Raw genomic sequence first — 110,828 nt, forward strand, 5'->3', positions numbered from 1 at the left:
TTCACTTTCCTACCGTTGCTGGGCAGGGCTTCCCTGGCGCCAGGGAAGAGGCGGAGGCTGGACGCGGCGCCCTCACCCGCCACGCCAAAGTGGGTGAGGAGCCTCTGCCTCTTCCCCGCCAGAGGCGCTGCCCTCCAGCCCTGCCAGGATGGAGAGGCAAGCACTGGTTCCAGTTGGCGGACCTGGTGCCGCGCAGAGGAAGAGGAAGGAGAGACAAGCCGCAAGCTCCCTCCGTCCCTCCCTGCCCTCCTCCTCCCCCTTTCGTTGCGCGCACCCCCGGTGGCTCCTGCTTTGCGGCAGCGAAGCCAAGCCGGAGGGGAGGGCCCAGAGCAGAGAGGAGGCGGAGGCTGCGGGGAGCCGAGCTGGGACTCCTGGGTCCGCTCTACTCCACGCAGACACGCACCCCAATAAAGAGGGGGGAGCGGCCTGCTCCTCCAGCACCAGCAACTATGGGAATGGAGGGGTGGGGCGCCGGAGGGGTCCTTGAACCATGGCGCTGGATAGCCTTAAGATGGCCCAGCTCTGCAGCATGTGCAGAAACCACCTTCTTGACCATTGGATCCACTATTGGTCTCATCCGCTCAATCCAGCAGAGCCTGCCTCCGCATGCAGGGGGACTCCTTAACTCACCGAGGGTTTGAGACCCACCAGCTACCCTCACCTGGTTTAGCCAGCCAGTCGAAGCCATTTTGACAGGGGTGTGGCGGCAGCTGCATGCTGGCAGCTTCTTGGAGCCACAGGTGAGAGCCTAGTACAGGGTGGGGACCAAAGGTGGACAGGAGGAGCATGACATGTCCCCCACCAGTGGTACCACCCGTCCCCTAACACCCCATACACCCAAGCAGGAAAAACAATGTGGCAGATCAAAGAAGGTATGGAAAGCTGAAAACTGGCAGAGCATTCAACATGGTGTAGGCAGGCAGAGGAGGGTCTTCTGGACCACCTGACTGCAATGTCCCAGGCATCACACTTTAGTCTGGGTATGTTTAGCATCCAGAAGGCAGGGAAGACCTGAAAAAGGATGCCAAATATACAGAATTGTTTTCTCTTGCTTCAGAGGGCAGGACTGGAATCAGTGGGCGGACAGTGTGCTTTCCAAATAATAGCTTCAATGCTGGAAAGCAAATTATTTCCTGGAAATAGAACTTTTTCTACATTTATAACACCCGAGAAGCATATTTACACATTTACGCAGACATTTGTTCCATTGTGTCAGTGATTGTAGTTACGTAATTTTAGTTGTCTTTGTCCATGGAGTTTTCTTGGCAGGGATACTGGAGTGGCTTGCCAGTTCCTTCTCCAGGTGGATCACGTTTAGTCAAAACTCTCCACTATGACCTGTCCATCTTGGGTGGCCCTGCATGGCATAGCTCATAGCTTCTCTGAGTTATTCAAGCCCCTTCGCCACGACAAGGCATTGATCCATGAAGGGGCATTGATCCATGAAGGGAGAAAAGCAATGACAAACCTAGACAGCATCTTAAAAAGCAGAGACATCACCTTGCCTACAAAGGTCCGTATAGTTAAAGCTATGGTTTTCCCAGGAGTGATGTATGGAAGTGAGAGCTGGACCATAAAGAAGGCTGACCGCCAAAGAATTGATGCTTTTGAATTATGGTGCTGGAGGAGACTCTTGAGAGTCCCATGGACTGCAAGAAGATCAAACCTATCCATTCTGAAGGAAATCAGCCCTGAGTGCTCACTGGAAGGACAGATCGTGAAGCTGAGGCTCCAATACTTTGGCCACCTCATGAGAAGAGAAGACTCCCTGGAAAAGACCCTGATGTTGGGAAAGATTGAGGGCACTAGGAGAAGGGGACAACAGAGGACGAGATGGTTGGACAGTGTTCTCGAAGCTACGAACATGAGTTTGACCAAACTGCGGGAGGCAGTGGAAGACAGGAGTGCCTGGCGTGCTATGGTCCATGGGGTCACGAAGAGTCGGATACGACTAAATAACTAAACAACAAACAACAATTTTAGTTAGGTTGTTTAATGCTCTTGCTTCCCCTCCACTTTTACAACGGAAAACTGCACACTACTTCACTTCCAAATGTGGTAAGCCAGTCCTGGAGACCCTCCTCATTCTGCTGAGTGTGGCCCTGACTTCTGCCCTCAAGACCTGCCCTTAGTGGCACCAGTGAATTGTGTTCAATGGGATCCCTCCCCCCTTTCGTGTGCTTAAGATTGCAGACTTGCAGCATGACCCACAGTATTCAATGGGGCTTGCTTTTTACAGACTGAAAGCACATGCACCCATTGAACTTCCCCTCACTGTGGGGATTATTCTTGAACTTCTGACTTGGACTTCAACACATCCTTGATGCTTCTAGCTTAGCAAATAGAGCTGGGAGGAATAGTGTTGCCAGAATACACACCCTGGCTTAATCTTCCTTCCCAGAATGTCTCAAGTGAACTGAAAACTAAGCTTCGGGGTGATGTACTTTTACATAACCGCGTGCTGTTGAATTTAGGAGAAGCAAGAGAAGAATAGCCCTAAGGGATTAACACCCCAAGCCTAAAACTGGAGAAAATCCAAGATATGTTAATCACTTTGATCGGTCTACACTTTAAAATGACCTTATGGAAAGTCAAACAGAACATTTAGGACACCAAGTGCTAATCTACTAGGATTTATGTTCACCACACTGCTAATCTACTAGGATTTATGTTCACCACACTGCTAATCTACTAGGATTTATGTTCACCACAATGCTACAAAGACCAGAAATTCATTCAAAATGGGGCTCTCCTTTTAAAATATTTTTACCCACAACGAGATTGTAAAAGGAAGAACATCTATAAAATACTTGAGAAAATGAGATTGAGCCTAATCAACATGAAAGCACCTCTGGATGACTCATTCTCAGCTTGAAATAGTACTGAATTCATATAACAACGTGGGTGTTGGTCCAGGTAATTCCATTATTAGCAAGTTTTTGTTGAATTCACATTTTTGACACACATTATTGGAAGCTCGAACCTTTTAGCGGGAGATGGGCTGGAGAACATGTGACCCTCAGGTGACAGACCCATCCCTCTCTGCATGTGACTGGGTTCAGAGAAGACAGTACTGGCAGCATAAATGTGCATTAGGGGCAGGCAGAGGCCACAACCTCCCCTCCAGCCAAGACCAAGGCTTGCCCAATGCCTAATCTCACAAAGTTGTGACGATTGCTAGGAGGTAGGCAAAAACCAAGTGCAAAAAACCCCTGCCTTGCCCCAAATATGGCAGCCGACGTAACACATAGCAAGCTCGTAGTATGAACCGCAGCAAAATTAAAGGGAGGGATGGTGGGGAATCTGGCGGAAAAAAGGGGCAGAGGAGGGACTGCCAGGCCGGGGTGCAATTTGCGCAGTCAGGCGGAGTCTGCCCAAAACCCCGGACAGCCCCCGAGCGGAATAATGACACATGACCACGTTTGATGGGATTAAAATTGGCCACAACTTTATTACGAGTTCAGATGTAGGGAGACCTTGGTTCAGGCATTGGGCGTATATCCCTTCCAGCCCCCAGCCGAGGGTGGGGTAATTTTCAGGGTTGTCCAGCATGTGGGGGGGTTGAGCTTACTCTGGAGAACATAGGTTCAAGCAGATAGCCCGCCCCCCTCGATCGCAGCTGCTGGAGGGGGAGGGCAATGACGGCCTATGCATATGGTCAATGCCCCCCTTTTGCCCCATTTACAGGAACCCTGTTATCACCACCGCAATGGGGGCGGGGGGTCACCGCCCCCATGCCCCGCCCATTTATGTAAATGACTAAAGGATTCCGCCCAAGGCCTGCATCCGCCAAGTTGTGACGAATTGCTACGGGAAAGGCGAAACCTGCAAATGCAGGAAAATTCCTTTCTGGCCCTTCAACAGCAGCCTTGTCGTAGCAGCGCCTGCGTGCGTGTACGCCTGTGGAAGGAAATAACCTGTAATGCAAGCATTAATTTAGGGAGTGGAGGGTGGGAAAGCTCTGAATTCGTCTGCTGCTTCCCCAGAATGGCTCCACTTCACCTTGTGCTACCTGGCCAATCCCCCCCGGCACGCCTACCTGAGCTGGATTGGACGGCTAACTGCGTGGGCGGAGAACACCAGTATCCAGCCCCAGGTAGGCAGTGCCGGCTTCCAAACTTCCAGGGTTGCCTCAGGGATTCCAGGGGGCTGCGCACGACCACGCAAAATGCGCCTCCCTTTTATGTGGGGAATGGTCATTATCTCCCCAGGAGTGGGCCTAGGTGGTGCTGGTTGGCCATTTGATTTCCAAAACGTTTGTAAACCAAATCATGGCTTCTGATTGGCTGCAGGAAGCTTGGAAGCCCCGTCGGATGTTTTGGTTCCAAAAGAATGTTTGCAAAGCAAAACGTCCAAGTTCCAGGGTGTTTGACAACCAAGGTACAACTGTACTCAGTTTCTCATCAATGGACTCAAAACCACAGGAGCTTAAAGTATCTATGATTAGTAGGGTTGTAAACAAGTATTTTGCAATATTACCACCTCTCTTCCAATGTCACTTTCAGTACATATTTGTAGAAATTTATATCTAATGATCAAGTACAATTCACAAAGCAGAACAAGCACGACCTCTGGCACCTTATGGGACAAGAATCGTAGTTGTCCAATCATAGGAGTTTGCATGCTGGAAAGCAACGATTTCCTGGAAATGAGAAATGCATTTACAACACCTGGGAAATATGGCTGCGTGCTGTGATCCTAAACATATTTACTCAGACATTTGTTCTGTTGTGGATCAGTGATGCAGTTAGGTCATTTTAGACTCTGGACTCTGACCTTAAGGCTCTTGCTCCTCTGAAGGATGTATTACGGCACTTCAAAATGTGGTAAGCGAGCCCTGATGTGCTGGGAGACCCTCCTGCTCATTCTGTAGTTTCTGCCACAAACTCCAGCTGTGATTCGCACGACTGCAGTGTGTTCAACAAGAATTTCTCCTATAAGGGTGCTTAGGACTGCTGCTAAGTGTGACCTGCTGTATTCAGTGGCTCTTGTCATGTACCCATTGAACTCACGGTGGGGATTATTCTTGAATTTCTGGCTCAAATTTCAACACAGACCACTGTTTACCCAGCAATCTTGGTGCTTCTAGCTTAACAAACAGAGCTAGGGCAATATTGCGGCCAGGACATACAGCAATGTCATATAATCTTCCTTCCCAGAATGTCTCGGTGAACTGAAAACTAAGCTTGTTCTTTCACACAAAAGTGATTAAATGTCTCTTATCTTCCCTCCGCTTGAAGGTACATATTGATCCCTACCCTGACCCTAGCATAAATTTAAAGGAACATCCTACTCGTCTTGCTATGACCAGGTACGTTGGCTGTTATCTTCCCAAGCTTAGACGAAAATGCAAGTCTGTGATGGTATTGCTAAATTAATGCCTGCAGGCAAAACGCCAATTAGATGTCAGTTTAATGACTCTGTAGAAAGGAAGCCCTCTTCTTTCTTCCCCTTATCAAATGGGGGATTGACTTCAAAAACACAGTATGGCTGACTTAGACCATAGATCTAGATCTTAATCTCTTCCAAAATTAGCATTTGGGGGTGGCCACATATACGCTTCTGAAATTGTAGACCCAGAAATTTTTTGAGCAGCTAACACAACTGCTTTGGCAGAACAGATTCGGTATAACAAGGCAATCCTAATAAATAGTCTTTAAAGAAACATTTCCCTCTGGTTGGAAACAAAACATGCCAGCTCTGGGGGTAGTGTACATTTCTGCTGGATTTGAGGCCACACTAGTGAACTGGGAAGGCATTCAGTCATATGACCCCAAACTTTTCTGCGGTTGTCCCTGATACTTTCCCAAACTACCCCCTTATTGGTCCCACAGTTATCAAGGGTGCAAAAGTTTCTGAGGTGGTGGTAGAAAAGGGCTACCTGACATCTTCAAGGTTGGAGATCTATTTCTGAGAGGAGGAGGTTCAATGTCTCCTATGGCCCCAGGGCACCTTCCAAGGAATATAAGAAGGTGGGAAACTGGTTTAAGTTCCCTTTCTCCAGTGAACATAGAAAGGTGTTCTTGGGAAAGGTGGAGGTGAGGAACTCAAAAAGACACTTCTCAACAACCTCTGTAGACGTCAATCCCTGGGATACTTAGGTAAAGCAGGCCAATTGGGTGTGTGTGTGTGTGTGTGTGTGTATAGTTTAGTCATGTCTGACTCTTCATGACCCCATGGACCATAGCACGCCAGGCACTCCTGTCTTCCACTGCCTCCCGCAGTTTGGTCAAACTCATGTTCGTAGCTTCGAGAACACTGTCCAACCATCTCGTCCTCTGTCGACCCCTTCTCCTAGTGCCCTCAATCTATCCCAACATCAGGGTCTTTTCCAGGGAGTTTTCTCTTCTCATGAGGTGGTCAAAGTATTAGTGCCTCAGCTTCAGGATCTTTCCTTCCAGTGAGCACTCAGGGCTGATTTCCTTCAGAATGGATAGGTTTGATCTTCTTGCAGTCCATGGGACTCTCAAGAGTCTCCTCCAGCACCATAATTCAAAAGCATCATCATTCTTTGGCGATCAGCCTTCTTTATGGTCCAGCTCTCACTTCCATACATCACTACTGGGAAAACCATAGTTTTAACTATACGGACCTTTGTAGGCAAGGTGATGTCTCTGCTTTTTAAGATGCTGTCTAGGTTTGTCACCCCTTCATGGATCAATGCCTTGTCGTGGCGAAGGGGCTTGAATAACTCGGAGAAGCTATGAGCTATGCCATGCAGGGCCACCCAAGATGGACAGGTCATAGTGGAGAGTTTTGACTAAACGTGATCCACCTGGAGAAGGAACTGGCAAGCCACTCCAGTATCCCTGCCAAGAAAACTCCATGGACAAAGACAACAGGCATATAAAAGTTATGACGCTGGAAGATGAGCCCCTCAGGTCGGAAGGCGTCCAACATGCTACTGAGGAAGAGCGGAGGACAAGTACAAGTAGATTCAGAGCTGATGAAGCGGCTGGGCCAAAGCCGAAAGGATGCTCAGTTGCGGATATGCCTGGAAGCGAAAGGAAAGTCCGATGCTGTAAAGAAAAATATTGCATAGGAACCTGGAATGTAAGAACCATGAGTGGAGGTAAGCTGGATGTGGTCAAAAATGAGATGACAAGAATAAATATCGACATCCTGGGCATCAGTGAACTAAAATGGAAGGGAATGGGCGAATTCAGTTCGGGTGACTATCATATCTACTACTGTGGGCAAGAATCCTGTAGCAGAAATGGAGTGGCCCTCATAGTCAACAAAAGAGTGGCAAAAGCTGTAATGGGATGCAATCTCAAAAATGACAGAATGATCTCGATACGAATCCAAGGCAGACCTTTTAACATCACAGTAATCCAAGTTTATGCACCAACTACCGGTGCTGAAGAAAGTGAAATTGACCAATTCTATGAAGACCTACAACAACTTCTAGAAATGACACCAAAGAAGGATGTTCTTCTCATTACAGGGGATTGGAATGCTAAAGTAGGGAATCAAGAGATAAAAGGAACAACTGGCAAGTTTGGCCTTGGAGTTCAAAATGAAGCAGGGCAAAGGCTAATAGAGTTCTGTCAAGAGAACAAGCTGGTCATCACAAACACTCTCTTCCAACAACACAAGAGACGACTCTACACATGGATATCACCAAATGGGCAGCATCGAAATCAGATTGATTATATTCTCTGCAGCCAAAGATGGAGAAGCTCTATACAGTCAGCAAAAACAAGACCTGGAGCTGACTGTAACTCAGATCATCAGCTTCTTATAGCAAAATTCCAGCTTAAACTGAAGAAAGTAGGAAAAAGCACTGGGCCAGTAAGATACAATCTGAATCAAATCCCTTATGAATACACAGTGGAAGTGAGGAACAGGTTTAAGGATTTAGATTTGGTGGACAGAGTGCCTGAAGAACTATGGATGGAGGCTCGTAACATTATACAGGAGGCAGCAACAAAAACCATCCCAAGGAAAAGGAAATGCAAGAAAGCAAAATGGCTATCCAACGAGGCCTTACAAATAGCGGAGGAGAGGAGGCAAGCAAAATGCAAGGGAGATAGGGAAAGATACAGGAAACTGAATGCAGATTTCCAAAAAACAGCAAGGAGAGACAAGAGGGTCTTCTTAAATGAGCAATGCAAAGAAATAGAGGAAAACAATAGAATGGGGAAAACCAGAGATCTGTTCAAGAAAATTGGAGATATGAAAGGAACATTTCGTACAAAGATTACCATAATCAAGGACAAAAGTGGTAAGGACCTAACAGAAGCAGAAGACATCAAGAAGAGGTGGCAGGAATACACAGAGGAATTATACCAGAAAGATATGGAGGTCTCGTACACCCCAGGTAGTGTGGTTGCTGACCTTGAGCCAGACATCTTGGAGAGTGAAGTCAAATGGGCCTTAGAAAGCACTGCTAATAACAAGGCCAGTGGAAGTGATGATATTCCAGCTGAACTATTTAAAATTTTAAAAGATGATGCTGTTAAGGTGCTACACCCAATATGCCAGCAAGTTTGGAAAACTCAGCAATGGCCAGAGGATTGGAGAAGATCAGTCTACATCCCAATTCCAAAGAAGGGCAGTGCCAAAGAATGCTCCAACTACCGCACAATTGCGCTCATTTCACACGCTAGCAAGGTTATGCTTAAAATTCTACAAGGCAGGCTTAGGCAGTATGTGGACCGAGAACTCCCAGAAGTGCAAGCTGGATTTCGAAAGGGCAGAGGAACCAGAGACCAAATAGCAAACATGCGCTGGATTATGGAGAAAGCTAGAGAGTTCCAGAAAAACGTCTACTTCTGCTTCATTGACTATGCAAAAGCCTTTGACTGTGTCGACCACAGCAAACTATGGCAAGTTCTTAAAGAAATGGGAGTGCCTGATCACCTCATCTGTCTCCTGAGAAATCTCTATGTGGGACAAGAAGCTACAGTTAGAACTGGATATGGAACAACTGATTGGTTCAAAATTGGGAAAGGAGTACGACAAGGTTGTATATTGTCTCCCTGCTTATTTAACTTATATGCAGAATTCATCATGCGAAAGGCTGGACTAGATGAATCCCAAGCCGGAATTAAAATTGCCGGAAGAAATATCAACAACCTCAGATATGCAGATGACACAACCTTGATGGCAGAAAGCGAGGAGGAATTAAAGAACCTTTTAATGAGGGTGAAAGAGGAGAGCGCAAAATATGGTCTGAAGCTCAACATCAAAAAAACCAAGATCATGGCCACTGGTCCCATCACCTCCTGGCAAATAGAAGGGGAAGAAATGGAGGCAGTGAGAGATTTTACTTTCTTGGGCTCCTTGATCACTGCAGATGGTGACAGCAGTCACGAAATTAAAAGACGCCTGCTTCTTGGGAGAAAAGCAATGACAAACCTAGACAGCATCTTAAAAAGCAGAGACATCACTTTGCCGACAAAGGTCCGTGTTATGTACTGAGCTGAATCCTAGAACAATAGGATTCAGAATCAGCAGGAGCTACCCAATCCAACTCCAGGTGGAAGTGAATCCGCAACCTGATTGGCCTGCTGGAGCAGCCAATCAGGCGGCTGGCAGAAGTGAATCTGCTACCTGATTGGCCTGTAGGAGCAGCCAATCAGGCTGCAGGCAGAAGTCAATCCACAATATAATTGGCCCACAGGTGTAGCCCTGAAGTAGCCAATCACGCAAGGCCCATTGTGTAAATAATGTATATAAGCAGATGGTTTTGGGAAAAGCGGGATTCGTCTTCTCTTCTTCTCCTTGATGAATATGAGCTGAATAAAGAGCATGAAATTCACTCTCGACTCCGAGTATATTTCACTGGCGACGAAGGTGGGATCCTGCTGAGCTGACCGCCACCACGCACTGCACCGCAGCACCGCCACCTGCTGCACCGCTGCATCGCACCGTGCATCCAGGCTTCAGCTCCAGGACACAAGGAACCCAGAATGGCAACCGACAGCAGCTTCTCGCCATTCAAACCAGCATCAGGAGACTGGGAAGGGTACGCCGCCCGTTTCAACTTCCTCCTGCAAGCGAAAGAAGTCACCAACGATGCCATGAAGAGGGCGACATTCTTCAGCGTCTGTGGAGAGGAGACGTTTGAAATCGCCCGGGCTCTCCTTGCACCTAGAGATGTCGCTACCGTCTCTTACAAAACAATAATGGAACGGCTGAAGGAGCACTTTTCACCACAGCCCTCGGTGGTAGCTTGCCGAAATGCCTTCTACGCAAAGCGGCAAGCCCCGGGGGAAACCATAACTGGGTTTGTGACCTCCCTCCGCCAAGCCGCCCGGTTATGCAACTTCTCAGAGTTGGAGAACATGCTTCGTGACCGCCTCGTCGGTGGCCTGAGGGACGAGATGTTGCAACGACGCCTCTACACCAAAAAAGACCTCACGTTCCAGATTGCTCTGGAGGAAGCCCTGGCAACCGAAGCCGCCGAGAGGTCAACGCAAGAGGCACGACCGGCCCCGCCATCCCAACCGAGGGTCTACCACGAAGACCTCACCGACGAATCCGAATCTGACAGGGAGGAAGTACACCGAGTACAGCGGCGCACTCAAGCAGCACACACACCACAGCAGCCTCGACGAGAAGGAGGGAACTGTGCAAGCTGCGGGGAGAACCACGAGAGGAGGACCTGTCGTTTCCGCAACGCAGAGTGCAGGCAGTGCAGAAAATTGGGACACATCGCCCGGGTGTGTCGGGCTCGACTCACCCGTCGACAAGCATCAGATGACCGACCCAGGAGCCCCAGGTCACACGGCACCATGCACCAAGGCAACTCGACGGAGATCACGGACTACCAGGTATTCCAGTTGCCCCATCCCAGCACAGAGAAAATTTATATAGAGGTACAGATAGAGGGAGCCCCATGCCGCATGGAGCTGGACACGGGTTCAACTCTATCCATAATCTCGGCCCGAACATTAAGGGAACTGTGCCCTAATGGGGGTCCCAAACTAAGGCCGGCCCCATTCACCCTCCGGGACTTCCAGAAACGTAAGGTCCCTACAATGGGGGTGGGGACCTTCAGGGTGCAATATCGAGGGCGAAAGCAACAATTGGACTTGCTGGTAGTTAAGGGCCCCTACGTTAGCTTACTGGGACTGGCATGGTTTGGACCTCTGGGGCTAGCCGTTACCGGGGTGAACCGCACTAGCTTACAAGTGGACGTGGACGCCATATGCAAAGAGTTTCCAGGGGTTTTCGATGGGGCATTGGGACGATATACAGGACCCCCCATTGCCCTACAGCTAGACCCCGCTGTACGACCCATCAGGCACAAGGCCCGCCGGGTCCCGTTCGCCCTGAAACCCCGCATAGACGAGGAATTGGACCGGCTCGTGGAGCAAGGAGTGCTGGAGCCGGTGCCCAACGCCCCCTGGGAAACTCCAATTGTCACACCCGTCAAGCCTAACGGTTCGGTCCGCATCTGTGCAGACTACAAATGCACCATAAACAAGGCTCTCACGGCCCATGCATACCCAGTGCCAGTGGTCAGCCATGTCCTCGCCACCCTGGCTGGGTCAAAAATCTTTGGCAAACTGGACTTGGCCCAAGCGTATCAACAGTTGCCTGTGGACGAAGCCACAGCAGAGGCTCAGACGATTGTGACGCACAGAGGGGCATTCAGAGTAAAGCGGCTGCAATTTGGCGTTAGCGTGGCACCAGGCATATTCCAGAATCTAATGGACTCTCTCCTTAAAGGGATTCCTGGCGTCACCCCCTTCTTCGATGATGTACTGATCGCCGGGCCCACACCAGAGGAATTTGAGGACCGCCTCCGTTCCGTCCTGCACCGTTTCCAGACGGCGGGCCTCAAGGTGAAGCGGGAAAAGTGTTTACTGGGAGTGCCGCAGGTGGACTTTCTGGGATTTAAGGTGGACGCAGAAGGGGTCCATCCAACCGGTGACAAGGTACGGGCCATTTGTGAGGCCCCAGCGCCCAAGAACAAGCCCGAACTTCAGTCATTCTTGGGACTATTGAACTTTTACCATGCCTTCCTTCCCCATAAGGCAGCGGTAGCGGAGCCCCTACACAGACTCCTAGATAAAAGGGCCCCTTGGGTGTGGGGCCAGCGACAAAGGGCCGCATTCCAGGCAGTCAAGGACTTGCTCGTCTCGAACTCGGTCTTGGCACACTTCGACGAGAGGCTGCCAGTGGTGCTGGCATGCGACGCCTCTCCCTATGGCATCGGCGCTGTCCTGGGACACCAACTCCCGGATGGAAGAGAGGTGCCGGTGGCATACTTCTCCCAGACGCTTGCTGCAGCCGAACGAAACTACTCACAGATTGACAAGGAGGGTCTGGCAATCGTGAAGGGCGTAAAAAAATTCCATGATTTCTTGTACGGGCGGCCCTTTACCATAGTGACTGACCACAAGCCGTTGCTTGGCCTGTTTGCCCCCGAGAAGCAGACCCCCCAAGTGTTGTCTCCACGTGTCCTCAGGTGGTCAATTTTCCTTGCCGGCTACCAGTATGCACTAATCCACCGCCCTGGGAAGGCGATGGGCCACGCAGACGCACTCAGCAGGCTACCACTACCAGAAACAGGCCCCGACCCAGCGCCTGCGCAAGAGGTTATGACCCTGGAGCTGCTTCCCGACCGACCCATTCAGGCACAAGAAGTTGCGCACCATTCCACAAAAGATAGGGTCATCTCCCGGGTCCTGGACTGGGTGTGGCGAGGATGGCCCAGCAGCAGCCCCGGGCCAGAATTCGCTGGCTACACAAACCGCAAACATGAACTGTCGGCCCACAAGGGGTGCCTGTTATGGGGAAGCAGGGTTGTTGTTCCCCAGCCCCTCCGCAAAAGGGTCCTCACAGCCCTACACGAGACACACCCAGGGGTAGTGAGGATGAAGGCCCTTGCCAGGAGTTATGTGTGGTGGCCGGGGATTGACAGAGAGATAGAGGCCTGGGTCCAACACTGCCAGACCTGCCAAGAATCCCGCCCGGATCCCCCAAGGGCCCCAGTCCAGCCCTGGGAGTCCGCCCGACATCCATGGTCACGCTTGCACGTGGACTTCGCTGGCCCCTTCCAGGGAAAAACATTCTTCATAGTGGTGGATTCCTACACCAAATGGCTGGAGGTCGCACTGGTACCGTCCACTTCTACGGCGGCAGCCATCCGGGTACTACGTAAGCTGTTTGCAACCCACGGGCTCCCTGACACCCTCGTCTCGGACAATGGAACCGCATTCACGTCAGAGGAGTTCCAGACCTTCACAGCGCAGAACGCCATCCGCCACATCCGCTCAGCACCATTCCACCCTGCCACCAATGGCCAAGCGGAGCGCATGGTGCGGACCACCAAGGACAGCCTCCGCCGCATAACACAAGGGGACTGGGAATACCGCCTTGCCGCATTTCTTCTAGCACAGCACAGCACCCCAAGCACAACGACGGGCCGGAGCCCAGCTGAACTACTCATGGGCCGGCGCCTTGCAACTAGACTGGACCGACTTCACCCCGACAGAGCTCAGGATGAGGTAGTGGTGGGGAAAGGCAGGAACCCCCGGACATTTGTGGCCCAGGACCCAGTGTATGCAAAGAATTTTGGGGCAGGCCCAGCATGGGTACCCGCCACAGTCACCAAGGTGACCGGTCCCGTGTCGTACGAGGTACTAACGGAAGGGGGGCAATGTTGGCGCCGCCACTGCGACCAGCTACGGCGACGATTCCCAGGAGGAACCCGGGAGGAGAGTGGGACAGAGGGGTCCCAAGGGGACAGCAGGGCAGTGAGGCCTGTAGAGCGAGAGGGGTGGGCAGGGGAAGCAGAAGCAGTAGGCACAGAGGGGCGCCCCGAGGCTGGAAGGACACCGGAACCAGAGTCACAACCTAGTGGTTCAGTGGCGCCAGACCAGACAGCCCCGGCACAGCCAGCAGCCTCGGAACACGAGCCAGAACCAGAACCCCTGACCAAGGAACACCCCAGGCCACAACGCGCACGGAGGCGGCCAGCAGACCTTGGGGACTACGAATGCAACTTCCCGGGCAGGACTGGAACTTAGAGGGGAGGGGGTGAAATATACTCGGAGTCGAGAGTGAATTTCATGCTCTTTATTCAGCTCATATTCATCAAGGAGAAGAAGAGAAGACGAATCCCGCTTTTCCCAAAACCATCTGCTTATATACATTATTTACACAATGGGCCTTGCGTGATTGGCTACTTCAGGGCTACACCTGTGGGCCAATTATATTGTGGATTGACTTCTGCCTGCAGCCTGATTGGCTGCTCCTACAGGCCAATCAGGTAGCAGATTCACTTCTGCCAGCCGCCTGATTGGCTGCTCCAGCAGGCCAATCAGGTTGCGGATTCACTTCCACCTGGAGTTGGATTGGGTAGCTCCTGCTGATTCTGAATCCTATTGTTCTAGGATTCAGCTCAGTACATAACAGTCCGTATAGTTAAAGCTATGGTTTTCCCAGTAGTGATGTATGGAAGTGAGAGCTGGACCATAAAGAAGGCTGATCGTCGAAGAATTGATGCTTTTGAATTATGGTGCTGGAGGAGACTCTTGAGAGTCCCATGGACTGCTAGAAGATCAAACCTATCCATTCTTAAGGAAATCAGCCCTGAGTGCTCCCTGGAAGGACAGATCGTGAAGCTGAGGCTCCAATACTTTGGCCACCTCATGAGAAGAGAAGAATCCTTGGAAAAGACCCTGATGTTGGGAAAGATGGAGGGCACTAGGAGAAGGGGACGACAGAGGACGAGATGGTTGGACAGTGTTCTCGAAGCTACGAACATGAGTTTGACCAAACTGCGGGAGGCAGTGCAAGACAGGAGTGCCTGGCGTGCTATGGTCCATGGGGTCACGAAGAGTCGGACACGACTAAACGACTAAACAACAACAACTAGGTTTGTCATCGCTTTTCTCCCAAGAAGCAGCTGTCTTTTAATTTTGTGACTGCTGTCACCATCTGCAGTGATCATGGAGCTCAAGAAAATAAATACAGTTTATACCAATTGACCTGCTTTACCTAGGAATCCATAGTAGATGGATAATAGATATGGAGGTATATCTATTAAAATTTTAAGAATATATAATCATTTCAATGTGGTAAAAGTTTGAGAGGACCAGTATGGAGTTCAAATTGTGAGCATTTCATTTGCCACCATTAGATTCATTCAGAAATAAATTGAGCTTTCCCCCCCAAAAAATAGATGAAAGCATCTCATTTCCAAGTTGATTCAATTTGAAATTAAACCCGCTCCAATGAGCCTTGGTCCTCCCCATCCTTCTCACTTATTGAACTGGTGCGTCAGGAGTGGCAAGCTATGACAAGTGGAGCAACGAAGACTGCTATCTCTCTCCTTCCCTTTCTGGCAGAATTGAGCAGGTCATTGGGTGTGGGAGATGAGGAGGCACTCCAAAAGTCTGTAAGACGTTGGGAAAATGCCCAAAGAAGTTGGTGAAAGAAAGGTGGGCATGGGAATATCAGTGCATGCCTGAACCAAACTGTGAGAAGAAATAAATAATGTGCTTCGTTTGTGCATTGCAGAACACCTTTCATTTATGGGGCACTTAAGTTAAACGTTTGATGTGTTTATCTTACTATCATCTTTTTTTTATTGCTTTAGTCCAATCAATAAACTGCTGGCACGGCATTTTTCATCTCTAATATCTACAATTTGATATCCCCATTGTCGTCACGATGGCGTCAAAACATCTGCTAGCGTTTATTATGGCAATTTCTACGACCAATATCATTTCCGTTTCACATGTCGGTTTGTCCTTAAAAGACTCAGAGGCATCACACTTGCATTTTGTATATTTTCAGTGGAAACAATATTTGATAATAATATGCAAGGTGCCACGTGGGAACATAACAGGCACAGTAAAATGGAAGCTTAGTTGGCTGTTTTAATGGTCAGGCCCTCATCTCTGCTCTTACTAGACATTACCATGGTTCACTTGTGATCATTCCCATCTGTGTACTAGTTTATACGTTGCAGGCAAAGGCAACAAGCACTATAATAATGGAATTGTAGAGTTGTAAGGGACCCTAAGGAGTCCAACCTTCTGCAATGCAGGAATACGAAGCCGTCCCACAGGGGGATTGAACCTGCAACCTTGGCATTCACAACACCATGCTCTAACCAATTGAGCTATCCAGATTCGTAAACCACTTCACAGCCAGAAGCCACTTAAGCTGTGTACAGTGGTACCTCGGTTTATGAACACAATTGGTTCCGGAAGTCTGTTCATAAACTGAAGCGTTCATAAACTGAAGCGAACTTTCCCATTGAAAGTAATGGAATGTGGATTAATCCATTCCAGACGGGTCCGCGGAGTACTCAACCTGAAGCGTACTTAACCCGAAGTATGGGTGTAATTGGTTCTGGAAGTCTGTTCATAAACTGAAGCGTTCATAAACTGAAGTGAACTTTCCCATGGAAAGTAATGGAAAGTGGATTAATCCGTTCCAGACGGGTCCGCGGAGTACTCAACCTGAAGCGTACTTAACCCGAAGTATGGGTGTAATTGGTTCTGGAAGTCTGTTCATAAACTGAAGCGTTCATAAACTGAAGCGAACTTTCCCATTGAAAGTAATGGAAAGTGAATTAATCCGCTCCAGATGGGTCCGCGGCGTTCGTAAACCGAAAATTCATAAACTGAGATGTTCATAAACAGAGGTTCCACTGTACAGCAATATTGCGTATGAATGAAACTAATGTGTAGATTTAATTTGTGCTTTCGAAAAGTTTCAACATGTTGCCCATAAATTATCTTCATAATTGTTTAAACAACTCTATAAGGTACAGCAATATCAGAAGCAGCTTTTCTAAGCTCAGATACCTCTTCAGTGCTGAAATACCAGTGGCCTTGACATACATACATACATACATACATACATACATACATACATACATACATACATTTAAGGTGAACAGACTATTTCTAGTTACAGGTAGGTAGCCGTGTTGGTCTGAGTCGAAACAAAATAAAAAAATTCCTTCAGTAGCACCTTAAAGACCAACTAAGTTTTTATTTTTGTATGAGCTTTTGTGTGCATGCACACTTCATCAGATACACTGAAACAGAAGCCACCAGACCCTTATGTATATTCAGAGGGTGGGGGGTGATGGGAATGGGTGATGGGCTGATAGGAGTGGTAAACCTGTTGATGACTGTTAACGACTGTTAACGACTGCAATTAGTCTTGCGGGGGGGGGGAAAGCAAGGGCTGAGGTGCTAAGGAAAGCTTGATCATGTATAATGAGATAAGAATCCTATGTCTTTGTTCATTCCAGTATCTATTCCTAGATACTGTCTTTGAAATGACATTTGGGAGTCTTATCCCACCAAGGCAAAAATGATTTCGGAGCACACACTACGACTGATTAAGACAAGTCCTTCTTCCCCAAACCAGGTCTATCAATTCTCCAAACTGAAAATGAAACCCTGATTAATTTTAAAGGAGCAGAAAAATACCTTTCCCGATAATACAATAGGACCGATTATGTTCTAGTTCACACTATTTCTGAATTTTAAAATAAATTACCTCAAGTTCCACAGGACACTAGATCTGAAGGTCCTTCCTCCTTGAATCAAACTGCCCCCTTCCTAGCCAAATTTTGGGTGAAACCTTCAAGGCTGTTTCAAGCTCAAGAAAGGAAGTGCTACAACAACAGCATAGCCTACTCCCATGGTGAGAGCACCCACCAAGTTGCAAAAGGGGGGGCATATGGCATAGAAAGGGGAGGTTTCCGTCTCCTGAAGACACCAGCATGTCACTTTTTGAGAAAATGCATGCCTCAGCTGCTGGAGCAGGGCTGCTGAGGATTTAAGACATGCTCCTCTGAATTATTTGACACAGTAGCTTCTCTGTGCTCTGTTGATCCTGTCTCCCTAGTATTTTCTTCTGTGGAAGAGAGTTCAGCTGGAGCCTCTTCGGGCACTTGTGATATCCGGCGATGAACAACTGTTGGAACACACAATATAATACAGCAGATTAAAGTAGTGTTATAGATTAGCATGCCCACTATCACTCGGGTGGTGTAACTATTGGGTCGCGGAGCTCATCTCGCTTTCAGGCCGAGGGAGCCGGCGTTTGTCCACAGACAGCTTTTCGGGTCATGTGGTCAGCAGGACTAAACCACTTCTGGCGCAATGGGGCACCGTGACGGAAACCAGAGCGCATGGAAACGCTGTTTACCTTCCTGCCGCAGCACTACCAGTTTGCATTGGTGTGCTTTTGAAGTGCTAGGTTGGGAGGAGCTGGGATAGAGCAACGGGAGCTCACTCTGTCGCAGGGATTTGAACCACCGACCTTCTGATCGGCAAGCCCAAGGGGCTCAGTGGTTTAGACCACCTCTCCAACAAGGAGGACTACTTACACAGCTCCAGATCCTGATGACACCCTTTTATGAATATGGAACCGAATTCAGCAGGGAGATTCACACACAGAACCCACATTCCATATGCAGATGGCCTGGAAGAGCCCTAGCATAGCATCCGTTTCTTAAAGAGTACCTTGCATAGCAGAACTGTCAAGTGTACTTTGCCCTTTTTAACTTCTGGATTCCTATTCAAATATTTCTTATGGTGACTTCTTTTGATTTAAATCTGATGGTCAATTCAGTTCCCGTTATGGTTTATCATTTACTTAGAATCATTTCTAAACCACAGTATTTCAAAAGTCTCTAGGCAGTGTTCAAAAACCTCTGTGTGGTATCATTGTTATTATTTATCCAATTTCATACTGTTATAAGAATTTTAAGGTCATATATATATATATATATATATATATATATATATATATATATATATATATATAATGTTCATAAATGTACCAAGCAAACACATACAAATATGAAACCCACAGAAAAGTCCTGAAACCATTTTCTGCCTCCCAAAATGACCTCAAATATTTCCCTGCAAGGTGAAAGGAAATGGGAAATCTCCCCATTGTCTCTTTCACAAATCCTGTCTTAAGAGCACATTTTAGATGTGAATCGGGTGTGAGCCTGTGACCTGGATTCAGGAATTGAGTAGCCAAGATGTGGCCAAGATGCCCAGGTAATCCAATCAGGTAACCTGGCAGACAGGAAGAAACAATACGCCCAGGTCTCCGCCCCTTCTCTGGTGTATTAAGGGTGTGGTCTTGGGACACACCCCTTCTGTGATGTATGTATGATGTTTCTGGGGGTGGTCTTGGACTCCAGAGCGGGCAATTTAAAATGTCTATATAAGGGCCTGCGCGCATGGCTCGGGGTCCCTCCCACCCCTCCTGTGTGTGTGTTTGGGGGGGGGAGCACCATGTTACAACAGCTTTAATAAAGATCAGGCTTACTAGCTGCTTTGCTTCTCAATATTCTCTGGTTGGCCTCTGTTGTTTTCTCTTACCGGTAGAGAACCTACAAAAGGACTCTATATGGGCTCTTGGGTACCCCATAAGGGGAAAGGAGCAGTTTTTTTCTCATAGCAATACCACAGCCAGTGGAAACGACAATATTAAAAGCAGTTCAAAACAAATACAGTGGTGCCTCGACTTACGAATTTAATCCGTTCCGAAGGCACCTTTGTAAGTCGAAAAATTCATAAGTTGAAAAACGCCATTGGAAACATGATTTCCCATAGGAATGCTTTGAAAATGGAAAAATTTGTAAGTCGAAGCAGCCCTATCTAAAAATTTGTAAGTCGGAAAATCCCTATCTAAAACCACTGCGGTTTTCCCCTGGATGTTTAAGTCGAAAAATTCGGTCGTCAAGTCGTTCATAAGTTGAGGTACCACTGTACCAATTTCTCCAAATTCCCTTCCTTCACTAACATACTTTGCCTCCTTTGCCCATTAGAGTAATGAAAGCTTATACTAATGGCAAAATCTAGCAAATGCTAAACACAAACCACTGAAAGCTATGGAATGAGAATTAAGTTGTTACTCCTGTTAAAATAAATAACTAAAGTGCACTTAACATGTCGGATTGTGGTTTAAGTGGTCTGCAAAAATGAGGTACACACTTTCATTGTCCCCCAGATTTACTACTGTGGTCAAAACACCTATCGGAACACGGTTACATATTTCAGATCACTCACTTGCTGCCTAAACACTTTAACTCAAATCTTATTAATTCTTGCAAACTCTCACCTCTTTCGGGGACTGATGCTTCTTCACCTCTTATTGCAAAATAATTTTCCTTTCCTGGATTAATCTGGGATTTGCCATCCCCATCCCTATTGTAGAAGTCATTAAACTCTGCACAGCAAGGTGTGCATTAAATTGCAGGTGAGGTTTTGAGCTCTTATGCTGAGCATGCGGGAATCGCGGGTGGACTTGATGCTAATTTCTGCTTTCTGCATGACATTTCAATACCATCCTTGAGATTGGATTGATCTGAATTGTAGATAACCTTAAGCTTCCACTATAAAATAATCAACTCACATGGCTAATCATCCATCAATTCCATCACGTGAAAAACATGAGTATTGTAAAGAAAATTGCCTCTTCCTGCTATCTTGTCTTGTTAATATTCTACCAACAATCCTTTCTTTTTTAATCTAGTGGAATGCTTTGGTTGAATACTGACTAGAAACAGGTTTAAACCAGCTTTATTTGGCTTTCTCACGCTCGAGAGCAACTGAGCCACAAGTTTAAAATAAAGGTTAAATACCGGTTGCAAATAAGATGGGACAAAATCTTTACATCCACCCACACTGGCAACACCCGCCTCCCTTTCCAGGATTTGGGTGAGGGAACAGGAAGTGCAGTATCCCCCCAAAAGCTAGCTGTGTCATACTTGTATCAGTGAAAGGAGAAGAAATGATTGTGGAAGTCCTTCTCTCTCGCACTATCCCAACAGATGAAAGTGGGTTGATTTCTTTTATTCTTATAATAATTTTCTTTTATTCTTATAATAAAAGAAAATTATTATAAATTAGTTTGGAGGTGGTATTTAACACTAGTCACATTACATCAAATAAACAAGGAATATTTGGTGTTATTTTGGGAGGGGATGCCAGGAAACCGGGAATTATGTTCACATGTGATGGGGGTGGAAAGATGCACAGTTTTTTCTGGCAAAGGGTGTTTAAGGAGATAACGGAAATCACTGGGTTAAAGCTGACCAAAAGTCCAGAGGTAGCATTATTATTAATTATTATTAATTTATGATGGGGTGGTTCACAAAGGTTCACAGGCTATGAAGGACTTGCTCACAAATTTATTGACAGCTGCACAAATTATGATAGCTAGGAAAACAACACCAATGCGGGGGAACCGGCCAGGCCGCAGGGGTTTGCGAGGGGGGCAGATAGAGCCGTTGGGGTGATGGGTGCAGGCACGTGGAAGGAAGATGACACCACACACGGGAACTCTGAAGGTGAGGGGACTCTGAAGGGGGACCAAGCCACAGCAATGCGTGGCCGGGACAGCTAGTAATAATAATAAAAAGAACGGGAAAATAATAATAAAAAGAACGGAAAAAAGAAAGTGGGCAGTCTTTTTTGAAGGGAGAAGTGGTTCTGCGCTTTTGAGGAATAAGGTCAATTCTTATTCTTACACAGTATAATCATGGGAAACAAAATGAAGCAACAAACCCTGTGCCTCAGTTCAGGAAACACAGATGCAGAACCTCAGCATTGCTCATATTCCTCCTATTACTCCATGAGAAATTCCAGAATTTATATAAGCAATACACTGAAAAAGGGAGGGCTCTAGCGACTGGTGGTATCGGGCTAGGCTATACGTGGTCCCTTTTTAAAGAGCTGCTGGTTCACAAGGTGTGGACCAAATGAAATAAATCAATCAAAATGTGGGTCAAAATGAAATAAATAAAAATAAAATGTGAATAAAATCAGAACTGTGCAAGGCTACATTTTCACTCCATGCTTTTATTATTTAAGCTGGCGTCCGATCTCAATTCTTTCCCCTCTGTAGTGAAAAAGCAAACCAGGCTTTTCCACCTGTTTGCCTTCAGTAGTCTTTAAAAATCTAGTTTGATTCCTTTTTCTATCAAGGATACTTACCCAACAGAGCCCGGAAACACTGTATGACAAATACGGCCAATGCAGAGACAAACAAGGAGCCCAGGAAGTAAATCTGCAAGGAATTCAGAAGCTTGTATTAGTTAGAGCGCAAAATGCCAGGCATTTACTCAAAGAACAGTGGAGTTGTACGCACCAGACTAGAATGCAAAGTTGTCTTCCAGAAAACACGCAGGTGGAAATAAAGCAAAGCTAACGTGCATGGACTAATTGATTCTTGGTTGCTATAGCTCCAACACCTACAGACAACAGTAAGAAAGACATCAATGTCAAATAAAAAAATATGGCTCTCAGCAGCCTGTCGCAAGAGCTGACAAGGACTATGCAGATGAAGGGATATAGCCAGGCAGATAGAAGGCTTGAGTCTTAACTGGGGCCATCAGTGATAGGAAACAGGCTTTCCTTCCACATCAAAGAGCCCATCATATGGTTTTCCATCACCACCTTATGACGTGCTCTCATTTATTACTGTAGTTGAGTTACTCTGATTAAAATTATGCCCAGCAGTTCAGGTAGCTTGAGGGAATGGCTGCAGCTCCCATGACAATTGAGGAACAGTCAAAAGGCAGCTGATTTCTCAGCAGAGCTGATGGAACAGGTCTGCTTCCCTTCTCAACCATCTAGAACCATCTAGAACTTAAAGGCTGCAATCCTTTGATGTCAAATTCAGCTTCTTGGCACTAAATTTTGAGCAAGCATGCTTCCTAGGCTTGTGGGGAAGTTTTGGATCTTGTGATGTTTTGGAGAGAGGTCTTCCCAGTGGTGGCCTCAGAGCCTCCTTCAGGCATTCTCATCTGGGTAATTACAGTCATGAGGTGATAGAGAGTGGGACCGTGTCCACAGGCCCCAGAGATGCTGTCATCCATGTGTTAGAAGGGAAACTCTGAAGAGTGAAGCCTTTTTCTGTACATGTAGGTTCTCCTCGTGATTTAGAACATGGCAAAATCCATACTCTGAGTCCAAGGCCAGCAGGAGGATGAAGATGTGCACAGAGAAGGTTTTCCTCTTCAGGCCTTCTCAAAGTGGAGAACTCCCTGGTCCTGAATGGGGTAACTGTGCCCCTGAAGGAGCAGGTGCGCAGCCTGGGAGTCATTTTGGACTCACTGCTGTCCATGAATGCGCAGGTAAATTCTGTGTCCAGGGCAGCTGTCTACTAGCTCCATCTGGTACGCAGGCTGAGACCCTACCTGCCCGCAGACTGTCTTGCCAGAGTGGTGCATTCTCTGGTTATCTCCCGCTTGGACTACTGCAATGCGTTCTACATGGGGCTACCTTTGAAGGTGACCCAGAAACTACAACTAATTCAGAATGCAGCAGCTAGACTGGTGACTGAGAGTGGCCACCGATGCCATATAACACCAGTCCTGAAAGACCTACATTGGCTCCCAGTACATTTACGAGCACCAAAGTGTTGGTGCTGACCTTTAAAGCCCTAAACGGCCTCGGCTCAGTATGCCTGAAGGAGCATCTCCACCCCCATCGTTCCGCCTGGATCCACTGAGATCCAGCGCTGAGGACCTTCTGGCAGTTCCCTCACTGCAAGAAGTGAAGTTACAGGGAACCAGGCAGAGGACCTTCTTGGTAGTGGCACCCACCCTACCATCTCAGCAGATGTTAAAGAAATAAACAACTATCTGACTTTTAGAAGACATCTGAAGGCAACCCTGTTTAGGGAAGTTTTTAATGTGTGAAGTTTTATCGTGTTTTTAATATTCTGTTGGGAGCCCCCCAGATGGGCGGGGTTTAAAAATTATGTTGTTGTTGTTGTTGTTGTTGTTATGTGTAGATCTCAAGGAGGAAGGGCCAGCAGACACAGGAGAACACTTGAATAGGCCTAGCGTTCTTTTGGAAGAGTACTGCGGCCCAACAAGCCATCCTGTTTTGCTTTTCTTGGTAGCTTGCGATAACTTTTCCATCCCCCAAGACCAGGGACTCTCAAGCTTTCTACCTTCAGGAAAATATTTTCCCCAGGATTTGCTTGCCAGAGGAACTCCATGTGTTGCAAAGGAGTCCAGGGAACACGATCAGTTCACAATGAGCACGGGCCCATTCTGAGGGTGCTCAAAGCTTCTCCTGCAACTCATGGAGAAAATAGTGGCAGGCAGAGAGCTGTCTTTCAGGAAAGGATTTGCCGTTTCCGATCTTCTCTTTGAGGAAATCTTGGTATGCTTCCGACAGAACCCAGGGTCCCCTAGAATACATTTCGAAGACCACCATCTTAGGCATTTTAACGTTGTTGCCAGTTTTATGGCACCTTGTTATTATATCTGTTGCTTCATATTTCACACCGTGCTAAATAAAAACCTGCTCTTAACGTTTTAAGGACCGTGCAATGATGGACAAAGAACAGCCTCACCTTTCATAAAGCTCCTGGAGTACGGTTGCATTACTGGAGTTGATGGTCCTGTCAATTCCTAAATGATCCAAAATGTGATGAGGGATGGAATAACCTTCTTCCAGGAGAACAGCCAAATTAAAGAACCCCTGCAATGTGCAAAATGAAGGCCTTTCCAGTCAAACAAATAGAACTCCACGGCTCTGTGGCAAAAGGCGTTGGGCGTTTTTGCTTTTAAAGGGGACAAGGAGCCAGAGAAGAATTCACCGAGACAGATAATGCAGCCAGGGCCGTCTTAAGCGGGTCAGGTGCCCTGGCGCAGTGGTGCGCGGATTGCTCCGGCGCCCCCGCCCGCCCCATTTCTTCCTGCGGCTGGTGGGCGGGCGCAGCGTGGTTTCCGCACGGCTTCACCGTGCAGCGCCCCCCTGCCGACCCGGCGCCCTGCGCCACCCAGCCTACCCCTAGAGCCGGCCCTGAATGCAGCCCTGGAGCAGGAAGCTCCCTTGTCAATTCATAAATTACAACCTGTAAGAAACAGGTGGACGAATGATGGAGTGCTAAAGCTCCAGTCCAGAGGCATGCTTCCCCGCCCCCCCCAATTTTCCACCTATCTTCACCGTTAAATATTCTAAAATTATAATATTATTTAATTTTTCCCTCCATTGGTTCACCTCAAATTTTTCTGTGTTTTCCCACTTACTTGCTATAACCTGTCTGGCTGCAATTACCATCAAATCTACCCATTTACATTCCTCTTTTATTTTTAACCTGCCTCCCTTTAAAAAAAGGCCAACAGCTTTGGCCTGCCCCCCCCAAAAATTGGGGGTGCTGGGCATTTATTTGAACCCAACGCTGCATGTGCTAAAGACGGCCCTGAACGTGACAGGGATGTGTGGGACACTGCAGATCTCAAGAGTCTTCAGAAAAGACCTCAGGTTCCCTGCTGATCATTCAGAACCTACCTGCGCATCTCCATACAAGGCAGCTTGTGCATACATCTGTACTGAGATAGCCAAATTTCTGGACTGATTCCGATATCCATAGTAGTAGAAATCTCCCACCTTCAGATAAGCTGTGGAAAGAAGCAGCTGCATTAAAGACTTTTGCAAGTGATTCCCTCCTTCGCAGCTCAGGCTATGACAAATTCCAGTGGTCCTGATCAATGATCTTTTGCAATGATCTTTGATTGATTGCAAACAAGCCAGAAGGTAGTCGTTTTGCGCCCAGAGATGGAAAGAAGATAAAGTCCCTACCAGAACAAAATGGTCATTTTGCAACACTCAAAAGCACACGAACAACTTTACCTGTAACGGGTTTTCTATACGTACCAAATGAGGGAGCATTTTTCTGAGAAACCGAGAAGTTGTAATATCTCCAAATGCAGTCAACATCCATGTATCTTTCTGTCATATTCTAGAATACAGGATGTGAGAGAGAAAGAATGACTCAGTATGCTTCCAGGAAAATGTTTAAGGATTTAAAACAAGAAGAGGGTGTGGAATCACATATACTTACTGGCCTCTCTTCGCAGAGATGGGCCAGGTTTGTCTGTGACACCTCGATTCCAGTCTCTGCAGACAGAATGTAATAAAGCAGGGCTTCGTGCCTGAAACCCAAGGGGTGTGAGAAAGAGAAATTGCAAAGTGAACACAAGGAAACTTCAGAAATAGTTTGGCACAGTGGTTTTCAAACAGAGGCAGAACACCGATAACTGGGAAACACTGGCCCGCGAGTGCTCCCATTGGAGAACAGCCTTTACCACGCTCAAACTCAGGACACAAGGGAGAAATGTGCTAAGAGGAAGGCATGCTTGGCAAATCCACACCGTGATCAACTCCCACCTGGAAACCAATGTCCCCACTGTGGAAGGATGTGTGGATCCAGAATTGGCCTCCACAGTCACTTGCAGACTCACTGTTAAGACAGTTTTTATGGAAGACAATCTTACTTGGCAATCAGAGAAGAAGAAGAAGAAGAAGAAGAAGAAGAAGAAGAAGAAGAAGAAGAAGAAGAAGAAGAAGAAGAAGAAGAAGAAGAAGAAGAAGAAGAAGAAGAAGAAGAAGAAGAAGAAGGAAGAATAGAGACAGATTGTTCAGCAGTACTGATATTCCTCCTGGAATGTGCCACAGCAAAAGATTCTTGAGTATGTTTTAGGGCACATTCTCCATTCACAGGGTAACAATAAGGCCCGAGAACCTCAAGGCAGCCATACTCGCTCTTCATTTCCACATCGCAACATCCCTGTGAGGTAGGTTAGGCAGAGAGACAGTGACTAGACCAAGGTCACCTAGTGAACTTCATACCTGAAAGGTTAAAACATTCCACAGAATCATCTGCGGAGCACAGGCCTTGCTTGGAAGAGAAGGCAGGGTTCCGAGAAGACAATGGGTTTAAATTAAGGACAAAATTAGAGATGACATTGGCATAGTTCAATTCAGCTCATGAAGAACTAATACGAGGTGGGGAACTTTTGAAGTGGTCCAGTATGGTTTCCAAACTGGATGGGGAACACATATTGAGATTCCTGCATTGCCACATCTTTGGGGTCCCCTCCAGTTCTACAGTTCTCTTATTCTATCCTAATATTTTGCCCAGTAGAGGTTACCTCTGGTCTCAGAGTTCCACTGAGAAAGAAAAGACTGGCTGAAAAAGCTGAAAGCAGGGACGAGTTATACTTTACTCCGCTTCATGTAAATTTGAGGATTATACAATTCAGATACATGAGTCCACTCCTATTATGTCTAGTTAGGCCCTAAGAGTTCCGGAAAAATGACACATGATGCGAAATGTAGCTGAATTAATCTTCAGAAAGCAAACTGTAAATAGCTGCTTGTGCTCCCACCCTGACCTCAGCCCATGGTCATGGCTAGGACTATGTCATGAAAACTCTCCCTGCCTGCAGAGATGCTAATAGATCTTGAAAAGAAGATTCCATTGGTGCTTCCCTCCAATCTGAAATAGGTTGTGGCTTTTACACAGAGCTGGGAAAGAAAGGTCGGCACTCCGAATCAACAGCTACATCTACTGGTCAAAACTTTAAAGTGAAGGATAAGGATGAGCAGCTGGTTTAAACTTTGGCAATCTGCCTCCCAGCTTTCACGTGGATCCTTTACATGTAGAGTTTCATCAAACTGTAGCCAGAAAATGCTTTGGGAGTTCTGCATGTGGATTGAGATACACTAAATCCAGACTATCATTAAAGGGCAGAAAGTTGTCTGTGATAGTGTTTATTATTATTATATTTGTGCTATATGGGTGGTGCTGTGGTCTAAACCACTGAGCCTCTTGGGCTTGCTGATCAGAAGGTTGGCAGTTTGAATCCCCATGACGGAGTGAGCTCCCATTGCTTTATCCCAGCTCTTGCCAACCTAGCAGACTGAAAGCACACCAGTGCAAGTAGATAAATAGGTACTGCTGGGGCGGCAAGGTAAACGGTGTTCCTGTGCACTCTGGTTTCCATCATGGTGTTCTGTTGCACCAGAAGTGGTTTAGTCATGCTGGCCACATGACCCCGAAAGCTGTCTGTGGACAAATGCCGGCCTGAAAGCAAGATAAGTGCCACAACCCCACAATCACCTTTGACTGGACTTAACCTTCCAGGGTTCCTTTAAAGGTAAAGGTAAAGGACCCCTGCCAGTTAAGTCCAGTTGCGAACAACTCTGGGGTTGCGGCACTCATCTCGCTTTACTGGCCGAGGGAGCCGACCTTTGTCTGCAGACAGTTTTTCCGGGTCATGTGGCCAGCATGACTAAGCCGCTTCTGGCGAAACCAGAGCAGCGCATGGAAACGCCATTTACCTTCCCGCCGCAGTGGTACCTATTTATCTACTTGCACTTTGACGTGCTTTCAAACTGCTAGGTTGGCAGGAGCTGGGACCGAGCAACGGGAGCTCACCCCGTCGTGGGGATTCGAACCACCAACCTTCCGATCGGCAAGCCCAAGTCTCAGTGGTTTAGACCACAGCGCCACCCACGTCCTTTACGCAGGGGTCCTTTACCTTTACCTTTATTTGGAGGGTTCATTAGGTTTTTCTGCTTTGAGGACTGAATCGTTTAGGTTATGCTGCAGGCAGAACTAGAGGAAATGGTGGAGATCTGATTTCACATTTCTTTAAATTTTAGCAAATAGCACTGCCCCCCAAGGGTAGTTGCTTCTGGATTCTAATCGGGGCTACACTACAGCCCCACCACCACACACAGTTTTCCAAATAAAGGTCACTCACCCAGAGTGGCTATTTGCCACATTACAAGAAACTTATATATGCCCTCCCTTACCTATGGCTGTTTGCCAGAACTTAAGAGACTGAAGATCTAATAATAGGTTACAAATGTCTCAACTAGTTAGTCCCTGAGTTTTTCATATTGAGCTAATGATTTGACCTTTGTGCTGATACATCTGTTGGGAGTGCAGTGTTAGGAAAAGGATAAATCAGTCAATTGTTCTAATTTAGCTACTATTAGGTGGCCATTTCACAGCCTAGAAGTATAGAATTCCCATTCTGAATTGCATTTGTCTTTTGCAGTCATTGCGTTATTTCGCTTTCTCGGTTAACGCACCTCTTGCATATAGTAATAATAATAAATTTATTATTTATACATACAGAAAAAGTACCACCAGACCTACCAAGACAATTCCAAATAAGCGTTGAGAGCTTTTTGAATGACGTGGCCTAAATAGCCATTCTTTTCTGCCACATATTTTGCCCAGCTGAAAACAAAAACAGAAACATTAGCACTCGAAGTCTGCAGCCACCTTTGTGGCAGGCAAATGGCTGCACACACCTCAACCCAAATCAATGAACTCTAGGAGAATCTCCTGCTTCCCAACATGCTGTCTCTCATGTTCTCCTAGCCCCTTGATTTCTTGCCCATCTCTGCAATGGCGGACACCTGGCAGCATTGTGAAGGAGTTTGTGAATGGTCCTCAACTCCATTGTGTACCTCCAAGTTGGGATGAGATGGGGACCTTCTTGGAGGAGAAGAGAAAGGAAGGAGGGCTGCCAATGTAAGACTCAGGGCTCCCTCCCTCCATGAAATGTGCAATTTAAGCTTCAGAAATGCAAATCCCCTCAGCCCAAAAAGTGACACAATGAACAGGGTATGAAAAAGAAAGAAAGAAAGATGTATAGGTTTGGAACGTCAAGGTCACTGAAAATCGGGTTCTCCTCCCAGAGAGCACGTGTTGCGGTGAGGTAACCACAACTGACTCTCTGTTGCTGGGGTGGGTAAGTGTGGATTGCCACAGCTACCCGATTGGTCCCTCGCAAGCATGGGACTTGTTCCGGCCAATCGGGTTGCAGAAATTGCTTCCGAGGGACAGATATATGTTGCGTTGAGATTCCTCTGTTTCTCTTCGTCCACCGGATCACCCTCCCACCCTCCCTATATTTTGGGTCCGTGTTGACCTTGCTATACCGTTGTGGGTCATCCGCTTTTGGGGCAGGGGCCCAGTAGCAATTTCCCCCACTTGGCTGATTGGCTGGTGCCTTTTGGGTTTTGCCTACCATGTTAGCAAATCGTCACAACTTTGTAAGGTTTGCAGTTAGGCACTGGTTAATGTGTGAGGAGGGGACGAGGCGTGGCTGTGACCTGTCCCTCCAATGGTTGCTGCGTAGGTATTCCATTAGAGGGATCCAGGGACTCGCCATGCATTTGTCCGACCCCTGAAAGGGCCGCGCAGGAGCCCCTGGGAGCATTCTGGGTGTGATCTTAGGGATCTGCACCCATCCCAATCGATCTCCCGGGGTGCTTACCTTGACTGACCTCTGCAACTGGCAGTTGTCAGTTCTGTTCCTGTCCTGGATAGTCTGGGACAGGTTCAGATAGTCTGAACCAATGCCTAAGCAAACCAATCAGCCTGTAATCAATAAAGTTGTGGCCAAAATTATGCCAAATCTCAAACTAAAATTTGAGTCATGTGTGAATTTATTTCTAGGCAGTTTTGGTGACCTTAACACACAACCATATTTTTTTGCAGTCACAATGATTCCTGGTTTAAGAAATTTGATTTTTTTTTTGGTTCTCAATGCATTTCTTAGCACTACTTACATTACGGCCTTTTCAGGATCCCTGGGGAAGCTCACTAAGTTTCCTGTAATATAATATTGCGAACATCGCAATGTGCCTTCCATGTGACCACTTTCTGCCGCTTTAAAGAAATAGTCAGCAGCAACAGTCTGCAAAGTGGGGGGAAAGCAGTAGAAAAATAAAACTTTTGCTTGTTTCATCTTTCTATAATGTCAATAACGTGTGCATAAGGGAAAATGCAAGTTGTTGTTTTTTTAAAAAAATGAAACAGAAGTTATTAGCTACCATTTGTCTACTGGTCGCCATGTGAAATGGCCACCTCTCTATTAAAATTTTGAGAATCCAAAGAGAAAAATGTTGTTTAATACTTATCCGTGCTGGAATATCACCAGAAGGTAAATAAACAAACTATTTACACTCACTTTATTTCTCCCAGTTATTCCTGGATAAGCTCCATCTAAATATAACACTCCAAGGTTGAAGGATGCATCGGGATTGCCCATAGCTTCAGCTTTTAACCAGTATCGGGCCGCTTTCGCATAGTCTCTTTTGAAGTTATGATAATACCAACCCAGGCCATTCACTGCTTGAGGCAGTCCCTGCAGGTAGAAAGGGAGCAAAGGGGGAAATCTTAAGATCTTTCAGGCTGAGAGTGTTTCAGTCCCTGATTTCTTTTGCTTGAGGACCCAACACCTAATGGAAAGACAGGCTGCTCTCAGATGAAACCCCCAGGGACATCTCCTACATTCCCAGCCAACTGTCAAGGAATCAAATCAATCCTGCAGAAAGAGGACGTGACACAATCAGAGTGTGTCATTTTATGGGGTGGAACTTAATTTTTGCAAATTTATTCAGTGGCGGCCCTTGTGGGGCTGTCGTGGGGCAAGAGGACGCTCCATCAGGCAAAAGACAGTGCTGGACAGTGGAAATTCCCCTATAGAAGCTGTTTTTTGTAGACCTTACCTTGGACGCCGCTTTCTTCATCAGATGTAAAGCAAGTGTTCTGTTCTTTTTCACACCTTGACCCTAAAGCAATGACAAAAGTCAGGATTATACAAAGCCTTTCCTATTCCTGCTCGCTGAAAAGCCACATTAGCTTAAAGGGACAAAAATGCAGATGTAACTTTCAAATGTGCAGGATTCCCCCATGATTATTTGGTATCCTAGCAAAAAATGGACTTTCTTCCTCCTCAAAGCACCCATATATCTTTTATGATCGTGGAATGTCAAAAACCTCGTATCCAATTGACAAATGCAAACTCCTCATCCCACATGGATATTAATGTGTAAAAGGTAAAGGTTAAAGGTAAAGGACCTGGATATTAATGTGTGCCAATGGGTACACAGAGGCACGTTCTGTTAAATGGAAGTCTTGCCCAAACAGGGAGAGCAAAAATGCACCCAATACAAGATGCAAAAAAAGGGGCGGGTGAGGATTAAGAAAAGTAATAAAAGCATTGTTTAAATAAATCAGGAAACTGGCTAAGGAAGAAGTCAGGACATTTGATGGCAAAGCAGTGAAAGGCTTGCTAACGGAGACTGCAGAGAAGTTGCAGAATAAGGCGGGCAGAGACTTGTTCCTGAAATGACCATTTCCAGCATTGCTCAAGGTAAAAGGTAAAGGACCCCTGGATGGTTAAGTCCCGTCAAAGGCAACCATAGGGTTGTGGCGCTCATCTCGCTTTCAGGCCGAGGGAGCCAGCATTTGTCCACAGACAGCTTTCCGGGTTGTGTGGCCAGCATGACTAAAGCGCTTCTGGCACAACGGAACACCGTGACGGACACCAGAGCGCACAGAAATGCCGTTTACCTTTCCACCACAGCGGTACCTATTTATCTACTTGCACTGGTGTGCTTTCGAGTTGCTAGGTTGGCAGGAGCTGGGACAGAGCAAAGGGAGCCCACTCCGTCGCAGGGATTTGAACCGCCAACATTCTGATCGGCTAGCCCAAGAGGCTCAGTGGTTTAGACCACAGCGCCACCCACATCCCAGCTCTATGCACTTTTCAAGGGGATGGGGGCAGATAGCACCACCTTGTGGTGGGGAGTGGGCGGGTACCGGGGGAAGGCTACTTGCCCAAATGTGGTATTTATGGGCAAGATATACAGAAGAAATAAATCAAGGGTCTCAGCTGGATTGCTGGGTTGGTGGTGGAAATCACTCATTTTACACTGGAATGTTTATTTTGATTATGTAAGGTTTGCAAAGAATGCTTCTCTGAAATGCTGTCACATTTTCCTATAACAAAAGTAGCATTTCTCTATTTTACCTTGAATAACACGATGGAATAATCATACAGAGATACAAGGTCTCCTGTCTCCAAGGCACCCTTTGCATACCACTCGACAGCTGCTCGGGTGTTTTTCCCCACTCCTTGCTGGCCCCAGAAAAGCATCTGTCCTAAACGTTGCTGAAACAAAAGGAAAGGTGATCGTAAATCTCAGGTGTGTGCTGTCAAGATCCGTTCCAGGCTTTCACAAATATATGCAAGTTTTCATAAGTCCAAGGGAGGTGCTTATAGTAATCTAAAAATACAGCTAAACAGTCAAATGAGGAGAGGGCTGTTTCGACAGGCTAATCACATTATCTTGCGGTGGTGGGAACTGTGCATATCTGATTCCCCTTCGGTGTGATTTGGAATACAGCGAGGGACCGTGCATCCCTGCCAGCTGTTGTGGGCTGAGCACCCGGCTTTGCATGCCCCAACCTTGATTTTAGCCAAGTGAGAAGAAGTTGCCCTTCAGTTCAGTTTCTAGACAAAGGACGATTGTTCAGGTTTACTAGCCAGGCCCGGTGCATCCATTTAGGCGGACTAGCCCATTGCCTAGGGTGCGAAAATGGAGGGGGTGCTGCCGAGCCTGCCCTGCAAAAACCCCGCGCCACTGCTGCCCTCCCAAGGCGCACGCTCGCGCTCCTCCCGCCTATGGAGGGGACATCGAGAGCTCCCCAGCGGCGGCGGCTGCAGCGAGTGGCGGCGGTCGTGGCGGCAAGCACCCGCAGCCGAAGCCTTCAGCTATGGGCGCTGCCGCCGCTGCCGCCGCCGCCCACCCGCTCACTTGCCGAGGAGTCCCCAGCATCCCCTCCACAGGCGGGAGCAGCACGAGCCAAAACGGAGGGGACGCTGTGAGCTCCCCAGCGGCTGCAGCGAGCAAGCGGCGGCAGCGCCCGCAGCTGAAGCCTTCAGCTATGGGCGCTGCCACCGCCGCCGCTCGCTCGCTGCAGCCGCCGCCGCTGAGGAGCTCAAAGCATCCGCTCCACAGGCGGGAGGGCGCCAAGCTCCCCCCTTGGCCCGCGCTCCTCCCGCCAATGGGGGGGATGCTTTGAGCTCCTCAGCGGCGTGCATGTGTGATGACGCATGCGTCATGCGCCCAGGGGGGCGCCAGAAAGTATTTTGCTTAGGGCGCAAAAAGCCCTAGCACCGCGCCTGCTACTAGCAAACACTCCACCTGCGCAGCTGCATTTCCTCTTGTCGCTTCGTGCTTCAACCACATGAAGATATCGCCATTTTCTTTCGTTTGAGCTTTTAACAACTCTTCGTCCCGGAGCCTGATTGTTTCTACAAATGCCTAGGAAAGAAAGAAAGAAAAGAAAAATTAAACTGAGGTTACCAGACGTCCCCGTTTCCCGGGGACAGTCCCAGGATTTACACATCAGTCCCCATACAAAATCCATTGAAGTTGAAAAGTGTCCCCGGATTCATTGCAAAAAATCTGGTAACCTTACATTAAACAGACAAATGCCGAGAGGGGAAGAGGAGATCTCATTCATAACACTGAAAATGTTAGGTGCTGTCTAAGCGCTCTGCTCCATTCTTGCACTCAGAGCTCTTAACAGTTTGCTACTCGCCCCAAAATGGAAAGAAGCAGAAGTCCCAGCAAAGTGAGAATGGATAAGAAAACTTATGGAATATGCAGAAATGGCGAAACTTACCGGAAGAATAAGAAATTAAGATAACAAACTTTTTATAAAAGAATGGAAATGGCTTATTGAATATTTACAGATAAATTGCAAACAGATAAAAACATTGGCAGGATTATTGTGATAACCTGCAGTTTCATAAGAGTTTATAGATGAATTTGGATATGCAGAAGATATTAAGAAATAAATTTATGGAACCGCAGAAAGAGGGGGAAGGAAGTCAGACTTTGAAATATTAAAATGATTGTAAAATTAATGAAATGTATAAATTTGAAAAGTATAAATAAAAACTTTGTTTTTTAAAGACATTGTCACTTCAAGATTTAAGTCAGGAAGGTCATTCACTACAGTGATTTAGCAGAAAATTTCCCAGTAATGTATTTGGAAACATTCCATTTTCAGAAAGATGGGGGTCAAATCTCAACTGCGTGCTTCTTTTTACCTGGTCTCCCTCTGAAGCATGTTGATCACGTGGCGTCTTTAAGGCGACGTCACTATAATAAGCATAGGACAATTCCAGATCTCGTGGGTAACCGTTAATGGCTTGGTAATGCTTATATCCGAGGCTCATCAAGGCCAGCCTATCACCGCCCTGAGCTGCAACCAAACTGTACAGTAGCCCCTGGTAAAAATTAAAAGATAGGAGTGTAAATTTAATCGTGGCCAATAGAAAACCCCCAGAGAAATGAGAACATCTACATTGTGAATCATAGATTAAGTTCAGTAAATAACAGCGAGCTTAGAAAAGCAACTGTAAGCTCCGAGGGGATTTTGCAATCCTGGCCCTGTCATGACTTTGTGCAGGCATCCCCAAACTTCGGCCCTCCAGATGTTTTGGACTACAATTCCCATCTTCCCCGACCACTGGTCCTGTTAGCTAGGGATCATGGAAGTTGTAGGCCAAAACATCTGGAGGGCCGCAATTTGCGGATGACTGGCTTTGTGCCTCAGGTGGAGATGAGGAAGAATAGGTGGGTTGTGCCCACTCGCTTCCATTATCAGTATTTCTCAAAACGTGGGCCCCCCAGCTGTTCTTGGACTACAATTCCCATCATCACTGGTCCTGCTAGCTAGGGATGATGGGAGTTGTAGTCCAACAATGGCTGGGGGACCCAATTTGAGAAATGCTACATTAGCGAGAGGGCCGCCTGCCACCTTCGTGGCTCTGGCTGATGACTGCCACGAACACTGCTGCGCCCACCTCCTAGTCACCCACCCGCTGCCCACCAATGAAGTAGCAGCAACGCCGGCACGCCATGTCTCATCCTGAAGAAGGGGTCCTTCTGGGCGAGATCACCCAAGGAAAAACTTTCCAGCTGACTTCAAAAAGCAAGACGCTGCTGTTTGGGCAGGTGGCAGTGGCACAGGCCCTCTCTGGACGCAATGCTTTGTTTTGGAGAAGGCTAGGTGCCTCCTCAGAATGAAGCACAGAGAGGCCATGCTGTCATGCTGTCACACGGGTGGCGCTGTGGTCTAAACCACTGAGCCTCTTGGGCTTGCCGATCAGAAGGTTGGCGGTTCGAATCCATGCGACAGGGTGAGCTCCCGTTGATCCACCCCAGCCTCTGCCAACCTAGCAGTCTGAAAGCACGTCAAAGTGCAAGTAGATACAAATTCGTCTAGCGAATCCCATAGGAATGCATTGAATTTTTTTGAATTTTTTTTTGCCCATAGGAACGCATTAATTGAATTTCAATGCATTCCTATGGGAAACCGTGATTCGCTAGACAAATTTTTCGTAAAACAAATTCGTCTAGCGAGGCAACCTCTGCTCGAAAAATCATTTCATTAAGCGGAAATTTCGTTAAGCAGGGCATTCGTTAAGCGAGGCACCACTGTAAATAGGTACTGTTGCGGCGGGGAGATAAATGGAATGTCTGTGCACTCTGGTTTCCGTCACAGTGTCCCATTGCGCCAGAAGTGGTTTAGTCATGCTGGCCACATGACTCGGAAAGCTGTCTGTGGACAAACACTGGCTCCCTCAGCCTGAAAGCGAGATGAGTGCTGCAACCCCACAGTTGCCTTTGACTGGACTCAACTGTCCAGGGGTCCTTCATCTTTACCTTACCAAGCTGTTGAAGCAGGAAAGGAGGAGGAAGTGAGGTGGCAGTGGCAGCAGGGAGCAAGAGGAGATGTCGTCTCAGGTGGCACATTGTCTTGTGCCAGCTCTGCTTACAGTTATGTAAAGTAATAAGGCCAGTAAGGGGCAAATGAAGCAAGAGAGCTGAAAGAGATATAGCAGAGCCTTTGCTTCCCAATGTATAAATAAACATTTCTTTGTCTCTCTGTCTTCTCTCTCTCTCTCTCTCTCTCACACACACACACACACACAGAGAGAGAGAGAGAGAGAGAGAGAGAGAGAGAGAGAGAGAGAGAGAGAGAGAGAGAGATGAGGATGGAGAAGGATTGCCCAGGTGTACTGAAGGACTGGAGGGGTGGAAAAAACAGAAGTGTGGGGAAAAATGCTTCTGCTATGTAAGCAGCAGAGAAAGCAGAGCAGAAAACTCAGGTGGAGGGCAGCCTTTAAAGGTAAAGGTAAAGGGACCCCTGACCGTTAGGTCCAGTTGTGGATGACTCTGGGGTTGCGGCGCTCATCTCGCTTTACTGGCCAAGGGAGCTGGGGTATAGCTTCCAGGTCATGTGGCCAGCATGACTAAGCCGCTTCTGGCGAACCAGAGCAGCACACGGAAACGCCGTTTACCTTCCCACCGGAACGGTACCTATTTATCTACTTGTACTTTGACGTGCTTTCGAATTGCTAGGTTGGCAGGAGCTGGGACCGAGCAACGGGAGCTCACCCCGTCGCGGGGATTCGAACCGCCAAGTATCAGAACAAGATTGTGAGAACAGTCAGTGTGTTTGTGAGAGGGAGCTGAGAGGGATAGGCTGTCCTCAGCCCTGCCCTATGCTGATTTTGGGCTAAAGAACAGAGACCAAGGTGACTCTTAGTCCTACTCTCTGGAGGAAAAGGGGACCCAGAAGACACTGAGGAGTTGTGGCCTTGCGGAGAAGATGACAAATGGAAAAAGATGCCAAGCGTGTCGATCAGAGGTGAAAGCTGGAAGTGTGGAAACACCATCTTTGACTCTGAAAAAAACTGTCTTTAGCCTAAAAGTGGGACTTGGGGGACGAGATAGCAACCATTGCTAATTCTCAAGCTGTTCTGAGCCAAAAGTGAGCCATCCAAATTTTTACCTGAGCTGGGTCTGCAGGCATGCCCAGTCCTATTTCAAAGATAACGCCAAGAGCATAGGACGCTCTGTGATCTCCACAGCAGCTGGAATCCATCAGGGACAAGACAGAAGAGTTTATATAACGTAGGCCATCAGCTCTGGAAAGATTTTGAGCCACCGTCTCAAATAAGCTGCGTCCAATTTCTAAAATGACGTCCTTTTGGCCTTCAGGTGCGAAAATAATAAGATATAAATGTTCAATTAAACTACTGGCTTTGAAAACAAGCAGGTTCTGATTAGGTAGCTTTAATTTCCCCACACGCTTACTATTAAGTAGATTCAGTGCTTAATCCAAAGTTACTATAAGAGGGTGAGGGCTGCTTCCATGCGATGGAGTTGCAAGACACACAAATAACATTGCAACATGTATATTGTGCAATTGGCCTTATTGTTTTCACAAACTCACAGAGGTTATACATATAACATCACAATCATGTGGCTGTTATCCTTCACTTTCCAGTGTAGTTTATTATCACTTTTGGACATGGGTGGTGCTGTGGTCTAAACCACTGAGCCTCTTGGACTTGCTGATCAGAAGGTTGGCAGTTCAAATCCCCGTGACGGGGTGAGTTCCCGTTGCTCTGCCCCAGCTCCTGCCAACCTAGCAGTTTGAAAGCACACCAGTGCAAGTAGATAAATAGGTAACCGCTGGGGTAGGAAGGTAAACGGTGTTTCCATGCACTTTGGTTTCCATCACGGTGTTCCATTGCGCCAGAAGTGGTTTAGTCATGCTGGCAACATGACCCAGAAAGCTGTCTGTGGACAAATGCCGGCTCCCTCGGCCTGAAAGCGAGATGAGCACCACAACCCCATAGTCTCCTTTGACTGGACTTAACCGTCCAGGGGTCCTTTACCTTTACCTTTTAAAAAAACTTATTATCACTTTTCTTACTGAAAAAAGATGGCAAAATTTTCAGGGGAAGGGGGGTGAATCGGTTGCAGGGCACTCACTTTCATTGTGGTGATGGAAATGAAACTGCAGAAATCCCCACAAAGTGTGGAAGGAGCCAAAGATATCTCTTTGGGTCTGGCATCTGATGTGATTTTCTCCCTGTGCCACTAATATACAACCCTGGGAGCTGGTATGCCACAATGGAGAGCATAACACCAGAACCTTATTCCTAACACAATTGTTTGTTAAAATGGGGTCTAGGGAGAGCCAGCAGTCTCTAAGATAACAGCGAAAACCAAAGAGGAAAAAGGTGAAAAGTCGCATGTTTCTTGCAAAAGTTAAGTGATTGCTTACGGCAGGCATCCCCAAACTTCGGCCCTCCAGATGTTTTGGACTACAATTCCCATCATCCCTGACCTCTGGTCCTGTTAGCTAGGGATCATGGGAGTTGTAGGCCAAAACATCTGGAGGGCCGCAGTTTGGGGATGCCTGGCTTACGGAAAGAAAAGAAGTAAAATCTATAATTACCTCCTGATAACTGTAGACCTGTGTCTTGCAACTGTTTAAACATGCTGTAGTATTTGTCCAATAGTTCTTGTCTCCAGCTGAAGGCTGCATCCTTGGGGTATCCTCCATATTTATTGATCATTTCCATATAGTAGTTTTCATAAAGGCCTGGAGAAAATGAAAGCGAGTCATCCTAGCTGTATCTGTGAAACTTCTCACATACAGGTGTCCGCCTTCCCACTTCAGAATTACTTAATGGCGTCACAAAATCACCTGATTTTGGTTTTAGATTGTGTCCCCGTGGGTGGATTTTAAAGTGCCTGAAGCTAAGACTGTTGACGCAAATTGTGTCCTCCCTCAAAGAGGGCACGTGTTGCGGTGATACCTGGCAACCAAACCCTGTGTTGTGGGTGGGTACGATTGGATAGCCACAACACCCGATTGGTAGGTCCCTCGATGCAGGGCTCAATCAGGCCAATGGGACGCTGTCTAAATGGATCGAGGGACCTATATATGCCCATGCACGTGACCCAGAGCTTCCTCTTTCGGTGCGTGCATTCGGAACAGCCGCCCACCTCTCCCTACTTTTAGGGCTTGTTGCGCTTGACCTTGTTATGCTGTCATGTGTCGTCTGTCGTTGGGACAGGGGCACGGCAGGAATTTCCCCCACTTGGCTGATTGGCTGGTGCCACTTGGGTTTCGCCTGTTGCGTAGCAAATCGTCACAACTTGTAAGGTTGCAGATAGGCTCTGGTTCAGGTGATAGGGATGGGAGAACGCTCTCGCCATCCCTATGCGAAGGGGTATTCTGTTAAAGGAATCCAGGGACTCAATGGTTTGGTCAAACCTGAGAGGGGTTGTGCCTCAGTCCAGGGGGACATCTGGGTGGTGGACATGGCATGTCCCCAGCTTTCCACCTATCCAGGTGTTCACCCTAGGCTGACCTATGCTTGGTCAGCGCTACCTGCAACGGTGCAGGGAGCTAGTCGAACCAGAGCCTATGCAACCACTCACTTGCTGTAATCAATAAAGTTGTGGCTTAAATTCTGCCAAAAACCAAACCAAAATTTGAGTCTTGTCTGAATGTATTTAAGGGGAAGGTTTAAAGGTCTTAACACGCAACTACACCAAGGACATGCAGCACGATCCTAAACTGTCAGTTTGCATTTCTTCGTGCAGAAAGTATGGATCGGATGTGTAGAGATCTTTCCTATTCTAATTAGTTAAAGAAGGTTCTGGAAGCTTCTCTGTGTGAAAGAAACAAGCAGAAGGTTGGTGATGTTTGGGTTATATCTTTAGAGAAGCTGAGTACAGCTGGCTTAAACTGACTCTGTTATCTCTTACTGTCAAGGTCATGCTGACTATAATAAGAGGCCAGAAGGAGACTCTGTTTCACTTTCTCTTTCTCTTTTCCTTCTGGTGTGGTGTTCTGTACATAGTATGTTTAGTTAAGGCTTAGACTTATTATAAGTTATTGTAAGGTTAAGTTAAGTTTAAGTTAAGTGTGCTGCAACTGGATTTCTTATGGACAGTGCCAATCCTGAATGGCATTTGTGACCATGATGCTCATTTGCCTTCAGTAGCAGTAAAGCTCTACTGGATGAAATACAATCGCCACTGGTCTATTTTTTGGGAATCCTGTAATGTGTTTAAGTTTTTGCTCAGCTAACAATACATCCGAGTTCTGCTCTAGATCAATACTGAGTAGAATTCCATGACATAAACATCTTCCAGTGTTAAGCACTACTGAATTAAGTAGAATTTACCCCCTACTCAGTGTATTTAGGATTGCAGCCCTAAACTGGTTTACAGATTATTCCTTCTTTCCGTGGGGGAATCCAAAGACCTCTAACAGTGAGCTCTCGGTACCATTAGCAAAATACGATTCTCGAGATTCAGAAACAATGACAGCAAAAGTTGCACAGAATAGATACAGATCTGAGGCATAAAGATGCTTAATGAGTAAACAAATATCAATTTCAATCAAGATGGAGCGGAGAAGGAATACCTTTAGTTCCACATATTTGGCCTCAATTACCTATCCTCACAGAGTCTTTTAAATTAAACAAACAAAGAAACAAATTATAGGAGATCCTGTAATCCTACATGATGCCAAGCTCAGTCCTTGCTACTTGCATTTTTGCTCTTCCTGTTTCAGCACAAATCCATGCCTGGGCGATGTGCTCTGGACAGCGAAACATTTTTGATAGTAAAGGTCAATTCTTTCCAAAATGTCTTCTTTGTAGAAAGGGTTAGAAATCTGTGGGTGGGGGAAAGAGTAGTACCGGTAATCGTATGTGTTTCCTATAAGACAGTTGCGTATATTTTAAGAAATTGCTAAAATGCAGGAACACAATTTTTCATTCCTACTGCAGAACATAGCCAAGTGACCACAGACGTTTGCAGATCGGTGTAATACAGACAAGCTACCTATTTCAAACACTTTATTATAGATGACGAGATTTTCCCTTTTGGTCGCCATACGGTTTAGGCACTAGGTGGCATTGGATTTAATTGGATTTAGATAAGTCAGGATCGGGAGGCGGGTGGCGCTGTGGTGTAAACCACAGAGCCTAGGGCTTGTCGATCGGAAGGTCGGCAGTTCGAATCCCCATGACGGAGTGAGCTCCTGTTGTTCGGCCCCTGCTCCTGCCAACCTAGCAGTACAAAAGCACATCAAAGTGCAAATAGATAAATAGGTACTGCTCCGGTGGGAAGGTAAACGGCGTTTCCGTGCGCTGCTCTGGTTCACCACAAGTGGCTTAGTCATGCTGGCCACATGACCCGGAAGCTGTCTGCGGACAAACGCCGGCTCCCTCGGCCTATAGAGCGAGATGAGCACGCAACCCCAAAGTCGTCAGTGACTGGACCTAACAGTCAGGTGTACCTTTACCTTTACCTAGATAAGTCAGGAGTTCCCTGTTGCGTGCTTGTTGGAGTGGCGAAGCTTTAGCAAAATTTCCTTCCATTGCTTGGTGTCAAGTCCAGTTTTAAACCTAAAGATTTCTAACAGAACGAGGAAAATGGCACAGTCCTTTGCAGCAGTAGCCTTTGCCTTTAATAGTCCTGCATCGTGGCCACAAAACGACTGAAGGAGGAAGGAGCAGCAAATCTAAGTTCCCTCCTTATGCATCATAACCGACAGTCCACCTGAGTTACAGTACTGCATTGGAAACTAATGTCAAAGTCAGGCACAGGTAACTCTAGATCCATATTGACATATTTATTACCTTCTGTCCACTCACCTTTCTGGTCTCTAGGCCATTAAGACGATAGTATTTCACTGGACCAAAGTATCCTTCAATACTTGATGAATAGCCGCTGCCTCCAATAGCCAAGTAACCGGAAGTGTCATCATAATAGAAATCCTCCCTAAAACTAGAAAAGTCAATGTTTTGAAACATTCTGAGGCAGATAAAACCTCTGATTTCTCAGGCAGGCAGAGGACTCTGTCATGGAATAGTCTGGAATATATTTTAAACAAGATGGTTTGGAGGTTTACAGGGACACAAACTGAGTGTTCTCTCTAAAGGCATTTTTTAAAAGCATTTGGGGAGGCATTGTGATTAGAAATCGAGTTTGACATCGGTAAACAGAAGCTTTTTTAAAATTAAATCTGGAAAGGTGCCCTAATAATAATAATAATAATAATAATAATAATAATAATAATAATAATTTATTATTTATACCCCGTCTACCTGGCTGGGTTTCCCCAGCCACTCTGGGCAGCTTTCAACAGAGCATTAAAAACAGAATAAAACTTCAAACATTAAAAACTTCCCTAAACAGGGCTGCCTTCAGATGTCCTCTAAAAGTCAGATAGTTGTTCATTTCCTTGACATCTGATGGGAGGGTGTTCCACAGGGCCACTACCCAGAAGGCCCTCTGCCTGGTTCCCTGTAACCTCACTTCTCGCAGTAAGAGAACTGCCAGAAGGCCCTCGGAGCTGGACCTCCATGTTCAGGCTGAACGATGGGTGTGGAGATACTCCTTCAGGTATACTGGGCTGAGGCTGTTTAGGGCTTTAAAGGTTGGCAGCAACACTTTGAATTTTGCCTGGAAACGTACTGGGAGCCAATGAAGGTCTTTCAGGACCAGTGTTATGTGGTCTTGGCGGCCACTCCCAGTCACCAGTCTAGCTACCGCATTCTGGATTAGTTGTAGTTTCTGAGTCACCTTGAAAGGTAGCCCCACGTAGAGCGCATTGCAGTAATCCAAGTGGGATATAACCAAAGCATGCACCACTCTGGCAAGACAGTCTGTGGGCAGGTAGGGTCTCAGCCTGCGTACCAGATGGAGCTGGTAGACAGCTGCCCTGGAAACAGAATTGACCTGCGCCAAATTATAGTGTTTCATAAGCAGAGTAAAAATTGTGATAGTCATAGCTGCTAAGTTCTCCCTTTTTTTAAGGGAAATTCCCTTATGCTAAATAGGCTTCCTCGCGAGAAAAGGGAAAACTTGGCAGCTATGGTGATAGTGATGTTTCAGTTTCATGCATTTTCCATCACCCTCCTTCTACAGAACATCCTACACTCTAATTTATCGATGTTCCCTAGAGAAATAAGGAAGAACTTAAACTTAGATTTTATGAGAGGGGAGATTACTTAATTTGCAATCAAGCATTAAGTGCCCAAGCCTTTGGCAACTATAGTCAATGCAAGTTTTAATGCTGTGATCCTGGAGCACAGTCCCTTAACCATAGAACAATGTCATGGTTTTTTTAAAAAATGTTGCAATACAGTGGCAGCTAGCATGTCCCAACGTCAACCAGTCGCAATCACAATGGGTTACACTGCTGAGGTCATTTGCCTAAGTTATGTGATTCTGTATTACAAATGTTGCTGGAACTTTGTCATATTGGACCAAAGGGAAGTAATTCCCAGATCACACATGAATAAAATCTTTTTTTTTTCCCGTTTCTTTTTTCACCGGGCTTGGTAAACTGAGTTAGTAAAAAGTAAAGGGGCAATTGTTTCCCTGGTAAACTGAACAATGGTTAAGTGCCAAAAGTTGAATCAACAAAACATTCAAGATAGAAACCATATTGTTTCTAAGTCCATCAAACCAAGGTATCGTAAGGCGTGAATAAATCAGGGGATGTAGGATAGAACGGATCAGAAATGAAAAGTCTTAGTTATGTAAGAATACACACTACTTGAGATGGAAAGAAGATAAAGTCCCTAACAGAAAAGAATGGCAGATCAAGTTAGTGGATTATGCTGAAATGGCTAAAATAACCGGAAGAATCAGAAATCAGGAAGACCAAAATTTTAATAAGGAATGGGAAAACATTTAATTTATCTTATAAACCATAGTAAACAGTTAAAATCGTTAGTAGGATTGGAATAACACTTGTAGTTTAATGGAATTTTGGACACAATGAAACGGTAAAAGATTTGGGTTATCATAAAAAGATGCAGGAGGAAATGATTAACAACAGGACCCACAAAGGGGAGGAGGGAAGTGCAGGAGATTCTTTGGAATTTTGTCTTTATGTTGTATGATGGATATGTGATTGTAAAATTTTAATCTTTTTTTAAAAAAAGAAATAAATAAAAGCACACACACTACTTTGTTAGAATGGAGGGCAAGTTAGTCTTACATGAAAGTTTGATGCTGATGAATTTTCAGATTCTTTCCAACACTGGTAATTTCTATCTAAAACAAAAATAAATTAAATTTTAGTTTAGAAAACATACATGTAAACCAATGGCAAAAATGTTTATTTCATCACAGCTTCAAAATGCAACAAATTCTTGCCGGGATGGTCAGCTGATCCACAAGAATTCACTATTTTTTTATATAGATGAACCAAAGGGTTGAAAACACCGGCATAAAGACGAAGGCAGACCTAATATAAAATCGGGCTAAGAGCCAAGTCAGTCTTCAGTCGCCAAACCAGCCCTGTTTCATAGCTAAGTGATTGGCAAGTGAACAGAATATTGGAACAGCCATCAATTCTGTCCTCTCTCTCATGCCTCAAGTAGTATCACATTAATGTTTACCTGCTCATTTGTTATCCTATTACATTATTTCTTTTTTCACTTTTTTTTCATTCTTTTATTTATATTTTATACATTTATTTACAATTTATGCATTCTTTAAAAAAAATTTCTGACAAAGTAATAATGATAAATAAATAAGAATAAAAATGTGCATCCCACCACTGAGACCATTCCGTTGTAACCCCCCCAAATTTTCAACCCCTATTGCGATGGTTTGACACCTTCCCTTTTTAACAGTACAAATTGTACAAACACCTGCCATATCTCCTCAAAATCATTTCTCCTCCATATTCCCTGTCCATTTTATATTCTGCTTGCCCCTTCCACTTCCTAGCAATAATAATTCATGCAGCTGTTAATAAATTTGTGAGCAAGGCCTTCATAGCCTGTGAACCTTCGACCCAATCATAAATTGATAATAATGCTACCTCTGGACTTTTGGCATAGCTGCCAAGTCTCCCGTATTCCCCCGGGAAACCCTCGTTTTTCCAGCCATTCCCAGCTGGAAAAACAGTTTTTTTTGTTTCCCCCGGTTCACTTACCAGCCGGGGGAGGCTCCTTCTGCGCATGTCTGGAGTCTCTGGACATGCGCAGAAGCGATTTCTGGCATGGCGGCCATTTTGGAACTGGGCAGAGCATGCTCAGAAGCGACTTTCGATGCTGCTCTGCCCAGTTCCAAAATGGCCACAGCACGACTTCCAGCACGGCGGCCATTTCAGAACTGGGCAGAGCATGCTCAGAAGCGACTTCTGGTGCTGCTCTACCCAGTTCCAAAATGGCGGCAGCGCTACTTCCGGTCTGCCGATCCCTTATTTTTCCGGCAGGAACTTGGCAGGTATGCCTTTTGGTCAGCTTTACCCCAGTGATTTCTGTTATCTCCTTAAAAACCTTTTGCCCAAAATATAAATACGATACATTTTCTCATACAGATTTTACTTTCTTGGGCTCCTTGATCACTGCAGATGGTGACAGCAGTCACGAAATTAAAAGACGCCTGCTTCTTGGGAGAAAAGCAATGACAAACCTAGACAGCATCTTAAAAAGCAGAGACATCACCTTGCCTACAAAGGTCCGTATAGTTAAAGCTATGGTTTTCCCAGTAGTGATGTATGGAAGTGAGAGCTGGACCATAAAGAAGGCCACCTCATGAGAAGAGAAGAATCCTTGGAAAAGACCCTGATGTTGGGAAAGATGGAGGGCACTAGGAGAAGGGGACGACAGAGGACGAGATGGTTGGACAGTGTTCTCAAAGCTACGAACATGAGTTTGACCAAACTGCGGGAGGCAGTGGAAGACAGGAGTGCCTGGCGTGCTATGGTCCATGGGATCACGAAGAGTCGGACACGACTAAACGACTAAACAACAACACATATTCTCACCCCTACCACATGTGAACATAATTCCCTGTTTCCTGGCATCCCCTCCAACATAACACCAAATATTCCTTGTTTATTTGATTTAATCTGACTGGTGTTAAATACCATCTCCTATTATATTTTTTAAGGGAACATTTTCTTCCAAGGAGTATAAGTGCTGGGCTGAATGATGGGGGGCAGGTGCCCCGAGGACATCAAGAAGTGAGGGAGCAGCCAACCAGCCCCTTGTTTAGACTGAACACCGATTGTCCTTACAATTCTGACAAGGCTACTTGACCATCTCCATTCAGAGCCGCTTGCAACCCCTAAACACATTCTCCTCGTGCTCAGCTACGAGAGGGCAGCCGAGGCGACATAGATACCTGCCCGCCGCTCACGGAGAGATCAAGCCGAAGCCACTGCTTCAGAGGAAGGCTGAAGGTAGTCTTCACCGCAACATCTCCCCCTTTGAGAAGATGCATCTGGATATGAACGTCACCTGAAAAACAAATCCCAGGGCAAGAACCTTGTCCGTTATGCGAAGGCAGCAAAAATATTGACTTGATCGATCAAGTTTACACCTGCTTTGCTTCAGCAATGTCAAAGCCAAACAGAGTTTATCTCAATAGCCATATAGCCATAGCACATATAAAAGATCAAACAGGAAACTGTCACACAACAACATAGAATACAACAAATGCAACTATAACATTAAATATAAAATCCAGCTGAGTGCGTCAAAGTCACCGAGTGTTTCCAGAATATTCATTGGGTCCAAAACTGCCTAGGGTCAGTTCACACAAGGTTCACACAAGTTACATACTGTAACTGCCTCAGGAAAGGACGGGGGTCCATACAAAAGATAATTTCAGGGACATGGTACTTTTGCATCGGTTGTACACATGCAACTGACTGCCATTTTTGAGCAGCTACAGTTGTGTGCTTTGCGGTCACCGCACAAAGGTGAGTTTTACAAGAGTGAGCTACTTTTTTCTATAGCTTTTATTAATTTTTTCAAGATATTCATTTAGACAACCTTACATCAATGACTTCATTTTGCATAACATACATCCCTGCATATTTTACATTAATTAAACCATTCAGTAATCTATTATATCAAAACTTATTTACGCTGTTGAAGTTATCTTAATGCTACCAGCGTTTTTAAATGTACACACTTTTCACCCAAATAATCGGTAAAGGTTTTCCACTCTTGTGTGCTTTGGGGTGGCTGCACTAAAGCTACTTGCAAGTGTGAGCTTCTTCACACAAAGGATGGCTTGGCATGAGCTCGGTGGCAACAACACACACTTCTGTGAAGACTGAATCATAGAATCATAGAGTTGGAAGAGTCCAACCCCCTGCCAAGCAGGAAACACCATCAAAGCATTTTTGACATATGGCTGTCAAGCCTCTGCTTAAAGACCTCCAAAGAAGGAGACTCCACCAAACTCCTTGGCATCAAATTGAGAGCACATCACAGACAAAATGTCCCAAAGACACTGATAAAAAGTTGTCTAGCTGAGTGTTTCTCAAAGGGCAGGTCTATCCTGCAGTCCTTATCAGTTTTATACCTCTTTAACGTCATGGTTCCCCACCCGGCAAAGAATTTTAGTTTGGTAAGAATTCTATGAAAGATCTGTTACCATCCTTCACAAAATTAGGCTTTCCAGAGAAAAGGGTCCCAACTTAAGTCTAGAGCAGTGGTTCCCAACCTTTTTTTTTTTTTTGGCCATGCCCCACCTAAGCATCTCTAAAATCCTAGTGCCTCCCCCCCCCCCCCGGTGACATATAATTTTTATTATTCAAAAAGTGAACTCCTATTCATGTGGAGGAAGCCTAAAAGGCAACTAACTGTTAATAGCTCATTCTCAAATTGCCCCCCTTAAAAATCAAATTGCCCCCCCTGTGGGGCATGTGCCCTACGTTGGGAACCATGGGTCTAGAGGGTAGATGTAGCAAAAGTCGGACGCGGGCTCTCCTTTGACAGTGCAGGCTTCCTCCTTTGTGTGTTTTGACTAAAACAGTACAGTTGTGCCTCGCAAGATGAATTTAATTTGTTTCAGGACTCAATTTGCCCTACGAAAAATTCGTCTTGCGAGTCGCGGTTTCCCATAGGAATGCATTGAAACTTAACCAATGCGTTCTTATGGGCTCCGGGGGACTGGCGGCACCATGAGACGAAGACGAAGCGGTGGCCATAGAAAACCTCGCCGTCTTGCGAGTCCCTCGCACGACGCAAAATCTTTCTTCTTGTGAGTTTTCCGTTGCGCGAGGCATTCGTCTTGCGAGGTACCACTGTACTTGAATATTCACCCAGCCATTGCCAGTTCAATCTCTCTACAGTAGTCTGTATAATGCAAGAGCCTGCCGTTTTCCACTCTCTGTGTTAGTGTGAGTGCTCGGAGGGGTAGGGGGACCATAGAATCAAATGCCTCTTTTGCACATACTTCCCCCCCCCCGCCCCCATACAATCCTATGGCCCTGTTTGTTCCCTTTTCCATCCATTTGACTGCCCTTCTTTGAAGGCTAGGGAGGATTTTGAATAATGATGTGGATTAAATTTACTTGAGAGAAGGCATTACAAATTAAATTTGGTTGTCTTGGTTATAAGTTGCTTTGGGTTGCCTTCAACAAGATAAAGTGGCATAATAATAATAATAATAATAATAATAATAATAATAACAATAATAATGGTTTCCCCAGCCACTCTGGGCGGCTTCCAACAGAAACATTAAAATACACTAATTTCTTAAAGATTAAAAGCTTCCCTAAACAGGGCTGCCTTCAGATGTCCTCTAAAAGTCTGGTAGTTGTTTTTCTTTTTGACATCTGGTGGGAGGGCATTCCACAGGGTGGGTGCCACTACCGAGAAGGCCCTCTGCCTGGTTCTCTGTAGCTTTGCTTCTTGCAGTGAGGGAACCGCCAGAAGGCCCTCGGCACAGGACCTCAGTGTCCGGGCAGAGCGATGGAGGTGGAGATGCTCCTTCAGGGATAATAATAATAATAATAATAATAATAATAATAATAATAATAAATTCTGTCTGGAGCCCCCCCCCTTACCTTCATTCGTTAGAAACACAGCAGGAGTACTGTACATTTCCTCAGAATCAATGAAATACAGTATTCCACACAGTGGTTTTTTGCAGTAACGGAGTAAATAAAGCCAGACCGAAAAAGTAAAGCTGTACAAACAAAAAAGTCTGATGAGAAACAGAATATTGGCAACAAATACAACTTTAACAATATTCAGTTCATTGGTCTTCGGTGTGGAAATAGCACAATTTTATGCTGGCAAGTAAGGGGGGCGGGGAAGAGGAGCCAATTTGGACCATCCCTATTAAAGTAGTTGTATATACACATACATATACATTCAGGCAATCCCATGATTGGGTAAGAGAGGCAGGGAAGCTCTTTGCGCCTAGCATTTGAGCAGAGATGGGTTCAGCCGAGGGAGCCAGGTCTGCACACAAGGGGAAGCAGCAGCTCGATTGGAGAAGCAGAACTCAGAGAGGCTGTACATCTTCCTGAGAAGGCTCCCGGTACAAATATATGGCAGGCAGGAAGCAAGGGTTTGCGTGCGCTAAATCTGTACACCGAGCAGGAAAGCCGCAAAAATGATGGCAACCAAAGACAGGTTCAGAGTTTCCGCCCACCGCTAAACACCTGCCATCTTCATAAAGCATAGAAGTACTGTATATATAACAGTGATAGGCAACCTTTTGAACTTGGTGTGTCAGAATTCGCCAAAAAAACGAGCATAACTCGGGTGGTGTGTCACTTCGAGAAAAAACCCCATAATTTCATGATATTTATAGTTTAAATAACAAAAATGTATAATTGTAATATATAACTGTATTTAATAAACCAAAAACTAATTATTTAACCAAACTAAACCAAAAAACCCTTATTTATCACAAAGTGCCCAGAGTTGTTGAGCTTTTTGGGGGGAGCTGCTGACCAAAGTTTTGGAGGTTTTTTGGGGGGGTGCAAAAGTTGCTTTGCTTTTTGGGAGGGTGCCCCAAAGCTGCTGCACTTTGGGGGGGGGGGAAGAGAACAGAAATAAATGACGAATAATACCTTCGCTGAAACTAACATGCAGCACTGACATAGTCTGCCAAGGCGCCAAAAAACCCCAGCACAGAACGGGTTAAAAAACGAACGCTGTTACACCCAATCATAGTCTGCCAGAGCGCCAGTAAAAAAACAGCACCGAAAGGGTTAAAAAAACCAATTTCTGGCTACCAGCAACAACAACAACAAAAAAGGATCCGGGTTTTAACAGCGGAGACAAGCTGTAGCGGAGACAAGCTCTAGTGGAGACAAGCTGTAGGAGGAGCGGGAGAACAAATGGGGGAAAAAATACAACAACAACAACAACAACAACAACAACAACAACAACAACAACAGCGTGAATGGGCCGATGGGGCGCGTGCCAGCAGTGAGGACTCTGCGTGTCATGTCTGACACGAGTGTCATAGGTTCGCCATCACTGGGTTATGTCAAAACACAAAATCTTGACTCATGAAGGTTAGAACACTCTTATGGAGCATTTGCTCCATTATGTCTGGTGTGTCAAAATTTTCCAGGTGAATTTTTAAGGACTTTAAAAAAATTATTATTCCTGCCCCTTAATACCGGATGCCAAACTGACAGCTCCTCTCTCCTGTTGTCAGGAGGTGATTGGGGACCTCGAGGTGGGCAGATTTACCACTGTGGTCCAATGAGGAAGAAGTGTGTTTCAACATCCTTTGCTGCTCAGCGATACCTTCCTGAGAGGCAATTCCTTTTCAGAGTCCAGCATCGTCATCGGTCCATGAGACTGAGCAACGCCTGCGAACGTGTCGCAGGGCAAATAAAGGTGCAGCTTGTAGAGATTGCAGGAAGGAGAGAATGTACGCAAAAAGCTACCGGGTGCAGTAGTGTAAATATCCGGTAGCTTTCAGAATACAGAATTTGATCGCTATGGTGGCGGTTGTTGTTTTTTAAGCGTTAGTGTTGGGATACCCTCAAAATTCCATACCTGCGTCAATAGCAACTCCCAGGGGCGCATTTAACACTGACAATTGGCTCTGCCATTCACTGGCTATCTTTGCATCCTGCCTGTGAGCTTCCCAGAGGAATCTGGCTGACCACTCTTGGAAGCAGAATGCTGGGCTGGATGATTCTTTGGTCTGGTCGTCCAGCAAGGCCATTCATTCTTATGAATTACACTTTCGGGCCAAGATTTAGCCTCACACTAAAACTTTCACATGTGAAAGGTTTTGGGTACAATATATAGCTTTCATCATGGGAGAAGTTATGGAAAGAGGATTTGAAATGTACAGCATGTTGCACGCTGAAAGAAGATTATATGAAAATGATGTACCGTTGGTACTTAACTCCCAGTGAGTTAGCAAAAATGTACCTATAAGGCGGGTACAAATATCTGCTGGAAATGTAAAGAAAAAGAAGACACCTTTTATCATATGTGGTGGGCATGTAAGGTAACAAAAACATTATGGGAAACGATATATAATGAATTGGAAAAAAATGTTTAAAATAACCTTTACAAAAAGCCAGAAGCTTTTCTTTTAGGAATTTTAAGTGCTGAAATCCCAAGGGAACAGAAAAGATTGTTTATGTATGTGACCATGGCTGCGCGGATGTTATTAGCCCAGAGATGGAAAGAAGACAAAGTCCCTACGAGAGAAGAATGGCAAACCAAGTTTATGAACTATGCCGAAATGGCAAAAAATGACCGGACGAATCAGAAATCAGGAAGACTAGAACTTTAATAAGGAATGGGGGAAATTCATAAAAATTCTTAAAAACCATTGTAAACAGTTAAATTCGTTAGTGGGATTGGAATAACCCTTGTAGTGCAATGAGAACTATGGATGTAATGGAGATATATATTTTTTGGATTATTACAAAAGATGCAGTAGGAAAGGTTTAACACAGGCTTCCTCAACCTCGGCCCTCCAGATGTTTTGAGACTACAATTCCCATCATCCCTGACCACTGGTCCTGCTAGCTAGGGATCATGGGAGTTGTAGGCCAAAAACATCTGGAGGGCCGAGTTTGAGGAAGCCTGGTTTAACAATATGGGGAGGAGGAAGGTCCAGGGGATTTGTGTTTTTATGTAATATGTTGTGGTGTGAGTATAAATTTTTATATGGAAAATCAAATAAATAAATTTGAAAATAAGAAGAAACTTTCACATGCTACACACCCAAGTACAGTATTAAGATAGTACTACTGTTGATATGTTTGGCAGTCCGGGGTCCTTTGGAGGAAGATCTGGGGTAAAAATCTAATAAATGGTTTTTTTAAAAAAAAGCTTTCTATCCGTTACACCCCCATGTGTCTCACAAGCTCCACCAGGAGGAACTTAACATACAAAACCTGGAGGGAACCAACTGAAGATTCCTCAGGGGAGGGGAACTGCATAAAAAAGCCCCACAGCACCCATATAATTTATGACATTTTCCATGACAAAACAGGATTCCGACAAACAGAAAGGCAGCCAGAAGAGGGAGACAGTTGGAAGGGAAAGAATGCATGCTTTAAAAGTGCAAAGGCAGTTATTTTTTAGGGCGTTTTAAAATTTTCTTACTTTGGGTAACCGTTCTGGCGCTTTCTGATTATTTCAAGCTCTCTGTTCTCAAATTTCTGAAACTTCTTCACAATTCCTGTCATCTCTCCACTGGAGGCGTACGGAAAGCTGAGGATCTCAACGACGTCTGCAAAATGCAATCATTCTTAATATGCGGGGAACTGCAAATAGCTGGGAGTTGTAGTCCAAAAGATCGGGAGGGCACCAGATCGGGGAAGCCTACATGCCCTCTTGCCATATACAGCTCCTATTTCTATGCCAGTGCACAGCAAAAACACTTAACTTTGCAACACGGGACATATAATTGAACTGCTTTGTAAATAACGGAGGTTAGGGTGAGAATATCTTAACATCTCCCTAGTTTATAATAGGATAAAAAGGTAAAGGGACCCTGACCGTTAGGTCCAGTCATGGATGACTCTGTGGTTGCGGCGCTCATCTCACTTTACTGGCCGAGGGAGCCGGCATACAGCTTCCAGGTCATGTGGCCAGCATGACTAAGCCGCTTCTGGCGAACCAGAGCAGCACACGGAAACACCGTTTACCTTTCCGCTGTAGCGGTACCTATTTATCTACTTGCACTTTGATGTGCTTTTGAACTGCTAGGTTGGCAGGAGCTGGGACCGAACAATGGGAGCTCATCCCATTGCGGGGATTTGAACTGCTGACCTTCCAATTGGCAAGCCCAAGGCTCAGTGGTTTACACCACAGCGCCACCCGCGTCCCAATACACCAGTAGCTGGGCCTTATTAAAACAACTGTTCTGGCAATGAAGTGCTGAGGATGAAGGCAACAATGGCTGGACCATCGCAAAGCAGCAATGCCAAATGATTCAGAACATTGCACTGGTAGAAAGATGTGGGTGGGCCTTTGTAAGCCTTGTTTGCTACCTACAAAACAGTATAATTGTACTAAATTGTTGCACAGCGCAGCACTGGGCAGGGAAAAGCCACATCAGATAATCCCGCATTCCATTACAATTATATAATTCTACATTGTTCATAAATCTTTGCTAATGAGATCACGCATGGCAGGCAGTTTAATAGGTTTGGCACCACGAGTTCAGCTTGGAACTTCACTGCAGGTGAGTTTTATGCACCATTCCAGTCACATTATCTACGGGATCTAGGTTCCAATGCAAATTTTTGTTCTTGGTAGTGTTTACAAGTAGAGATGCATGAGATATCGTTCTGCTGTTTGCACACCAGGGTTTGTTCATGCTTCTTCCTGTCCTGCCACTTTCTCCCAGTTTACGGCTGAATCAGAACAAACGTCAATTGGTTTCCCCCAACATGTGTTCCGATTCAGCGGGAAACAGTGGGTTTTCCTGAGGGAAGTGGCGAGACAAGCAAAATACCTCTTGGAAGCAGGAAAAACTCTTGAACCTGTAGTGTGGAGGAGCCCTAAATGGCACAGCTGCTTTCATATCCCTCTTACAGAGCCAGGGTGAAGTTCCTTTTCATTCTGCCTGGCAGTTTCAAAACAAGTCAGGATCTGAAACCAAGGTCTGATTCTAGCTTGTTCAAACAAACGATCAAATAAATAACCCACAGTTCCTTGAGTTTGGATGTTAACAGAGAACAGTGGTTTGTTTAAAAATGCAAATGAAAGCTTCCAATCTTCTCCTTGCAGACATGAAGAAGGAGAGGAGAGGGAACTTGGGAGCCTAAAAGCTCATGCAGAATCATTCACATCACTTGGTTTGCCAATAAATCTGAAACATTGACTAATATACAATCTCTATGATATTGCAAGTGGGAGTTTATTCACATACATGCCCTCGGCTTTAACAATTTCATGTGGGCAGGAGCGATACCTTCAGAAAACTGAGAAGGAGGAAGATCAGATACAGACGTACCTTGGAAGTAAAAACGGAATCCATTCCGGAAGTTTGTTTGACTTCCAAAACATTCAACTTCCAAGGCGCGGCTTTTGATTGGCTGCAGGAAGCTCCTGCAACCAATCGGAAGCTGCGGAAGCCCCGCCAGACATTTGGCTTCCGAAAGAACGTTCGAAAACCAGAACAATCACTTCCGGTTTTCAATCGGTTGGGAGCCAAAACGCTTGGCAACTAAGCCATTAAAAAACCAAGGTACGACTGTACTCTGTTAGGGCAATCTGTCGTCTTTCAACTCAGAGGCTTCCAGATGTCCCATCCCTCTAAGAAAAGCAGTAAGGAAAAGGCTCTCGAAATGCTCAGTTAAGGACCTTTGTGACACCATCAGCCAGTAGACAGTTCTACTCCCTAAGCCCTCCCCTAATATGCCTGAAAAACCCACATGCAAAATGTCAATCGAGTCCAGACTGCAGATTTCAAAGATACGCCACCGGGTGAGCACCTTGTTACTCGCAAATTCATTCACACAATGTGCTGTTCCGGTGCACATAAGAAAAATACTTACCATTCTCATGAGGACACCAACGCATTATGTTTGCCTGGAGCCTCCAGGTATATTCCAAGCTCCATTTCATACACACTCGGTGTTCTTTGTAGGGACGTTCGAAAGGTGGAACGGACTCCAGCAAAGTGTAGTCCTTTGCAATAGCCTGCAAGTAGCCTTCCTTTTGTTTACCACGGGGCATCCCTCTTTGTTTGTGAATAATCCAAGCATATAGTATCACTGTGTGTACGATGATGGAGCGTCTGATGAAATAGTCATCTCTGAAAACCATGCTGTTTGGAAATTTCAAGTTCACAGTTCTGTTTCTAGTGGTGTGGAGATGCTTGTCGTTCTCCCACCTCTCCTTATAGACGGACACAGCAGTTCTGAATTCCAGTGACGCTATGGCTTCTATAGTAACAGTGCAAGGTTCTGAGCATAAATAGTCAATGGAGATTTCAGTATCGTTGAGAACTCTTTTGTTCAAAACATTCAGATGAATGAAATCTTCATAAAATACATCAGGTTTGGGCTGGGGAGTGACAGGTGTTGTCAGCAATGTCTCCTTTCCAAAAGATGGCACACTTTTCTAAGGGGGGGGGGAGATGCCATACGTTAACTTCTTTAATATTTAAGGGCAACTGATGCAAAAGTGAACTTTAATTACAGCAGTCGGGAAATTAAAAGACGCCTGCTTCTTGGGAGAAAAGCAACGACAAACCTAGACAGCATCTTAAAAAGCAGAGACATCACCTTGCCAACAAAGGTCTGTATAGTTAAAGCTATGGTTTTCCCAGTAGTGATGTATGGAAGTGAGAGCTGGACCATAAAGAAGGCTGATCGCCGAAGGATTGATGCTTTTGAATTATGATGCTGGAGGAGACTCTTGAGAGTCCCATGGACTGCAAGAAGATCAAACCTATCCATTCTGAAGGAAATCAGCCCTGAGTGCTCACTGGAAGGACAGATCCTGAAGTTGAGGCTCCAATACTTTGGCCACCTCATGAGAAGAGATGACTCCCTGGAAAGGACCCTGATGTTGGGAAATATTGAGGGCACAAGGAGAAGGGGACGACAGAGGACGAGATGGTTGGACAGTGTTCTCGAAGCTACTAACATGAGTTTGACCAAACTGTGGGAGGCAGTGGAAGACAGGAGTGCCTGCCGTGCTCTGGTCCATGGGGTCACAAAGAGTCGGACACGACTAAACAACAACAACAACAACAACAACAACTATATTGCTGTGCTATGGCTTTTGGGGGAAATGTACAATAAAATATTGGTTTCAAAAAGGAGGAGGGGAATAGGAAGAAGAGGAAGAAGAGGAAGAAGAGGAAGAAGAGGAAGAAGAGGAAGAAGAAGAAGAAGAAGAAGAAGAAGAAGAAGAAGAAGAAGAAGAAGAAGAAGAAGAAGAAGAAATAAGCACAACTTGCAGACTTAACATATAGAATAAGAGAACAAGAAGAACATACGTTTAAAGAAGATTGGAAAACGTTTATTGAATATATGGGAAATAGTTGTGTACAGCTGAAACCACTGGCAGCATTAAGATAAATTCAACAGTGTAAATAAGTTCTGATGGATGCAATAATGGAATGCGGAATGCTATAGTTTTTGTAAAACATGTAGGGATTTCTGATATGCAGTGCTTTTTTTCTTTAAAAAATTTTCAGGGGTACTCTCATTTTCCTACTCATGTTGAAATACTGCCCCTCAATGCGGCCAAACTTAGATTCACAAAATGTTTAGGGGTCTGTGTCCCCCCAGAAAAAAAGGCACTGCTGATATGTACAGTAAAATGAACCATGGAAAGAGAAGAAGGGAATTCATTGATATTTTAAGGATGTAAAATGTGTATTTTAGATTGTAAGACAGAAAATGTAATAAAAAATATAGAGGAGGAGGAGGAAGAAGAAGAAGAAGAAGTGGGTGGCATAACTTTGGCGAACCGATCGGCATAACCGATGGCATAACTTTGGCGAAAAAGGAAGAAGAGGAAATGAAGTGGGCGCCAGGCACCCAAAACCGATGGCACAATAACTTTGCCCCCCTCTCCCCCAGGCGAGCACCCACGTGGCAGGAGACCCGAGGAGCCAACTCACCAGGAGCAGCCAGAGGAGGCAGAGGCAACCGGCAGCTGCCCGGAGACGCACCGTGCGCCCCACGGCGCTCTCCATAGCTGTGCCAGCTTCTCCTCCTCCTCTTCCTCGGGGGTGACTTGGCCGAGCCGGGAAACCCTGTCTCGGAGCGAGATGGGTGTGTGGCTCTGTTTGCGACACGGATCCGGCTTCCTGGCGGGCGATGCCTCCGGCTTGGAGGAGGAAGCAGGAGGAGCCAGCCGGGCGCGGCAGGTGCGCCTTGGGCTCGGCGCGCCACGGCGGCGAAAGGAAAACCCCGATGGTGCCTCTAAGCGCGTGCAGAGGATTCCCCCCCCCCCGCCGCCGCCGGGTGGCTGCAACCAGCTGTCAAGGGGCGACTGAGAATCCTTGCTAATTGGGCAGGGGACCCGAGGGTCATCTAGTCCAACCCCGCGCAATGCAGTAATCTCAACTAGATCAGACATGGCAGGTGGCATAGGAGCCAACTCTTTCGGGCTGAGGTCCCTTCGCCCCCCCCATAAAATATTCGAGGGGGGTTCCCCCCCTCCGAGTGCCATTCAAATGGCGTGTGGGCGCTGCGTCTTGTGGTCGATTATGCGAGGCAAGGCTTACCTGCTCCCTTCCCAATATTTTAGTTCAAGTTGGCACCTCTGGCAGGTGGCTACCAAGTCTCATTCCATTGTATTAATGGGTTGGATCCCCTCCCTCTCCCCCCCAAAGAACTCCCTGAGACATTACAGCACCCCTGTGGCAAATCGAAAAATCTTTTTCTGTGCCTCCTGTATTACTGTCGCGAATTATAGTTTGCCCAGTCCTGGTATTGCAGGGGGTTGGGCTAGATGACCAATGGAGTCCCTTCTAAAGCTAAGGGTGTTGGTACGCCGATGGCAGCCCTTTTCTTTATTCTTCTAAGCCAGGGGTCAGCAAACTTTTTCAGTAGGGGGCCAGTCCACAGATCCCGAGACCTTGGGGGCCAGACTATATTTTGGGGGGAAATAATAATGAACGAATTCCTCGCCCCCACAAATAACCCAGAGATTCCTCGGCCCCACAAATAACCCAGAAATAAAAGGACACATTCTACTCATGTAAAAACACCAGGCAGGCCCCACAAATAACCCAGAGATGCATTTTAAATAAAACGACACATTCGACTCATGTAAAAACATGCTGATTCCTGGACCGTCTGTGGGACGGATTTAGAAGGCGATGGGGCTGGATCCGGCCCCCGGGCCTTAGTTTGCCTACCCATGTTCTAAGCCAGGCATCCCCAAACTGCGGCCCTCCAGATGTTTTGGCCTACAACTCCCATGACCCCTAGCTAACAGGACCAGTGGTCGGGGAAGATGGGAATTGTAGTCCAAAACATCTGGAGGGCTGAAGTTTGGGGATGCCTGTTCTAAGGAATGACACGCATGGAGATGTTTAATAGTATGCTGATCATTCTTAAGTCCCACTGGGCTGCCTCTCCTCAAGGGAGTGTGCCCAGGATGGTCGTGTGGAAAATTAAAGGTGCCTCTCCCAGCCATTCAGAGATTTTAAGTTTTTCAGAGATCCGTATGAAGATCATGAACCCCGAAGAGCTACAAAGGAGGGTTGTGGCTTTTCAGTGCTAAAACACCATGCTTTGGGGTGCAGAAAAGTCCCATGTTCGAGATCTGGCACCTTCACCAGCAAGAATGTTACTCACCCCAAAATGGAAAGAAGCAAAATTCCCAGCAAAGAATGGATACAAAAACTTATGGAATATGCAGAAATGGCAAAACTCACCAGAAGAAAGAGAAATCAAGATAACAAACTTTTCTTTATAAAAGAATGGAAATTGTTTATTGAATATTTACAGATAAATAGTAAACGGATAAAAATATTGACAGGGTTATTGTAATAACCTGCAGTTTCATAAGAGTATATATTTAAAGAAGATGAGTAAATGAGGACATTAAGTTAATTTGGATATGCGGAAGGTATTAAAAATAAATTTAAGGAACCGCAGAAAGAAGGGGAAGGAAGTCAAGGTTCAAAATGTCAAAATGATTGTAAAATCAGTGAAATGTATAAACTGAAAAGTATAAATAAAAATTTAAATTAAAAAGAGAGAGATCTGGCACCTTTACTTGAGGGGGTCTCACATAGCGGGGCTAGGAAAGGCATTTGCTGACAGTCAGAATAGACAGCACTGTGGAAGATGGAGCAACAGGGTGACTCAGTGATAGCCAAACCAGGGAGGTGCTGGAAAATAAGGCTGTGCTTCTTGTAAACAAGGGAGCTGGGATATATGTGCACATCGTGGAGTTGCAGCAGGACCCCAGCCAGAGCATCTTATGGATGTTGTATAAGAGCCTCTAGGCTTCACAATCCATTTGTTTCCAGGGTTAACCTGCCTGGATGTGTTTCCTAGCTGAAGGAGCGGTTTTGTCCGCTGATGACCTCCAATCGCAGACCTGCAACTCTTTATTGAGGTGTAAACTGGTCTGTGAGAATATCCGGAATGGGAACACAACTTAAAACAGGGAGACAGTTATGCCGTATGGTGTGAACTATCTCCTCCTTGTGTGATGCTCTTCTTTCCCCCCAGGTGCAAACCACATTTTAAAAACCACTCACATTTACACATGTCTTCAAGATCCAGATCAAAGCCCCTCCCAACTCTCCAATTCTATGATTCTATGACTATTTTTCCATAAGGAAACAACAGAATGCCAGTCCTTCTATTAAGGGCCAGGCTACCCTGTTTCTCCAAAAATAAGCCGTAGCCATAAAATAAGCCGTAGCAGGATTTTTAAGCATTCAAGGAATATAAGCCATACCCCGAAAATAAGACATAGTGATGGGTGCAGCAGCAGCAATGCCGGCCATGGCAGGAGGAGGAGGAAAAAAATAAAACATCCCCTGAAAATAAGCCATAGTGTGGGTTTTTTTTTTAGGAAAAATAAATATAAGACGGTGTCTTATTTTCGGAGAAACACGGTAGACACAATGCAAGAGATTTGTTAAGAGGAGGAAAGAGAATTTGCAGTAGGGCTGTAGGGAGGTATTTTTAACCTTTCCTTGCAATGTTTTTGCTGTTTAAATCATCACACACAGAGAGCTGTGGCAGACCATAGCTGCGATAGAAACCATATGAGCAACTGCTTTATATGTTTTCCCCTGCAAGGCAAATAGCAGCAGATATGGGGCTGGTTGGACAGTGTTCTTGAAGCTACCAACATGAGTCTGACCAAACTGCAGGAGGCAGTGGAAGACAGGAGTGCCTGGTGTGCTCTGGTCCATGGGGTCACAAAGAGTCGGACACGACTAAACGACTAAACAACAACAATGGGGAATTTAATTAAGGGAAACAGTGCAGAGGGGTTAAAGCCCCCCAGGGGCTCCTTAGTGATCCCTCTCTTGTGGGTTTTATTATTATTAAAAGCAGGAGATATTGTTCACATCAAGCACTACAACGTCTGATTTAGCTCTAAGTGTAAAGAATAATGTGCCATATTTGGTAGTATGTTCTGGATTTTTCTCTGTTTAGATTTTTCATCAAACTGAGGACAAGTATCAAACTAAAGTAGAAAACAATGTTAAAAAAAAGGAATCACTCCCTTTCATGTGATGGGAAGTAGTAAAAGAGAAAAGATTTTCCCCTTGAAAAGATTTTATCCAGCCTCAGTTGACTTTATGAGAGGCTTGAACCGGTTGAGCAGGAAATGCAACCATATTCCACCACAGGAGCAATCTTCTCATATTCCTGGCCTTATGCCCTTCAAGCAGCCCCCCCCCCAGCTGCAAAAACAACCAATGTTGCAATTGTGTACCCTAAAATGTGCATTCCCATTATCCCCGCCCCACAGACATTTAATATACAGTAAAATTTAAAATGGGGGAGATAGCATAGAACAGTGACTTGTCAAAGTGTGTTCTGGCATATGCTGGGGTTCCTCAGCTGCTTATAGGTTGTGATGATTCCCCAATGAAGAAGACAAATAATGGCAGGCAAGGTTCACTGAAAGACAGCTTGCCTATCCATTTTCTCCTGCGATATGTGTGCTGCGATATGTTAGGCATTTTGTGGTTTTATATCTTGATTTTATTCTGTGAATCACCTTGAGACCCCTGGGTATAGGGTGATATATAAATTCAATAAATAATAACAATAACACTGCATCTGTTCCCCTCACTCCCCTGCCCTCCAGCAGGGCAAGATCTGCTCTGAAAACGAATCCTCGCCAACCGCAGGGGGGGAAAAAAACCTGGGGAACAACAGCCTGCAATCTGCTGGTCCCCCAGAGGAAACCTACTGGTCCTTCGTTCCCCCTTTTCTTGGCTCAGGGAGTGTGTCCCCCCCCCCCAAGGCAAACAAAACACGTGCTTGCTGTCATGGGCGTAGGCAGGGGGGGCAGGAGGGGGCAGCTGCCCCCCCCCTAGAAGCAAAAAAATTAATGTATTTTACAGACCCTAACCAGCACTTTTCCCCTCCAAAAACTGAAGTGGAAAGGGCTTTGCTTTAGCAAGAGCAGCTAAGTCTTCGCTTGCTGGGGGGGGGGACACAGCAGTAACAAAAACACATCAAATAAATAAAGCAAAGTGGCTACCAGTAGTTAAGCAGTTAAGACAATGGAGCATATATCCCCAGGCAAGATTCGATAACTGACCATTTCACCCTATTGTTCTTAAGTGGGAGTTGTTAATGAGCATTCAGGAGCATTAAGAGTTCTATTGGTGATTTAATGAGGGTGCAGACTCAGAGGATTCAATTTGACTAAGGTGGCTCTGCAAGGCTAAAAAGAAGTGAATAAGAAAGGGGGGAGGCTGTAGCTTTGACAGACACAGTGATGTTTATAAAAAGCATTGGTGTTCCAGTCTGCCCCTCCTCCTGCATCTGTATACTGTAAATCAGGGGTGGCCACCTCCCAAGAGACTCTGATCTACTCAGAGTTTAAAACTGGGGGTGATCTACCCCCTTTTGGGGGGTTCAGGTCAAAGCTGTTGAGTTTTTTTTAAAGGAAGGGAAGCTTCTTTTAGGAGGGAGGGAGGCCCATTTTTGTTTAGGGCTTCAGGTCATAGTTCAACTTTTTTGAGGGAGGAGGAAAATTTTGGGTGAGCTTTTTTTAGGGGTGCCAGTGACCTACCAGTGATCTACTGGTAGATCACAATCTACCTGTTGGACGTGCCTGCTGTAAATCAAGCAGAGAGAAAGCTGCTTACAAGGCTCCTGTACATGCAGAGTTCCAGCATCACAGCGTCACCCAGAGGCACCCACAAATATGAGTTATCCCTCTCTCTATTTCTTCCTTCCTTCCCTCCCTCCCTCTTCCATCCTTAATAAAATACCGGGGGGGGGGGCAGATAAGCCCCTCATAGAAAGCCCATCAACATGGGGGGATGACTCTTTCAAATACGGTATTTACCAGTAATTGGGGGGGGGGGAGAGGCACCTAGGCCTCTAGGAGTTGGCTGCTATGCCTAGGAGTAGGACAATTCAAGAAAGCAGAACGATGCATATGGTATGGTAATATATCAATAGAATCATAGAATTGTAGTCGGAAGGAACAACAAGGGTCATCTAGTCCAACCCGCAGCAATGCAGGATTTTTTCCCTAAGGTAGGGCTTGAACCATGGTTGAAATATTATGCTGATATGCAGCAACGCCTTGGAGCCGTCGTGGCTGCGGCCATGCCTTGCCCCGCCCTCGCCCGCCCTTCCACCCCCTCTCGCCTGCCCGACCCTCCTGTCCTCTTGCTGCAGAGTTCCAGCATCACAGCGTCATCCAGAGACACCCACAAATATGAGTTATCTCTCTCTCTATTTCTTCCTTCCTTCCCTCCCTCTTCCATCCTTAATAAAATACGGGGGGGGCAGATAAGCCCCACATAGAAAGCCCATCAACATGGGGGGATGACTCTTTCAAATACGGTATTTACCAGTAATTGGGGGGGCACCTAGGCCTCTAGGAGTTGGATGCTATGCCTAGGAGTAGAACAATTCAAGAAAGCAGAATGATGCATATGCTATGGTAATATATCAATAGAATCATAAAATTGTAGTGGGATGGGACCACAAGGGTCATCTAGTCCAACCCCCTGCAATGCAGGATTTTTTTCCTAAGGTGGGGCTTGAACCATGGTTGAAATATTATGCTGATATGCAGCAATGCCTCGGAGCCGTCGTGGCTGCGGCCATGTCTTGCCTCACCCTCGCCCGCCCTGCCACCCCCTCTCGCCTGCCCGACCCTCCCGTCCTCTCTAGCCAAGCAGGGTAGCCGCCAACGCTACCAGCCCCAGAAGCACAAGGTGGCCGCTGCTGCTGCCGCCACAATATCATCAGGCCCGCTGGCCCTTTAGCCCCGCCCACTTCGTGGCCCCTCCCCTTCCGTGCCTTGGCCCCGCCCCTGAACGACCATGGCTTGCCCCCCCCCCTAGTTTTGATCCTGGCTACGCCTCTGCTTGCTGTTTCAGAAATGGTTTTCAATTTAAGACAGTGCCATTAGTTTTAGCAAGTTAGTGAAAGGCTTCTCCTACATCGATTTATTTATCAAGGTGCTGGGAAAACTGAGTGTTCATTCTGGTTTGTTTGGATAGAAGAGCCTGCAGGATCAGGCCAGAGGGACAGCAGCTTCCCCTCCCAGAGGAGCAGCAAGCATTTATATGCTCAGGGCTGCTCCAATATGTTGCCATCGCTTTCTACCAAGGGCAGAAAGAGCGATTGTGCATCGATTGTGGGGAGTCTGGCTAGATCATGGATGCGCCCTTCAGAAACGTGCGCCCAGGGCAAATTTACTAATATGCATTAGTGAGGATGCCACGGGCTTTTTTTATTTCCTCCTCTGGAAATCCCACAATAGTTGCATCCCAAAATAAGAGGAGAATTTCCAAGGTCCCCTGTGATTAGAATCGTTGCACCAGAGACCTGCAAGCTAAGGCAACTTTAGGTGGCAAGTCTGCATGTCGTTTCGCGGACTTGGGTTGTTTCCATCCGCCGCCGCCAGGGGGCAGTCAAGGGAACTCGTTGCTCCTCTGTTCCGAGTCCGCTCTTCGCTCCCGGAAGCAGAAGGAGTTTCCTCCGAGGGCGGAAGGGGAGAGAGGTCGTGCTCGGCTCCGCGGCGTCTCCTCATGGCTCGCGTGCCGCGCACGCTGCTGATCTTCGGCGGCTTCGTGGCCGTGGTGGGGGCGGCCTTCTATCCCATCTACTTTCGGCCCCTGACGCACCTCGAGGAGTACAGTAAGTCGAGCGGGGAGCGCATTCTGCGCACGCGCGGCATTCTGCCGCTTGGCCGGAGTCCCGCCCCTGTTCGAATCTTAAGAAATGGGAAGCGGCCGTTGGCTGCGCGCGCAGCTTTTCCTCAGAGCGGCCTTTTCTTGCCTCCCCCTCCCGCTCTCCGCTTTACCTGACACGGGAGCAGAGCTGCACATGTGAACCCGAGATCGAGGGTCTTGTCACGGACCCAGGTGCAAGGAATGGTTGGATGGCAAGCCGCTTTGGGCGCTATGAAGAGAACTGAGGGACTCCCTGCCTCTTGAGAAATCAGGCAGGCGCCTTCGCTGTCCTTTTTTTTTTAAGCCGCCTGCTGACAAGAATTCTTATTATAGAAAAGCCTATCCAGGTGCTCAGAAAGCTGAGGGGATGTTTGATCCTTTAAATAAAAAAGTATTTCTGCTTTTGTGGGTTGTAGGGTTGTAGATTCCCCTCCTCAGTAAATAATAATAATAAAGTAGGGTTGTAGATCTCCCCCCTCATAATAATAATAAAGTAGGGTTGTAGATTTCCCCCTCAATAATAATATTATAATAATAATAAAGTAGGGTTGTACTGTAATAATAAAAATAATAACAACAACACTAATATTTGCTATTATTATTTCAGTGAATCTACTCCGCCTACAATTTAGTCAAACACAGCTCTCTGATTTTGTTACCTTTTTGTTTCAGTCAATGGAAAGCATTATTATTTCAATGGAAACAACCCCCCCCCCCGGGTGTTGTAGAGGACAGAACATACCACACATAGATTTGTGTTTTGTGGGGTGGGGTATTTGGTGGCCCGAGTTACAGTGGAAATTGGCTTCTTTGGGGAACGCAAGTGAGATGGTCCCCAAAACAGCCTATAAGGCTTTTTTTCTTCCTGCCCTTAGAAAAGAAAAGAAAAAAGCCTTATGCTTGTGAACACAGTGAATGGGCGTCTCTAGTACGTAATATAATTGCTTTATTGTTTGTTTGTTTGTTTGTTTTTTTTAAAAAACCAAACAAAAAACCCCCAATATCCTAGATGAATTACGTCATAAATCTACTTCTGAGTAAATTCTATAATGAAAAGAGCATCAGCCTGCATAGGATGTTGATGGTTCAAGTGTCATGTTTGCCATCACCTAAGATACAACTTCAAATCTCAACTTAGTGGACCAAAGAAGCTTTGCCTTTGAGGAAATAGGAAAGCTCTCTCCGAGGTGCTAATACCGCAAAGCTCATTCACTTATGAAATTCGTCACTTTAACTGTGCAGTCATTGAAAAATGAATGTGCATGCATCTCTAGGGAGAATCGTGGTCACCCCCTTTCCAACATGTGCAAATGCTTGTGCATTCCTTGAGCATGAAAGTGGGTGTGTTCCTCCCAATAACTGATGGGGATGTGGGAGCAGTCCAAATAAATATCATCATTCCTTTTGAAGGAGGGGGGCACCACACAGTATTTCCTTGGGGTGGTGTTCTACTAGGACCGTTTTGGTTTGTGCAGCTGGGACTGTCGTGCTCAGGAATTGATTCTCATATATTAAGTACACAAACAGAAGCAGCAGCATTTATGTTGTTGTTGTTTAGTCGTTTAGTCGTGTCCGACTCTTCGTGACCCCATGGACCATAGCACGCCAGGCACTCCTGTCTTGCACTGCCTCCCGCAGTTTGGTCAAACTCATGTTCGTAGCTTCGAGAACACTGTCCAACCATCTTGTCCTCTGACGTCCCTTTCTCCTAGTGCCCTCAATCTTTCCCAACATCAGGGTCTTTTCCAAGGATTCTTCTCTTCTCATGAGGTGGCCAAAGTATTGGAGCCTCAGCTTCACGATCTGTCCTTCCAGGGAGCACTCAGGGCTGATTTCCTTAAGAATGGATAGGTTTGATCTTCTTGCAGTCCATGGGACTCTCAAGAGTCTCCTCCAGCACCACAATTCAAAAGCATCAATTCTGATGCAGCATTTATGACTAGTACCCATACTCATCATACCATGCTCTCTATACAGTGGAACCTCTATTTGTGACCATAATCCGTTCTGGAGGTCCGTCTGGAGGTCAAAACGGGTCGCTGGGAGAGGCGCCATTGTGCGCAGGCAGCGATTGCCCACTTCTGCCCATGTGCGAACGGCGATCGCCACTTCTGTGCATGCGCAAATGGCGGTCGCCGCTCCTGCACATGCACGAACGCCGGCAAACCCACCAGTTACTTCCGGGTTTGCCGTGGTTGCAACCTGGAAGGACCATAAGAAGAGGCGGTGGTAAGTAGAGGTTCGACGGTATGTGAGTGGGGAGAAGGTATTTCAGTCGTTCAACATAACAAACTGAATATGCTTTGTGTTTTTCTGTTCTCTAATTCTAATCCATGATGATTAAAATGTGTAGTTCAGCTCTGGAAGTAATTTTATTAAAAATAAAATGGGCAAATTGCACAGTCAGTGCTTTCTATTATAAAACCAGCAGAGGGAGCATTGACTAAGGCAGTCTGTTTCCAGAGCCTCAGTATACTAATAATAGTACTGTATTGTAGAAATGAATTGTACATACAGTATAATACCATCCTGACTTTCTCTTCCTTGCTCCCTAATTTGGGGGGGGGGGGGAAGAGACTCCTAAAGAAAGAAGGCATACATTGGAAAGATGGTGATAAGGAATAATAAGTAACACGAGGGTGAATATCCAACAGTTGTTCAGAAACTTTAACATTGTATCTGACACAAGAATGTTACAGTTCCTAATGTGGATATTCCTTTCTGTTACAAACAGAGTCAGATGATTAATTGTTGAAGATAAGCAAAGCAGTAATGGTACACAGTTCAGGCTCTTTGGCCCATTTTTTCCTTTTACTTTGTTATCTGATTTAAAAATATTTTCCCAGCATTTTCATTTACTATGATTTAAATGTTTCCTGCCCACCTTGGTAAAAATCCAGTATTTGTTGGTGCTTAAACCAGTAATTCTCAAGCTGTGTGCTGCAATAAATACCTTAAGTAATGAAAGATACTTGTGGGGCCAAAATACCTACCGGTACATATAATGGAGGCTGCATCCTTGATCAACTTACTGCTCTGCCCTTATCTCTTTCTCACCAGCTTCATTGGTTTAAAGTTATTTTACTGTGTCTGCCTGTGCGATAGGATCATTCTGTTACCCTGAACATGGAGCAAAATTACATGCCTTCAGAGGAGGCACATCTAAAACTTGTGGGGAGTCTATACAATAGACTACGCTCCCCACTGCAGATAGTTGCCCTTCATCTTGTGCAGGATGAGGAGGAAGGGGTTGGAAGGGCCGGGTGAGGGGCAGTTTTGAGTCAGAAAAGTGCCTCATAAATTCTTTTGGAAATAGCGATTGAGGTAGATGGGTGTTTTGAGCAGGCTGGTGTCCATCATTTTCTTCCCACACTAAGGGATAAATGTACTTTCTTACCTACTGTAATGTTTTTTGTTTACCAGAAAAGGAGCAAGCAATAAATCGAGCTGGTGTTATACAAGAAGATGTTCAGCCTACAGGTATAGCTCTAAATGCTTAGTTGAGCTGTGTTTATGTATATCTTAATACTGTGTTCCAATTCCAAAGAAGTTGACATGCAAAGGAGTTAATTTAGGAATTCATCCAAATGACCTTTTCTACGTTTCTAAAAAGATTACTTAGACAAGTACAAGGTGAGCCTGTTTCATATAAAAAAAGATGCAACTGGATATGAATGCTTCAATAAAAAGTATGCATGTTGTGATTCAAATAGAAGGGCACCTGTATGTGTTTTTCACTCTGTTCCACCTTTCAGCTACAAGCAGAGGTTATTGTACAAAGATTGGACCATAGCTTTTAAGTATTTTGGTGAGAAGCAGAGTTATGGATACACACAGGTTCCCTTCACACAAGGTCCAGAACATTGTATTCTGTACTAATATGCCTGTGCAAGAAATTCTGTAAGAAATTACCTTTGATCTCAGAAGAACTGTTGAAAATACTGTTCTATCTTTCTTTCATATAATTCTGGTAATAAAGTCACTGTATCTATTTGAATGAGCAATATTCCAACTGGTGTTCTCAATTGCAACAACTTAGTCAAAAATACCCCTTTCTTGAGCAAGATGCTCAAGATGTTCAAATTATTCAGAAGAGGCAGATTATTGTGACTCATTTCAGTCTCCATTCACGCCTAGTTTTGGCACAGAAAAAGTCTTGTTTGCCCTGATGGATGACTTTCATTAGGAGAAACATGGGGTGTGAAACCCTATTGATTCTCCTTGAGCTCTCAGTGACTTGATAACATCTGTATGGTGTCCTATGCATGTGGGACCAAGAAGATCACAGTCCATGTTTCAGAATCTCTTCAGACATGGTCCTTGTCCAGTTGTTATATGTACTCACATGTATAACTTCATGCAGAGAAGCTAGGTTGTAGAGAATACATACATTTATTGACATTACAACAGCCTTCTAAAATGCTTTTTTATCTCTCCTGTTTTATCCAAAGGATTAAAAATATGGTCTGATCCATTTGGAAGAAAGTAAGGACTTCATTGGGTGGGATCTCACCAATGAATGTATTTTCCCTTATTCCATCAGTGATGCACCTACAGTAGTTCTTTGAGTCAACCAAGATCATGCAGAAAAAGGACTCCACACGTGAAATTGTTTTATAATATCACTTTACATAAAGAGCAGTAGCAGCTGCTGGCTCTCAAGAGATAAAGCCCACTTTCCCCCCAGTGATGTAGTAGAAAACGCTGCACTGAATGTTTTCTATTAAGCAAATGGAATAATTGCCTTTTTCTTCATTGGAGGAATGAAGGAGAATTGCTTTGGTGAATGTAGTGTAGACATTACCAGAGTAGATTATGGAACTAATGAGGTGTGAGAGAGTTTTAAATTATGTACATTGATTGTAACATTTTGTGTTGAACTAAACTGTAGTACTGCAGTTCAGTTTTCATGGATTTTTGTTGTTGTTAAGAGAAAAACTCAATTTCAGATAACTTATTAATGTGTAAACTTGCTGTTCGAAAGTAAAGATTTGAGTGCATTTCTAGTATATAAATCTTTTGAATGACTTTACATATCTTTTTGTCTTTTCCTGGAACTTCTGTAAGTAGTTCTTTTCATAGAAAACTTGGCAATGCTTTTAATTTTTTCTGCTAACCTGGTTTCAATTTGAAACTGCAGAAATAGCCAACTACTATCTTCTCAAAGGTCACTCTAGTGTCCAGACAGTGGTCCATATGTCATAAATATATGTTGCTGCACAAGCTGACATCCAAATGGGTCAGTTGACACCTTGTAATAATAAGTGTCTTGTCCCTATAAACCATATAATCTGACAAATGAGTAACCAGTTAGATACAAAATTCAAATGAGATGCAGTATTGTTGGCAACTGAGTCTAAGCAGAGCAATATGCTTGGCACAGCTTGACTGCAGGAGTTGCCAGAAGGAGGTGTACAAGGTGCCATCCAGCCATTTTAGGGACTCCACTCTGGATTTGTATAGGGTTTACTCCTGAGCCTTCTCTTGAAGATATCCCACAAGCAGCAAAGGTTTGGGACCATAATTTTCTTTCTAGATGAGCAACTTTCCTGGGTTAACAAACTCCATCTGCCCCTTAACTTCCCTCTACGGCACGTGCAGAAACCACTTTATTGACCATTGGACCCACTATTGGCCTTGTCCGCTCAATCTGCCAGAGCCTGTATTCACATGCAGGGGAAGTCCATAACACACTTAGGGTTTGAGACCTATCAGCTACCCTCACCTGGTTTAGCCACCCACTTCAAACTATTTCCAAGGGTGTGGCCACTGTCTCATGCTGACAGCTTCTAGGAGCCACAGGTTGAGAGTCAAGTGCAGGATGGGGACCAAAGGTGGACAAACTACCCTAGAAGGAGCATGATTTGTCCCCAACCCAGAGGTACTACCCCTCCCCTACCCCCCCATACACCCTGATGCAGTATTAAAGTGTGGGAGCTATATTTCTTATTGCTTGAAAACATTTCCAAAACCTTTACTAAATATTTAGTAGGGCTACTATGGACAAATTGCTTTGGAGGCTAGGTATATTTTACTAGTTGACCATTCCTAGATAATAATAAGAGGCTGGTTTATACAGTCTTTTCTCCCCTACCTGGAGATGCTGGCAATTGAACCTTGGAGCTGTGCATGTGTTAAAGGAATTCTGAGGTCTTAACTATAGAATAAATGTTGATAATTGCACAAGGTAAACACACATACATAAGTATATAAACCACATGTCTAAAATAGTACAGGAGAGCAATCCAAAAGACATCTTGGCTCTCCTAAAGACTAAATATTTCCTCTGCCTCCTTAATCCCCCTTGCCTGAGAACAGGTAGGCAGATAGCAACCAGGACAACTTCCTGAATGGATTCCTCTCCTATATCTATGAATCTCCATTGTCATTTTTGCCCAGATGCTCTGCATTGAGGGATGTCTGACAGACATCCTGATTGTCTTACCAAATGCTAATGTTCTCTGTAAACTGTCTGGAACTATGTAAAACTTGCTAAATCCTGAGCCACAGCGACCCTACCTTATGTGTGATGTAATTTCTGACTGTAGAGGGGATGTCCTCCATGCCAAAATGCAAACCCTTAATATAGGTATTTCTTCTTGGTTCTGGGTCTCTTGCCTCCTTGCTAGGAGGTGAGGGAACTCTGTTGCAACAGAAAAATAAAGAGCTGTCTTGCTTTCACTGCTTTCTGCCTCCATCCATTCATCTCTGCCTGATCCTGGACTTAGGGGGCTCAGTCCCTTGGGGAGCTGAGCAGCAAAAGTCAACCACCCCTATTTTCTCTATATCATGGAAAGCAGATGCTGTTAATGAATTCCTGCCATTAAGGATGTAAATCCTTCCAAGTAAAATTAAAATCCAGTAATAAAAACACAAAGGCAGTACTGGAACATAACTTGTCTGGACACGTCAGGTGGAACAGCTCCCAGTGCCATCTTTCTTGCTTCCAAATGTACATTGCCCAATTAACTGTCTTTCAACCATTACACTGCTGTTGAATGGACTATGCTGGGAAAGACTGCTTTCCATTTATACATCTGTGCTTATGGATGTGAAGCTTTCTGCAGCTGATTACCAGTGCCTGTCAATGACTTCGATACAGGATCTCTAGAAAGCAACCACAGATAAAGTATACACATTGCCAGCTAATACCAACTCTTCATAAAGGTTTTATTTTTAAAAAATATATTTTTATTAAAGATTTCTTGAATTACAAAGGTGTGTGCAGTGTCTCTCGCAGTTTAACATGTACTGTATTTCATAAAGGTTTTATGAAAAAGCAAGTACCGTAATACTTTGAATGAAAGTAAAAGCAAATGTCATTCTAAATACATTTGTCACCCCTTTTGATCCTAACAAGAAAATTCAGAGGTGTCGGACGCAAAAGCTGATGGAAAAGGTTCTCTTGTTAATAATGCTTCTCACTAGGTGCAATAGATATTTGAAGGTGTATTTGGCCCATTCTTGGCATGTTCATTATTCAACTGCAGCAACAACAGGTTTTTGTTATGCGAGTGAGTCATCCACAGAAGAGTGCTTCTATTCTATGCAACAAGGATGCAGTGGTGTGCTTTTGTAACCTTCCACAAGTAAATTTCCAGAAAAAAAAACATTTCTTTAGCCATGAGCGCAAAACTTTGCATAAGAATATATGTAACAACTGCTGGTGTTCAGGCTCTGAGTCTGATACACAGCAGTACATCTGAGGGGTAAGATAAGCATGTTTGGCCCAAGATGTGTTCAGATTAACAGGCTGAAAGCTGAAAATATATCGCTTGCTTAGCTTGTATTTGTTTTTGTCCCAGAACCACTTGTGGGAGCTTTCTTGCATTGTGCTTTAGCAATGATTAACTTCCATTTTTCTCAGAACTGTGTACAGTCAGTCTGACATCAATTATACCGCTGCATCGGCAGACACAAACCCAAATCAGCTGTATTTGGCCTCTGCTGTGCTATAGCTGAGCTCAATAACATGTTTTGCTAAAGCAAGGTCACACTTTATTTGAGAAGTTGGTGCTTCTAAGCTTTTTAGGAACTGCAGCGGACTTCGGTGCCGTTGATGCAATGGGTTGAGCTAGCAGGAAGAAATGGAGCTGCACCATCAAACCAAATCTTTATTGTTGAAGTCAATGACCAGCATTAAAGAAGCAAGATAAGAGGCACATAAAACACATCCAAGTGTGAAGAACAATAAAAAAGGATAAAGTAAATAGAAGTAGCATAGAGTTAAATAAATAGGGCATCAACATTTTAAAAGATGTAATCATGCCATGAACTTCAAAGGTAAATTCCAGAAGGTCTGAGGTCAGTTCCTGGAGAATTTGGCTTGCTGTAGCACAGATGTTGGCCACACTGAGAGTGATAGATGCATCTTGTTTGGAAAGGAGTAGAAGGCCAAGGCTTAATTGGATAAAGATTTCCGGCAAATCTTGATATAAAGAGCCGTGCAGGAGGATATGGGTCACTGACCTCTCCAGAATTGCAGGGGCGCTTGTGTTCATGATAGGGCTTTTAACAACTTATCTTCCCTCCGGAATAGCAGAGGGGAGGACAGAAGTAGTACCATGGCGGTCATTGGTAGAAGAACTGAGCTCCAAATTCAGACGTTTGACTAGCTGGCTGGGTCTGCCAAGCCTTCCTTTGCCTTGCCACAGCTGTGTAGAGTAAAAAATCCCTTGGCTTGGTTGTGGGTGAGAGTAGTCTATGATACAGTATAGCCAAATGGTTCTTCGTGTGTTCAAGATTGAATTCAAATATTGCCTGACAAACTGAATTTGAGCCCAAGAGCCACTCACCATGTTACATCAAAGATTTCCGCTACCGCCAATCACAAATTTTCTAACATACCTTTGCATGCCAAAAGTGTGCAGCAAACATGCCCCAAGACTCTGCCCACATGTGTGTTCTATAAGCATTTTCAGAAAGCTGGATTCCTGTCCAGTATTGTGAAAAGTCAATATTTCTGGCCATCTGAAATGGAAATGTACGACTCTATTTTTGCTGTAAAGTTGCCAAAAGATATTTGAATTACAAAGTTCTTGTTGAATGTTGTTCTTTCTTTGTCCGCTAGATAGAGCCCTCAAACCCCTTCTCTGAGCAGAGTGAGTTTCTTAGATCATACTGTATTCTCTTACGTACAAATCTGTGGATTTGGGGCAGCCAAATGACAAACTGCAAGGACAGTTCATGTGGCTGCTCTGAAGAGCTTTACAAGGAAGGAAGAAGGTATGTGTAGAGAGAGACCCAAAGTACGAACATTTCACAAAAGTAAGAGTAGCACCCATGCGTTCCTACAAAGCCTCCTAATGATTGCATCCAGGCACAATCCTTTAGTACAAAAACCACAGATTATTATCAGAAAAGAATTTTTAAAAAGATGACATCATAACTGCATAATAAAACCTTTGTCAAATATCTCTTGTAATGTGGCATCATCGTGAATAACTAACTGAAAAGCTAGTCAAGACACTTAAAAAGATGAATGTACTTTTGAGTTTCCTAGAATCGATTATCAAATTTCCCCTGACAATTATCAAATGACTTCAATATCGTACAGTTATTGTGTGCAAGGGGACCCAGGGGGCGTTGTGGTTAAACCACTGAGCCTAGGGCTTGCTGATCAGAAGGTCGGCGGTTCGAATCCCTGCCACGGGGTGAGCTCCCGTTGCTTGGTCCCAGCTCCTGCCAACCTAGCAGTTCGAAAGCACATCAAAATGCAAGTAGATAAATAGGAACCGCTACAGCAGGAGGTAAACGGTGTTTCCATGTGCTGCTCTGATTTGCCAGAAGCGGCTTTGTCATGCTGGCCACATGACCTGGAAGCTATACGCCGGCTCCCTTGGCCAATAATGCGAGATGAGCGCCGCAACCCCAGAGTCGGTCACGACTGGACCTAATGGTCAGGGGTCCCTTTACCTTTACCTTTTTATTGTGCAAGGAGTAGGTTTGCTGTAAAATGTCTGCCAACGGATCAGCTATAGTGACTTAACCTATGAGCATTTGCTAGTACTGATGCTACATGCTAAGCTTAGAATCAAGTGATCTAAGGTTCAGCATAATAGCATCGTTCCCTCCTTCAAGAATTGTCTGGGTTTCCCCCTTCTGTCTAGCAGAAGCAAAACTCTCACCCCACTTGCAAATGCATAGGCGTGCGCCTTTAACTTCCTGCCCACATTTTCTCCCCACCCACTGCAAACAACACATGCAGTTCTAGGAGGACAATTGGTTTCACACTGTTTGCCACATCAAGGAGACATCTTCCCTGTCTTACGTGTCACTACTCAGCCCGACCACGCAAACAAGTTGCTGCCCTTTATCTTCCCAGACTCTCTCAAAATGATACTACTATGTTGTGTCTGTGTGGGAAACAATTGCACAAAAAAAGATGTGTCCTTTCTTATGAGTCGACATGTGTAATAAAATGAGTCAGATTTTTATTTTTGGAGGCCAATGGCCATTGCAACAGAAATCACAAAATGCAAACATGATAATCCCAGAGTAAGTTAAAACCTATCAGTTTTCAGAACTGTAAATGATCAAAAATCAAAGTTCCCTAAATTATTTAGATTAAAACAATTCCCTTGGCGGTTGACATTATTTTGGATTTTTAAAAATCAACTTTCCTGTTGCTAACGCGTAGAAAGCTATCCTGTAGGTAACAAACTTTTCTTCATCAAACCACAACTGTCTAATTTTGAAATAGTCTCTGACCTAGAAAATTCTGAAATTAATAGAGGAAGTTGTCCCTATGTGAACTATGGAAAAGGCAATGTAGGATATGGTGCACAATATCTCTCATCTGATCCACATACACAAAGGCAGATTTTACTAGCCAAACACTTTGTGGGCATCGCTTGAAATCTAAGCTGGAAAAATGCATGGCCAATGCAGGGAGGAAGTTAATTTCTGCAAATAAACAGCTCTTTTGTGGTTCAATTTAATTTTAAGACAGGCAGCGACTGTTTTAGGCACATCCAATATGTGTGCGACTACACACACATGCATCACAGCAAACCTAGAAATGTCTTCGGCTGTGCAGGAATCTAAAGACCAGGTAGCAGTTAAGAATTCACTGTACAACAGTATACATGCCTACACTGAAGTAGGTCTCCTTGTGTTTAATGGGACTAATTCCCAGTTAAGTGGATACAGGATTGCAGCCAAGGCTTAGGTTTACTGTTAAAAAGGTAAAGGTAAAGGTAGCCCTGACAGTCAGGTCCAGTCGCGAACGACTCGGGGGTTGCGCGCTCATCTCGCTCTATAGGCTGAGGGAGCCAGTGTTTGTCCGCAGACAGTTTTTCCAGGTCATGTGGCCAGCATGACTAAGCCGCTTCTGGTGAACCAGAGCGGCACACGGAAACACCATTTACCTTCCTGCCAGAGTGGTTCCTATTTATCTACTTGCACTTTGATGTGCTTTCGGTTAGCACTGGGGAAAACAGGTTTCTCGTGCCTTTGACTGTGAGAGGCAGAAGTCCAACAGGTTATGCCCTTTCTAGCATGGAAAAGCAATTATGGGGGAAACCTCACCTCTTCACAGACATTTTGTTACGTGTGCGACCACTGATTTATTTTTGGCTCCCCCACCTGCAAAAGAGGGCACAGATGCACAAACGGCACAAAATATGTGCAAATCTGTGTCCTTTGCAAGTCCAAGTGGCCAATTCTCTGTAGTGGCTCCCTGTTTGTGGAATGCTCTCCCCAGGAAAGTTCGCCTGGCGCCTTCATTATACTCCTTTAGGTGCCAGGCAAAAACGTTCCTTTTCAACCAGGCCTTTGATTGATATTATTGACATCCAACACCCTTTTAGAATGTGGGGTTTTTTGGGTGGGGGCTATTGGGTTGTTGTTTTTATTTTTATTAGTTATTTTGTGTTTTTATATTTTACATATGCTTTGTTAATTGATAGCCATAGCCTTTTATATGCTAACCTTTTATGGTCTTCCACATCCGTCAAATGCTCCTAACCCTTCTTTTAGCTTCTTTTAGCTTCTTATAGTCTTTTATATACACCTTCTGTTTTAATTATTTTAGCTTTCCAAAGCGTCTTACAGATTTTACATGATTGTACCCCACCCTGCTTGTGCTGGTCTATGACTGTAATAATGATTTGATTGATTGGTTGATCTGCCCTGAGACCCCCGGGTATAGGGTGGTGTATAAATTCAAAATGATGATGATGATGATGATGATGATGATGATGATGATGATGATGCAGGGCCCAGAAAATCCTGTTGCCCAGGTGGACGAAACTGGGATAGAGCCACGCCTTTCAAATCGTGGGTGATGGATATGCACTCAAAGGGAGCACAAGACCATAAGGCAAGTTGGCAGGGCAACTAAAAGGATCTCTGGTTGGGGAAGGACCAGAAGAGTGGACAGCCTTTCTTCTGATTGGTCTATCCAACCCACACTTCCCTCTGTCATTACTGAAATAGGTGTGCTCTGCATTTCTCTCCCCTCTTGATGACTTAGAACAGGCATAGGCAACCTTGGCTCTCCAGATGTTTTGGAACTACAACTCCCATGATCCCTAGCTAACAGGGCCAGTGGTCAGGGATCATGGGAGTTGTAGTTCCAAAACATCTGGAGAGCCAAGGTTGCCTATGCCTGACTTAGAATCATAGAATCATAGAGTTGGAAGAGACCACAAGGGCCATCCAGTCCAACCCCCTGCCAAGCAGGAAACACCATCAAAGCATTCCTGACAGATGGTTGTCAAGCCTACGCTTAAAGCCCTCCAAAGAAGGAGACTCCACCACACTCCTTGGCAGCAAATTCCACTGTCGAACAGCTCTTGCTGTCAGGAAGTCCTTCTTTCTTGTAGCTGGAATCCATTGCTCTGTGTCCGCTTCTCTGGAGCAGCAGAAAACAACCTTTCACCCTCCTCTATATGACATCCTTTCATATATTTGAACATGGCTATCATATCACCCCTTAATCTTCTCTTCTCCAGGCTAAACATACCCAGCTCCCTAAGCCGTTCTTCATAAGGCATTGTTTCCAGGCCTTTGACCATTCTGGTTGCCCTCCTCTGGACACGTTCCAGCTTGTCAATATCCTTCTTGAACTGTGGTGCCCAGAACTGGACACAGTACTCCAGGTGAGGTCTGACCAGAGCGGAATACAGTGGTACTATTACTTCCCTTGATCTAGATGCTATACTCCTATTGATGCAGCCCAGAATTGCATTGGCTTTTTTAGCTGCTGCATCACACTGTTGACTCATTTCAAGTTTGTGGTCTACCAAGACTCCTAGATCCTTTACACATGTACTGCTCTCACTGCCCAGGCACACATTTGCAATGCCACAGGTTGATCAGGTGCAATCAAAGAGTCAAAATAAAATAGGACAGACCAGACAAATGCACAATCCCTTTCCTTCTTCTTTGTATGTTAATCCCATGCTTTCTTTTCCTGTGGATAATTTTGTGTTTCGGAGTAGGGGTGGGGGGACTCACTAAAATATATTTTAACAAACAGAGCAGATGAAAACATATAAAAACAGTTGCCTCTTACTACGAAGTGAAGAGATAGGGATTGACAAGGGCTTATCAGTGAAATGCCCCAAAACTTAGGTGCTAAAGCAGGCATCCCCAGCCTGCGGCCCTCCAGATGTTTTGGCCTACAACTCCCACAATCCCTAGCTAACAGGACCAGTGGTAAGGGATGATGGGAATTGTAGTCCAAAACATCTGGAGGGCCGAAGGTTGGGGGTGCCTGTGCTAAAGCATCTAAAAAAAAAACAGTAAAGTGCTAAGGCAGTAAAATGTTAAGCTAATAAAAATCTTAAAATGGCTGAGTGCAGATTGCAACCCAGTACAGACTTGTGGACATACGATGATAGTGCAAAATGTAGGACAATAAACACAATAACCTTTCTGCCACTTCTTCTCCTTTCTCACACAGAAAGCAAAACCGCACCCAGCCAAAAAACAAACAAACAAACAAACAAAAACGTTTCCTGTTCTTGTTTTCAAATCACACAGGGTGCTGCCTTAAGGCTGCCCTTGCTGGAATTCCTCGCCAGGAGGAATTCCTCCAAATAATTTCCTAGCCCCAAAAGTTAGAAAGCCAAGGCAGGTGGGTTTGTATAATACATAAAAGTGCATAAAGGGGATGGTGGCAGGATTTCACTTAAGGATAATGTGAGCATGCTTTCTGTTTTTAAAAATTCAGATTGGTGTGGAATTGGTACAGATTGAAATTATGAAAGACCAAATGCGAAACTGATAGGGTCTGCTCTCCATCCCTCCTGTAAATCAATAATAAGATTATTCCTTATACATGGCAATGACGGTGAGAGATGGCTGGGATCGTTGGCAATTAGGTTTCAGTTTGGTTTTTTTCCCTTTTTAATCATAATACCACTAAACTAACAAAAAGAGAGCAGCGGCCAAACTGGAGTGCTGGATTTGTTTCCGTGTGCAATCGGGTTTATTTGTTTAGGTCTTATTTTATTTGCTTTCCAATGATTCAGAGAGGAGTACTGTGGTCCTTTCCAAGTCAGCTTGCACATTCTGTATATTTTGGGCCTCTGGCTTAGCCAAATACAGAAAGACTTGGCTGCTCAGTTGTATTTTCCTATCCGGGGCTTTTGCAAACTTTCAGAAGGAACCGAAGGAATGTCTCTTCCAAGCCAATTTATTTTTCTAAGCAACTTCTCTCCATTGTTGTAAAACTGTAGAGGAATTTAAAAAAAACCATCATTGCGCAATCATGAAAAGTTGCTTCCATTAATCATTCCACTATACAATACTTAAGTTCTCCTTCTTGGTGTCTTTTTGTAAAATGCAGCCGTGTTTCTTTTCCTAACCTATTCTGCCACAAATGTAGGGCACTTTCTTTATGTGTTGGGTAGACTCTAGTTTGTGTCTACTATGATTGCTTCTTACTTATACACATGGGCAATAGATCTAGCTAGGTTGCTGTCAGAGAAATAAGGGACCGGGCCGGAAATAGCAGACCGGAAGTAGCGTTGCCGCCATTTTGGAACCGGGCGGAGCATGCTCAGAAGTGACTTTTGATGCTGCTTTGCCCAGTTCCAAAATGGCCGCCGCGCCAGAATAAACCGGGAAGAAACAAAAAAATCCGTTTTTTCAGCTAGGAACAGCTGGGAAAACGGGGATTTCCCGGGGAAAACGGGAGATTTGGCAGCTATAGCTAGCATGAGTTCTCAGTAGCCCCTTTGAAATCAAAGGAGCATATTAGTCATCACCAACTGAAATTCCTAGGGCTTTCTGTTCGACTTAAGTTGCAATCTTATACATGCTTATTTTGGGGTAAGTCCCACTGAATTCAATGACACTTCTGAATGGACATTCCTATGAGAGGGTTGCACATTGTGACTAACTTTAGTTGGATTGGAACTAGGGTTGCCACCTTTGGTTGGGCAAAATACAGGCCAAGTCGGACAAAATAAAGGGTGGAATAACGGTTGCTCCTTCCCTCTATTGTAACTTGCACTGAGCTGGGCTCCACGTCAACAGCGATGCAACCACCATTTTGGGCCAGCCAAACTCGAATGGCGGGGGGAGGCATCCCATTTGAAGTCCAAACAGGACAGGGACACTTCTGTCCAAAAAGGGGCAATCCCATTTTTCTAAGGACGGGTGGCAACCCTAATCAGAACCACTAGATTAGGCCAGGATTTCTGTTGAGTGTTATCCATTAGAATTGATAGTTTTCAAAGAATGTGTACCATTTTAGCCATAGTTCTAATGCATTTCTAATGGTCCAGTCATTCTAACGTTCATTTTACCACGGGTGGGTGGGGAAACAATAATAAACTCTGTTTTCTTCCTATTCAAGATAAGTGAGAAGTGAAGGTCCGGTAGGAAATGTTGAAGTCATCTATCTCTCTTGCGATTCTGGCCTTATTAAGGCATGGACAACTTCAGAACATTTCTAGACGGCTATGAATGAAACTGGAATGTTTGTTAAAGAATGAAAAATGTCAAGGTTAACTTTGCACTCGCACAAAACAGACCTGCCTTTTGGTCTTTCTCTGACTGCTCTTCTCGTTCATCCTCCCGTGGAAAATATTATTTCGCTGTTCCCACTTCCTCCATGGGCAGGAAGTTTCAGGGGCAGCTATTTACAGGTTCAGTTCCTCCGTGAGGAGGGAGGACTGGAAAATGATTGTGGTTTCAAAATTGCTATTTGTGAATTGGCTAACTTTGCACCGAGGGAGCAGGATTGGCGCAAGGGATTGCACAGTGCCTGCGGCAAACGACGGCTTTGCATTCACCCCGCTCTTAGCCCTGCCGCCTCCCAGCGTCCTCTTCACTGGGCTGATACCATTCTTCGTCCCTGCCACTGCCTCATTACTTCCCCTCTTGCCCCCTCTACAGTAGTGGACAGTTTCTCTATCCAACCTCCCAAAATTCCCAAACCTCTCGCGATGGTTTGACCCCTTTCCGTTTTAACAGTACAAATTCTACAAACACCGTTCATATCTCCTCAAAATCGTTTTTCCTGCATATTCCCCATCTTACCTTAATGGCACATGCTAATTTGTCATTAATAGCCATATCCCACACCTCCTTATACAATTCTTCCATTTTATATTCTGCTTGCCCCTTCCGCTTCCTGGCTTTCTTAAGGCCAGTGACAGTGTGAGGGCTTCCAGGTTTAAATATAGCACTCGGAATCATAGAATCATAGAGTTGGAAGAGACCACAAGGGCCATCCAGTCCATCAAAGCATTCTTGACATATGCCTGTCAAGCCTCTGCTTAAAGACCTCCAAAGAAGGCAACTCCACCACACTCCTTGGTAGCAAATTCCACTGCCGAACAGTTCTTACTGTCAGGAAGTTCTTCCTAATGTTTAGGTGGAAACTTCTTTCTTGTAGTTTGAATCCATTGCTCTGTGTCCGCTTCTCTGGAGCAGCAGAAAACAACCTTTCTCCCTCCTCCATATGACATCCTTTCATATATTTGAACATGGCTATCATATCACCCCTTAACCTTCTCTTCTCGAGGCTAAACATACCCAGCTCCCTAAGCCAGGCATCCCCAAACTGCGGCCCTCCAGATGTTTTGGCCTACAACTCCCATGATCCCTAGCTAACAGGACCAGTGGTCAGAGATGATGGGAATTGTAGTCCAAAACATCTGGAGGGCCGAAGTTTGGGGATGCCTGCCCTAAGCCGTTCCTCACAAGGCATCGTTTCCAGGCCTTTGACCATTTTGGTTGCCCTCTTCTGGACACGTTCTAGCTTGTCAGTATCCTTCTTGAATTGTGGTGCCCAGAACTGGACACAGTACTCCAGGTGAGGTCTGACCAGAGCAGAATACAGTGGTACTATTACTTCCCTTGATCTAGATGCTATACTCCTATTGATGCAGCCCAGAATTGCATTGGCATTTTAAGCTGCTGCATCACACTGCTGACTCATGTCAAGTTTGTGGTCTACCAAGACTCCTAGATCCTTTTCACATGTCGGAGTAGAATAACACACAACAGCTTGGTCAGTCCAGCCCTCTTATTTGTTGAAATAAGACAAGCACTGTAGGCAGTAGCATGGTGATTCTGAGAGAGACCATCAGCATCCAATAGAGATCCATGGACTCTTGTTGACTAGTTAGCAGATTTGACTATAGCTGGTGTGTAAGCAGAAAACATGAGGTTAGTGAACTTCTATACCACATTTTTCCAAACTGTGTTGTGACACGTTAGTGTCAGCTGCAGTGTCTAGGTGTTTTGCACGAATGCTCCCAGCGCTCAGTTGGAAAGGGGTTTATCATTTCTGGGAAATGATATATAATGAATCGAAAAGGATGTATTAAATAATGTTTGTAAACTGTAAACTGTATAGAAGATTAGTCATGTATGCTACTACAGTGGCAAGAACGTTTCTCGCCCCAAAATGGAAATAAGCAGAAGTCCCAGCAAAGGAAGAATGGATACAAAAACTGATGGAATGTGCAGAAACAGCGAAATTTACTGGAAGATTAAGAAATCAAGATAACAAACTTTTAAATAAAAGAATGGAAATGGTTTATTGAATATTTACAGATAAATTGTAAACAGATAAGAACACTGGCAGGATTACTGTAATAACCTGCAGTTTTATAAAAGTATACATTTAAAGTATATTAATAAATATGCAAATTAAGTTAATTAGGATATGCAGAATATATTTTTTAAAAAGGAACCACAGAAAGAGGGAAAGGAAGTCAAGTTTTGAAATGTTAAAATGATTGTAAAATTAGTGAAATGTATAAACCTGAAAAGCATTTTTTTTTTTATTTTTTATTTTAAAGGAAAAGGGTTAGTAGTTTAACTTCCGTTTCGCTGGTAAAACTGAATTACTGTGTCACAAAATGTTGCACGTCTAAAAAGAAGTGTGTCACCAACATAAATAGTTTGGAAAGCTCTGTTCTGTGCTGTAGTCTTAGAGGACCAGAGTGTGTGGAGGAAGAAGTCTTCGTTCTCCAGACAGTGGGTTGGAACTGCGAGCTGTCAACTTTAAAATGAATCATTGGGCATTATCCGTAATGTCACTTCAGTAATTTGGAGCGGTAGTGGAGCATGTGAGCTCAGCCGTGGCATTACTCTGCCCCCTGCCAACATGGCGTGGCTTGCTTGTTTGTATGTTGTAAGTGTGCTTGCATGTGCGCTTGTTTTACACTGACTGCTTTTTGAGGGGTGGTTCCCTGGTTCTTGTTTTTGTCTGTTTTCGATTGTGCCCAGGCGTTGTGCCTCTTCTGGGGTGTGCTTTCTGAGTGTCTCCAGTTATCTTCTGTGGAATGGGTGTTTTGTGGTACCCAGAACAGCTCCTTAGATTTCCAAACATGCCTCAGGGACCCATTGCATGGCATATAAATGTTTGTTGCTTCATACAGACAAAAGTAACATTAACATGTGTAATTGGTTTGCAGGCCCTGTTCTAACTTAAGGAAGTACTTAGTACTTAAATTAGTAAGGAGACATCACTTTTAAATTAAGATCTTAGAACAACCAGTTAATTCCTGAACAAAGTCCAATTTTTACTGGAGAGTTACCTTGGCAAAAGGGGATGAACACTGCAAGATTTGCGGTGATAAATACCACCTGTAAAATTGTTCCCAGTTTTCCTCGGAAAGCCATTTTCAGTAACAACGGTTACAGAGTTTACATCATAACCCTTGCTAGGGAGCAACTGTTTTATTAGTTTCCAGTTGATAGAATACTATCACAACTCATACATGTACAATGATTTTGTCCTTTTCACTAAAACGGATCACAGGACTTTGCTCAGGGGTCCCCTGACTAGTTCTGTGATTGTCCCGTCTCCTAACTATTCTGTACCGATCGGCATTGCATATAAGTCTAGGAATAAGCAGGTTTGGGTGCATGATAAAGTCAACGGGTGGCATTTTTCATTTCAAAGTTATGTTCCAAATGGAAATACCAGAACTATAGCACATGATCCAAATATCCTTACCAGCTGTGGAAAATCTGAGCCCACCCTTTTATCCAATGACAGTTCACATTTTTTCTGCCTTTATTGGAATTCCACCCTACTGCATTTTGGAGAAGGCTGAGTTCCAACCTAAATCCAAACTGTGTTCCAAGGATCAAATACTCTCCCATTAGTATCAACAGCCTAAAATGTTTCCTATTTCCAGGGGGCCAAACCATGCCACCCCCTCTTTAGGAAGCTCAGTAAATAAGAATTTAGACAAACAGATTCCAAGTCATGCACAACAGAATTAATTGGTGGAATAAATTTGTTTAGAGTGATGCATTATTATTTTTGGAATAACAACTAATAGATTAATAGCCTTTACATCCAATTGCACATTTAAATGGCCCTATGCAGTGCTCACTGGAGAATTTATTTCCATTTGGAAATAATTTGCATTTCTATTTCTTCCTCTGATGACTAAAGGCATTATAAATGACAGGAAGGAATAGCCTATTTTTATGAGTTGATTTTAGTCTTCCTTCCAGCTTGGCTCGTGTTCATACATCATGACTAATAGGGAGGCTGCTTACTCGGAAAACCAGAGGGAAAATCCCATATAAAACAGGTACACAGCTTGGAAGTCTGTCATTTTAAAAGAAGAGTTCATGGCAGCACCGTAAGGATTTCTTATAACCCACCCTTCCTTCAGGGAGTTCAGGGCAGCGTATCATGGGAGTGTTCCTAGTTGTATCTTCCCAACAACCTATTGAGGTACATTAAGCTGAGAGATAAGGGACCCAAGGTGGCACTGTGGGTTAAACCACAGAGCCTAGGGCTTGCTGATCAGAAGGTCGGCGGTTCGAATCCCTGCAATGGGGTGAGCTCCCTTTGCTCGGTCCCAGCTCCTGCCCACCTAGCAGTTCGAAAGCACATCAAAAGTGCAAGTAGATAAATAGGGACCGCTCCGGTGGGAAGGTAAACAGCGTTTCCGTGCGCTGCTCTGGTTCGCCAGAAGCAGCTTTGCCATGCTGGCCACATGACCCGGAAGCTGTCTGCGGACAAACGCCGGCTCCCTCGGCCTATAGAGCGAGATGAGCGCCGCAACCCCAGAATCGGACACGACTGGACCTGATGGTCAGGGGCCCTTTAAGCTGAGAGATAATGAACTTTCTAGCCAGGTGTTAGACCCACAACTTCCTGGATCCAGTCCAACTTGGCATTCACTACACCACACAAGCTTATTTAGATAGCTAAATGTTTTCAGCTACATTCCCACTTACTTTGAATGCCACGGGGGAATTTATGTGCACATCCCTCGTGCACTGATGGAGTGGGTTTGCATCCCTCTGCTGTTGATAACGCACACACAACCCACCAGCTGCATGCATGTGTGTGTTGGCTATGTGTGTGCTGGCCTACTGTCAGGGACTGGACTGAGGAAGAATGGTGGGGGGCTTCCCCCTCCTCCTGAACCCTCCCGAGAACAAGAGGGCAGTTGAAAATAGATTTAGAACAGTGGTTTGCAGAAGGCCATAGCTCAGAGACTGCAGAGGGCAGAAGCTGGGAAATATTGGGAGAGGAACAGCAGGAAGAAGACGCACCAGGGGAGAGACAGCTGAGAGGCTCAGTGTCTTTGGGCAGCACGCCAGACCCGCCATCCTGGCAAGCATTGAGAGTAGGAGAACAGAAAGCTCAGAGGCAGAAAACACAGATCAGCTGATGTAGGGATGACATATGGTAGGAGAGACGGAGGGAGTGGGGCTTTACTTGGAGCAATGCCATTAAACAAAGGCTTTTCACCATTCGTCGAGTGATTGCATATTAGTCAGAATCACTGCTAATGCCAGTCTACAAAAGAAGACGACTGTGGTTTGTCATCGTAACACTCTCAGTCTTTAAAGATTTTCACACCACAATCCCCTAAACATGTTTCTACACAGCAGCAGGTGTATGTGTGAAATTGGGATTACAGTGGTACCTCGGTTGTCGAACGTCTCGGAAGCCGAATGTTTCGGTTTTCGAATGTTGAAAACCTTGAAGTAAATGCTTCCGTTTTTGAACACACCTGGGAAGTTGAATGGCTTTCGCTGAGTTTCCCCCCCAATTTTCTCCACTGAATTTGCAGACCCTCCCTAGTGGCTTGGTTTTTGAATGTTTCGGAAGTCAAAAGGTCTTCCGGAACGTTTGGATTGCGTTCGACAACCGAGGTACCACTGTATTAGGCCACACCCAGTATGTCCACCTGAACATAAGTTGTCCCACTGCACCCCAATGTTATTGCTTTGCCAGAGAATCAGTATGGTCCCATCAATTATTTTTAAAACGGAAAAAGCAAAAATATATATTTAATGTTCTAGGGCAGGGGTCAGCAAACTTTTTCAGCAGGGGGCCAGTCCACTGTCCCTCAGGCCTTGTGGTGTGCTGGACTATATTTTTTCTAAAAAATATGAACGAATTCCTATGCCCCCACAAATAACCTAGAGATGCATTTTAAATAAAAGCACACTTTCTACTCATGTAAAAACACCAGGCAGGCCCCACAAATAACCCAGAGATGTGTTTTAAATAAAAGGACACATTCTACTCATGTAAAAATAGCAGGCAGGCCCCACAAATAACCCAGAGATGCATTTTAAATAAAAGGACACATTCTACTCATGCAAAAACACGCTGATTCCCAGACCGTCCTTCGGCCGGATTTAGAAGGCGATTGGGCCGCATCCTGCCCCCTGGCCTTAGTTTGCCTACCCATGTTCTAGGCCAGGGTGACATTAAACCAAAGATCTGGCGTTGCATAGAAACCTTTATAAAAGGAAAATGGAAAGATAAAAGGAAGTGACAAGGAAAATAGTAGTGACCCCACTACTGACAGTGCCAAGAGTTCAAATCCCAGTACAGGAGAACAAGAGAGCCAATACAACACTGCGCCTGCATAACTCAGTGGGCAGGATGCCTGGGGAAAGCTCACGAAGTCGTCCTGTTCAAGACCCACCCAGGGAGGGAAAGTTTGTTTTTCTATGCAGCTAGACAACTAGAGACCATCTAGGTATGGATCTTGAAAGACCCGATTCCCTGCTTCTCTGTCTGGCTTATTATTCACCTGCCTTGGGAAGGCGAGATCCTGACTGACCTCAACCACAAAGGAGGCTTTTGCGACACCTAGTTATCTGCTTCTCAAGACAACACAATGCAGTTCAATCCTCCTACAGCAGCATTTTATGGGGTATGGCACTGGTCCAGATGTATTTAGTGGTGTTCTTGTTCTAGGCACTGCTGGTTTATGAAATACTGCTGCTGCTTATCCCAGTTAAGTGAATCCACCTGTTCTCCATTGTTGGAGTTACCTTCTTCACTGAGCTTCTATCTCCCCCCCCCCCCCCGGTGCAATACATTTATTTATTTGGTTTTTCAGAATAAAACTTTACAGTCACATATCAAACATACAACATAAAAACAAGATTCCAAAGGATCTCTAGGACTTCCCTCCTCCCCTTTGTGGGTCCTATGGCTAGTCCTTTCCTCCTGCATCTTTTATGATAATCCACATCTTTTACATCTCCCTTGTGCCCAGAATTCACTACAAGGGATATCCCAATCCTGCTAACGGTTTTAACTGTTTACAATGGTTTTTAAGATAGGTTATAAATGTTCCCTATTCCTTATTCAAGTTTTGGTCTTCCTGATTTCTGATTCTTCCGGTCATTTGAGCCATTTTGGCATAATCCGCCAACTTGATCTACCATTCTTCTCTAGTAGGGAGAAGTATATTCTTTCCATCTGTGGGCCAATAACATCTGCACAGCTGTGGTCGCATACATAAGTGGTCTTGGGATTTCGGCACCTTACTGAGCTTCTATCTCATCTTCCATATAACTCTATGAAATTCCTGGCCAACTCACAAACACTGGGCACCAGTAGGCTTTGAAGTGGATATTATGCAATGTAATGGGGTAGGGGGGGATAGGATTATAGTCTCTCTTCTTTTTTTATTATTATTTATCTTTAAATGTGTATGTATAATACATACACATTTACATACACGTATTACACACACACTTACAACAATACACAACATACCATATCTACATACACCAACACCCAATAATACTAATTCTCCGAATATTATAAACAAAAAACAAAACCTTAAAACTGACTTCCAATTCTTCTCACTGTAGTTTTCTTTAACTTACGTTTTTACGCACAGTTGTATTTTTCTTACTTATCTTCCTTTTTCATTGTATTTCTGTATTTGCAAAATAGCAGGTCCAGTCTAGTTCTGCCATAAGAGATCCTTTTATACCATTGTTTGTTAAATATTCCTTTAAAATTCTCCATTCCTTGCTGACTACTTGTTTCGATTGTCCTCTTATTCTTCCTGTTGTCTTTGCCACCTGCAGGTATTCTACCATTAAAGTTTGCCAATCTGCTGTATTGGGTATTAATTTGTTTTTCCAGTTCCTAGCTATTAAAATTCTGACTGCCGCTATCCCATACATGAACAGTGTCCTCCAACATGTCTCTCCTCTTGACAGTCTCCGTTCAACGTCTGGCGCCATGTCTGGCCCAAGGTCACCAACATTGGTTGCCCGGTCTCTGGAAAAGTAAATTTAAGGGACATAGTTTTTCTCTCTCTAGTTATTCCTGAGGAGTGGAGGGAAAGTTGGAAAAGTGCAATGGAAGCATGGGGACAAGAGGGATGGCTGTTCCTGTCATAACTCTGCTTCACGCCTTAAGGGATTATTATTATTATTATTTTACAACCAAGCAGTATATAAAATGTATGAAACTGACTAACAAAATAAGTGTCCTCAAATGCTGGGAATCATTGGGAATCGGTGGCTTTGGTAAACAGAGACAATGGAGCACATCACATATGTGGAGATAGAAGTAGCTGCAAATTACTCCAGCAAAAGTGAGGGAAGGAACAGCAGCGAGTTATGGGAAATTTCACTGGGGAAATGCTGTTTTGACACCCAGTGTGAGGTAATCGCCGCCGGCCCCCCCAAAAAATATTTGTGCATTTAGCAATACAAATTATGCAAGAATATGGGTATAGCCAGGGGAAAAGAATGACATTTCACACACAGCCCTTCCATCTCTGCACTTTGTTTATTAAATGTGACTAATTTTTGGCGCTTTTCTGTGCATGATCTGTTAGGACACGATAAAATGGGTGTGATCGTAGCAGTTAAAAGGTCTTGTTTCTTCCCCTGAAAATTATGTGCTGTTATTTTACTTCAAAAAATCCATGCTAGTCAAAGTTATGTTGCATAACAAACCCTAACTGCATGCTGATACGTTGCAAGTCTTCCACACAGGTTAATAAAAATAATCAAAACATAATCAAAACAATTAATAATACTAATGTATACATGGTAATAAACAATGCACCCATAACCAAAGCCCCTAAACAATACTCCAGCACACAAGTACAAAAAATAACGTATAACATTTAACAACAATTTAAAGCAGCCCCACCCTCCGAACAAAACAGCACTCACCCATGTTGAAAACCCCACTCCCATTAAAACAATACTTTGTTTTACACCCAGTGAAATATGGGTGTATTTAAGGTTGAGTGTTGAGTGGAGGAGATTCTGAGAAGCAAATCATTTTCCCCCAGACCTCACTTAGTATGCTGTGAACTTACTGTCGTGGAATTCTACTCAATATTGATCCAGAGCAGATTCCAATGTATAGTTAGCAGAGTAAAAACTTAGACATGTTGCAGGATTCCCCCCAAAATAGACCAGAGGCTGTTAATATTTTATCCAACAGAGCTTTACTGCTACTGAAGGCAAATGAGCATCATGGCCACAAATCCAATACATAAGAAAACCAGTTTTGTCCATAAGAAAACCAGTTGCAGCAGACTTAACTTAAATTTGCAATAACTTATAATAAGTCTAAACCTTAACACTAAGCATACTATGTACAGAACACCACATCAGAGGGAAAAGAGATAGAAAGAGGAAAGTGAAACCCAGGCTCTTTCTGGCCTCATTATGTCAGCATGACCCTGAATAAGAGATAACAGAATCCGTTTAAGCCAGCTATACTCAGCTTCTCTGAAGGTATAACCCAAACATCATGAACCTTCTGCTTGTTTCTTTCTCACAGAGAAGCTTCCAGAACCCTCTTGAATTAATTAGAATAGAAAAGATCACATCAGATCAATACTTCCTGTACTAAGAAATGCATTTTCTCTGACATTTTCATCAGAGAAATGCGGGAGGGTATGGTTTGGTTTTTAAAGCGCTTTGTGGGTTTTGTTTTGCTTTGTTTACAACCAAATCATATGCAAGTGATTTTGTATGCCATACAGGTGGCACTGTGGGTTAAACCACTGAGCCTAGGGCTTGCCGATCAGAAGGTTGGCGGTTCGAATCCCTGCAACAGGGTGAACTCCCATTGCTCGGTCCCAGCTCCTGCCAACCTAGCAGTTTGAAAGCACGTCAAAGTGCAAGTAGATAAATAGGTACCGCTATAGCAGGAAGGTAAACGGCATTTCCGTGCCCTGCTCTGGTTCTCCAGAAGTGGATTTGTCATGCTGGCCACATGACCCAGAAGCTGTACGCTGGCTTCCTTGGCCAATAATGCAAGATGAGTGCTGCAACCCCAGAGTCGGTCACGACTGGACCTAATGGTCAGGGGTCCCTTTACCTTTACCTTACAGTGGTACCTCTGGTTGTGAATGGGATCCGTTCCGGAGGCCCGTTCACAACATGAAAAGCCCGCAACCTGAAGCGCAGGTGTGTGGCGCAATTTGGCGCAAAGCACGATTTAACGCTACTGCGCATGCGTGACCGGTGAAACCCAGAGGGAAGAAGAAGAAGGAGGAGGAGGAGGAGGAGGAGGAGGAGGAGGAGGAGGAGGAGGAGGAGGAGTTTGGATTTGATATCCCGCTTTATCACTACCCGAAGGAGTCTCAAAGCAGCTAACATTCTCCTTTCCCTTCCTCCCCCACAACAAACACAAACACTCTGTGAGCTGAGTGGGGTTGAGAGACTTCAAAGAAGCATGACTAACCCAAGGTCACCCAGCATCTGCATGTGGAGGAGCGGAGACGCAAACCCGGTTCCCCAGATTACGAGTCTACCACACTACCACTACACCACAACTTAGGGGTCGCCGCGGGACGCAACCTGGAAAAAAAGTAATGTGAAGCAAACGTAACATGAGGTATGACTGTACCTGCACCCACCCACCCCAAACTCTCACTGTCGAAAATACACGAGTTGTCAATTGCATATGCACAATGGCTGTCTGGAATGTGCACAACTCAGCTGAAAAACAAACTGAACATAGCTGAAATCAGATGGGTGCCGGTTTGAGGGGAAATGTATCAAACGGCAGCATTTCTCAAGAAAGTACAGGCTAGATAGGGATTGCGGATTGTGCCTATATGGCTTCAGATGCCAGCAATGGCAGTGCACTGGAGCCAGAATAAATTGGTAATGTGTACAGTTATTTGCACAAGATAATTAGGAGGATCCATGATGTTAGATTTCTGAAATTTTAGGCATCTTTGCAAGACTGGAGACTTCAGTTACAAATATATTTTTAATGCCTTCGAAGTGCTTTAAAAAAAAGCTTGTGGGATTTGTGGAATTAGAGTATCTTAATAATAATGAGACAAAAGGAACTGTGAATTTGCACTTCTGAGTTGAATATTTTTATCTAGCAGAGAACATCAGGCACCAGAATGAAAGTATTTAAAGCAATTTCTCCCCCAAAAATTATATTTGTTTATTTGAGCTGTGGATGTTCTCCAGGTAATTAGTTACACATGTTTTGGTTGTGCCCCAGGGTTAGTAAGTTCTTGGATGAGGTAATAAATAGATGGTGTGGCTTTGGAAACTGACAACCGCAATACCCCAAACATCCAGTAAGTAAGAACATTTGAATCTTTAAGAACTTTGAAATCCAAAGAAACCACAGAGGGGAAAAGGAAAATCCAGCCATCACCATTACATAGCTGTTCTGTGAAGGAGAAAAAATACTATAAAAAATGGAAATCAGAACCAAACATTCTCTCGCTATCCTGAAGAGCTGAAAACAAGAAGGAGACTATTTGCCAGGGGCGATTAACCCCAGCATTTCTGCATAAATCATTGTGTGCAGTGATGACAATTTGGTTCCTGCCTGGACTTTTGAGGGGTAGGGACTCAAAGGGTTCTCAAGGCTTGGCTAAGCTGGCCTGCCTAGGTCTCTCCTGATGCATCTTCCCTAGGACAAATACCTTTGGGTGATCCAGGTCAGGGAGCTTCCCAGTGGCAGCGAATCCACAACCATTAGAAAAGTACCCAGTTTCTTACTCACTGCCTGGGAGATGAGCTATGCACTTGGTCCCACTTTGCACCTCCGCATGAATTCTTAGCCACGGCATTGAGCATAGGGCATAGATTGGCTCCTAATTCTTTCTCCCACTTTAAGCCAGGCTGTGAGTGTCAGCTTGCATTTCTTAATCGGGTCCTCCCTCAAAGAGGACACGTGTTGCAGTGAGACGTGGCAACCAAACCCTTGTGTTGTGGGTGGGTACGATTGGTCAGGCACAACACCCTATTGGTAGGTCCCTTGATGCTCGGTTTAATCTGACCAATGGGGACGCTAGCCAAAATGGATCAAGGGACCTATATATGCCAATGCATTGACCCTGAGCTTTCTCTCTTGGTCAGTGCATCGGAACACCTGCCCACCACTCTCACCTGCCCACCATTTAGGGCTTGCACATTTGACCTTGCTATACTGTCGAGTATAGCAAGAGTGAGAGATTTTACTTTCTTGGGCTCCTTGATCACTGCAGATGGTGACAGCAGTTACGAAATTAAAAGACTCCTGCTTCTTGGGAGAAAAGCAATGACAAACCTAGACAGCATCTTAAAAAGCAGAGACATCACCTTGCCGACAAAGGTCCGTATAGTTAAAGCTATGGTTTTCCCAGTAGTGATGTATGGAAGTGAGAGCTGGACCATAAAGAAGGCTGACCGCCAAAGAATTGATGCTTTTGAATTGTGGTGCTGGAGGAGACTCTTGAGAGTCCCATGGACTGCAAGAAGATCAAACCTATCCATTCTTCAGGAAATCAGCCCTGAGTGCTCACTGGAAGGACAGATCGTGAAGCTGAGGCTCCAATACTTTGGCCACCTCATGAGAAGAGAAGACTCCCTGGAAAAGACCCTGATGTTGGGAAAGATTGAGGGCACTAGGAGAAGGGGACGACAGAGGACGAGATGGTTGGACAGTGTTCTCGAAGCTACGAACATGAGTTTGACCAAACTGCGGGAGGCAGTGCAAGACAGGAGTGCCTGGTGTGCTATGGTCCATGGGGTCACGAAGAGTCGGACACGACTAAACGACTAAACAACAACAACATACTGTCGAGTGTCGTCTGTTGTTGGGACAGGGGCATGGCAGGAATTCCCCCCACTTAGCTGATTGGCTGGTGCCATTTGGGTTTCACCTGCCACGTAGCAAATCGTCACAACTTGTAAGGTTGCGGATAGGCTCTGTTTCAGGTGATAGGGATGGGGGAACGCTCTCGTCATCCCTATGCGAAGGGGTATTCCGTTAAAGGAATCCAGGGACTCAATTGTTTGGTCAACCTGCGAGGGGGTGTGCCTGTGCCTGAGTCCAGGGGGACATCTGGGTGGTGGACATATCATGTCCCCAGCTTTCTGCCATTCCAGTTGTTCATCCTAGACTGACCTATGATGGAGCTCTGGGTCAGCACTACCTGCCACGGTGCAGGGAGCTAGTCAAATCAGAGCCTATGCAACCACTCACTTGCTGTAATCAATAAAGTTGTGGCCTAAATTCTGCCAAAAACCAAAACAAAAATTTCAGTCTTGTGTGAATTTATTTAAGGGGAGGTTTAAAGGTCTTCACACGCAAGTGCAGAAAGTATTGATCTGATATGTAGATATCTTACCTATTCTAATTAGAGTACCTAAATAGTATCTTATTATAAGTTATTGCAAATTTAAGTTAAGTCTGCTGCAACTGGATTTCTTATGGATAGTGCCATTCCTGAATGTATTGGATCTATGACCATTATGCTCATTCGCCTTCAGTAGCAGTAAAGCTCTGCTGGATGAAATACAATCGCCACTGGTCTGTTTTTTTGGGAGTCCATCAACATGTTTAAGTTTTTACTTTGCTAACTATACATTGGAATCTACTCTGGATCAATACTGAGTAGAATTCTATGAAAGAAAACAGGGGCGTCCTATTCAAGAATAATAATAACCTGCCCATCTGATGGGGTTGCCACAGCCATTCTGGGTGACTTCAAACGTATTTTAAAACATAATAAAATATTAAACATTAAACAACTCCCCTATACAGGGCTGCCTTCAGATGTCTTCTAAAAGTTATATAGTTACTCATCTCCTTTGCTCAGGGGTTGCATAACTCCATTCCCTCCAACATTTCTCTGATGAAAATAGGGACGTCCTAAGGAAAAGTGGGGCATTCCAGGATCAAATCAGAAAAAGGGGTGGCTTCTGTAAATCCAGGACTGTCCCTGGGAAATCGGGACACTTGAAGGGTCTGTAACACTAACAATCATTGGCACGCCCTCGTTCAGCCACCTTGCTCCTAATTTTTCATGGAAGCGCGTTCTGTTTTACGTATAACAGTGAATATTTCTTACTGAGCAGGTAACGCACATCGGATGAAGCCATCCTCAGCCCCTCCCTGGTGTGCACAGCAATGCAACAATATGACCTGAAATGCAGCGGGGGGGGGGGGCGATGACAACTTTGCTCCATTTTAAGCTGCTAACGTGTGCATAGCCAAAGGGAGCCTGGCTCAGAATTGGCCTGCATGTTCCTACCTAGTGATTTTCCCAGCGAGCATTCCCACCACAGCATTTGACTTATGAGGATAACTTAGCTCCAGGAAATCTATGGTTTTCTGTTGACATGTAGTTTTGCCCTAAGGAATGGTCACAATATTTGGATTTCTATGCTAATTAGTTACCATAGCGTACTGTGCTTCACTATGGTGTAAAGAGTCGGAGCCAAGCGCAGCGTTCCACACGGAAAGCCAATTGCTTTCAAAAATATCCTTTCTCTCAGCCTGTGCCAGGCCTCAAAGCACTCCAGAGGTTAACATCACAGATCAAGGAAAATAAACACTCTGTGACCAACACAACAACTATACTTTCCCTAAAATGTTATGTTTCGGATTCTTCTGTGTAACAAAATGCTTTTCAGTTCGTTTCCCCTGAATGCCTTATTTCTTGATGCTTTTCAGGTTTGTCACACGCAACCCCACTTTCAATACTGTTTGTACCTGCAGTATTAACTTTATTGGATCAACAAGTAAATTCTTAAGACAGCAATGGTGGACGAGTGGTGGATTAATTCTGCTTTAGTTCATCGTGAAATGCTTCCCAACGCTACCACATTATTGCTGCCCAGCACAACAAAAGCAGGACCAAAATAAATCAGAATATTTGTGGTATTGAAAAATTATGGAATTTCAGCAGAATGTTATGGGATATGCACTGACTGGAAGTGAAGCAGGAGGAAAATAGTACTGAAAGCAGGATCAGGTCTAGGGCTGAGAATGGGATCGTGTCTGACTACCCCAGAGCATCAAATTGGCATGAATGAACAATAAAAAGCCTGTTTGGAGGGGCCCAAGGAGTTCTGGGTTCAGGCTTTACTATTTGCTATCTGTCATCCAAATGTGGGTTGTTTTGAGGACAATATTACAAATGGTGCCCGGAGCATTTGTGGAGGATGGAAGCAACATAAAGTAGCTTCTTGGATCCCATCTTATTCACCTTAAGACATTTAAAAGTAGCATTAAATTCGAACATATTAAACTCATTTCCTACACTTCGCTGCCATAAACTTAAGAAGCTCTGGAAGGTTTCCATTTTGCTTCTAATTCTCCTTCCCCTCAGTGAGTTTTGACTCAGTCCTATATAACTGGAAATGTTTAGCATAATTGAGCTTTCCCAGATGTTAGCCAAACCTGCATTCCAGGCCCAGTTCTTGTTTCTCAAAAGTCACCCTAGCCATAAATTACCAGTCAATTCTCTTTTTACTCCCGGGAGAACATCCTTTCAGTTGCCCTACCAAAGTTGCAACTGGATCTTCCATTCATTTACAGATTTACTAAACATGGAGGGGGGGGGAAGCAACTATGCCTCTTTGGCATAGGACTGTGCTAAAAGGAGTCTAGGGGGCCATTGTAATGTTTTGGGAGTGAAATGGATTATCCACACCACTGGTCGCTGTTTTTAGGAGGGCGATTGTGCTTTTTCCTATCAGCACCAAAGGTGGGATGCACTTAGAATGAGAAAGGTTTTGTGCCTGTAGTCACATCCCTTCCGTTCCCTCCTTCCACCAACCAATAAATACGGGAGTTATGTTGTGGGTGCAGATTTCAGCTCTTCGTGTAATCAGCTCTGTGTAGTGATTCAGCATGCTAGGAAGGATATGCTAGGAGTCAGGTCTAACAAGAACAATCTTCTTTATTGCAGTACAGTGGAATCTCGGTTTACGCCTACCTCCGTTTACGAAAACCTCCGTTTACGAACGCCGCGGACCCGGAAGTGTTTACATCTGGGTTCCGCGGTGTCAGATGCGCAGACACGATCTGCGCAGCTCGCGCATGTGCAGAAGCGATCTGCACAGCGTGTGTGTGCACAGATGCGCTCTATCGGCACTTCGCGCGCACACACAGAAGCATGCCTTCGGCAAGCGAATACCTCGGCAAGCGAACGCCTCTGTGGAGGTACCACTGTAGGAACTTAACTGGGGAAAGGGAAAGGGTGAGGTCCTTTCATACTCTCAGGAATAGGAGCTGGGGAAAGGATACATTCAGATTCTAGCAGGACCCAATCAGAGTAGAGATCCAAATTGTACTAACAAGTTAACCAATAGCAACTGTCGCTCCACCTGTTTGAACCACCCTGGAGCAGGAGAGGTAGTTACAGAACTAGCAGTGAAACTCATATACAGTGGTACCTCAGTTTATGAACACACTTGGTTCCGGAAGTCTGTTTATAAACTGAAGCATTCATAAACTGAAGCGAACTTTCCCACTGAAAGTAATGGAAAGTGGATTAATCTGTTCCAGACGGTCCGTGGAGTACTTAAACTGAAGCGTTTATAAACTGAAGCGAACTTTCCCATTGAAAGTAATGGAATGTGGATTAATCCGTTCCAGACGGGTCTGTGGAGTACTCAGCCTGAAGTGTACTTAACCCGAAGCATGGGTGTAATTGGTTCCGGAAGTCTGTTCATAAACTGAAGCGTTCATAAACTGAAGCGAACTTTCCCATTGAAAGTAATGGAAAGTAAATTAATCCGTTCCAGATGGGTCCGCGGCGTTCGTAAACCGAAAATTCGTAAACCGAGGTGTTCGTAAACCAAGGTTCCACTGTACACATATTACTTCAATACATAACAATGGGAGTTATTTACCTCCCTCTCAGCTGGCCCAGGGTCAGGGCACATGCTGATGTCCTTTTGCCAGCCGTGTGGAGTAGGGAGTACCACTGCCACCCAAGAACTGAAGGCCCGGGCATGGCTTGCCTCCCCGTGACTCCAGCCTATACCACTGTCCTTTCCTGCTGCCATGATGTGTAACTTAGGTTGTTTGTTTTTTTAAAACCAACAGCCTTGAGCTCCTTAGCCTGGCAACCCCAAAGTCTCTCCAAAAGGCAAAATAGGGAGAGCAAGCATGAATAAATATGGGACTGCTGCTGAAAACTGACTGTCGTGCATTGAATTCCCCTCTCTCACCCCCGTAAAACTTACTTTTGTCCAAGGCATCTCATTCATATATATGTTTTACTGTCCAAACACTAGGTTAAATTCTGGAAGTTACTTTGGAAACTATCCCCCCCCCCCCCCGCCTGGCTGCAGAGCTCCAAGGAAAAGAGGCACATACTGACATAACTTTTTAGCACTGTGACCAACATATTTCTCCAAGCAAATGCAGCCAGAACCACTTGCCAAAACCAATATTGACCCAGTCCTTCATCCAATCAACAAACACTATTATTTATAATACTGGGTTTTTCTTGGTTGAAGTTCAAAGCAAAGCTCCAAGGATTTTCAAAACTATAATAATGAGAGGATTTAGCTTTCCAGAAAAAAAAAACATGTCTCGCTTTTAGATGCAACGGGAACACTAGGTCACTGCAAGTAAACATTCAGATAACCTTTTCAGTTCTATACATTCATTTTCCTCCACATTTGTATCAAGTCCTGAAATTCTATGAGTCCAAATAAAGGCGCTGTTGTGTAGCTGATACTGTCCTGAAACCAGTATGCTTTTTTACATGGGATGGTAGTCATAATCAGAATAGACCCACTGAAGTTAATAGATATGAGTAATTTATGTTCATTGACTTCAGTGGGTCTACGTTGAGTAGGACTGAGCAGAATGCAACTCCATTATGTTTGCATTGCTTTTCACATTTCCTGCACCTGCAATTCAGTATAGGATCGAAGGAGAAAATCACTTTGATTCTTGCACTTTTCTAAATAATATGAACTGAAGCACATCAGAGTTTTGAAACTCACACTTCTCTTTTGCAGTGAAGTTCTCCAGCCAAAGATAATAATAATAATAATAATAATAATAATAATAATAATAATAATAATAATATAATAATAATAATATAATAATAATAATAATAATAATAATAATAATAATAATAATAATAATAATAATATATTTATACCCCGCCCATCTGGCCGGGCTCCCCCAGCCACTCTGGGCGGCTTCCAACAAAATATTAAAATACAGAAATCCATCAAACATTAAAAGCTTCCCTAAACAGGGCTGCCTTGAGATGTCTTCTAAAGGTCTGGTAGTTGTTGTTCTCTTTGACCTCTAGTGGGAGGGCATTCCACAGGGTGGGGGCCACTACCGAGAAGGCCCTGTAGAAAGTGTACCTAAAACTGCATTGATTAGTAAATATAACATACATTAAGCAAAATTGCATTGAAATGTGTATCCAGTACAAAACTAAAATGCTCAGAAACGTTTTGTAAGGGTTTTGTTTTTTGTTTAAAAAAATGTAGTATAGTGAAGTGTGTAATGTTTCTGAATTGAAGATGGGGGGACAGAGACAGAAACTGAGAGAAACAGAAATAGCCAGATTTTTCCATCCCTGAATGGAAGGCAATCCTTTCCTTCGTCATAGTGTTCAGCTGATATTTTGAATGGTCGTTTTCATGATAAATCAACAGTACATTGCTCTCCACACATCTGATAGCTGAGCCGTTCTATCTGAATGAAAATTAGGTCTGCCTGTTACTCTGGCACCCAGTGACGATTTAGCTTTCAGGTGTGACTTTGGAAAAGGCCACTGCCTCACAAGTCTCTGTTCTGAGCACTGTGCCTTTCCCGATTTAGAAGGCAGCAACCTCACAGAGGTGACTCATGCAGAGAGCAGGTAATTCTGCTGCGTGATCCAATTATCCCGCGATGCAGAGATAATTGGAAACAGACAAGGCCACGGCAGCAAATGCAGCTGAGAGGCAATGGGCACACCCACTCCCGGTTACCGAATTAGCTGTAATCTATAAGTGGTGCTTGCAACAGGGTGGGGTGCTCAGTTTCAGAGTTCTAGCCAGACAGACATCCCCTTTTCCAGGATACACCATTCCATTTCTCCACCCCAGGTTTCTGCTGTCATTGCCCTGTTCTCTCCAACAAACACCCAGCATTCTGGTCACATAGCATTTCTTGGGCTGGTTTTTGTGGTGCTACCATAGCTGCTGGGTCCCTGAAATATACTTAGAGTTGAGTAGTGATTTCATGCTCTCTATTTCAGAATAATGGTGCTGGAGGAGACTCTTGGGAGTCCCATAGACTGCAAGAAGATCAAACCTATCCATTCTTAAGGAAATCAGCCCTGAGTGCTCACTGGAAGGACAGATCGTGAAGCTGAGGCTCCAATATTTTGGCCACCTCATGAGAAGAGAAGAATCCTTGGAAAAGACGCTGATGTTGGGAAAGATGGAGGGCACAAGGAGAAGGGGACGACAGAGGACAAGATGGTTGGACAGTGTTCTCGAAGCTACGAACATGAGTTTGACCAAACTGCAGGAGGCAGTGGAAGACAGGAGTGCCTGGAGTGCTCTGGTCCATGGGGTCACGAAGAGTCGGACACGACTAAACGACTAACAACAACAACAAAGGACCCTAGTTGCCTATTGTTCTAGGACCCAAGCTCATACATCACAGTCCCCATTAGCATTTCCCCCCTCTAAATACAGTATTTGTTTTACAGCTGCAAACGATGAGATTGCCCAAGACACACCAATGCCTCCTTCCTCTTCCATAGTGATGGTGCTGTTTTGATGGCATAAGGACACACACTTGGAGAATGAACCAGCTATAAGCATATAGCATGGGTAGGCAAACTAGAGCCCGGGGGCTGGATCCAGCCCAATCGCCTTCTAAATGCGGCCCGTGGACGGTCCGGGAATCAGCATGTTTTTACATGAGTAGAACGTGTCCTTTTATTTACAGTGCATCTCTGGATCATTTGTGGGGCATAGGAATTCATTCATTTCCCCCCCTCTAAATATAATCCGCCCCCCCACAAGGTCTGAGGAACAGTGGACTGGCCCCCTGCTGAAAAAGTTTGCTGACCCCTGGCATATAGAATGGAAATTGCCTCCCTCTTCCACCAAACAACAACCCTGGCAGAACTAATTTTTCAAGAGCAACTCTCCGTTTTGATTTGGTTAGTCACAAATCTCTCTCTCTTTCTGGCATCTGAAAGCAGCTAAATGGTAAGGAAGCTATTCCTGAAGCCAGGTCATCTATTTATTTACCAATTTTTAAAATATAATTTATTTTATTAGCAAACAAACAAAAATAAAAGATAAAGAGCAAAAAGAAATACTTTTTGCGGCAGGTTGAATGCATACGTGAAGACAGATTCCTCCATAAGAACTAACGGCAGCTTGAAAGGCAGCCCCTCCTTTCACCTAAACAGGATTTGCAGGTTGCTGTATCCTCCCCCCTCCCAAAAAAACCCCTGCTTAACTATAAGTAAAAATAAGACAAAGGAAATTGTCGGCTGTAGGAATCAGTGGCTTTTTCAAACTCCTTTCAGCTCTCCAATAAATGTCTAGATATTCTGACCAGATATCTAGGTTTATCACTAAAGTGTCTGTTATGTACTGAGCTGAATCATAGAACAATAGGATCCAGAATCAGCAGTCTGATTGGTCCGCAGGAGTCATCCAATCCAACTCCAGGTGGAAGTGAATCCGCAACCTGATTGGCCTGCAGGAGCAGCCAATCAGGCAGCTGGCAGAAGTCAATCCACAAACTGATTGGCCCACAGGTGTAGCCCTGAAGTAGCCAATCACGCAAAGCCCATTGTGTAAATACTGTATATAAGCAGATGGTTTTGGGAAAAGGGCATTCTTCTCTTCTTCTCTTTGATGACTACAAGCTGAATAAAGAGAATGAAATTCACTCTCGACTCCGAGTATATTTCAGTGTCCATCTCTGTTAATAATAATAATAATAATAATAATAATAATAATAATAATAATAATAGCAGCAAATGAGACAGCTGTCTCCTTTGTTACAGTAGTTTATCAAGCTGTCAATGTGCTGCTAGAGACATATTTGTAGTACAGCTTTGGCTAAAGTTACTCCCATTACTTCATTTAAAAAAATATAATCCCCACCAGCTTGTACTGAGGTAGAACTACATTGCTTCAATGAACACGTGATCCCAGACCCAAACTCATGTTTGCTGAAGAAGCAGGAGGCATTTGTCGGGGAGAGCCAGTTGTCTCAGAGCCCCCACGTCACATTTACGTTGCAAGCGAAACCTGTGTTTGCGTTGTATGTTTGCTTCCACCTTGGCGACTGCCTTTGGGCAGTCCAAGCAGCGAGCAAAAGGGGGGGGGAGTCAAGAAGCTTTCGTGGGTTGGTGGGAAATGCATCAAAACACAGCCTTTCTCAAGAAAAAAACAGGAGAGATGCAGGAAAGCTATGGATTGTGGCTAATGGCATAAGCACACCTCTTCCCGAACAACCAGTGGAAGTGCACTGCATGCAAAATAAATGAGTGTGCATGCACAGCAAGCTTGCAGAAGTGTTTAAATAATTGACTTTGGGGTTATTTGTAGGGTTTCTTTTTTGCCCCCACAGCATACTAGCAGTTTTCCTATGTGTCACACTAATGTGCTCCAAGACTCAGCTTGCAAATGATTGATCTATCCCAGGGGTGCCTATTGTGAGTGACAAGCAGTGGGTGACAAGGTAAAATGGCAAAGGTTTAGGGACGCGGGTGGCACTGTGGTCTAAACCACTGAGCCTCTTGGGCTTGCCGATCAGAAGGTCGGCAGTTCGAATCCTCATGACGGGGTGAGCTCCCGTTGCTCTGTCCCAGCTCCTGCCAACCTAGCAGTTTGAAAGCACGCCAGTGCAAGTAGATGTGGCGGGAGCAGCCCAATCAGGCTGCAGAAGGGAAGCAGAATCAGCCAATCAGATGGAACCCATTGTGTAAATACAGTGGTACCTCGGTTTAAGTACACAATTGGTTCCGGAAGTCCGTACTTAACCTGAAGCGTACTTAACCTGAAGCGAACCTTAACCTGAAGCGAACTTTCCCATTGAAAGTAATGGAAAGTCGATTAATCTGTTCCAGACGGGTCCGCGGAGTACTCAACCTGAAGCATACTTAACCTAAAGTATGAGTGTAATTGGTTCTGGAAGTCCGTACTTAACCTGAAGCGAACTTTCCCATTGAAAGTAAACTGAAAGTACTCAAACCGAAGTGTACTTAAACCAAGGTATGACTGTAATATATATAAAGCCTGAGGTTTCGGGGGGAATTCATTCACTGTTTTCATGCTCTTTACTGCAAGCTGCAGTAAAGAGCATGAAATCACTGTGCAACTCCAAGTATATTTCACATGCACTCTGGTTTCCGTCACGGTTTTCCATTGCGCCAGAAGCGGTTTAATCATGCTGGCCATACGACTGTCTCCTTCAGCCTGAAAGCGAGATGAGCGCCACAACCCCATAGTCGCCTTTGACTGGACTTAACCAACCAGGGGTCGCTTACCTTTTTTTCACCTTTTACTAGCAGTGGCTCTCCAAGATCTTGGGCAGATGATCTTTCTCCACCCCTAATTTATGCAATGCTTTTAGCTCTAGAGACACAAGTAGGGAATGAACCTGGGACCTTCAACATGCAAAATTGGTGCTTTACCCCTGAACAATGGCCCCCTCCCTGACTCTCAGTCCTTCTCCTTTGGGAAAGTGCTTCAGACAATGCTCAGCCGTCCCCATCTGTTGTTGATCTATTTCGCTCTGTTCCCTGCAGACGTATTTTTCAGAACTACGTAGCTGTAGGTGACATGGAAACTAACAAACTTAGGGTCCATTCTTGCCGAGGGCTGCATTTATTTATTTATTTTAGTATTGTAGCTGACATTTAAACAATATGCGCTATGCTGACATTTGGCTGATTCCTCCTCGCTGCTCAGACATTCTTGGCCAAAACATTACTTTTGTGCTTGTTCTTGCATTCTTCAATTCCCAAACATTCTAGGCAAAATTCTTTTCCGGTAAATCAATCTAATGGTTGCTGGCATTAATTTTCCCATTTCTTATCTAGTTTTTAGATGTGTCAGCATTCTTAGCACAATATAACTCGAGGAAGAGGGGTTTTTTTTGGGGGGGGAGAGAGGTTGGACAAACCCCTATGGACCAGTGCAACAATGTGATTTAGATCCCTGGTCTTAATCCTAATAGTAATTTGTTTTATGAAACACATGCCCATTGCAGACAGCATTAGAATGCCTTCCAGGGTTCACACGCCCTTTTTGTGGGTTACTACTCTGACGGCTACCTATCTCTACTGAGCAAGACCAACATTATATCAGGAAGATCAGTAATGGTGGACAATAGGTTGGCTCTAGCCTAAGTGTGTTGTACTTCGTATTCATAGAAATCAATGAGACTATATGCTATTGCATATAATATTCTATAGATTGCCTGACCGCATTAGACATCATTGCCTGTCCCATCTTGATTTAATCCATAGCCAAGGTCTTCTCATGTTTTAAAGCCTTCCTGAAATGTTACATCAGATAGGCAATCTCATTTTTAAAGATCAGGATTACACCTTTAGTCAAACCATTTGTGTGCCTCCTGATGGAGACTTAATATTGCAAATCACAATAAATACGCATTTGGGAGCTCCTTAGTTTAAATGTTCTTAATTTTCTAAAACACATGTTTGATGCATCAGCAAAATGTCTTGTTTTTCTTTTTCCAACCCATTATGTAGAATGTTGATGTCTTAATCTGTTTTTTTAATCACTGATTTTAATTTGTTTAATGTTGTAAATAGTTGTCTTTCTTTTTGTAAATAGCTTTGAGGGTTTTTCTTTTTTTTTAACAATCACATAGTGCATAAATTTTGTAGACAAGCCTTCCGAGATACTAAAACCTGAATTTGCTTAACTTTAAATTTGTTAGAATGATATTAATTTTTATCACGAAATTTCAGCAGCTGCCATCATTTTCACTGAGTTTAGTGGGAGACCCAGATCTTCTCCTGCCGCCTGAAGTTTCTGGTATAGAGAGTTCCTAAAAGAAGAAGAGTATATGTATTTGTACGTTTTGCAAAACTCTGTTCCAAAGCAAGGATTAGGAACCTGTGGCTCTCCAGATGGTTTTGGACTACAAATCCCATCATCCCTGAGCATTAGCCATTCTAGCTAATGGAGTCAAAAACAAAAACATTCGAGACTTGGTTCAACTGGGAGGCAAGAGAAGACATTGATTCTTACGCATAGAGCAGCTGAACAGACAGAACAGAACTCAAAAGGAAAGATGGGTCGTCAAGGCTGAAACATGTTGTAAACAGGAGTTCTTTCAGAAAGCAAGAAATAAAAGATGGGAGCACTTCACATCATGGTTCCCTATCCTGAGATGGATCTAGCTGCTGTACTTGGGAGTCCTTGGAAGAAGCTTCCAGTTTGTTCCTTGACCAAGTTCAGTTTCTTCAAATTCATTCATTCTCATTCATATAGGGGTGCCAATTTGAATAAGATACTGGGGTGAGGGCAAGGTAAGCCTCGCTCCCCATAACCGCTGACAAGATGCAACACATGCACACCAATCGAATGGCAGTGCCCCTCAACTTGGAGAGCAGCCCCCTCAAATATTTTATGAGGGGGGGGCGAAGGGACCTCGGCCCCTAGGAGTTGGCTCCTGTGGTATAGGATTGCTATCCTACTTACCGTAGGCTCTCTATTTGTTGGCTTATATATGCTTGTGAGAGAGGTACAAATACATAAGCTCCAGAATGATATTAGTCCCGCTGGGATACAGATAATCTGGGTGTGTACTGATTTGTATAATTATAGTCTGGCTAGATGAAGGATTGCATCTTGAGCCATGTTTTTTCAGCTTGAGCCAGCCAAGGTGGGTGGGGCTCTTTCTTCCCGTAGGATATTCAACTTTCGTAAATTTGTTTGTCCACCTTCTCCTCCTGACCTGTTTGCTGACTTAGGCTGTGAAGTTCCGCGTTGGGGTTTATAAGCCGGGTTTGGTTTGCCTGCAACTTTCCATCGATGACAGGTTGTCATCATAGAATCGTAGAGTTGGAAGAGACCACAAGGGCCATCCAGTCCAATCCCTTGCCAAGCAGGAAACACCATCAAAGCATTCTTGACATATGCCTGTCAAGCATCTGCTTAAAGACTTCCAAAGAAGGAGACTCCACCACACTCCTTGGTAGCAAATTCAACTGCCGAACAGCTCTTAACTGTCAGGAAGTTCTTCCTAATGTTTAGGTGGAATCTTCTTTCCTGTAGTTTGAATCCATTTGCTCCGTGTCCGCTTCTCTGGAGCAGCAGAAAACAACCTTTCACCCTCCTCTATATGGCATCCTTTTATATATTTGAACATGGCTATCATATCACCCCTTAACCTTCTCTTCTCCAGGCTAAACATGCCCAGCTCCCTAAGCCGTTCCTCAAAAGGCATTGTTTCCAGGCCTTTGACCATTTTGGTTGCCCTCTTCTGGACACGTTCCAGCTTGTCAGTATCCTTCTTGAACTGTGGTGCCCAGAACTGGACACAGTACTCCAGGTGAGGTCTGACCAGAGCGGAATACAGTGGTACTATTACTTCCCTTGATCTAGATGCTATACTCCTATTGATGCAGCCCAGAATTGCATTGGCTTTTTTAGCTACTGCATCACACTGTTGACTCATGTCAAGTTTGTGGTCTACCAAGACTCCTAGATCCTTTTCACATGTACATCAAGCCAGATGTCTCCCATCCTGTATTTGTGCCTTTCATATTTTTTTTGCCCAAGTGTAGTACTTTACATTTCTCCTTGTTAAAATTCATCTTGTTTGCTTTGGCCCAGTTGTCTGATCTGTTAAGGTCATTTTGAAGTGTGATCCTGTCCTCTGGGGTATTAGCCACCCCTCCCAATTTGGTGTCATCTGCAAACTTGCTCAGGATGCCCTCAAAGCCCCTTCTTCCCACTTGGAGGGCTGCCTGTGTGACATCATGACAGCCTTTTCTTTCTTTTCGCACCTATTTGATCTTTGACAGGTAGCTGCTGTGCATTCCATGCTGCTAACTCACATCATGTTGCCTAGCGACTGATCAGCCCTCACCTCAAACGTACAGTTGATGCTCACATGAACTTCAGCCAGTTTTGCAGCCCTGTGAGAACCATTTGCCCTGCGCCACCATCTCCCCATGAATGACCACCAGTAAGTGCATGCATTGTAACCATCAGCACAGCTACCATATGGACACAACCAAATGGTTGATCTTATTGACATCCAACACCCTTTTAGAATGTGGCTTTTCCCCCCGGGAGGGGTTATTGGGTTACTGCTTTTGGTTTGATTTTATATGTTGTGGTCTTGTTGTGAACTGCCCTGAAATCTCTGGGTATAGAGCGGTGTATGTTGAATTATTAATAATAATAATAATAATATGACCAGGGAGGGGCAGGGCATACATTTTGATAATTGTACAAGATCTCATCCATCCACAAGTCTCACCATCTGTGGGAATCTCACTAACTAGCAAAAAATAAAAACTCAATCACTGGAGATTATTTAATCCGGAAGAAACTAGCAGATGAACGTGAAAAGAATCCAGTTGAATCAGACTGACATCCCACCTAATTTAGCATGAGGATCCCACACTCGCCTTGACTATTGCCATTAGCTTTTCTGCTCCGGCATTTGTAAAATCTATTTTTGTGTCCCATGCTTGTAAAAACAATGAGAGCTATTCAAAGCTTGTTTGGCAAGGCTTGGTTCAACTTGGAAGTAATAAATACGCTGGGTTGTATCCAAAGATGCGTGAGTGGAGTTCTGTTTTCCCAGTGGGACTTCCATTTCCTCTCCCTCTACCACGTGTCCTCAGTCTGCTCTGGAGGGCCCCTCAACCCTCCAAGGCTGATTTTGATGGTGCTGGAAGGAACAGAAAAGGAAGAGGAAGTTCCATGATACACATGGAAGTGGGATATTTGCAGTCAAATCTAACAATGCATATTCTTGTCAGTTAGTAAGTCTAGGGGCTTACGACCACAGAGCTATAATTTTTAGATAGGCAGACATAGACCATAGGAGTGCAATCGGAGGAGAGAGAGTTCTGTTTGATGTCATTCCCCCTGCTTCCAGGGGAAAAGCCAGTGATAAAGGAAAAGCCAGTCCTTTGGTTAACCTGGGCCATTTAGGACTTTAGAGGTGGAAACCAGTAATAATAATAATAATAATAATAATAATAATAATAATAATAATAATAATTTATACCCCGCCCATCTGGCTGGGTTTCCCCAGCCACTCTGGGCGGCTTCCAACAGAAAAATAAAACACAATAATCTATTAAACATTAAAAGCCTCCCTGAACAGGGCTGCCTTCAGATGTCTTCTAAAAGTCTGGTAGTTGTTTCCCTCTTTGACATCTGTTGGGAGGGCGTTCCACAGGGCAGGCGCCACCACCGAGAAGGCCCTCTGCCTAGTTCCCTGCAACTTGGCTTCTCGCAACGAGGGAACCGCCAGAAGGCCCTCGGTGCTGGACCTCAGTGTCCAAGCAGAATGATGGAGGTGGAGACGCTCCTTCAGGTATACTGGACCGAGGCCATTTAGGGCTTTAAAGGTCAGCACCAACACTTTGAATTGTGCTCAGAAACGTACTGGGAGCCAATGTAGATCTTTCAAGACCGGTGTTATGTGGTCTCGGCGGCCGCTCCCAGTCACCAGTCTAGCTGCCACATTCTGGATTAGTTGTAGTTTCCGAGTCACCTTCAAGGGTAGCCCCACGTAGAGCGCATTGCAGTAGTCCAAGCGGGAGATAACTAGAGCATGCACCACTCTTGCTAGACAGTCTGCAGGCAACCAGTGGCATGCGGTCAGTGGACTGGAGGGACTAAGCTACCGTAGTCCTCTAAATGTTCCTCTGGCTCTTCCTTCCCAAAGCCCAGGAAGCTTCTGTCCAGATGACGGAAGGAGGTACTATGCTCATATTATGCAAGACACCATGCAGGCGATGTCACACACACCCCCCATCCATTGCCCTCTCAAGCTGGCACCTCTGGCCCTAACTGTTCCATTGCAAAAGAAATTCACCGCATGCCCCTGGCTGAAACCAGACCTCTGACCTAGGAGTTGAGCCCCGTTGCATGCTGATAGCTTCTAGGAGACACAGGTAAGAGCTGCTGAGTGCAAGGTGGGTACCAAAGCTGGACAATCTATCTCAGAGGGAGCGCTTTGTGACTCCCGCTAGAAGTGCTATCCCTCCGTTAACATCCCATACACCCCACTGGCACGCATTTATTCACTTTTTTGCATCAGTGGTTTATAACATTTTTTTTTTAAATTACGTATAATCAGAGCAATATATAATAATAGAAACCGAGGATGATATTTTTTTTTAAAAAAAAACATTATTTTGTAACATCTATGCCAGGCATCCCCAAACTTCGGCCCTCCAGATGTTTTGGACTACAATTCCCATCTTCCCTGACCACTGGTCCTGTTAGCTAGGGATCATGGGAGTTGTAGGCCAAAACATCTGGAGGGCTGCAGTTTGGGGATGCCTGATCTATGCTCTCTGGGATAGAGAGTCAACTGACTTTCCTTAGTTTATCTGAGCAGAGAAAAGCACATTTTGCTGTTTTCAGCTCAATATTATTATTTTTCTGTAGGCTGACTCATATTCTCCAGTCTTTCGTCCTTAGGGAAGATACAAGGAAATGATGTAGTGCCTCAGACATGGGCCTCATTCTGCCTGTTATTTTTAGTTACCCTGTATAAGTTGCATTATAACAGAGAAGGCAAGCTTCTCTTTGATAACCAAGTGGGTGGAGTGGGACTAAGCACCATTCAGATGGAACTATGCACTATATGGATGCCCAGATATCCTGGGATTTTCTTGGCGTGCCTTTCTTAAGCATGCAATAGTTTCTACAGTTAGTTACTACAGCTGCGTGGTAAATATTAATTTCCTTACTTAGAGGTGGAAATGGGTTTTAAAAGTCAGTTTACGGGAAAGATGTCAACTCCAGGGAATTCACAGAGGAAAGTTTCCCCTCTTCTCCCCTTGCACCCCCAAGAAACCTTTTTGGGGGTTTATGGGCTCTTCTGAGCAGTGGGGTAAGAGTTGGGGCTGAATTGCCCCAAATCAGGTAGGATTGCCCAGCTTCAGCAAGTCTTCCATTCTTCTTCACCCTATCCCACTTGGTTCAGAACATGGGTAGGCAAACTAAGGCCCGGGGGCTGGATCTGGCCCAATCGCCTTCTAAATCTGGCCTGTGGTTGGTCCAGGAATCAGCATGTTTTTTACATGAGTAGAATGTGTCCTTTTTATTTAAAATGCATCTCTGGGTTATTTGTGGGGCCTGCCTGGTGTTTTTACATGAGTAGAATGTGTGCTTTTATTTAAAACTAGCTGGCCCTGCCACGCATTGCCATGGCTAATCCCTGTGACTGCCACCACCCTGTGTTAATCCATGATGTATCCCGCCCCCTCCTCCCCCCACCGCCGGGTTTTCCCTGTGATTCCCCCCAACCTGTCCCGTCCCATGACGTATCATGCCCCCTCTTCACTTTGAGGTGATATCAAAGTGCCCGCAGATTTTTGGTCAAAAATGTATAGATTGCTTTTGGAATCGCATACAACGGATGAACAGGTTAAATCTGTAATGATACACTGGGCAAGGGATTTGGGGCATAATATTCAACTTTCATAAGGGACCCAGGTGGCGCTGTGGTTAAACCACTGAGCCTAGGACTTGCTGATCAGAAGGTCGGCGGTTCGAATCCCTGTGACGGGGTGAGCTCCCGTTGCTTGGTCCCAGCTCCTGCCAACCTAGCAGTTCGAAAGCATGTCAAAATGCAAGTAGATAAATAGGAACCGCTACAGCGGGAAGGTAAACGGCGTTTCCATGTGCTGCTCTGGTTTGCCAGAAGTGGCTTTGTCATGCTGGCCACATGACCTGGAAGCTATACGCCGGCTCCCTCGGCCAATAATGCGAGATGAGCGTGCAACCCCAGAGTCGGTCACGACTGGACCTAATGGTCAGGGGTCCCTTTACCTTTACCTTTATCCAACTTTCAAATTGGGAAAGGTTATGGAAAACTGATTTGAAATTCTCGGCGTGCTGTACGTTGAAAGAAAACTACTGTATATGAAAATGATGTACCGATGGTACTTCACTTCCAGTAAGTTAGCAAAAATGTGTAAGACAGGTACAAATATCTGCTGGAAATGTAAGGAAAAAGAAGGCACTTTTTATCATATGTGGTGGGTCTCGTAAGGTAATAAAAGCATTCTGGGAAATGATATATAATGAGTTGAAAAAGATGTTTAACTT

At 44.9% G+C, this 110,828-nt stretch overlaps 2 protein-coding genes across 4 annotated transcripts; one reads left to right on the top strand and one right to left on the bottom strand.

Annotated features, from left to right (window-relative positions):
* Positions 1-16,637: 16,637 nt before the first annotated feature.
* On the bottom strand, positions 16,638-57,552 carry SEL1L3 (SEL1L family member 3). Of its 2 annotated transcripts, none has more exons than XM_060278937.2 (24): positions 57,321-57,552; positions 55,240-55,650; positions 52,838-52,964; positions 49,303-49,424; positions 46,623-46,738; positions 44,482-44,537; positions 42,125-42,257; positions 41,016-41,139; positions 38,902-39,048; positions 37,444-37,646; positions 34,691-34,870; positions 33,777-33,896; positions 32,600-32,740; positions 31,293-31,355; positions 30,752-30,928; positions 30,351-30,478; positions 28,927-29,010; positions 25,819-25,909; positions 25,632-25,716; positions 25,266-25,375; positions 24,325-24,452; positions 22,105-22,207; positions 21,951-22,023; positions 16,638-17,907 (listed from the first exon to the last, which is right to left on the bottom strand). In XM_060278937.2, exons 2-24 carry the CDS (start codon positions 55,508-55,510, stop codon positions 17,741-17,743), a joined length of 2,949 nt encoding a protein of 982 aa, XP_060134920.1. In that variant the 5' UTR covers positions 55,511-55,650; positions 57,321-57,552; the 3' UTR covers positions 16,638-17,740. The 2 variants fall into 2 exon arrangements, with proteins under 2 accessions (XP_060134920.1, XP_034969393.2); XM_035113502.3 differs by having other exon boundaries at positions 55,240-55,807; positions 57,321-57,527.
* Positions 57,553-64,358: 6,806 nt separating this feature from the next.
* On the top strand, positions 64,359-69,588 carry SMIM20 (small integral membrane protein 20). 2 transcript variants are annotated; one of them, XR_015947238.1, is made up of 5 exons: positions 64,359-64,521; positions 65,164-65,201; positions 65,459-65,484; positions 67,980-68,036; positions 69,008-69,588. XR_015947238.1 is itself a non-coding variant. In XM_035113858.3 (3 exons), the coding sequence occupies exons 1-3, from the start codon at positions 64,413-64,415 to the stop codon at positions 69,043-69,045; spliced, it is 204 nt and encodes a 67-aa protein (XP_034969749.2). In that variant the 5' UTR covers positions 64,359-64,412; the 3' UTR covers positions 69,046-69,588. The 2 variants fall into 2 exon arrangements, 1 of the variants encoding a protein (XP_034969749.2); XM_035113858.3 differs by lacking the exons at positions 65,164-65,201; positions 65,459-65,484.
* The last annotated feature ends 41,240 nt before the right edge of the window (positions 69,589-110,828 follow it).

This window comes from Zootoca vivipara, chromosome Z1 (genome assembly GCF_965207765.1).
Source record: "Zootoca vivipara chromosome Z1, rZooViv2.hap1.1, whole genome shotgun sequence".
NCBI lineage: Eukaryota > Metazoa > Chordata > Lepidosauria > Squamata > Lacertidae > Zootoca > Zootoca vivipara.

Bases quoted from the DNA above. Each gene is read 5' to 3' on its own strand.
- SEL1L3 (XM_035113502.3), bottom strand. From the start codon at position 57,395: ATGGAGAGCGCCGTGGGGCGCACGGTGCGTCTCCGGGCAGCTGCCGGT. The intron at 30,479-30,751 runs GTGAGTGTAAAT...CCCACTTTGCAG, and splicing joins GAATAACTGGGAGAAATAAA to ACTGTTGCTGCTGACTATTT. The intron at 24,453-25,265 runs GTAGGTTCTGAA...TGCACATTGCAG, and splicing joins CCTTGTATGGAGATGCGCAG to GGGTTCTTTAATTTGGCTGT.
- SMIM20 (XM_035113858.3), top strand. From the start codon at position 64,413: ATGGCTCGCGTGCCGCGCACGCTGCTGATCTTCGGCGGCTTCGTGGCC. The intron at 64,522-67,979 runs GTAAGTCGAGCG...TTTGTTTACCAG, and splicing joins GACGCACCTCGAGGAGTACA to AAAAGGAGCAAGCAATAAAT. The intron at 68,037-69,007 runs GTATAGCTCTAA...TTTTATCCAAAG, and splicing joins AGAAGATGTTCAGCCTACAG to GATTAAAAATATGGTCTGAT.